Below are 117873 nucleotides of genomic sequence, written 5' to 3'. Positions count from 1 at the left end.
GCCAGGGATCAAACCCAAGCCGCAGCTATATCCACAGCCACAGCAGTGACGATGCTGGATCCTTAAGCTGCTGAGCCACCAGGGAACTCCCACACACGTTTTAGGTGAACAGTTTTATGCGTTATGACAAAGGTATACACAACAAAAGCCAAAATGCACATTTCCATCACTCTCACAATTCCCCTTGTGCCTCTTTACCAGTCAATGCTCTTCTCTACATTCCCCCAGGCAACGAATACAGATTAGATTTGCTTTTCTAGAACTTCATTTGAATGAAGTCAAGCGGTTATGTAGTCTTTGAGTCCACCTTCTTTTACTTAGCATGATAATTTTGAGATTCATCCACGGTGTTGGGTGTATCAGTAGTTCATTCCTCTTTGCTGCTGAGTGGGAGTCCATTGCATGGATGTACCATTGTTTGCTTAGCCATTCACTTTTCGATAGACATTTGAGTTGCTTCCACATTGGGGTTACTATTAATAAAATTTCTATGAAAACTCCTGTATAACTGTTTATGTGGACATGCATTTTTATCCTCTTGGGTAATTAGCAGTGTGAGATTGCTGGGTTATAAGATAATTGATTACACAGTTAATTTTATAAGAAACTGGAGAACCGTTTCTCAATATCGTTGTACCAATTTACATTCCCATCAGCACTGCATGAGCTTTCTGTTTTATCTTTATCTTTTTTTAGTTATCCTTATATCTTTCAATTTTATTCCTCTTTTCCAAGTTTGATTTTGCCTATTCTGGGTTCTTTATATTTCCACACATATTTCAGAATTGGTTTGGCGGTTTCTGCAATATCAGGATTTTTATTGTGTTTGCTTTGAATTGACGGAATGGCGTGGTGACACTGGACGTCTTAAGAATACTGGGTCTTCCGATTCATGACTACGGTACGTTTCTCCATTAGTGTAGGTTTTCTTTAAGTTCGCTTATTAATAGTTTTTAGGGGAGTTCCCACTGTGGCTCATCCAGTTAAGAACCCGACTATTATCCATGAGGATGTGGGTTTGATCCCTGGCCTCATTCAGTGGTTTAAAGATCCAGCATTTCCGTGAGCTTCGGTGTAGGTCGCAGACGCGGCTCAGATCTGACGTGGCTGTGGCTGTGGCTGTGGCACAGACTGGCAGCTGCAGCTCTGATTGGACCCCTAGCCTGGGAACCTCCATATGCCACAGGTGCGGCCCTAAAAAGACAAAAAAAAAAAAAAAACCAAAACAACCCCCCCAAAAAAATGGCAGTCCTTTTGCATGTGAATTACTAAATACCAGTGAATTCTCTACTTTAAAATGGTTTGTTTTACAGTGTCAATTTTGCCTCAATGAAAAAGAAAGCAAATTACAGACTTTTTCAGACATATAAAAGCTAAATTGTTATCAGCAGAGAACCTCCAGTACCAGATGTGTTACAGACCATTCTCCTCAAGCAAGGACGATGCTACATGGAAGCTGGGATCCACGTGAAGGAACGAAGGATCTCGGAAACGGAAAACATGCAGGTAAATACAATTTTTATCTCATGTTTGTATTTCTTTCAATCTTAGCAAAGTACTTAAAGCAAAAGTATTAACAACATAATGTGAAGTTTATAACCACCGTAGAAAATAAAATATATGACAACAACAGTACAAAGGAATGAGTGGGGAAGTGGAAGAATATTGTTGGAATGTTCTCACATGTCAAACTACTCGAAGGGAAAACGCATATTAGAAAACCTAAATCCCAAAAAGGATGTCGTGAGGATAAAATGGACTTCTAACAATGATTCAAACTCAAAGATGTCGGGAAAAGATAGAAAAAGGAACACAGAACACATGGGACAAATAGAAAAGAAACAGCAGGATGGCAGACTTAAACAACAGTATCGCCAATAACATTAACTGTAAATGGTCTAAGTGCTTCCGTTAAAAAGCAGAGACTGTCAAGTACACAAAAAGGCCAAACCAAACACATGCTGAGCCTAAGAAATCTCCTTTAAAGACATAAGTCTGATCAAAGCGAAGAGATGGATAAAGATAGACGAGGGAAGTTTGAGTGGCTATATTAACAGCAGGCAGCATGGACTTTAGGACAAGGAAAATGATGCAGGAAGCAAAGCTCACGTAAAAGAAAAGAGAAATAGATTCAGCCAGCATCAAGAGGAAAATCATTTTCATTAATAGAACAATGCTGCACAAAGATCAGACATAGAAGAATAAACTAAAATCTGAATAAGTGGTAGGAAGGAGATAATGAAGATAAGAGCAGATATGAATAAAATGTAAAACGGACAAGTGATCGATAAAAATCCATGAAACTGAAAGCTTTTTAAAATACCAATAAAACTGATAAGAAGTGTCAGCAAGGACTATTAGGAACAGTATTTGTGAATAAAGTTGCCAATTTAGATGAAATGGAGACATTCCTTAAGGGACGCAAATGACCAAGACTAACTCAAGAAGAAGTGGAAAACCCAAATATCCCTAAATCTGTGAAAGCAACGGAACAGAAAATTTCAGGCCTAGATGACTTTACTAGTTAACACTATGAAACACTTAAAGGAGAAAGATTACCAAACCTATACAAATTCCTTCAGGAAGTAGAGTAGGGGAAACACCTCTCTAATCATTTTATGAGGCCAGCATTACAAAATACCAAAACCAGATGAAGACATTGCAGGAAAACCAAATCATAGACCCATATCCTTCAAGTTACACACAAAAAACACCTTAATTAAATATCAGCAAATTTAATCCAGCCATGTATAAAAAGGATGACACAGTATGACCAAGTGAGATTTATCTGAAGAACAAAAGATTGGTTTTGAATTTTTTAAAATCATTGTTAGTCATCCTATTAAGAAAAGAAAAAAGACAAAACATACGGTCGTTTTAATAGATGCAGAAAAAGCATTTGAAACTATTCAGCAACGACTCTGATAAAAACTCCCAGAAGACCAGGATGAGGAAGAAGCTTTCTTAATCTAATAAAGATAATCTACACAAATCCAACAGCTGGAGTTCCCTGGTGGCTCAGTGGGTTACAGATTCAGTTGTCACTGCTGTGGCTCCAGCTGCTGCTGTGGCTTGGGTTTGATCCCTGGCTCAGGCACTTACACATGCTGCAGGTACAGGTAAAAACAAACCCTACGGCCAGCATGATAACGGCGGGAAATATAATCATACCCCCTAAATCTGAGAATAAGGCAGGGATGTTGACCACTTTTATTCAATCTTGTCCTAGAAATCCTAGGCAGTGTGCTAGGCAAGAAAGAGAAATAGAAGTTATACAGATTGGAAAAAAATAGAAGTATCTTTATTCGGAGATGACATGTTTCTGTATGTAGAACATCCTAAGTAATCTACAAAAAAGAAATGTGAAATTTAAAAAATCATTATTACTTATAATAGTATTTTAAAACATGAAACACTTAGTGATACATTTAATAAAATATGTGCCAAACATTTAGGGTGCAAACTAAAAACTATTTAAAATTTTTTCCTTTTCTTTTTTTTTTTTTCTTGGCTGCTCTGTGGCATATGGAGTTCCCGGGCCAGGGATCAGATCCAAGTGACCTATGCTGCAGGCAATGCCAGATCCTTAACCCACTGTACTGGGCCAGGGATCAAACCTGTGTCCTAGTGCCCCAGAGAGGCCGCTAATCCTGTTTCACCACAGTGGGAACTAAAAAAAAAAAAATCATAGCTGCACTCATGGCATATGGAAGTTCCGGGGCCAGGGACTGAATTCAAGCTGCAGCTGTGACCTATGCAACAGCTGCAGCAATGCCAGATCCTTTAACCCACTGCACTGGCCTGGGATTGAGCCCACACCTCTGTAGCGACCTGAACTGCTACAGTTGCATTCTTAACCCACCACCCCACAGTAGGAACTCCCTAGAGACTCTTGGATTTGTTTCCAATGCACCACAATGGGAACTCCAGGACTGCCAAATATTGAGAGGAAGAGTAACTGGAGAGGGAGTTCCTGCTGTGGTTCAGCAGGTTAAGAACCCAACTGGTATCCGTGAGGATGCAGGTTTCATCCCTGGCCCTGCTCAGAGGGTTAAGGATCTGGCATTGCTGTGAGCTGTGCTATAGGTCACAGATGCGGCTCGGATCCCGCATTGCCATGGCTGTGGCATAGGTTGGCGGCGGCAGCTCCGATCGGACCCCTAGCCTGGGAACCTTCAGATGCCACCAGTGTGGCCCTAAAAAGACAAACACAAAAAGAGTAGCTGGAGAAATCGGCCTTGGATAGAAGAGCAGAGCCCTCTTCCACCAAGGAAGGAAACAGACAAGGATGTTTGCTGCCGTGGATAAGTCTGTGTGGAACCCAGCACAGAGGATCAGAGAGGAAGGGAGAGGGCATATCCCAGCGGGCCTGGGAGCCCATGAGGAGCTCTTCGGCTTTGATCTCGTCACGGCTCCGAAGTCGGGCTTCTGCTGGTTTGCCGATGCCGAAGTAGCGGGGCAACTTCAGCTAATTACAAGGTCTAGGACCACTTAGTCAGCTAGAACTTTCTGAGGGATGACTTTGATGTTCTTATAGGATGTGCTGTGACTTCCAGCCCCTCTCGGTGTGGGGGCTGATGGGGTTCTCCTGGCCCCTCCCTTAACACGGGCCTCCTGAACCCAACCTCATTCTTGCAATTCTCCGGCTTCTGCCTTTACGTCTAAAACCCGCCTTCTTTGCCCTGGGATATTTCCTCACCGCCAGCCCCTTGTGCGAATTGAAACTCCAAATGGAGACCCTCATGTGACTCTAACTTAGACTCTACAGGTGCAAGTTTCTGTGTTTGGTTTCATGCAGCTGGAGAATGGGACCCTCGCATCCCAGTTTCTTCTGGAAGGCCTAACTGACACACAGGAGTCGGGGCATTTGCTCTTCGCCATCTTTCTGCTGCTCTACAGAGTGGCCGTGGCTGGGAACCTGGGCATCGCCAGCCTAACCGTAATGGACTTCCGACTCCACACTCCCATGTATTTCTTCCTGGCCAACCTCCCCCTGCTGGATACCACCCAGACCGCCAACACGGTGCCTGGGATTCTAGTGCATCTGCTGGCACCAGTCCGGACCATGCCCTATCGTGCTTGTCTTACCCAGATATTCTTTCTCCACTTCCTGGCACCCTGGGAGTGCTTCCTGCTCACAGCCATGGCCTATGACCACTACGCAGCCATCTGCCAGCCGCTGCCTACTGAGGCCTCATGGGCCGACGGGCACGGACCGGCCTGGCTTCGGTCTCATGCCTGCTTGCTTTGGTCGATGCGCTCACCCACACCGTCCTTGCAGCTCTGCTCAAGTTCTGCGGGCCTCGCCTGATCACCCACTTCTTCTGCGACCCCCACCCCCACCCCCGCTACTCACACGCTCTTGCTCCAGCACCCGGGCTAATGAACTCACCCTGTTCTTCTTCAGTTTTCTGGTGGCTCTTGCACCCTATGCCCTGGCCGTAATCTCTCATATACACGTGGTGGCTGCAGTTCTCAGGATTCACCCTGCTGAGGGCCGAAGAAGAGCCTTTTTCACCTGCGGTGCTCCCGTAACTTTGGTCTGTATTTCTGCATCACGTCGGTCGTCTGGCTTGAGGGACCGGGTGCTCTCGGCGCTGTACATGGGCCTCACTCCCGCGTTCAGGCCCATCATCTACAGCGTGCGAAACAAGGAGGTGGAGAGGGCTTTGTTCAAGGTCCTTGGGAAAGAAAGTGCCTCCTAGGCACGAGTCCCATCAAATCAAGGCCACGCTCCTTCTCCAAGTGAGGTTGGCACATGCTCGATGCTTTGGGAGCGAATCCAATCACACAGGACTGAAATCTAGTGCAGACGAGCCCTTCGGTGGGTCCTATTTTATGTGCCAGACGTTCCTCCATTCCAGCAAAGATCAAATATTTCTGTAACATTTTTTTATTCTAAATTTTTTTTCTGTATTTATGGAAGTAAAACGTGGTCATTGGGTAAGTGGTGCAGTTTCAGAAACGTATAAAATGACAAAAAACTCCCCTTCACAATCTCACCACATAGAACCACTGTGAACATTTTCATGGTTTTCTTCAGGTTTCTTTTTGATGTACAAATGTATGTGCATGTATGTTTAAAGCAGGGAAACAAAACTGGAGTCACTGTGTATTTGCCGTTCTGGATGCTTAGAGATTTTTTTCAACTATTATGTATGCTTATTATAAAATCATTCATGTAGACATTTATCCAAAGAATACATGGAGTTCCCATCATGGCTCAGTGGAAATGAATTTGACGAGCATCTGTGAGGACACAGGTTCCATCCCTGGCCTCCCTCAGTGGGTTAAGGATCCGGCCTTGCCGTGAGCTGTGGTGTAGGTTGCAGACGCAGCTTGGATCCCGATTTGCTGTGGCTGTGGTGTAGGCCAGCAGCTACAGCTCGGATTCAGCCCCTGGCCTGGGAACCTCCATATGCCGTGGGTGTGGCCCTAAAAAGACAGAAACACACACACACACACACACACACACACACACACACACACACAAAGAAGACATAGAGATGGCCAACAGGCACATGAAAAGATGCCCAACATCAGTAATTATTAGAGAAATGCACATCAAAGCTATAATGAAGTATCACCTCTCACCAGTCAAATGGCCATCATCAAAAAGTCTACAAACAATAAATGCTGGAGAGGGTGTGGAGAAAAGGGAACCCTCCTACACTGTTGGTGGGAATGTAAATTGGTGCAACCAGCTAAAGGAAACAGTATGGAGGCTCCTCAGGAAACTGAAAATTGAACTACCATAGGATCCAGCAGTCCCACCCCTGGGCATCTATCCGCATAAACCGTAATTCGAAGATACATGCACCTGTATGTTCATAGCTGCACTATTGACAATAACCAAAACAAGGAAGCAACTTAAATGTCCATCAACAGAGGATTAGATAAAGAAGTCGTGGTACGTATATGTAATGGAAACTTAGCCATAAAAAGAATGAGATAGGAGTTCCTGTCGTGGCGCAGTGGTTAACGAACCCGACTAGGAACCATGAGGTTGCGGGTTCGGTCCCTGCCCTTGCTCAGTGGGTTGACGATCCGGTGTTGCCGTGAGCTGTGGTGTAGGTTGCAGACGCGGCTCGGATCTCGCGTGGCTGTGGCTCTGGCGTAGGCCGGTGGCTACGGCTCCGATTGGACCCCTAGCCTGGGAACCTCCATATGCCGCGGGAGCGGCCCAAGAAATGGCAAAAAGACAAAAAAAAAAGAATGAAATAATGGCATTTGCAGCAACATGGATGCAACCAGAGATTATCATACTAAGTGAAGTAAGCCACACAGAAAAAGACAAATACCATATGATATCACTTCTATGTGGAATCTAAAATATGGCACAACTGAACCTATCTACAAAACAGAAACAGACCCGCAGACACACAGAACAGACTTGTGGTTGCCAAGAGGAGGGGGAGGGAGTGGGATGGACGGGGAGTTTGGGGTTAGTAGATGCAAACTCTGACACTGGGGATGAATAGACAATGAGGTCCTACTCCATAGCCCAGGGAACTACATCCAGTCTCTTGGGATAGACCGTAATGGAAGTTAATATAAGGAAGGGGATGTATGTATATGAATGGGTCACTTGGCTGTACAGGAGAAATTGCCACGACATTGTAAATCAACTATATTCTCATAAAAAAATTTTAAAAGAAACCTATAATGGAAAATAATCTTTAAATCTTTAAATAAATTTATTTATTTATTTATTAGAACACATATACAGGAGTCCCCCTGTGGCTCAGCAAGTTAAGTATCTGGCGTTGTCGCTGCAGTGGCTCAGGTCGCTACCGTGGTGCAAGTTTGACCCCTGGCTGGCCCGGAACTTCCGTATGCTATGGGCACAGCCAAAGAAAAAAAAGACTAAATATACATGTACATGTATATGTATAAGAGAGTGACTTTGATGTCTACCTGGAACTAACGCGACATTGTGAATTAACTACACTGCAATCTTTAAAAATGGTTTTAAAATTTTCTAAATAAAGTCATTTATACTTTATCAAGAAAGTAAAATTGTCTCATCATCTCAGTGTCTGCACTAACCACTATAAACGGTTTTATGTGTGTTCCTCTGGGCCTTTTTCCAGGTACACTAACCTGCATGTACAATTGTTTTATAGAAAGAGAATCACATGCTATACTGAATTGGCTGTGTATAATTTGATTCCATGAATTCCATGTTCTTGTCATTTGTACAATTCTCTATGGGGTTGTTTGTCTCTATGTATGATTTCTAGGCGTTTTCTGCCTTTTAAAGCTACCTAGTCACTTATGATGGAGCATGACCATGGGAGAAAAAAGAATGTAGACATGTATGTGTGACGGGGTCACCATGCTGCACAGTAGAAATTGGCAGAACACTGTAAACCAGCTATAATGAAAAATAAAAATAAAAATCATTATATAAAGAAAGAAAGAAAAAGATATTTGCCTCAGTTTACTCTTTGGATTACTAATTTTTTCCCAACCTGTTTGTCTATTCATCTTACTTACATTTTCTTCCAAAAGACAGTTTAACATTTTTTGTGTAATTAGACATTTATTTCATTCTTTGGCTTATGCACTTTTGTATCCTTTTTTTTTTAACTCTCTGATGTATAAAGAATTTTCCCAGTTGATTCCCAGTTTGATGCTGTCATGGTGTTTTCTGCCAAATATGTTTAACATTTCTTTGTATTCAGACCTAGATTCATTTCTACTCATGTGTGGCTTCTGCATTTTGTATCATGCATAAGCTTCTTCATCAGTTTTTTCTCTTTTTACTTTGGGGGTTTCATATTTTCCATTCGATCGTATGCTTTCATTTTTCCCACTTAAAATTCAATTCGTTTGGAAATTTATTTTTCTATCAGAAGTAAAACCTCGGCCAGCTTTCTTTTTCTCCTGACTGGTGTAATCCAAGTAATTTCACCAGTATTCTTCATGTACTCTTTCAATTTCTGTTTCACTCTGGCTTCTGACATAATTGTACATTTTCTCTCCAGCCACATCTCTGACCTGGTCTGTTAGATACAACTGCTGCTGTCCTGGCTGATTAGCCCTCCCTTTCCCTGAGGATATGGAATTTGTTTTTTATTTTGGACATCAATTTTGCAGCCACGTGTCTTGGCCTTTCTCCACATAGCCTTCGTTCTACTATATGGTGGAGCAATTACCCCCCATTCCCCCAGGTAATGTGCTGGAATCACAGAGACCTGGATGAATGAGCTGGGGGGATGCAGAGTTCCTGCAAAATTATGAACTCAACCTGAAAACTCTCTCATTACTGAACCTAGGACTGTGTATGTTTAGACATATGTGCGTATGCAGTCTTTTTAAACAAATAGTCATAACAGCATTTTCTTATAATAAAAAAATAGAAAACTTCAAATGCTCGAGTATTCCCAACTCAGCAGTCCTCTAATCCATCGATGCCCCGATCTCCTCGCTCTCGCTTCCTTCTTGTCTGCATTTCTCCCTGTGCTCTTGGGAAGGCAACTGTCTCTGTCTCTCTCTTCTCCCATCCCAATCCCAGCTTTTTGTTCTGTGCCCTCCAGGTCACTCAACCTGCTTTAGCTGGAAGAATACATTGCAAGGATAAACAAAGATGGGGGAAGCGGTGGTTAAAATTTGGTGAAGATGACATTTCAATTCCGTGGAGAAATACAGGTTATTCAGGAAATGGTGTGACAAACCTTTGAGGGCAAAACAAACTTAGGTCAATTTTACTTTTTGGCACCAAAATAAATTGCTAGTGGGATTAAAATTTTAGACTGCTGGAAGACACTGTGACTGTGAGTGACAAATTTTTATGGTTTTTCAGTGGGCAAGACCTTTCTACTGGACCTAAACTACAGAAATCATAATGAAAATGTCACCACTTACAGTTAAACTTTTTAAAAAAATCTTCTGCATGTAAAGGAACTATGACCAAAGTTAAAATGAAGCAGTGAGGAAGGATTTCCAAATTGTAACAAAGATTTGATATCTTTAACATATAGAGAGCACTCACCAAACAATAAGTAAAATATTATTGTTACAATTAAATAGGAAAAGGATATGAAAAGGAATTTCCACTGGCCAAGTGTCGTATGAATTGTTTTTAAACTATTTTAGAAATAAAAAGATAGTGAAACAATATTGAGATACAATTTTGGCTACTCCATGGGCAAAGATTTAGAAGACTGAAAATATTCGGTTGGGGTGTGTTAAGAGCTCAATTGTATCCCCCCATTCATAGGCTGAAACTCTGTTCTCTAATGTGACAGTATTTGGAGATATGGACTTTAGGTAGGTAATTAAGGTGGAATGAGATTATAAGTGTGGGTGCCTAATCCAATCAGATTGGTGTCCTTACAAGAAGAACTGCTGTCCAAAGGCAACGAGCTCGCTCGTTCTCTCTCTACACCCACCCCCCCCACACACACCCCCACACACACACAGAGGAAAGGTCATGCCTGGACACAGAGAGAAGGTGGCTGTCTATCTCGAGGAGGGTGCTCATGAAAAACCAACCTGTTGGTACCTTGATCTTGGACTTCACATCATCAGAACTATGGGAAAATAAACTTCTGTTGCTTAAGCCACCTCCTCTGCGGTATTTTATTAGGGTAGCCCAAGCCAACAACTACAGAGTAGGAAGGAAGAAAATGGACACTGTCAGACATAATTGGACCGACTTAAGGTTTATGCAACTGTTTTGGAGGGCAGCTTGGTAATATGCATCAGACACTCTGAAAAGAGACTACTCTTGGAGTTCCCGTCGTGGCGCAGTGGTTAACGAATCCGACTAGGAACCGTGAGGTTGCGGGTTCGATCCCTGGCCTTGCTCAGTGGGTTAAGGATCCGGCGTTGCCATGAACTGCGGTGCAGGTCGCAGACAAGGCTCAGATCCTGTGTTGCTGTGGCTGTGGTGTAGGCCGGCAGCAACAGCTCCGATTAGATCCTTAGCCTGGGAACCCCCATATGCCGCAGGAGTGGCCCCAGAAAAGACGAAAAGACAAAAAAAAAAAAAGAGAGACTACACTTTGACCCAACAATCCTCCTTCTAAAATCCTATTGTACATAATGTGTTACACAAAAACAAATGTACTAGGACATTCATTTCAGCATTGTTTATAACACTGAAAAATTATAAACAGCCTATGGAGTTCCTGCTGTGGCTAGCAGTAACAAACCCAACCTGTATCCATGAGGATGTAGGTTTGATCCCTGGCCTCATTCAGTGGGTTAAGGGTCTGGTGCTGCCACAAGCTGTGGTGTACGTCACAGATGTGGCTCGGATTTGAACCCTATCCTGGGAACTTCCATATGCTGTGAGTGTGGCTATAAAAATTAAAAAAAATTATAAATAGCCTAAAGGCTGATATGTAAGAGATAGGTTAAAATAACTATGGTATATACATACTGTGAAATATCATACAGCTTCAAAAAATAATGTGGGAGTTCCCATCATGGCTCAGCAAAAATGAATCTGACTAGTATCCATGAAGACGCAGGTTTGATCCCTGGCCTCGCTCAGTGGGTTGGGGATCCGGCGTTGCCGTGAGCTATCGTGTAGGTCGTAGACGAGGCTCAGATTCCGTGTTGCTGTGGCTGTGGTGCAGGCCGGCAGCTACAGCTCCAATTAGACCCCTATCCTGGGAACCTCCATATGCCGTGGTTGCGGCCCTAAAAAGACACACAAAAAAATCCATTTCCAGTGTTTTAAAGGACCAAGACTAGGAAAAATTATCCCTTAATCTAATAGACTATTATTTTCCCAAAATAAAAGTATTTCAAAAGTAATACATGCATGGTGAAAATATTGAAACACCACATGGGTGTGGAATCGACAAGGTGGAAGTTTCTCTCTACCGCTGCTGTCTAAAGATGATCATTCGCCCCAGTGGCGGCGGCTCACTCTGGGCGGTCACTGTGCACCTCCCCACCCATTCACTCAGTGGGAGCCTATGTACCCCACACAGAGATTCTTGGCTTTAATCTCTTCCTTAGTTCCCGGCTATCCACCTTGCTCTTTCCCCGACTGCCACATGGTTTTAAACTAGGATGGACTTACTGAATTTTCACTCAGTTGATGTCCATTTAATTTCTTCCAATTTTTTACACAATGCTGTAATTAACATCCTGATTGATTCTGCCTTGTTTGCATATGCAAGAGTTTTGCTATGATAGATTCCCAAAGGTGGGTCAAAGCGTAAAAATAGCTTAAACATGTCAAATAAGCGTAAAAATAGCTTAAACATGTCAAAAATAGCTTAAGATAACATGTCAAATAAATGTCCAGATAGATTTACTACCACTCCGACTGATAGAGTATAAACAAATATTGCAGGCTATTCACTATTGAAATCATCCCTACACTAAAATCTGCTCTGTCCTCACTGAGAAATCTTAAAAGCAAGACTTGAAAGGATCAAAATGTTTCCAAGTAACTTCACAGAATTTCAGAACAAAGCTCAAGAATGTTTGGGAACACAAATATCCGGCATCCAAGGTAAAGCTTCACAGTCTCTGCACCCAATCTAAAATGACTAGACATGAAAAAAGGCAGGCAAATCCAACCCCATTAAGAGAGAAATCAATCACAAGCTAGAAAGGAACAAGCAGAACTACTTCATCTGCAGGCTGCCTGATGTGATGTACTTCGCAGAAAAGCTACTAAAACTAAGTGCATCTGCCAAAGTTGCAGGAAACACTGTACATTAGAGGAAGCTAAGTCCTCCGCCAAAGACTTAACTAATCCTCCCCAAGCTTTTCTTCGCTGATCTGAAACAAGGTCAGCAGGCCATAAGTTTCCAGTTCTAGTGTTTCTGGGTTGCTTGATCTTCTCCTGAAAACTAAGCTTTTTATTTGGGCAGGAATCAGACCTGCTGGTAAAAGGAAATAGGCAAACTAGAATTCTGATGGAAGGGCACACTTTCTCTTTTTTTTTTTTTTTTTTTTTTTTTCTTTTTGCCATTTCTTGGTCCATTCCCGCGGCATATGGAGGTTCCCAGGCTAGGGGTCGAATTGGAGCTGGAGCCACCAGCCTACGCCAGAGCCACAGCAACGCGGGATCTGAGCCGCGTCTGCAACCTACACCACAGCTCACGGCAACGCCGGATCCTTAACCCACTGAGCAAGGGCAGGGACCGACCCACAACCTCATGGTTCCTAGTCGGATTCGTTAACCACTGCGCCGCCACAACGGGAACTCCGGAAGGGCACACTTTCTGAACAGCAACCATGTAGTGTAGACCAACAGCCTTAAAAAAATTAACTCAGTCATTCTACCTTTTGGAATCTATCTTAAGGACACAAGCAAACAGGCCAAGGCTTATATAGAGGAATTCTACTGAGTAATTACTTATAATAGGGAAAAATATGAATATACTAAATGTCCAACACTTACATTATAGCACTTCTTTTACGCATCCAAGTACGTGTTTTTGCAGAAATTTTAGAGAGAGAGAAAGCGCGTATGGTACATGAAAGTAATTCAGGAAAAACTTAATCCTGAACTTGCAAAAACTGCATTAGAAATACAACTGTAAAACTAATACTGAAAAATACAGTAGTTAATGCTGAATGACAGGACATAATTCATTTTAATTTTCTTCCATTTCCTAATTGCCCTTAATTACCTTGTACTAGTAGGATGTCTGAATCCCAGAACCTCCCCTTGGAATCAAGGACAAAGGCAAGAAACTGTGACGGTATAGTACCTGAAAATACACTCAGACACAGAATAGTCGTTCCGATTTATTTCCTGCTGTAACAAGTACGTAAGCTTCCTCCTCCTCCAGCAACAGGGAAACGAACAATAGGGCCAAGAGTGCCCAAAGGCCAGTACAAGGCAACGATGGGGCCCCGTAATAACGTGGCCCCTGGCGTGGGCATCAATGTCCTGGGGAAGGATTAGGAAGAGGGGCCCGGTTAATCTGAGGCCCCCTTTCCTGGCCCAGGCTTCGTGAAAAACTGGGGCACAAAGCGCTGCACGGTCCAAACCAGCAGGGAAAGCCGGTTGAGACAGGAGGTGCTGGAAACCCGGAGTTGGCCAGGGTCCTCAGCAGTCAGCCGGCTAAAAGCAAGGGGAAAGGAAAACCGAGTTAAATGCGCTCAGTCTGCACCGATCTCTCTCTGCCCCTGAGAGGGTAACAGGCCCAGGCCTATGTCTACCTTTAGACCTGATCTCTGCGGGTCTCCGATTCACTACTAGAGCGACCCGGCCACCTGCCGCCCTTAACCTCCCCCCTCGGCACCTTTCAGAACGAACATAGCTAGGACACTGCTGGACACTACGAGCTCCTTGCGTACTGGCCCTTGGTAGGGCTGGGTAGATGGGGCCAGGGACTGGCGGGCCATCTCTGCCTCCACGGGCGACCGGAAAGGCACTGTGAGGGAGCTGGTGGAGGTGAGGTTAAGGCCCCATCTAATACCGACTTTGGACTTTGCCTTGGTCCTTCACGTCATTGCGAGGCCTGCCTCCCCTCCGGCCCTAACCCTTGTCTCTCCCATCAGGTCCCCGCCTCCAGGCCACCTTCCCCCACCGTCTCCCCACCCCCACCAGGCCAGGCCCTGCAGCCCTCTTGGTCCCCCTACCGATCCCCCTCCACAGCCCCCTCGTCCCCATCCCACTGCCTCTCCTAGGTCTGGCCCCCTGGCCACCCGGGCATGCCTCAAATAGGATACAACTGGAACAGCTGGCTTCCTGGCCCTCTGGCTGTGGGCCTGGCATGCCCGCCCAGCCCCGAGGCAGCGTGCGCATCAGGCCACGGCCCAGCATGTCCACCTGGCCCTGGCGCGGGGTGTCCCCCGGGCCCCGCCGGCGCGGCGTGTCCTCCCGGCCTCGGTGCGGCGTGTCCCCCTGGTCCTGCTGCGGCGTGCCCACCGGGCCTGGGGACAGCGTGTCCACCCAGACCTGGTACGGCTTGTCCATCCGGCCACGGCGCGGCGTGTCCACCAGGCCCTGGCAAGACATGCCCACCCAACACAAGCAAGGCGTCTCCGCCCGGCCCGGGAGGGTGCGGCATCCGCGGGGCTTCTCCTGCGGCGGCACCCGCCTCTCCCGCGCCACCTCCACCGGGGCCCTCAGGCCCTTCAGGGCCATCTGGGCCACCAGGTTCATCGGGACCGCCTTGGCCTTCGGCACCTCTGGCCTCACCGCCCGCGCCCGGGGCTGCGGCCTGCATGGCTCCTCCGGCCTCACGTCCGCCCTGTAGGCCCAGGCAGAGCCTCCTGAGGGGGTCGGGCTCCCTCAGGAAGCTCCGCCCCTTGGCAGCTGCCGTCACGGGGGCGCCCCGAGCGCCTGCGCAAACAAGGCCCTGCCGCCACGCCCCGGAAATCCCGCTGGCGAGGCCTCTGGGCACGTGAGTCCCGCCAAGCCTGCGCCCGCTGGCGCCTTCGAGTCTGCTGCGAGCTGGCCAACCTCACGTGTGACCAGCTTGCTGACCGCTGGTCCCCTGTCATCCAGCTTTGGGAATGAGCCACTCGCCCATGGGCCACGCCTGGCGGGCCCTTCGGGCCTCCCACAAGTGTGCGTGCGTGTGCGTGTGTGTGTGCCAGGGCGGGCGAGGTGGGGGGGCGGGTGAGGCCAGGGATGTCTGCCAGCCTGGCAACAGGGCGGAGGAGTAGGGGGCGTCCTGGGCTCCAGGCTCACGAACTGCAGTGACCACCCTGCGGGCTGGGGTCTGGCCGGCCAGGTGCCCACTAGGAACCTGCTGGACCCAAGGGCTGCAGGAAGGGGAGCGCCACCCCCGGGACACTCCGAGCCTCTGCCGACACCGACCTCACGGGCTCGCCCTCCCCCAAGAACAACGTCTTGCCCGTTCTGGGGGCCTGGATATGCCAGGGGCCCTCAACTGGGAGGTGACCCTTTGTCTTGCTGGCCTGCTGGGTGCTGGTCTACTTCTGTGTCTGGAAGGGGGTCAAGTCAACAGGAAAGGTACGGCGGGGGGGGGGGTCACGGCAGGGCTGGGGGGTAAGTGTGCACCTCTGTCCCCATACTCCCCCTCTGGCACAAGTCCCCTGCCAAGCTCAGGCTCGCCCACACCCTGCCCCCTGGGCTGGGCGCCACTGCTGCAGGGATCCCAGGTGGGCACCCCCCTGGGAGGGGATCCTGGGTGTGGTTCCCGCCTGCGAGCTAAAGGCCGATGCACTTTCCGCGTCTCAAGCCCTCCAAGTAGCAGCTTCCCTTAACCCGCGTGTGTCCTGTCCCATCCCATCCCGAGACAGCCAGCGCGCCCTAGGAAAGCTTCCCCCACACCCCACGTCGGCGGAGGGGCGGGGCCCGGGGAGGGCGGGGGTCCCACGGGACGCTTACTGTGCTAAAAGCCACTGCAAACATAGCAATAAAAACGTCATTTTCCAAAGCTGGCTCTTGCTCCACCTCTGCTGGTCTGGGCTTGGGGTTTGGGGGTGGGGGCGCAGCACCTCCAGCTGCTACGGTGGGGCAAGCATTTGATTTGTTCGGAGGGTCTCTGTGCCCCACACCATGCCGGGAACTGGCAACAGCAGGAAGGAAGCCGGCAGAAAGCTCGTCCCCACAGGGCTGACGTGCGTGGGGAGAAAGGATAACAGTGGAACAGGCCACGGCAGGTGGCTGTGAAGGAATTCAAGAGAAAACACTGGAAAGAGATGTTAGGTCCAAGCCACAGATTTCAGGAGGACTGGATGTGGTCGCCATCATTTCCAGGCTGCCTGTTCCTGCACCTATGTATTTCCACAGACAGGGGTACACAGCCTGGATGGTGCTGAGTGTCTGAGCCTGGCACTGCGCATGCCCTCTGACTTCACACTGCTGTTTCCTGCCTCCATCCAGTCAGTGCAGGGGGGAGGGGGGCTGGAAGTGCAGGGAAGGTCGCCACCCTGGACACGGCTGTGTGCCAGTGTGGCCGCGATTCCCCAGATAAATGCCTCAGTCTCTTCTCCTTTGGAGGAAAGATTCTTTGGTGCACGCGACTGGTGGTTGAGCGAGATGGAGCAGGAGTGGGTACTGAGCCCTGAATATTAAGCCATTATCACACGTCTCAGTGAAACATGGGGGGGGGGATTTCGTGAAGGAATGCAGCCACACTGAGGCCACGTGTTTCTGTTCTATATGCACTGTTTGTAACAAGGAGGTGTTTATGTATCATACACACAGTGAAGTCGAAATGAAAATACCAGAAGAAAAATTAGATGAACTTTATTAGATTTCTGCATGAGAACGGACGTTTCTAAGCCTACAAGCAATGGAAGAAGAATAACCAACAGCACTGACTGGGTGGCGACCACGTTCCGGTCACTGTTCTAAACAGTAGACACTGAATGAGTCCATTTCATCCTGAAATATACCGACGTTTTCATTTTGGTAAAAGCTGATTGGCCTTTATTTTCTTTTCCAAACTCGCCTATATTTCTCTATTTTTGACAGTGAGCATGGATTACATTTGTAAGCCGAAAAAAAAATTAAGAAACTTCCTCAGAAATTGTTCAGAAAAACTTCTAATTAGTTCCCAAGTGAGCTACTTTGCTGAAGTTTTCATTTTCGTCTTTAATTCACTGGAGGCCGAACTTCCCTTGGAAAGTGCTGCTAATGGGCACCTCGTCTGGATGCCGTGATGCTGTCCCTGAGGTCCTGAGCCTCGGGACCCAGGCTGAGCCCCGCAGGGCCGGCGTGGCACAGCCCCGCCTGGCTTTGTGACTTTGAGCTGCTTCCAAAAAGCAACCCTAATTTCCACACACATGGCTTGTTCTACCTGGAGAGTTACTCCTCCAGAGGACAGCTGACGGCTGACTCCCTCTGCGTTTCATCAGAATTACACGAGGACGCATTTTGCTCTTCTGCCCCTCGTAACTGCTCACGTACACAGGCACCCGTGTGCACAAACACAAAAAAACCCATGCACACAGCTCGGTGCTCGGGAGCCGCTCCGTACACCATGGGCCCTCCTTTCAGGAGCGCCAGCTCCAAACACTTCGGGGCTGCGTATCAGCCGAGGTCTATGCATTTCTGAATCAGCGGAGACTTGTTTATAGCAACTGCATTTCAAACATGTGATCTGTCATGACTAAGGCCAAGAGGTGACAGGGCCAGGGCACATAAATTCAAGGAATCGATGGTTAAATGGACAAGTCTTTCTTGAATTCCTGCGCTCCTAGTCAGTGTAGCCACCTACAGCTGGGTGTCCTGTAGGACCTGGAGCCCAAGCAGATCCCTCTGCTGGGAAGGTCAGGGGGTTATCACCATGTCACCCTGTCCCACCGGCCCAGGAGAGGGTCTCCCTCCTGCCCGGGGCCCCTGGGGCCCCCTGGTGCCCCCAGACCCTCAGCCCATTGCCTGTCTCTGTCCCCTCCCCACCCGCCCGAGGCTGTATGTCTGGTGCTGTCCCGCCTTCCTCTCGTGGACAGCAAGGCCCTGGGGACGGGAACCCTGCCAGTGACATCCGCTCACCCCAAGTGTGACCTGGACCGAGGCACTAACTCACAGGGGACTGTGGACCAGAAGGCACTTGGGCTGAGCCTGGAAGGAAGCAGAAGATGAGACAGAGGCAGCTGGGAGCAGGCGGGCGAGGCCGGCCCGGGGGAAGGAGGCCGTGGGCGCCTGTGCTTTTGCACACAAGGAGAGAACAGCGCTTTAAAACCCCCGCTCACTGAGTTCCCGTCGTGGTGCAGTGGTTAACGAATCCGACTAGGAACCATGAGGTTGCAGGTTCGATCCCTGGCCTCGCTCAGTGGGTTAAGAATCTGGCGTTGCCGTGAGCTGTGGTGTAGGTTGTAGACGCGGCTCGGATCCAGCGTTGCTGTGGCTCTGGCGTAGGCCGGTGGCTACAGCTCCGATTCGACCCCTAGCCTGGGAACCTCCATATGCCGCGAAAGCGGCCCAAGAAAATAGCAGAAAGACAAAAAAATAAATAAAATAAAAAAATAAAACCCCCACTCAACACTCGTTAACATCGCACTCGGTTATTCCGAAGGTGGGGAGGGACTTGGGGTGTGGCACCCATCTAAACTCGTCCACATAAAGGGGGGCCTGTGTCCCCTTTGCATGAGGGTGTCACATGGGCTGGAGCGCGATGTCGTGGGTGCTGTCTTTCTCACATGCACCTCCGTTCCCTCTCCATGTAGATGTCACTTAGTGATCATGTCACCTTCCCTTTGACCAACCCGGAGTGGCCACCTGGGTCCCCAGGTCTGAGGGCGCAGGAGCAAGTGCTGCCTGAGGGGGACCCCCGCATTGCTCTGGACAGGGCCCATTCCATTTGGTCTCAATACGGGCCTCTGCCCACACAGCATCCACAGCAGCGACTGTCACCAGGACACACAGGGCCTCTGGTGGAGTCTCGTCTGGTGGCCTGTGGGCCCCTTTGGGGAGGAGGTGGGCTCGGGCCGCTGAGGGAGGCAGTGGGAGGGGCGACTTCAGGGGGGCCGCCGGGGGGGGGGGGGGGGGCAATCGCCTGCAGTTCTGTGGTCCGGGCGGGGCTTGGGGGGCTTAGGCCATGAGAAAGTGTATTTTTGACCGAACTCCACGTCTCCGGGGAGGGAGGCGGTCGTGCTGTTCGGCTGTCCAGCGACGCGTCATCAAGGCTGCTTGGTCCCTGACCGTGTAACCACGTGTGGGGGAGCCCGGCTTGGGGTAGGATGGTCCCTCCTCCCTGTCGGGTAACCACTGCGTTCAAGTCAGTTGTTTTATTCTAGTCTTATTAATACGGTGCCTGATTAGTCGTTCAGGAATTATTTGCGGCTAAGCGCTCTGCTGCAGGCAAGGCCGGATCCCGGCCCGTGTCCTCAGCCTGGGCGTGGAGGTGGAGGCAGCAAACACTGCCTTTCTCTATTTTTCGTTCGGGGGCCACCGGCATGTGGATGTTCCCGGGCTGCCGCTGGGGCGTTTGCATTGTCGCATGCATCTCAAGTGATCTCCAGGCCACTTTCTGGTGATGTGGCTGCAGCTCCTGGGCAGGCTCGGGGCCTTGGGCTTCTCTCCCTGCTGGCTCTTTGGCCAGACAAGTGGCTGCTTTGTGTTCTATCAGTGTCTGTGTCCCTGGTGGGTGGGCTTGTCCTCGAAGTGACAGTGAAACCTACACGAAGCCCCCAGAAGCCGCCTTCTTGGAGGGAGGGCGTCGGCACTTGTTGCATCCCACTGAGCACAGAGAAGGGGGCGTCAGGGCGGGGTGCCCACCGAACCAGATGGAGGGGCGCAGGACGCAGCTTCCCTTCAGCTCCTGCGCCCAGGGCTCGCCAGCAGTCTCTGGAGGGCTCCCTTGACGTCCTTGTTCCTCAGGCTGTAGATCACAGGGTAGAGCATGGGGGTCACGTTGGTGTAGATCAAGGAGACGATTTTGTCCTGCTCCGGGGCGTAGCATGCCTTGGGGCGGATGTAGATGAATATGGCGCAGCCGTAGTGCAGAAGAGAGACGAGCAGGTGGCCCGCGCAGGTGGAGAAGGCTTTGCTCCTGCCCTCGGCTGCGCGGATTCTGAGGACGGCAGCGAGGATGTGTCCGTAGGAGAGCAGGATCAGCGAGAAGGGAACCAGCAGGATGAACACGCAGACGAGGAAGACGGCGACCTCATTGGCCCGCGTGACCGAGCAGGCCAGGAGGAGCAGGGCGGGGATGTCACAGAAGAAGTGATTGACCTCATGGGACTGGCAGAAGGGCAGGAGGAATATCAGGGTGGTGAGCGTGAGGGAGAGGGCAAAGCCGCCGGTGCCCGCCAGAGCCAGCATCCGCACACACAGCACCCTGGTGACGATGAGGCTGTAGTGCAGGGGCTTGCAGACGGCCACAAAGCGGTCATAGGCCATCACCAGCAGCAGGAAACACTCCGCTCCGCCCAGGGCGATGAAGAGATGCATTTGCAGGGCACAGCCCAGGAAGGGCATCCGCTGGCTCCTGGACAGGAAATTAGCCAGCATGTTGGGGACGATGACCAAAGTATAGCAAATTTCGATGGCCGACAGGTTTCGCAGGAAGAAATACATGGGGGTCTGGAGGCAGGAGTCAAAGAGGGTGATGAGCACGATGGTGGTGTGGCCTGCGAGGGTGACAAGGTGCATGATCAGAAAGAACGCAAAAAAGAAGATTCGTAGTTCAGCCAGGTCCCCAAAGCCCAGGATAATAAAGTCAGAGCTGAAGGTGCGGTTTTCCTGCGCTGGGGCCATCCTCTCTCCTCCTCCGCAGAGCCCGGGGCCGGCAGGGCCGCCTCCTAGCGATTGTCCAAGTCGCGGCCGAGCCTGGAGCCCTTGGCGCGGGTGGGAGCACAGCCAGCCCACCGGGACCTCCGGCCCCCTCCGCCAGGCTTGGCCGCGGTCCTCATCCTCCAAGCTTTTGGAGTCCCGTCCCCTGAGAGTGAAGACGTGCTCAGGGCGATGGTGACGTCCCGTTAGTCCGCTGGGGTCACAGGCAGGGACGGAGACGAGTGAAGTCCAGTACCAAGTGCTTTTTACTAGACCCTCACGGCTGCCTTCCGCCCGCAGGGCGAAGGGCTGTCGCAGGCAGGGCCTGGGCTGAGCTTCGCGGGAATTCCTGTAGGATGAGGCGTCTGGTGAGCTGATCTTAAAGACACTTGTGACCGTGTTGCCCCCCCACCCCCACCACTCCCTGCCCCCTGCCCCCGCAAACGCCCAGGATTCCTGCAGCCGAAGTGCTGGGAGAAGGATGAGCCGGGAGGAAGGAGCGAAACCTTTTCTGTTTCAACTCTACTCAGGAGCACGGGGAGCCCGGCCCGAGGTGGGAGCTCCCTCGGGTGCCCACGGCACTCCAGCTGCCCTAACCTTATTGTTTGCCATTGAGTCCTGTAATTTTTGGATTATTTCTCTGTCTATGCCAACAGCCTGTGGGCTCCATGCAGGCCAGAATGATGTCTTACTTAGCCTCTCGGGTAGGGGCAGCGCTTGTTATACTCTTGAGAAATGTGGGTGAAGTCCCTGCTTCCTCTACAGTGAGGACGGAGGCAGCCGTTGGGGGGGCCCAGCAGAAATGCTTGACTTAATGGCTACATGAGAGTGGGGAGGCTTCGACGGGGCGCCCGTGCGGAGGTCATGACCGTCCAGGGAGGCTGGCGACTGGGAAGAGCAGAGGGCACGGCGCCGGGCCGGCTCGCTGGGTGGGAGTGAGCTTGGCACAGCCAGGAGCCAGTCGGGCTGGGAATGAGAACTCTCAGGGTGACGCTGGACTGCTGGCCAGCCGGACGGCAGGGGCCTGTAGGGCCGGGGCCTGCTGATGGCCACAAAGTGGCCACAGCGGTTTGAGCGGGTCTGTGTCCGGAGTGTGGGAATAAGAGCAGGCACCTTCCTGGACGTCGGGGCACCTGTTCGCTTCTTTCTTCCCCTAGCTGGACCCAAGTTACACGTAGGAAGCCTTGTACTTCACTTTCGCTCTCTTCCCGTGCATCCCCCGATATTCTAGAGAGCTGATGAATCTGAGGGCACCAAGACTTAAGGGCCTCGTAGCCCTGGAGTTGTCACCTAGAGGACGCGAGGTCACTGCAACCTGCAAACCATCCTGATGTTAGGGTTGCTTGGGATTCCAGCGTTCCAGCCGCGGGCACGTTACTCTGAACATGAGTTGGTTTTATTGACCTACTGGGCCCCTAGGGCCTTTGAGCTGGACGGGTCCCTGCACAGCAGAGGGTCCTGAGGTCTTCTTCCCGGGGTGACCCAGCTCTCCCCGCCCCCAGCCCGCCACCTCCCCGGCCTCGGCGTGCTTTCTGGGCCCACGGTTGTCTTCCTTAGACCCGGCCCCTGGGCCCCTGGGCCCCTGGGCTTGGCCGCACCAACTCACGTCCACTCTTTCCTCCCAGGCCTGGAGAAATGCAGGACGTGCCTTGGCTGAGTTGGGCCCTGAACCTTGAAAATACTGAAAACACAAAAGTGAAAGTAAGCGTCCCACGGGCTCCAAACGCTTAAAAAGTGAGAAATGAAAGTCAACGCGAAAGCCTCTGCTCCCCAATCCTCCCCCCACGCTCCAGAGAGAGGCCTTCCCAGCAGGGGGGCCCGCTTCCTTCCCCGCTTTGTCCTGTGTGCACCTCACTCTCACCCGGACACACACCCTCCCAACAAAAGCAAGTATGTACACACCTTACACACTCAGATATAAACCTGGTCACACGTACACACCCTGACACACATATAGGCAGACATCACACACATGCATGCACATATTAACACACACGGGCCCACTAGTGTGTGTGTGTGTGTGTGTGTGTGTGTGTAAAATGCATCACACTCACACATTAAAAAGCCTGAATGGGATCATATCACACAAAGTTACTGCCCTTAGTGTTTCCAGCTAATAGTGTGTCCGGGAGAAGGGAGAGGTTCCAGGCAGGGCACAGTGGTACGCTTCATTCTTTTGACCTCTAGTGTGTTATACAATCAATCATAATGAAATAAGAACACGAAATAAAATCTGTAAACGAAAGGAAATAAAACATGATTAAAATAAATAGTTTGACTGAGAGTTGGATCAGTCTTTTATTAGCCCTCTGCTGAGGTGCTTTCTGTCTGGTCCTTACCACATGCGGGGTGCAAAGCACAGCCCCGTGCGGGGCGGAGAGCGGCTGCTGGTGCGTCCGTCCTGCTCCTTGGTCGAGACCCGGGGATGCTGGAGGCGAGATCCGACGGGAGCGCCAAGGGGCGAACCGGAGCCAAGTCTGAGAGGGAGGAAGAGCCTGGCTTCAGGGGAGCCCAGCCTGGAGCACGGGGAGCAGCCTCAGAAGTCTGGCCTGATGGCTCTTAGCAAGGGGGTGTCCTTAGAGGAGCTGCCACTCTGTCCTGGAGGAGAGGCCAGGAAGGAGGCCGTCCCTGTGGGCCCCCTCCAAGGGGACTGCCTTCCTGGCCCCATGGCTGAACCCGAACCCAGCTGCTTACCCTTCTTACTTAGTGCCAACAATGCAGTGCAGGGGCCTCAGCTGCTGCTAGAGGCAGAAGATTACAGATTTGGCTGGCTTCCAATCAAGCGACCAAGCCCTGCTAGACGTGGGTGTCAAGTGGGCAGTGGAGCCCAAGATTGGTGACCTTTTAGGCCCCCCCAACCTGCAAAGCTGAGGTTTTTGGTTTTTTTTGTTTGTTTGTTTTGTTTTGTTTTTTGTCTTTTTGCTATTTCTTGGGCTGCTCCCGCGGCATATGGAGGTTCCCAGGCTAGGGGTCCAATCGGAGCTGTAGCCACCGGCCTACGCCAGAGCCACAGCAACGCGGGATCCGAGCCACATCTGCAACCTACACCCCAGCTCACGGCACCGCCGGATCGTTAACCCACTGAGCAAGGGCAGGGACCGAACCCGCGACCTCATGGTTTCTAGTCGGATTCGTTAACCACTGCGCCACGACGGGAACTCCTAAAGCTGAGATTTTATGATGCCTTTTTTAAGTTTCTTGGAGTAGAGTTGCCTTACAATGTTATGCTGGGTTCGGGTGTACAGCAAAGTGAATCAGACACACACTGTTCTTTTTCCCCGTGCAGCTCCTCACGGAGGATTGAGTATAGTTTCCCGTGCTCTACGCAGGCCCCAGTTCGTTTTCTCTTTTATGTGGCTGTGTAGTAGTGTGTTTGTGTTAAGCCCAGCCTCTCAGTGTATCCTCCCCCAGCCCCTTTCCCTGGGTAACCCTAAGTTGGTTCCCTATGTCTGCCAGTCTGTTTCTGTTTCATAGATATGTCGATTTGCATCGTATTTTGGATTCCACATATAAGTGATATCGTAGGGTAGGCGTCTTTGTCTGACTGGCTTCACTTGGTATAGGCTCCGGGTCCATCCGTGTTGCTGCAGAGGGCACTATTTGCTTCGTTTTTGTGGCTGACTATGGGCGTCTCTGCAGTGACTATGAGGGGCATAATCAGGGCCGCTGGGGCTTCCATGGTTAATCTGCAAAACCCGAGTCTCCTGGGTGAGGTGAGCAGGGGAACAGGACCTGGCCCAGCCCTCTGTCTGCTACGTCCACCCCCCTCCCCCGGTCCCGCTCGAGGTGGAGCCCACCGTCCAGCCTGCAGCACGGTCTGCACCTCGGCAAAGCAGGACCTAAGTCTCCCGGGGGCCCCTGATGCTGCCTTGCCCACATTCACGACGCTGCCCTCGCCCGGCAGCCCAGCAGCCCCTCTGCGCGGCAGACCGCGGGCCTTCCTCCCGTTCACCTCCACGGCCCACGGGCTGGCTCAGCCGGGTCCTGCGGGAGAGCAGCAGGCCCAGGCCAGAGGCTTGGAGGGCTGCGCAGGGCCGGGCTGCAAGTGGCGCAGGGCCAGGACGTTGCACTGTCTTTTTTTAAAACTATGTGAATTTTATTTTTTAATGTATTGAATGTAGTTGATTTACAGTGTGCTGTTTCAGGTGTGTGGCAAAGTGATTCAGAGATAAATAGATAGATAGATAGATGATAGAGGTATAGCTGTAGGTATTCTTTTTCAGATTCTTTTTCCTCATAGGAGATTACAGAATATAGAGTAGAGTTCCCTCTGCTAAACAGCAGGTCCTTGTTCTTTATTTTACGTGTATCTGTTAATTGCAAACTCCTCATGATCCTCCCTGCCCCCCCCATACATTTTCTTCTAGATCTGGTGGCTGTAGGGCCCAAAGTGGATATTTGTGTGCATCTTATTAACTATTTGGACTCGTTAATTGGGCGAGTTGGCACAGAAATAACCTAATTTCTGAGGCTCCGAATGAACCATCTAGATCCTCTGAGTCTGAGCAGGAAAGCAATTGCAATGATCCTAAAGTGAGCTTGGCACAAATGAGCTTGGCATGCCTAGGGGACAGAAAGTAGGACTGAGGGGAGGAGAAAGATGACATCAAGAAAGTGTAGCCATAAGTAGAGATGTGTATGCAGAAAAATATTTCAAACGTACGGAAAAGTTTTAGAGAACAGTAAAACAGACCCTTGAATATCCACCACCCCACTTTAACAATCTTAACCTTTTGTGCTATTTTACTTTAGAGTTTTCTGGTAGCATGACGACTTTAAAATGAATAGCCACTGTAGCAAAAAAAAAAAAAAAAAAAAAGGCGGGGGGGGGGGAGACAGCACAAAGAGCTGCAAAGTGAAACTACAAACTGGAAGAAGATAATCGGGGAGCATCAAACTGCCCAACCATTAGCAGCTATAGTCTAAAAAAAATAAAGAATTCCTACTTTCCAAAGGCTCCCTGCTGACAGCCTATTGACCAGAACGTAGTCACATGACTGCTCCTAGTGAAAGGAGAGACCAGGAAACGTTGTCCTTTTCTGGGCTGCGGCCCTCCGGATCCGGATCCGGAGCCAGGAGCCCAGAGATGGGGATGACAGCCAGAGGTCTCCGCCACGATCTTGCTAAAGTTTTCTAACGCACTCGTTTGTCAAAGATATATTTTTTTACATCCTCTCTCTTGTTTCTCTGTTTCTACTTCATTAATACCGCTTTTTTTTTTTTTTTTTTTTTTTGTCTTTTTAAGGCCACGCTCACAGCACATGGAGGTTCCTAGGCTAGGGGTTGACTAGGAGCTGCAGTGCCGTTGCCGGCCTACACCACAGCCAGAGCAACGCCAGATCCAAGCTGCATCTGCAAATTACACCACAGCTCACGGCAAACCTGGATCCTTAACCCACCGAGCAAGGCCAGGGATTGAACCTGTGTCCTCATGGATACTAGTCAGATTCATTTCCACTGAGCCACAGTGGGAATTCCCCATTAATAACTGCTCTTATCTTTATATTTCCTCTTTAATGTTTTGTTTAGTTTTATTCTGCAAATGTTTTACTAGCTTCATGACTCGGACGCAATTTATTTTCAGTCGTTCATGATTTTTTAGACCTTTTCAATTTTTTAAACTTTTTGTCTGAGATCATTTTAGATTTACAGAAGAGCTGCCAAGATATTCCAGAGAATTCTCGTATACCCTTCAACCAGCTTCCCCTAGAGTTAGCATCTTACATAATCCTGGTGCATTATTAAAATGCAGAATTAACATTGTGTCAGTACTACTAATTAAGCTATAGATTTTATTCAGATTTCCGCAGCTTTTACGCTAATGGCTCAGCCTAACCCTGGAGACCACACTGCATGTAGTTCTCGCGTCTCTTTAGTCTTCTCTGATCTGCGACCGTTTCTTTGTCTTTCCTTGTCTCTCATGACCTTGACACTTCGAAGAGCACTGTCTGGGCGTTTGTAGAATGTCCCTTGATTTGGGTTCGTCTGATAGTTTTCTCACGATAAGACCGAGTTGTGCAGTTTGGGGAACTGCCCTTCTCACCAAATCTTTTCGGGGTGATGTGATGTCAGCGAGCCTCAGCACTGGTGAGGTTAACTTCGCCCACTTGGTTTAGGTGGTGTCTGGCCGGTTTCCCCATCACAAACTTGCTCTTTTCCCTTTCGACAAATCCTTATGGAGGAGTAGCAGAGTCCAGCCTACCCTTCAGGGGAGGAAAATTGAGCTTCGTCTTCTGGAGGGAGGAGTAGCAAAGAATTCGTGGACTTACGCTAAAACCACTACGGTAATTAATAAACATTTTAGGGGAGACAGTTGAGGCTCTACACCGATCCCATTTTCCCTTAAAGTTTCATTCCCTAATTTTCACATCCCCTGGTGGATCTTGCCAGCAGCTGTTATGACACTGGCGTCCTTTGGATGATTTTCCATTTCTCCTGTTCCAGTCGTTCAGGATGTTAACTACACGTATTTAAGGCTACAGTGTTCCCTCTGAGAACCACGGCCTCCTATAAGTCCGATATGGACTTTGACTGCCATTCACTTTGAAATATTTCACCAAGTCCCCCATTATTGGCTCTTTTAGCAGCGAGTTATTCAGGGGTGCACTTTAAGGTTCTAAACATATGTGTGTTTGACCTTATCATTTTAAGATTGTTTCAAAGTTAATTGTATCATGGTCCGAGAAGGTAGTTTGTATGACATTGATTCTTTGAGATTTGTTGAAACTTCTGTTGGGACCTAGTATGTGGTTGATGTGGGGAAAAAAACCTCTATCTTCTCTCTGTAGTGAACACAGCGTCTTTAATGGCTTTCAGATTGTCAGTTAAATCATCTATGTCCTGACCGATACGTTGGTTGTGCTTTTGATCTGTTTCTGGTAGAGGTGGGCTAAATGACTATGATTTGCCTTCTTTTTTGTGAGTAGAAGTATTTATTTACTTTCTTTCTTCCTACATAAATATACAAACGTGGTCATATGAAACATCCTGGGATGATGGCGCAGACTTTTTTTAGCGCTTTTTGGGTTTGTTTTGGTTCTCCTCTGCCCCAACGCTCTGCCCACCTCCACGTCACCCCTCCCACTCCACCTTCAGGTGACCCATGTCATTTAATATAAACAAATACAGACATCCGTCTATGTACACATATGGAAATGTATAGTATTTTTGTCATTCGTGTTTCACAAAATTGGGCTCACCGTATACACATTTGGGGCGTGTTTTTCCTCACTTAGTAATTCATATACATCTCTCCAAATGGATTGCCATGGCTCCGGTTCATTCTTTTTAATGCCTGCATAATATTTGTGGGTGTCGATTAAACTGTTTCCCTCTGTTGGTTACTCGCCTTATTTCCAGGTTTTTTGCCACCACAAGAAAGGTGGCAATAAATATTATTTTCACGTATATCTTTCCCCCTTTTGCGGACCAGATGTGCAGACTCACTGCCAACATTTAAAAGAACAGCAACACTTACTGCTGTCAAGGAGGCAGAGGAAAAAGGATTCTGGTCCATTTCGGGTGGAAATGGGAGCAACATGGCCTTTCTGGAGAGCAGCTGGGCAATATCTCTTCCTTCTGGGAAACATTCCCAGAAAAGGAGGATTGCCTCTCCGCTGAGTCAGTTCGGATGCACAGCCGAAGGAGAAGAGACAAAGAGCTCCTAACCCGCAGTTAACGGCAGTGAGGAGACAGAGGGCCTGGGGGGAGAGGGCAGTGGAGGAGAGAGTCCGCTCCTGTCATGCTCAGGTCAGGGACTTGGTGGGAAAACTCTGAAATACGAGACTGTTCTCCCTGGGGGAATGCCACGGGGGCTCCTGGGCTCTCTGAAGGGCTGAGGAGCCCTCCTTTCCACAGACCCAGAGGAGAAGCCACATGAAGATGAAGAGAAGGGAGTGCCGTGGCCACAAGCCAAGGAACGCCTGGAGCCCCCAGAAGCCGGAAGAGGCAGGAAGGACCCTCCTCTGGAGCCTCCAGAGGGAGCACGGCCCTGCCAACACCCTTATTTTGGACTTCTGGCCCCCAAAATCAAGGGAGGGTAAATTCTTGTTTTTTAAGCCACTTGGTTTATGGTAGCATGTTACGGCAGCTCTGTAATATATATCGCAGATAGGTATAAAAACAGAACACAGATATGTGTGTGTGTGACATGTTATATAATATGTTATTATATTAATATTGTGTACTATATTTATATACGATTATATCTAATTTTAATATTTTATATGTATTAACATGATAGATATCGGCAGGGCCCAATGTCTTGGTCATCTGTTCAGGGGCCTGAAGATTTGGGATGAGGAAGAAGTCTGGGGTGGAGGCTTGAGGATGGCTGGCTGGTGTGAGCATGAAGTATGAAGATTCTAGACTCATAAGCAAACACCCGGCCAAAAGCATCCAACCACGGAAGAGGCACTTGCCAGTTGATGCTAACCATCTTTTGTCACGGGTGACCCCCAACTGTCACGATGGGCCTGTGCACAGGAGACTCCAGTGGCATAGATGGAGGCGCAAGAGTAAAACAAACAAACAAACAAAAAGGAGCTCCCAATGTGGCTCGGTGGGTTAACAACCTGACATAACCTCCATGAGGATGCAGGTTCGATCCCTGGCCTCCCTCAGTGGGTTAAGGATCCAGCGTTGCCACAGGCTTCAGTGTAGGTCGCAGACCCAGCTCGGATCTGGCATTGCCATGGCTGTGACTGGGCTGGCAGCTCCAGCTCCGATTTGACCCCTCGCCTGGGAACTTCCCTAAAAAGACAAACAGAAGACTCCCTCTTCCCAAGGTTGATCGATGTATTGCTACCTCTGAACATCCAACTTGCAAGCGACAGGAACCAAAACTGAGCCCCCGACGAGGAATATTCTTTGAAGACGTGCACTGGACACTCGACTACACAAGGCACTTGTGTCCTGAAACGGCGGCGAGTGTCCTCAGTGGGATAACTGCGACAAACCGCTAGGTCTACATGCGATGGCGCCGGATGATCGCTAAGGTGCGTTACATAAAAAGAAAGACGCAGTACAGTGAACATCTGCTATGCTTGTTTAAGTGTGGAATAACTTTGGAAGGATATGTAAAAATCTGGTCAACAATCTAGGGAGGATGATTGGAGATCAATTGTAAGAGGGAGACACCTTTCTTTGTACACGAGGGAGATGGCCCAGGTCGCTACTCTTGCTTTTGCCTAGAAAGTGAAGAACCGGGGCTTCTGCTGGGGGCCAGGGGTAGCGGGAGCAGCCGAGTCCCGGGGATAGAGAGAGTGCAGAAGGTGCGAAAACAGCCCTGGGGACTCTCTCCTTGGGGCAGGAGGGAGCGCACTGAAACAGTAATCATTCATGGTTTTAAGATGGGTGCTGAGTACATGAGATTTAACCACAGATTGGCATGCCCTGAAATAGGACAGTGATCATTTATGGTGTATCCAACATGCCCTGCTCTGTAACCTTCTTCTGCAGGGGAGGCTTCTAGGTGTAGGCTCAGGAAAATCAAAAATCCATGAGCAACAGATGTTGGCACAGTCCAGACTTCTAGGAAATCTTCCGGTCTAGGACGCGTCGGGGAGAGAGAGCAGTTTGATGGCAAAGAGGAAGGGAGGTAAGTAAGGGTTGGAGGCCTGTTGGAGATGGGAGCTGGTGACACTTGAAGGTCTTACAGAAGCCCAGGAAAGAGCCGCTCCTCTGATGTCAGAGCACTCAGCTCCGGGAAGCCTGGGACGAGCGGGGTCAGGGGAAAATACCACAAACAACCGGCATGTTCACCACACTCCATCCCCTGCTGCCCCTGCTAGATGTTTGCTCTGCGTCCTTGCAGATCCTTAAAACCTGTATCTACTTATATATGTGTATAGACAAACCACATACAGGATGTGGGGGGATGTTGGATGTGCAAGCGGTAGCTTACTCTGTGTCTTGTTCTGCATCTTGCTTTACAGTCATCAGAATGCTTTTGAAATCTAGTGAACGCAGTCTTACTCATTCCTCCCTTTTCACTGCTGCATTTTAATGCAAGGGGTGAATACGACCCACTGCGTTTATCCGTTTCCTTCCTTTAGATTGTTCCCAGCTTTTCCTGTCACCGACATCCTTGGGCATGTGTCCTTCTTTTTTTTTTTTTTTTTTTTTGGCTTTTTTGGCTTTTCTAGGGCCGCACGCATGGCATATGGAGGTTCCCAGGCTAGGGGTCTAATCGGAGGTCTAATCCCCAGGTACGCATCTGCAACCTACACCACAACTCACAGCAGCCAGGGATCGAAACTGCAACCTCATGGTTCCTAGTTGGATTCGTTAACCACTGAGCCACGACGGGAACTCTGGCCTGTGTCCTTATACACATCAGGTATCAGTGTTTCTCTAGATGTACCGGAAGTGGCTCTGCTGGGCAACATTTGGGCATCTCTTCTTTGAGGTGGCCCTTAGGATGCCAGCTGGGGGTCCTTTTAATAGGATCAGGGGCTTGCTGTGTGCCAGGTGCCATTTTCGGTCCCTTCCCCAGGAGGGGTGGGGAAGGAGTGGGTCTGGTGGTCAGTTAGCGACCTCGTTCTCCATATAACAGAATGGCCGTTTTTGTTATTGAATGCAAGTCCGTATGTCCAACACACACAGCGAGGCTAAACAATACCAAAACGGAGTCTGGAGAAGAGAAAGGTTTACTGTAGGGCCAAGCAAGGAGACTGGGTGGCTCGTGCCTTAAAAAGCCTGAACTCCCCAAAGGCTTTCAGCAAATCCTTTTTTAAGGCAATGTGAGGGAGCGGTGTGGTTAGTCGTTGCAAACTTCTTGGTGTCAGATCCTTTTACCTTGAACTGGTGGAGTAGGTCAGGTCACAGTCAGGTCACGGTCAGGTCACAGTCAGGTCACGGTCAGGTCACGATGTTCTTATAAACCTCCCACAAAACAAATGTTATTCTCTGTTCGGGAGGTCACACACAGGCTAGCCTGCACATGTCAAGGTATAGCCAACATTCTTTTACAAAAGATGCTGGGCCAGCATGACTAAGCACAGGCAAGAGAGCGCAAAGGTTAAGGTTAAAGCAAAAGGAATACATCCAATATGGAGTCAGATTTGCTCGTCACTACTACACTTTCAGGTGTAATACTTAAAGTTCAAGGCCAGACTCGGGAGCCAGAATGCCTCACTTCAATCTTGCTGTTTATATGACCCCACAAACTGAATGACCCTGAGAAGCTGCAAACCTTCTCAGTGCCTGTTTCATCTATAGCTGGAGATGACAGTACATAGTTCAATCATAGGATTGTCTCAGGGTTTAGTTAATATTTACCTATGGCTTTTAGAAGGGTGTCGGGAGCCTGAGCTTTGCGTGCTTTGCTATGCATAGATTCCGCCGGATAACCTTGCGGGGCGTCTGCTCCAACGTACGTGGCCCCTGCAGTGCACACCACCACCAGTTTCCTCATTACCTTGGCAAGTTAAGCAAATCTGATGAATGAAAAATGATCTGTGGTTTTAGGACACATCTCCTGATTACTGCTAGCGAGCATTAGAAATTCCTCCCGTTTGAATTAAGTTAGAGACTGGTGTACTACGGCCTGTGGCCCGAATGAAGGCGGCCAGTAGATGTGCATTGGACCAGATTCGTTTATATACTTGTTAGGGCGGCTTTCCTGCCATGACTTTGGAGGCGCGCGAGGCAAGCTGCAGTGGATCACTTGGCTCCAGAGTTGAAATCATTTCCTGTGTGATCTGTCACGGAAGACCTTTCCAACCCGGCTTTTTGCCTGTTTGTCTGCGCTGCTCTTTCACCTAGCTGGCTGTTAGCTTCATTTGGGAATGTAGGCTCGCAACTATCCTGCACCAGACTGCTTTGCATCCATCGCGGCATTTAGATCTCACCAGCGCATGAGGGAAGGCTGGCCACTTCCGCCTTTAAGAACCTGGAAGCACGAGCCGGAACTTGGCGTTCAGCTCCCCCGCCCCCCAGCGACCCGCGCCCTCGACCGTCATTGGCTGCAGTCCTCAAGCTGGGCCCGCAGCACAAGCTGATTGGTGGGCTGTGGTGCGCCTGCGCACTGCTGTTAGGTCAGCCGCTTCCACACCGAGAGGGTCGAGAAGGTCGAGAAGGTCTCGCAGTCGAGGCAGGACAGCCGCCCCCCCCCCCCCGCCCCCACCGTCTGGGAAGAGATGAGCTCCTCCGACAATGATGAGGTGTCCGATCAGAAGCGGGTCTTGGCTCAGGGCGCACGGAGGGTGGTGGAGGCCGCAGTGGCCTGGGCGGCGTGAGGCTGGCATGAGGGGACGCAAAGATGCTGAGGGGGGAGTTAGGCGCCGGTGAGGGGCCGGGAGAGTGACTCGAGGTTGACAGAATGTCGCTGTGGGTCTCTAGGGGCCGACTTCGCCCGACCAGCCGCCCTCAGATCCGGAGCCCTCCGACTTGTCGTCGGACGAGCTCTTGGAGACAGACCTCACGAGGGCGGGCATCTTCGTCAAAGAAGGAAGCCAAGTCACGTCCGGTGGCCTGGATGATTCTGGAGACAGCTCCAGACAGGGCGTCCTTGGTGGACCGGGCCCTCTCGTGTCCTCGCTTCCTCGCGCGTTAGCTGCAACCATGCAAAGGCCGTTCGTTGGAGAGTTGGACATCTCTTCTCCCAAGTCATCATCGAAGAAAGCGCCGACCGTGGTCAGCGGGAAGAGAGGGAGCCGGTCCAGCCACCTGCCACGGGCCACACCTCGAAAGAAGATGCCTCAGGAGAAGAAATCTCTGGGTAGCAGTGTCTCAAAAATTGTCCTGGGGAGAAAATCCCAGGCCTGTCTCTCTGGGGGTCCTGTGGCACCAGACACCTTCCCTCCCATCTCTGGCCTTCCTGGGCTTGGGAAAGCTGAGAAATATTCCTTGGTCCCTGTGGGGACCAAACAACCCAGGCACAGAATCGGGAAGACACCTGCCGTGAGCAGGACAAGGGACTCCGAACTGGTGGCCCAAGGAGATTGCAGCCGAAATAAAGAGCCAGCCCCAAAGGGCCAAGTGAGTAGGTGCCGGCCATCTCCCCTCCCTTCCCCATCTCTGCACCGAACACACGCAGCTCTTCACATGCCTTTTCTCTTCTTTGAGGTGGCCCTTAGGATGCCAGCTGGGGGTCCTTTTAATAGGATCAGGGGCTTGCTGTGTGCCAGGTGCCATTTTCGGTCCCTTCCCCGGGGGGGTGGGGAGGGAGTGGGTCTGGTGGTCAGTTAGCGAAGACTAAGCCCTGAAAGGTTGGGGTGCCGTTGATTCCTGTCACCTTCCTCAAAGTAGCCGAGCTTTCTCTGAATCCCACTAGGCTGCCTGTATGACCTGGGGAGAAAGTGCTCACACGTTTAGGTTTTGCTTCTCATCTGTTCCCGGCCTTGCCCCAGCCGCTGCACGCGTGCCCGCACCCGTACACCCTCACACCCTCATCAGACAAAAATGTGTGTTTAGCTTTCAGCAAGCGGGCCAGGGCCATCTCGCCTGTCCATGCCTCATGGAGGCTACAACAGTGGGGACCCCAGTACGAAGACCTGTCAAATTCCCGGAAACTCCCAGCTTTTGGCCGTGGCCCAGAGAGCCGCCAAGTCCAGAGGCACCCCACCCTTGGGTGAGTCTATAGGGTTTGGTCTATACGGAGGGGGAACTGCTCAGCCACTCCCAGGACCCCAGCCTTGCTCCCAGATCTCTCTGCCTGCCCCAGCAGTTCCTCTGTAGGAGAGAGCAGACAGGGCCAGGCGGAAGCCTGGCTCCTAGGAAGGCAGGCCGGAGAGAGGCAGAGCTGCACAGAGCAGGGCAGCTCGTCCAGGGAGGGTGGCACTGCCTCCCTGCAAACCTGCTGGGCTCGTCCCATCTCTCTCCTGGGCTCGGGAGTTGGAGTCTGTTCTCTTTCAGGTGACCGGAGGCCCCTTCTCCATCTGCCACGACAGGAAATGAAGCAGCTGCTGCCTGGAGCACAGAGCTGCCCTCAAGTAATGCCCTGTAGTCTAGGCCCCGGGGTTTGCGTCCAGGTTAAACAGACTTTTATCATCCCCCAACCCCAGTGGAGAGAGCCCCTCTCCTTTGCAGGGAAGGTCTCATTCCCGTGTAGCCACTGGACTTTGGGACATGGGGTAGGTCCCAGGGAGCAAGTGGGGACAAGGAGAGAGAGGAGGTGAGACTGTATTAATTTCTTTGTCCCCTGTCTGCTGGGCTAGTGTCCTGTGCTGCAGAGAGAAATCGACAACCTCAAAGATCAGCTTGGTATGACGCACCTCTGCCCGGGGCGCAGGGGGAGGCCAGGGCGTCTTAGTGCGGAGGCTGGGGTGGGGGTGCAGGGGACTCCCCGGGGACAAACATTCCTGTGGGAGGAGACTGTCAGGGCTGGCCCCCGGGCCTTCGGTTCGCTTACATTGCTCTCTTCCATCGCCTGTCACCTGTCAGTCATCCATCTACCTACCATCCGTCCATCATCCATCTGTCATTTCTGTCTTTCCATTAAGAAATGCATTACTTGAACCACACGTGCAGTTTGCCAACAAGTCCTAGAGATCTAATTTTAGTTCATTTGGAGACGCCGCATTTATTTTCTCCTTTAACTGCTGCTTGGCAGAGAGTGTACATGTCTTCAGAGGATCTGAATGGTCCTGATACACAGCAGACTCTGGGAACCACTCATACATTGCGTTCTCATTTAGAAAACCTCTTCACTTGGGGATGGATGGGTCCGTCCCAGGCCGCAAATCGCCAGGGAGATTTTTTGTTTGCTTCGGGGGCGGGGGGGGGGGGGGTCAGGTTGCAGGGTTAGGCCTGTGCCATGGGGACGAGGTGGGTTTCGGAGTCCCTGTGCCTGGACCGCCTGGGTACATGCCTTTCTCTGTTTCAGCGGCCATGCAGTGCCTCATGGACAAGTTCCAGACCCTTTGAAGTGAGTGGGCCACATCCCACGCCCCTCCGAGGGGTCTTGGGGGCGGGGGGCTGGAGGCCGGCAGGGCCTGGGGAAGGGAGCGCCCTGACTCTGCTCTCTCGCAGGCTGAACACTCGGAAGCAGCTGGTACCCTCTGAATCTCTAAGTTACAGCCACACTGGTTCCCCGTTCTCCTTGCCCACTTCTCATCGGAAGGCCCTGCCCTGCCAGGGCCTCCCCCTTTCCTGAGGTTTAACACAGCTTTTGTCACCCCGCAGTTGGAATTAAAGTACTTTTGTGGTTCTGTGGGCTGCCTGCTCTCTGGGGGGAAACAGGAGGGGAAGCGGGGCCATGGTGGCTGTGCCCCTGCAGGCGCCTCTCTCTTCCCATCCCCCCTGGCCGAGGCCACCTCCTGCTCAGGAGCCAGCCAGCCGCCCTCCTGCAGAGCCGCAGCCCCTCTCCCCTCCTCCCGGGATCCCCGCTTGCCCTCCCCTGCCTCCTCCGTGGGCATCTGAGCAGCTGTTACACGAACCGTTGATTCGTCTTCCCCTTCCCAGGCCTGGTCCTTTCCTGGAGTCTGTCTGCCGCTGGTACCCTGACCTGCAGGACAGCTCAGCCAGCACCACTGCGTCGTCCCCATTCCCTCTTTCTCGTCCTTACCTGTGTCGCTTCTCACTCCTTAGCCTCAGGAGCAGGGCTGAGCACGAGTCACAGCGGAGCCAGATGCAGAGCAAAAAGGGGACATCAGTCTGTTTTGTTGACTCTGGTCCAACTTAGGGGAGCTGCCCACAGAAAGGACGGTCAGGGGTTTCATATCTTTCATGTCCCAGCCACCGCTGCACTGCCACCCTGTCAGGGCCCCATGTCACCCCAGACTGCCTCAGGAATGGTAGGCACTCCACACAAGGTCTCCCTGCCTGTGGCCCTGAGCCCGCACATCTGCATGCTGACACCAGTGTATCTGCTTTGCTCATACATGTTCCACTGGCCCATCAGACCTCACTTACTTAACACGAGCTCACACATAAAACGGGTAAGAATTCCAAACAGCAGGGAGTTCCCTGGGGGCTCAGTGGGTTTAGGATCTGGCGTTGTCACTGCTGTGGCACAGGTTTGATCCCTGGCCCAGGAACTTCCATATGCCAGGAATGTGTCAAAAAAAAAAAAAAAAAAAAAAAAAGAATTCCAAATGACAACAGCGAGCTTTGCACCAAGCACGGAGGGATCCTCTGACCACAGGGCTCAGGGAAAGGTTGCACGCCCAGGAAGCCAGCTCTGGTCACATCGAATGACAAGGGAGCTGGGTCCATTTCCAGCTGAACGGTGTGCACGGGTAAAACCGGGAGGACATCTGCTTCCAAAAGGAAGAAGGTGGGGCTCGACCCTGAGGGGGAGTTTGCAGTCAACGAGCGGGGAGGATGGGGGCGCAGTCTGGTCGCAGCTCATCCTCCGTAGAGCTGCCCTGAAAGTAGCAAGAATCCGCCAGCATGCCCCTGACTTTGTGATTGTTTGTACCTTTGTGATTGTTTGTACACGTCAGTCTTGGGCAGCGTGTCGTCTGCCTTCCAACGTCTCGTGGGAGCCCTTTGCATGTGACAGACTGTGTCCATTTAAAGGGGATTCTTTGATGATTTCTGGAAGTCGCGTCTGCCCACGAAACCAGTGTCAGGGCCACGCAGCGAACATCTTCATCATCCCTAAAAAGGCCGCCGGACCCCACCCACAGCACCCGCTCACCTTCTGCCTTTCGCTCCAGGTATGTTTGCCTTGCGTATAGATGGGTCCTCCCGTGTACAGTCGTAGGTTCCTGGTGACGTTCGCTTGGCAGGGCGGTTTTAACACTCAGCCAGTCGTAGTAGTTACCAGTAGGCTGCCCTTTTTATCACGTCCACATGGTTTCCAGCTCTCGGCTAGTTCAAATAAAGGGACCGTGAGCAGCCGTGTCCAAGTGTTTGTGTGGGCATAGACAGTTTCCGCTTATCTTGGGTAAATGTCTCGGAGGGGGTGGCTGGCCCCTTTGGTAAGTGCATGTCAGCCCTTTCAAGAAACAGGCGGGCTGTACCATCTTGCACCGAAACAGCAGAGCACGGACGTGCTGGCCAACGCTTGCTTGGGTCAGTGTGCTTTACGGTCGCCATCGAAGGATGGAGCAGTTTCTCAATGTGGGTTGAGCATGCATATCCCTGAGGACACATGAAGTCAGATCTGGCAGAGCTGATGAGGAAGGCTGGCTAATGCCCCCAACTATGTCATTTTGTCTGCAGTGGTGTGGGGCAGGGGGCAGGGGTACCCAGCAGCGTTACCATCTTCCCAGGACCTGGGCTGCCAGTCAAAGCAGCAGGATAGGGCCTAGGGGTCTCCTGGGCCGAATGCCACCTCCTCTTTGGTTGGAGAAAACTCTTGTGCAGACAACAGAAAGGAGGAACTTAGTTTGGGGTGGGGTCTAATCTACTCCTTTTGACTGGGGTTGAGACATATTTCTTTCAGCTAAGCTTGAGTATCTTCCACTTTTTCCTCCTGGAACTGGAAAGCTCAGTGTTGAGCCACAGCCCGTGGTGCACCTGTTCAGGGCAAGACCCTTGCGTGGGACGTGGTCTGAATATGGAACAGAGAGATCCCGCAGAGGTGGGAAGCGGGGCTGGGAAAAACAGTCACAAGGGGTGGTGTCATGCCTCCCCAACTCCTTTCAACACGCTTCTCTCCTGACCCACTGCAGCCACCAATGGCCCAGGCCCCCGGGGCTAGCCTTCTTCCCCCAGTCAGAACTTGCCTGGACAGCTCAGCTGCCAGAAAGCCCAGTTGGAAAGTATCTGCTAAAACATATTCGCCCAGACAACAGCCTGCTGTGTTACCTACCAAGAGCTGACCATCTGAGTCCGCATCAAAGCCTTAGCTAAGAATCAAGCACAGATTCTCAAGCGAGGCTATTATTATCTACTGTATTACTCACAATTATAACAGCAAAATATTTCTTGCAGTGTGTGAGTCTGTGATTCATTATCATTCTTAAAATGTTTTATAGATGGCAAGCCAAATGATAGAAAACTGTGTATTGTTTTATCTTGAGCTGTACTTTTCTCGTACTGCTTGAATAAGTGGTCCCATGTTTTCCTTTTGCACTGAGCCCTGCAAGGGATGTCGCCAGAGCCAGCCCTGAGTGTGACTGAGTTCTGCCAAAGGGACATGAGCATAAACAATGCGTGCAATCACTGGGCCAGGGAAACTTTTTAAACTTCTACTTCCTGTCAGCTGCACCTGCCTCCCTCTACCCCTTGTGGGGAACTGGCAACATCTGGGGCTGCTGGAACTGCTGAAACAGCTGGAGCTGTCATGGAACTGGAGCTAGAAGGTTTGGCCCAGCCAAATCGCCAGCCAGTTTCCCTGAATGGGCTCAGCAGCAGAGCTTCCCCCCTGCCAGGGCCCACCTTCCTGCTCACCTCTGCTTGAGAAGTTAAAACCCACCTTTGTAACGTATTTTAGGGTCTCCTGTTAGAGCTGCGTCACCAGAGACGAGAACCTGGCAGAGGCATCTTCCATGCATCTTCTTCGCTTCTTCCTTGCTTTTTGTCTCTTTAGGGCCGCACCCGAGGCATCTGGAAGTTCCCAGGCTAGGGGTCAAATCAGAGCTGCAGCTGCTGCCCTACACCACAGCCACAGCCACGCCAGGTCCTTAACCCAATGAGCGAGGCCAGGAATGAAACCTGCATCTTCACAGAGACTAGTCAGGTTCTTAACTGCTGAGCCACGATGGCAACTCCTGCTTATTCCTTTTACTAATAGAACGTGCCTCCCGGGATTTAAAACACTGAGATATAATACACATAACATAAAATTCTTCATCTTAAAGTGCGCACTTCAGCCTCTTCTAGAATATTCACAGAGATTTGCAACCATCACCATCATCTAGCTTCAGAACACGCTCACCACCCCCAAAAGAAACCCTGGGCGCATTACTCCTCCTTCCCCCTCAGCCCCTGGAAACCACTATTATGTTTCTGTCCCTGTGGATTTGCCTATTCTGGGCATTTCAAATGAATGTAATCATGCAAATTGGGACCTTTTGTCTCTGGCTTCTGTCACTTTGCATAGTATTTTCAAGGTTCGTCCCTATGGTTGCTTGTGTCCGTAATTCATTCATTTTTATGACCAAATAATATAATATTCCATCGTATGCATAGACCAAGAGTTGGCTTATCCATTCACCACCGACAGGCATTTGAGTTGTTTCTGCTTTTTGGCTGTAATGGATAAGGCTGGTATGAACATTCTTGTATATGTCTTCTTGCAGACATATTTTTGGTATATGGACTCAAGGTTTGTGTCCCCGTAAATGCACATGTTGAAGCTCTAGTCCCAATATGATGGTATTTGAACATAGGGCCTTTGGGAAGTAATTAGGTTCAGATGAGGTCATGAGGGTGAGGTCCCCATGGTGACATTAGCGCCCTTGGAAGAAGACAATAGAGAGCTGGCTTTGTCTCTCTTCGCCATGCGAGGACACAGCGAGACGGCTGTCCTGTGTGCAAGCCAGGACCTGAATAAGCTGGCACCTTGATCTTGGACTTCCCAGCCTAGAAAACTGTGAGAAATAACTGATGTTTAAGCCACCTAGTGTGGCATTTTGTTAGAGCGGCCCAAGCTGACCTATATAATTTTCAATTCTTTATCATTACAAAATGGCCTTATTGGTCTTTAGCAACAGTTTTGACCTTAAAGTCTACTTTGTTGTTGTTGTTGTTGTTGTTGTTGTTGTTGTTGTTGTTGCTATTTCTTGGGCCGCTCCCGCGGCATATGGAGGTTCCCAGGCTAGGGGTCCAATCGGAGCTGTAGCCACCAGCCTACGCCAGAGCCACAGCAACGCGGGATCCGAGCCGCATCTGCAACCTACACCACAGCTCACGGCAACGCCGGATCATTAACCCACGGAGCAAGGGCAGGGACCGGACCCGCAACCTCATGGTTCCTAGTCGGATTCGTCAACCACTGCGCCACGACGGGAACTCCTAAAGTCTACTTTTTAAATGAATACATGCATTTATGCTCTCCATGGTTGCTCTTTGCCTGGTGTATATTTTTTCAGTTTTTTTTACTCTCAATCTACTTGTGTCTTTGAATCTAAAGTGTGTTTCCTGTACACAGTATATAGTTGAATCATATTTTCTTAAAATTAAATCTGCCAATCTATAGCTTTTACTTGGAGTGTTCAGTCCAATTGCACTCAGTGTCATTATTAACAAGGTAGGGTTTACTTTTCCATTTTTCTTTTGGTTTTCTGTATCATGTATTATTTTGTTCCTCTATTCCTCCATTATTGTCTACTTTTTTGTTCAATATTTTTTACTGACCATTTAAATTCTCTTACTTTTTTTTTTTTTTTTTTTTTTTTTTTTGTCTTTTCCTAGGGTCGCACCCACGGCACAAGGAGGTTCCCAGGCTAGGGGTCTAAGTGGAGCTGTAGCCTCCAGCCTATGCCAGACTCACAGCACTGCGGGATCTGAGCCGTGTCTGTGACCTACACCCCAGCTCACGGCAACGCTGGATCCTTAACCCACTGAGTGAGGCCAGGGATCGAACCCGCAACCTCATGGTTCCTAGTTGGATTCCTTAAACACTGAGCCACAACAGGAACTCTAAATTCTCTTACTTCTTTTACTAAAGCTTTTGAGGTGTTTTCTCAGTGATGAATTCCTGGTGATTACAAATAGCATCTTAACTTTTAACAGCTCTCAGATTTATACAAATTTCAACAGCAGGTACGAATTTGCTCCCTTCCCTGCTCTATGGCGTGATTTTTTGTCATACACGTTACACATATAAGTTCATCAGCACTGTTTTATAATTATTGCTTTAAGGAGTATTTTTAAGTAGATAGAATAAAAGAGTTACAAACATAAAATTATACTTTTATGTTTACCTCTGTAGTTATCTTTACTTATTTTTTGTTTCTTCACATTTGTTGAAAACTGGACATTTAAATGTAAGGTGTCAACTCTGGAAATCAGATTCTGTCCCCTTCACAGGCTTTGTTATTGCTACTGTTTGTTTCATGAGTTTTCTGGACTAATTCTATACAGTGTGTATTCTTTGTCGTGTGGCCTCTAGAGTCTCTTTGGTTAGCTTAGCGGTCGGATAATGATTTTTGCACTGATATTTCTTTCAATTCCTGGAACCAATATGTCTCTCAGTCTTTGCCAATGGGCTCTTTAAGCACTGTGGGGCATGCCTTCACCACCTGACCAGGCAGTTTACAACTCTGTCTTAGGCTTCACTTCCAGGTTGAGCAGAGCTTCAAGGTTAGCCAGATTTGAGGGCTCAGGGTCCTCTCGGATCTTTCCTGTGCATGTGTTCAGCCCTGGGTATGTATGCACACAGCCCTATGCGTGTTTGTGGCCCTTGGATTCAGGAGTATGTCGTGGCTTTTCAAAGTCTTCTATGGACATCTCATTCCCCAGGTTTTCCTCTTAAGCTTTTTTGTGTGTGTGTGTGTGTGTCTTTTGAGGGCCGCACCCTTGGCATATGGAGGTTCCCAGGCTAGGGGTTGAATTGGAGCTGTAGCTGTCAGCCTCCGCCACAGCCACAGCCACACAGGATCCGAGACACATCTGCGACCTACACCACAGCTCACGGCAATGCAAGATCTTTAATCCACGATCGAGGCCAGGGAGCGAATCTGTGTCCTCATAGATACCAGTCAGATTCATTTCCACTGAGCCAGGATGGGAACTCCCCTTTTAAGCTTTTCTGTTAGCAAATTATTTTCCCAACTGTTATCCACTGCCTCAGGTGGCCACAGTGTTAAGCAATTGCCTATGACACTGCCACACCCTCACCAGGGAAAGGATGCTTACACTGCATGAACTCCAACTTGGGTCAAATAAAGGCACATTTTCAGTGATGTCTTCCAGGGAATCGCCAGATAAGTCAAATAACGATGATTGTCTCAGAATGGGACTTTGAAGGATGCGTTCTAACCCTGCCCCCACAGTGTGTGCTAGGCTTCTGGTTTTCACCCAGACAGTAGGTGGCTCATTTTGAAAGCTACTGCAGAACTAGGGTGAAGGGGATAGGAGTGGAACAAGTTGAAAGGCTACAAAACTCAGTGTTCCTACTGAGGTTCAGCTGATGATGCTGAAAGTGCTGGTCGGTGGACCACTTGAGAATCACTGCATGGAAGAGAGGCAGGCGAGGGTGGAATAGAATGAGCACACGGCCCTCCAGCTCAATATAAAAGCACGATCGGCCTCCTTGTTCTTCTTTTCTAAATTGTGACCACTGAACCAACAGGTCTATGAGAAAGAGGGTTGCTTCCTTTCCTTCTTTCCTTTGTTTTTCTTTTTTTTCCTCTTTTCAGGGCTGCGCCCGTGGCATATGAAGATTCCCAGGTTAGGGGTCCCATAGGAGCTGTAGCTGCAGGCCTACTCCACAGCCACAGCAACGCCAGATCCAGGAGAGTTGTTATCTATCTCTGTTGGATGGTAAAGGACGAGCTTGCCCGAGGGATCTTTCGGTAACTTTTCAAACCAGTGCCTATAGCTGGAAGCACCTTTTCTAAATCTAGCTTATTTTAAAGCACTGCTTGCCCAGTGGGTTGGGAGGAACGCAGTGGAAACAGGAACACATGTCTCCTTCCCCAGGGCAATTACACAGTCTGTCTCTAACAAGCACTTCTGAGAATTGCCCGCCCAAGGTCCCGGGAGGCCCCGAAGCTCCTGGATGTTCATTCTTCCGACAGCGCTCCCAGCCTCTCCTCGCTGCCTTTACCCGGACCCATGCGCACAGCTCCTGCTCTCTTGCTTTGGTGGATCAAGGCTCCGGGGAGTTCCCGGTGAGAGTGGGTGAAAAGGCCTGCTGGTTTCCGGGGGCAGCAGGGAGGCCAGGTGGGGAGCTGGGCGCGCATCCGGCTGTGAGAACTCGGGTCTTGGCGGTTTGCCGTCCCTGGCATCAAGCGCCACTCTCTCCCCCTCTGCGTGCCGGGCTGATGAACCGGAGAGGGACTTGGGGGTCGGACAGCAGCCTCTTCTGGGGCACTGCAGGGAGAAGACTTACGGGTGTGGCCGGGGCTCCAAGAGCAGAAGATCCTGAGGCCCGAGATGAGGAGCAAAGGGAGGCTTCTGGGCCAGGGCTTTGGCTCGCTCCAGGAGCGCCCGCCGCTGTTGCGTCAGGATCCGGGGACCCAGCAAAGCCCCGTCCCCGTTAGAGGGCCAGGATGGGGTGGCCCACGGGACAGGAGCCCGCACGTGTGCCGCAGGCGGCCGAGCCGGCCCGGGTCCCTCCGTGGCCTGTCGGGGACTTTGAGCTCTCTCCCGGGGTGTCAGGGCTGGGAGCGGGAACCATCCTCCTGTGAGCAAGCTCTCGGACCCCCGTCACGCCAAGCGCAGGTGCCACAAGACTTGTGGCTGGGTGGCCTCTGCGTGGGGGACTCAGCAGGTGGGTGCCCGCTGAGACACGTGGGGGACGGGAGGCCCCGGGTCCGGGCGAGCTTCCCGCCCGCGTGTGGGCCATCAGCTCAGTGGACTGTCACCCTCCAGGAACCTCCCTTCCGCCACCCTCCGTGGAGGGAACAGGCTGGCAGCGACTGCTTTGCCCTCCAGTCCTGCTCCCCCGGCAGCCTTCGCTTCGCGGCCGCGGCCGGAGGAGCTTTATCCGGACGGCTTCCCACGCCCGTTTGTGCTTCTAAGGCTTCTCCACGCAGACGCACAGGAGGCAGGGGCAGGAAGCGGGCTGTGCGATGATCCACACATGTCTATGCCACAGCTCTTTCAGCCGGTCCCCTGTGTAGACACACCTTTGGGCTGCTTCTCATTTTTCAGGATCAGAGAGAGTACCGAGATGAATTCCTCGTACCTTTGTCTTGGGGCAAGAGATGTTTAGAGGGGGCGGTGTTGAGTCAGAGGGCAGGCCCTTTCCAGGAGCTTCGGACAGAGCAACAAACGGCCCCCGGGGAGGCTGCATCGGCTGACAGTCTAACCAGCTGTGTGTGAAAGGAACCCGTCTCCGCACTTCCCACCTCAAACAGGATGTGTTCGACGCTTTACACCTTTGCCCGTGTGGTCACCCGGGCACATGCCGAGGCAGGCCCACTTTCCTTTTGATGTGACTGTAACGGAACGGCACGTGTGGGACTTGGACAGTCGTCTCTCTTCTTCCAGAACTGCCGATTCATCTCGCTTGCCTGTTTTGCTTCTGCCCGTCATACTTTTCATGCGGGTGAGTGCTCTCTCTACATTCGCGTATCAGATCTTTCGCAACATTACAAGACACGTTTCCTCGCCTCCGCAAGCTTCTCTTGCCTTTGCTCCTGGTCCTTTTCTGTGTAGAAGCTCAGAGCGTTTAAACGTCTTCAAGTGACCTTTTGTGTTTTCAAGATAAATGCTGGATTTTGTTTCCTCTGAGAAGCCCTGCCCGTTAGAAACTCGTGAAGGTGTTCACCCGCATCTTCCAGGACTTTCTTCTGTTATTTTTGCTTTTTGGGGCCACGCCGGCGGCATACGGAGGTTCCCAGGCTAGGCGTGCAATCGGAGCTGACGCGGCTCGGATCCCGTGTTGCCCTGGCTGTGGGGTAGGCTGGCGGCTATAGCTCTGATTCGACCCCTAGCCTGGGAACCTCCCTCTATATGCCGCAGGAGCAGCCCTAAAAAAAACCAAAAAGACAAAAAAAAAAAAAAAAAAAGAGAGAGAGAGAGAGAGAGAGAGAGAGAGAAGATAAATGCAACAACACATTAGTTTTGACTTTTATAATTACCTATGGATTTACTTTGACTGATGCTCTTTATTTCTCTGTGGGACTTTGTGTATCGTCTCGTGTCCTTTCGACTCAGCTTGACACACTCCCTTTGGCACGGCTCGTAGGGCTGATCTCCAGGCAAGGACTTCTCTGATTTAGTTTATCAGGGCGTGTCTTATTTTTTCTTCATTTCTGGAGGAAAATTTATGTCAGACAGAGAACTCTTGCTTGACAGCTTCCCCACGTCCCCCGACCCCGGCCCCTTCAAAACGTTAAACATGTCACCCTAGTGCCTTCTGGCCTCCATGGAATTTGATGAGAACTTGTCAGTCTTGTGGAGGATCCCTTCCGAGAAGTCACTCCTGCTGTGCTGCTTTCAAGATTCTCTCTTTGGCTTTGGCTTTCGTTTGTGTGCTGGTTTGTTTCTGCCTCACCCGGGGCATGTGGAAGTTCCCGGGTCAGGGACCGAACCCGCACCGCAGCAGCGACCCGAGCCGCCACAGTGACAAGCTGGATCCTTAACCCACGGTGCCACAAGAGCAATCCTGTCTTTGGCTTTGAACAGTTGGATGACACTGTGTCTTGGTGTCGGTCTCTCTGGTTTTATCCTGTTTGGGATTCACTGAGCCTTCTGGAGGCATACATTCAGGCTTTCATCAAATGTGGGCAATTGCTGGCCATGCGTTCTTCAAACACTCTTTTTGGCCCCGTCTGCTTTCGTTTCCCGGGCCTCCCGCAAGGCATGTGCCCTCTCCTTGATAACGTCCCACGGGTCTCTTAGACTCTGTTCATTTTCCTTCATTCTTTTGACTTTCTGCTCCTCAGACGAAACAACTTCAGTTTTTCTCTCTTCCAGTTCAGTGATTCTTTCTTCTGCCTGCTCAACTCTGCTGTTGAGACCTTATCGTGAATTATTCACTTCAATTTTTTGGGTACTTTTCAGTTCCCCATTTTCTACTTGCTTTCTCTTTATAATTCCTATCCCTCTATTGATAGTCTCTGTTTGTTGAGACGGTTCTCCTGGTTTGCTTTAGCCTTCGGAACATGTGATAGAAAGCTACTTGAGTCTTTGTCTAGTAAGTCCAACGTCCGAGCCGCTTGACAAAGAGATTCTGCTCCTTTCTTTTCATCCTGTGACTGGGCCATGCTTCTTTGTTTCTGTGCATGCCTCACAATTTTCCACTGAAATCTGGAATATTATTATATTATTATGTGAGTATTATTATGTGGTGACTCTGGAATCTGCATTCTTCCCGGCCTTCAGGGTCTTTGTGGTTGTTGTTGTTGCTTTCTGCGGGTTGTGGTTGCTCTTGGTTTCGCGAGGTTTCCAAACCGTTTTCCAAAGAGGTATGTTCTATCATGTGTCGTCTCTGAAGTATCTGCTCTTTTAACTTGTGGTCAACTAGTGCTTTGACAGAGCTTTCCTTAAATACTCAGAGCTGCAAACGAGCAAACAAACAAGCAAAAACACAAAGAAGAAGGAAAATGAAGAAGGAGGAACATGAGGGACAGAATACCTGCCCGGCCTCTGCAGACTGGCTCTGTGTCGGGGCGTTCCTTCCATGCTTGGCCAGTCCGTTCGCAGCTCTGCCTTAGCCGTGGTTTCTTATGTTTTTCTGAGCCTGCACATCAACTGGAGGTGGAAGCTCAGAGTGTTGTCAGGTCTGTTCTGAGCATGCATCCAGCCCTGGGCATGCCTGAGACTTTCTCGATTCCCCATGGTGAGCAGGAGCTTTGCAAAGTTGGTATTCCCGAAGGTACCTGTCCCCAGTTTCTCCTCCAAGGTTTTTGGTGGGTCTCTCGTCTGCCCCAGCTGTACTCTTTTGCCCCAAGAGGCAGGGGCTTGCTCAGTGTTTGCAAGGAACACCCTCTCGGCCGCTCTTCTGCCCAAGGAGTTGGCTCAGGTGAAACAAAGGCCAGTGTCTGGTGTCGGTCCTTCAGAGAAGCCCCAGATAGGTGCAAGCCAACCACAGATGCGATCGCTTGGGAACAAGGTCTGCACTCCTCTCCTCCCTCCTGAGCCAGGGATCACCCTGGGGACCCAGGCTGCCACCCGCAAGGCGGCTCCTCTTCTGGGAAGGGGTGTGGGGGCGAGGCTAACGTTCCAACACCAGGAAGTCCTCCTGTGTTGAAACCGCCTCTCTCTTGCTTGGGTGCTGGAAACAGCACACTCGTTTGAGGGTTCTGGCCGCATTGATTCTGACCACGTTTGCTAAGTCCGTGACTGCCTCAGTGGAGGGACAGGCCCCCGGAAGTCCACCCTCTGCTCTTTCGGCGACGTCCCTCTTGGGCTTTCCCTTTCAAGAGGGGAGGAGATCTTGTGCTGAAAAGTCGCCCTGGGAGTGGGGAGGGGTCCCCGGCCCCGCCCCCTGGCCCTGAGGAGTACCGGCAGTGAGAAGCGAAGGGAGTCTTCCTTGGACAGGGCCGCGAGGAAGTAGTGTCCTCGGGGTTCGAGCTGAGCCTCCTTCATGGCAGAAGGTAGAGGAAGCTTCGAGAAGGGCCTGATGACGAATTCTGAGTCCCAGAGGGCGCAGCCCAGGTGGGGGTCCCGGGGGAGGTGTTGGACCAGGCAGCGGGCTTGAGGCAAAGCGTGTCCTGGCTCGGGTGCTTTGAGGTGAGGCCTGGACTCCGGTCTCACTAAGGGTTTGGAAAACCAGGCAGGAATGTCAGGTGTGGGAAGTGCCATTTTCGCACCTGCTGGATCTATAATGTAGTTTCTTTCCTCTTCCCTTCCATTTGTGGGATTGTTTGCATTAGTAAAGCGCATCCTACCGGTCACTCTTCGATTCCTCTGTGACGCTTTATCCCTTCAAGATCCTGCTGGACTGGGTGTGAGTGTGTTGAACCTTTTCGCCTCATTATTCCCTTGTCTGTACACTGTGGTTACCAAATTTGGGGTTCAGTGGTATGCTGGCTTGAGGCCATGTTGAGCCAGATAGATGTCCGTTCTCCTTGGTAAACTCTTTTGTGTGTGTGTGTGTGTGTGTGTGTGTGTGTGTGTGTGTCTGTGCCCTTGGCATGTGGAAGTGCCCGGGCCAGGATTCGAACCCACCCCACAGCAGTGACCCAAGCCGGTGCAGTGACAACGCCGGGTCCTTCACCTGCCGAGCCACAGGAGAACACCATCAACTCTTTAACAGTTGAGCAGGGGACTCGTGGGGTGGAACTCGGGTGAATTCAAACTGCTTTCTCTTAAAATCACCCGGACTGAAAGCATGTGCTTCCTTTTTAGGTGCGGGCGGCCCCTGGAATCTTGTCCGGTTTCTTCCACGAGTATTTGCTGGTTCATCCCCTGCCTCTTCTTGGGGGACGATTTTCCAATCAGCTTTTACTTCTCCTGCTCCGACGCCCGCCCGCCCGCCCGCCCGCGGCAGGGAGCCCGCCGTCTCCCGTCGTCTCCCGGGGCGGGAGCTGGCTTCTTGGCTCCCCCTTCCTCCTCTTTCCCCTCTCGTGCCTGCGCATCTTCTCAGCCGTCCGTCCGTCCGTCTTCCCAGGGCAAAGCCGCGGCCACGTGCACTGCCCCCGGGCGCTGGGGTCCTCGTCCTTCTCCGCGACCCCGATCCGGGTGCACCTGCCCCCGTCCTCCGGCTACCCAGCCGAGGGCCCGGGGGCTGCCGCGCTGGACGCGGCGGTGGCGCCCACGCTCACCCCGGCATTTCCAGCCTGGCGAGGCCGGCCGTGAGGGGCCCCGAGGCGCCTCCTCAGCCGGAGGCGGGCCCGGCCCGGGCGACGGCCGCGGCTGCTCGGTGGCAAGGCCGGGGGCGCCCCGCCTTCGCCTGCCCGGGCTGTGCGTCGGGGGCACCGTCCGTCCGGGAGGCCGAGGTGTCCGCGTCCGGCTCCGCCCCGCCTGCCTGCGGGCCTCCCGTCCATCTGCGCATCGGCCCCTCCTCCCCGAGCGCGCCTTGCGCGCCAGGCCGCGGGGACGGCCGGTCCGCGCGAGGACCTCCCTTCCCGCTCGCGCTCTGCGTCTGTCCGGGACCAGCCGGAGCCCTCCGCGCCCCGTGGGTTTGCCCCGCCGGCGGGGGCCGGGCCGGGCCCTGGTCGCGGAGAGCCCGCGCGACGATTCCGCGTCCCCGCCGGCCTGCGGTGGAGACGCCGCCGCGCGCCCCCCGTTCGCCAGGTGAGCAGCGTCGTCGCGGGAGCCGCGGCCGCCCGGGCCGCTGCTTGGGCGGGACCCCGCGGGCCCGTCGCTTCCGCGGAGAACGGCGCCGGCCGCGGGCGGCTCTCGTCGCCAGGTGGCGCTAGCGGCACGGGTCGCGCCCGAGGGCCGGGGCCGCCCCGCCGCCCAGGTCGCAGCCTCCCCCGCTGTCCCCGCGGAGGCCGTTCCCAGGGCGTTCGCCGCCCTTGCTCCACCCGTGCGCGTGACGAGGGTCCCAGCCGTGCGTGCGTGGCCGAGGGGCTCTTCCAGGGCCGGGCCCAGCGGTAGGCACCCCGCGTGCCGCCGCCGCCGCCGCCGCCGTCGCCGCCTCCGGGCAGGCGGGGGCTCTGTCCCCGACGCGCGCCTTGGCCTGGGCCCGCGTGCGCCGGGCAGAGCCGCACAAGGGATGCAGCAGGACGCCCGAGGCTGAGTGGCGGAAGGCGGGGCCGCTCCCGCATTGTCCCCTGGGCCGGGTGCTCGGGGTGCTCGGGACGCCCGAGCCGCCGGCGGCAAGAAGGCGGCCCTGGGCTTGTCCCGGGGCGCCGAGGCCCCAAGCTCCACGGAGGGGCCGCGCGGAGGTGCTCCGGCGCCCGGGGCCCAGGCCTCCTGGGGTGGCAGGCAGAGGGGGCCGCGTGAGGGCGTGAGCCCGGCGCGGGGGGCGGGGGGGGGGGATGGCGTCGCAGCCGCTCGGGTCTTCCCAGCCGCGTCCCCAGGCATCGCGGAGCAGAGCAAACAGGTCCCCACTCTCTGCCCAGGCCTGACTCCTCAGCCTCCCACTCTGTCTGCGTGCACAGCAAATTGGTTGTCTGATACACATACGCAACACAGATAGTAGGGTTGGGCATGAGGAAAGGATGAATCTAGATATTGAAATGCAAATCCATTTGACTCCAACAAAATGGGACTGCGTAGGATGATATTAATTTTTTAAATTGACTTTAAAGAGATCATTTGTTTACATAAAACCAAACGGAAAATCTGAAATGGGTGACATTCTTAGTCCAAAGAGACAGAAATCAGGTTCGGATTATTTCTTTGAACCTTTAAGAAACAAAATATTCTCATGTTAATGAAAAGGTTAAAGAACATGGGAAAATATATCAAGTATAGCAATTTATTCTTTAAAATTAGTATGGCTGTCTTCAGCCTGAAAACAAACTGTGCACATGTGCAGGCACATGCTACACACAAAAAGAAACAAAGCCGAAAATCACCTGTTAAAAGACTTTCAAACATGACTTACTACTCACTCTGCCTTTTTTCTTAAACTTGCTGCTTATACTTGCAATTACAACACATAGAGCATTTTTAGCTCTCTTTTCCGTGTCTCCATGTGGCCAGAGCTTTTGTCTGTCCTATTTAGGTGACATTAGTAGGTGTTCAGTAAAGGTACGTTGAAGGAAGGGCTGGGAACGTAATTCATCGCATTGTAATTCACTACGTGGAGGGCTTCCTCAGTAAACATGGGAGCGCGTGTATATATTTATCCTAACTGGTTTTTCATTGTTAATGTAATTGATGCTCCTAGTCAATTATCAACAACAGTGCAATGGAAAAATGGACAAGAAGGTGAACAGAACTTCACAGAAAGATAAATACAAGTGGCTTTTAAACATAAGAAGAGAAAACAATTTCATTCGTAATTTGAGACATACAAATTAAACTTGCATCAAAATTCTGGTTTTCATCTGTCAGATACCAAAATCCAAAATGATATAAAAATAAGTTCCTGCAAAAGGACTCCAGACTTGCAGTGTTTTATGGAAAAGAATTACTTTTTAATGTTCATGGGATGTACACATACCATGATATGATGTATTACAAAGAAGGAAAACAACTCCTTGTTAAGAAGGTACTAAGACCCGGATCCAGTCATCTCCTTCCAGGAGAGAAGAAACCTATGAGATGGCCAAAATCCTAACAGCCTTAGAAGATTCAACAGGGAGTTCGTGAAGACACGAGTTTCATCTCTGGCCTCGCTCAGTGGGTTAAGGATCCTGGGCTGCTGTGAGCTGTGGTGTAGGTCACAGATGCAGCTTGCATCTGGAGTTGGCTGTGGCTGTGGCGTAGGCCAGCAACTGTGCTCGGATTCGACCCCTATCCTGGGAACTTCCATATGCCACAAGTGCAGCCCTAAAAAGCCAAAAAAAAAAAAAAAAAAAAAAAAAAAAAGATTCAACATAAATCAACTGAGCTTTCAGAGTTCCCGTAGTGGCTCAGTGGAAAGAAATCTGACCAGCATCCATGAAGACGCAGGTTTGATCCCTGGCCTCATTCCGTGGGTTAAGGATCCGGCGTTGCCATGAACTGTGGTGTAGGTCGCCGATGCAGCTCGGATCTGGTGCTGCTGTGGTTGTGGTGTAGGGTAGGGGCTACAGCTCCGATTGGACCCCTAGCCTGGGAACCTCTATGTGCCACGGGTGGGACCCTAAAAAAATTAAATTGACTAAGCTTTCAAGAGTAGAAGTTATTAAAATGACAACAGAAACACAAAAACCAAACACAAAAGTGGGAAAATAAGAACGATAAAAGCAGTGGTATGATAAACCCATGTAGAATATGGCAATAAAACCAAGATCTGGTTCTTGAAAATAGCGACAGTGGAGACAAAGAAGAAAAATCCACAGACAACATTACAAATGAGAAGACAGTCTAACAACAGGTGTAAACATACTGAGGACATTTTCTATTTTTAAAAAAGGTTTTTTTAATTTTTATTTATTTATTTATTTTGTCTTTTTAGGGCCACACCCGTGGCATATGGAGGTTGCCAGGCTAGGGGTCTAATCAGAGCTACAGCTGCCGGCCTACACCACAGCCACAGCCACTCGGGATCCTTCATCCACTGAGCAAGGCCAGGGATCAAACTGGCATCCTCATGGTTACTAGTCGGGTTCGTAACCACTGAGCCACCAGAGGAACTCCCGGAGGACAGTCTTTCACTTCACCAAAATACTCCGTGTGGCTTATGATTATCAGTTTTAAACCCTAGATTGCTTTGGCAATTTTCTAGGAAAGTTTCTCTTTCTAGGAAAGAGATAGGAAGGGAGTTCCCGTCGTGGCGCAGCAGAAGCAAATCTGACTAGGGATCATGAGGTTGCGGGTTCGATTCCTGGCCTCGCCCAGTGGGTTAAGGATCCGGCATAGCCGTGAGCTGTGGTGTAGGTCGCAGACAAGACTCGGATCTGTTGTTGATAGCCACTTGCATGAGCTGTCTCCCAACAGGAGGCCCTGATAAGGGATGTGGGGCTGCCCTGAAGACTAACCAGGAGAATTTGGGAGGGACTAGTAGGGAGGAGATGACCAACCTCTCAGGATGCTCGGGGCTGGAATCTATCTTGGCCGAGAGCCATAGGTGCCACCAAGAAGGACCCCGAGTCACACCAAGTATGGGCTGAGCAAGACAATTGGCCAGAGACAACCCAGAAACTAACCCCATTCCCATAAAACCTGAGACTGCAAGCCACCTGGCGCCCCTTCCCAATAAAGCCTTTCATTTCTGCGTGTTATAGGCGTCAAGTCCCCTTCAAGGAGATTAAACCCAAAAGCTTCTGGCCAGGTCTCATCGTAATGCCTGGGCTGCTCACTCGCCTCTATATAACCTGCTCCCCATGCAAATAAAGTATCTCACCCAGAACCAAGCAGAGGATCAAAACGCACCCCCCCATAGAAAGATCAGAACAACACATGGTGCAGGGGGGTTGGGACAGGAAATTAGTGGGCCTGGGGCAAGAGAATAGAGGTCCCCAAACGGGTCCGCGATATAGGAATATAAGGAGGGACCCAGTTGCAGCCAGGGCCAGTCCCTACCCCAGGGCGGCCCCCTCTCTCTGAGGGTGTAAATAAAACTTGCAGTAGACTGCTACCTGACTTTTGGTTGCAGACTTTTGATTGCAATCAAGATTGCAATCCCCAAGGCCACGGGCAGGAGCATTTCTCGCTCGGGGTCCAGAATAGCTCATTGAAAGAGCCCAGGTCAGAGCTGTCACACTGCAATGTCGGTTCGAGGGGACACTCCCTTCGACCCAGAACTGCTCCCGTCCTGACCGAGGGAGAGAGAGTGCAGAGCAAAGGAACCCCGCCTGAGTGGCAGACAAGAGCCCCTTCTCTGGCCTTGGAAGGGGCCCCCCTTCCTGCAGTACCTCTACCACGACTGTCAATTAGCATTTGGGTCAAGATTCTAGCTTAACGATAAAGCAGAAAAGACATGTATTAGGTATTAATATCAGAAAGGAAGGGGGAAAAGTTATGATCCTATGTTGTAAATATTATTCTCTTTCTGGAAAACTCAAGACAATCAAGTGAAAGATAAATGCAAAAATCAATAATTCTCCTCCAGTCAATGGGGAATTGCTACTTAAAAGTGGCATTGGAAAATCTCCCTCCCACAATAGCACCAATAATAAAATATTGCCTTAACAAGAAATAAAAGGAGCTTGTGTATGGAGATAGCAGGACATTAAAGGGTGAAATAATTTAAACGGAGCGCCTCGGGCAGGCGAGGCAATGGACAGATCTCGTGACTGCTGGAGCAGGAGGGTAAAATGGATGTGCTCGCAAAGGAAAACTGACAGGTTTAGTTACATAAAAATGAAAAGACAAAGCACGTAGGTAGGGAAACGCGTTTTTCCGTTTACTTAACAAACCCTAACACCCCTTGCAGAACAATACAGATGCCTTCCTGGATGTGAGCATCCCGTGTCGTCCACCCCTCGGGCTGGTCACCGGAGGGCCAACTCTTCTTTCGGAGCCTGGAACCTTCATTCCCACCCCCTCCTCCCAACTACCTGCGAGAGGAGAGATGCAGGAAATTGACTTAATTGATGGGGCTCCCGGAAGAAAGCTCCACGAAGCCGGGTGCCAGGGGAGTGTGTGCCCCGAGTCAGGAATAGAAGCGCCTGTGCTCAGGACTCTTGCGCACCCTGCCCCGTGTAGCCCTTCAGCTGGCTTTTCATTTAAATCCTTTATAACACACAAGTAAGTGTAGGTGTGTTCCTCGAGTTGTGGGAGCCATTCTAGCAAAATACCCAGCCTGAGGAGGGGTTCCTGGGAACCTCCGATTTATAACCACATTGTCAGAAGCATATGGTGCCACCGTGACTTCCAAGTGGCATCTAACACGGGGCACAGGCTTGAGGGACTGAGCCTTGAACTTGTGAGGTCTGAGCTACTTCAGGCAGTTAGTGTCAGAACGGAAATGAATGGTGTCTGGAGAATCGGAGAACTGATCCTTGGTGGTGGAGAACACCGCATCCTTCTAATATTAATAGATTACATGGATAATTTAAAAATCCAATCCATTAAGACATAAAAACAAAATGAAGGACATGAAAAGACAATCATGGCAGAATAAACAAAATGAACCATAAAAATACGGAGAAAAACCAGCCTCATTAATAAAGAAATGTGAATTGAAACTGTCAAGTTACAATTTTCACTGATCAAAACAGCAATGTGGGAGTTCCTGTTGTGGCGCAGCGGAAACAAATCCAACTAGGGACCGTGAGGTGGCAGGTTTGATCCCTGGCTTCGCTCAGCGGGTTAAGGATCCGGCGTTGCCGTGAGATGTGGTGTAGGTCGCAGACGCGGCTCGGATCCCTCGTTGCTGTGGCTGTGGTGTAGACCAGCAGCAACAACTCTGATTTCACCCCTAGCCTGGGAACCTCCATATGCTGCGGGTGTGGCCCTAAAAAGACAAAAGACAAAAAAAAAAAAACAAAAAACCGCAGCAATGTGGTAAAGCAGATATTCTATACTATGGGGAGAAGTTGCCAGAAGAATGAGGAAACATAAAAATACTGAATGCCCCATAATAAAATATCTGGGATAAATTAATAGAAGTCAAATGCTGTGTGTGTGTGTTAAGTGGCATAAATTTTGATAGAGCATGTCAAGCTACTGTTTGTGTAGGTATACAAAAAGCGGCATCTACCCATTTTATTAAAGTAATCATATGGAACATATTTCAACTTATAATCAATATAAAAATACCAATGAGATATTTCACATTCTTTATTCATATTAATTCTTTGAGTTCCATTGTATATATACATATTTTTGTTTTTGGTCTTTTTGCCTTTTCTAGGGCTGCTCCTGCGGCATATGGAGGTTCCCAGACTAGCGGTCAAATTGGAGCTGCAGCTGCCAGCCTACGCCACAGCCACAGCAAGGACAGATCTGAACTGCATCTGTGACCTACACCGCAGCTCATGGCAATGCCAGACCCCCAACCTACTGAGCGAGGCCAGAGATGGAACCCACATCCCCATGGATACTAGTCGGAATCATTTCCACTGCACCACAAAGGGAACTCCCAAATTTTACTTTTTTAATGCCTTAGCAGAGTTTAAGTTGCATTGGAGTTAATTTGAAGATTTGGTTGAATTCCCCTCTGAATTTAGTTGTCCTAGAGTGGTTTTTTTTTCTTTTTAGGGCCACACCTGTGGCATTTGGAAGTTCCCAGGCTAGGGGTCGAATTGGAGCTGCAGCCATCAGCCCACACCACAGCCACAGCAACTAGGGATCTGAGCCACTCCTGTGACCTACACCACAGGTCACAGCAAGGTCTAACATGTATAGATTGTTTTGGCTATTCAGAGTCTGTTTTTTTTTTCTTTAAAAAATTTGTTTGTTTGTTTTTTTTTAGGGCCACAACCACGGCACATGGAGGTCTCCAGGCTAGGGGTCAAATTGGAGCTGCAGCTGCCAGCCTACACCACAGCTCACGCCAAAGCCAAATCCCCAACCCACTGAGCGAGGCCAGGGATCAAACCTGTGTCCCCATGGATACTAGTCAGATTCGTTTCTGCTGAGCCATGACGGGAACTCCTAAAATTTTTAAAAATAAAGTATAGTTGATTTACAATTTTGTGCCAATTTCTGCTGTACAGCAAAGTGTCGCAGTCGTATATATATACATCTCATATTATCCTCCATCTTGCTCCGCCACAGTAGATTGGATATAGTTCCCTGTGCTATGCAGTAGGACCTCATTGCTTATCCAGTACATAAATATAATGGTTTACATCTACGAACCCCAAACTCCCCGTCTATCCCACCCCCTCCCCTCCCGCTTGGCAACCACAAGTCTGTTCCCTATGTCTGTGAGTCTGTTTCTGTTTTGCAGATGGCTTCATTTGTGCCATATTTTAGATTCCACATATACATGATATCATATGGTATCTATGTTTGTCTTTCAGACTTACTTCACTTAGTATGAGAATCTCTAATTGCATCCATGTTGCTAAAAAATGGCATTATTTTGTTCTTCTTTACAGCTGAGTAACATTCCACTGTGTGCGCGTGCTATGTCTCAATCCGTTCCTCTGTCAATGGACATTTAGGGTGTTTCCATGTCTTGGCTATTGTGAATAGTGCTGCTATGAACATAGGGGCGCGTGTATCTTTTTGAATTGTAGTTTTGTCTGGATATATGCCCAGGAGTGAGATTGCTGGATCATAATGGTTGTTCTATATTTAGTTTTCTGAGGTACCTGCATACCGTTTTCCATAGAGGAAATGCTTATAGCTTTTCACTGTTGAGTATTTTAGCTGTGGCTTCGTCATATATGGCTTTTATTATGTGGAAAACATTCCCACCAAGAGTATAAAAGGGTTCCCTTTTCTCCACACCCTCTTCAGCATTTGTTATTTGTATACTTGATGATGGCCATTCTGACCAGGGTGAGGTGTTACCTCATTGTAGTTTTCATTTGCATTTCTCTAATGGTGATGTTGAGCATTTTTTTATGTGCCTGCTGGCCATCTGTATGTCTTCTTTGGAGAAATGTCTATTCAGGTCTTCTGCCCATTTTTCGTTTGGGTTGTTTTTGTGGTTGTTGAGTTGTATGAGTTGTTTGTGTATTTTGGAGATGAAGCCCCTTGTTGGCTGCATCATTTGCAACTAGTTTCTCCCATTCCGTAGGTTGTCTTTTTTTTTTTAATGGTTTCCTTTGCTATGCAAAATATTGTACATTTGATTAGGTCCCATTTGTTTATTTTTGTTTTTATTTCTACTGCCTTGGGAGACTGACCTAAGAAAACACTTGTATGGTTGATGTCAGAGAATGTTTTGCCTCTATTCTCTTCAAGGAATTTTAAGGTATCTTGTCTTATGTTTAAGTCTTTAAGCTATTTTGGGTTTATTTGTGTACATGGTGTGAGGGTGTGTTCTAGTTTCATTGATTTGCATGGAGCTGTCCAGCTTTCCCAGCATCACTTGCTGAAGAGACTGTCTTTTTCCCATTTTATATTCTTGCCTCCTTTGTCAAAGATTAATTGACCCTAGGTGTCTGGGTTTATTTCTGGGCTCTCTATTCTGTTCCATTTATCTGTATGTCTATTTTTGTACAATTACCACACTGTCTAGATTACTGTAGCTTTGTAATATTGTCTGAAGCCTGTGAAAGTTATACCTGTTGCTTTGTTTTTTCCTCTCATGATTGCTTTGGCAATTCTGGGTCGTTTGTGGTTCCATATAAATTTTTGGATTGTTTGCTCTAGTTCTGAGAAAAACGTCATGCATAATTTGATAGGGATCACATTAAATCTGTAGATTGCCTTTGGTAGTGTGTCTATTTTTACCAATATTATTTATTCCAATCCAGGAGCATGGGCTATCTTTCCATTTGTTTGAATAATCTTTAATTTCCTTGATTAATGTTTTATGGTTCTCAGCATACAACTCTTTTCCGTCCCTGGTCAGGTTTATTTCTAAAATTTATGTGAGTGCAATATTCAGAGCCTTTTGTGTTTCAATACAAATTTTAAAGGTTTTTGTTCTAGTTCTGTGAAAAATGCCATTGGTAATTTGATAGAAATTGTATTGAATCAGCAGATTGCCTTAGGTATTATGGTCACTTTACTAGTATTCTTCCAATCCATGAATATGGTATATCTTTCTGTTTGTGTCATTTTCAATTATTTTCATCACTGTCTTGTAGTTTTCTGAGTACAGGTCTTTTAACCACCTTCGGTATGTTTATTCCTAGGTATTTTATTCTTTTTCATGCAATGGTAAATGGGATTGTTTCCTTAATTTCTCTTTCTGATATTTCATTGTTTGTGTATAGAAATGCAACAGATGTCTGTATATTAATTTTGTGCCAGCAATTTTCTTTGGGATTTTCTATGTATAGCATCATGTCATCTGCAAACAGTGACAGTTTTACTTCTTCCTTTCCAATTTGGATTCCTTTTATTTCTTTTCTTCTCTGATTGGTGTGGCTAGGACTTCCACAACTCTGTTGGGTCAAAGTGGCAAGAGTGGGCATCCTTGTCCTGTTTTTGATCTTAGAGGGAATGCTATAGCTTTTCACTGTTGAGTATGTTAGCTGTGGCTTTGTCATATACAGCTTTTATTATGTTGAGCTATGTTCCCTCTATGCCCACTTTCTGGAGAGTTTTTATCATAAATGTGTGTTGAATTTTATGAAAAGTTTTTCTTCATCTATTGAGATGATCACATGGTTTTTATTCTTAAATTTGTTAATATGATATATCACACTAATTGATTTGTGGATATTGAAAAATCCTTACATCCCTGGAATAAATCCTACTTGATTATGGTGTATGATCCTTTTAATGTATTATTGTATTTGATCGGCCAGTCTTTTTTTTTTTTTTTTTTTTCTCTTTTTTAGGGCCACACCTGTGGCATATGGAAGTTCCCAGGCTAGGGGTCGAATCAGAGCTACAGCTGCCAGCCTACACCACAGCCACAGGAACATCAAAACAGGATCTGAGCTGCATCTGTGATCTACGCCACAGCTCATGGCAACACCAGATCCTTAACCCTCTGACCGGAACCCACACCCTCAGGGATACTGTTGGGTTCATTACTGCTAAGCCACAATGGGAACATCCTCCTGCCACCTCTTTAAAGCAGTTCCTCAGCACTATCTGAGACTGTCCCAAAGATACAGTCCTCTTTGAGCAAAACTCAACCCATAGCTCTTACCTTGTCCTTTTTTTTTTTTTTCAGTTTCCCTCACCTCACCTCCAAAAGTTATTAAACTAAAACAATGAAACAGGAGTTCCCTGGTAGCTCAGCACGTTAAGGATCTGGCATTGTCACTGTAGCAGTTTGGGTCACTGCTGTGGCACAGGTTCAGTCTCTGGCCAGGGAACTTTCGCATGCTGAAAGTGTGACCAAAAAGAAAACTAATAAATAAATAAAACAGTGAAACAGCCAGTTATTTTATCAGCAAAATGGGTTTATTCAAGAGCAGCAAAGAATTGCAATTTGGGACATGCAACTGTGGTGAACCACATCTAAGTCTGGTAAAACAAAAGAGGAGCGGTTATTTTGTAGGGGAGGGGATGTTGGGAGGGGCTGTTATAAACAAAAAGTCCATTGGAGAAAACTTGGAGTTTGAAATATAGTGGCTTTTCATTGGCTGAATTGTGACTCTCTCATTGGCTGAGCTGTTGCCAGGCCAGGAGAAATCTTCCCTGCTGGCAGTAGTAATGTAGTGTCACTTCCTGCCTGAGATGGAAAGTACATCTCTTCCTATTGGGATCTGCGTCTACCTGGAGTGATACGTGTGTAACAGCGCCCCCTTCTGGCCTCACGCCTCCATGTTAGCGAGGTTTCCCTTTGTTAATTTTCACAAAGGAGTAACTTCCTTCACTTCCTCTCACAAAGTCCTTCCCTGTCTCACTTTCACTCCCAAGCTTTGCTAAAGCATTTCCTCTTTTGCTTCCTGAAAGACCCGGCCTCTCTCATCCCCCCTCACAAAGGCTTTCCCTCCCTCAGTTCCCCTTAGAAAGAATGAACATTGCTCACCTCTGCAGACAAAATACTGTTAAAAACCAAAACTCCACCAAGTAAATTTGAAGATCTAATTGGCTTCCTTGGGTGGTTCGTGAATCAGGCACCATTCTGAAGAGTCTTACCAAAAAAAAAAAAAACAAAAACAAAAAAGGAGGATAGGGCAAAGGAATCACTAGCAAAAGAAAATGAAGGGTTATTTTGAGCCCAGCCGTCTTTAGGGAGGAAGGGAATAGCGTGGACTTTTTTTCTTTTTTTTTTTTTTCTTTTCTGGGGCGGCTTCCCGAGGTTCCCAGGCTAGGAGTCTCATCGGAGCTCTGCAGCCGCCGGCCCACACCACAGCCACAGCAACTCGGGATCCGAGCTGCATCTGCGCCCTACACCACAGCTCACGGTAACACTGGATCCTTAACCCAGAGTGAGGCCAGGGATCGAACCCACAACCTCATGGTTCCTAGTCGGATTCGTTTCCGCTGTGCCACGACGGGAACTCCAAAAACCAAATATTTAAATGGAATAAATAGCAAAGTGACTGCATGTGACACATAATTTAATAAACCAAAGGATCAAACCATGGGGTTTTCCCGCCATACGGTACAAAGGATGAATGGATGGAAGGGATGTGAGAAAAGCTGAAAGAGCGAAGCGCGCCCCACAGCCCAGTCCGGCTCATTGCTCAGTTCTCAGGGCCAGTGTGGCTTCCCGGGAGGTTCCCTTGGCAGGTGCAGGCACAGCAGCGCCACAGCACCCCAACCTCCCCGCCCGGGAAAACGTAACCCCTGATGGCAGAGCCTCTAGACGTCTTGTTCTTTGCTGTGAGCCCGGGGCTACCACCACGTCTGACACACACCCGGCGCTGCAGACGTGTTTATTTCCTGAAATACCGCTCTCTTTGCGAAAGTGCCGTGTTCATATGCCTATGCCAGTGAGTAAGCTTCTGTGAAGCCTGAGTTTGCCGGGCCACCCCGCAGACGTGGGATGGACCCCCTCCCAACCCCACATTTGATGCAGCTATAGGGGCCACTCGCACCTCACACGTGATGCTTTCTGGGGCAGCAGGACCAGCTCCCAGGGGGACCAAGCCTGGTTTGGGGGGGGGGGCAGCTGACTGGCTCAGGGTTTTACGGCGATTTGGGGCTGAGGCTAGAGTGAGGCTTCCCATCCCTGGGCAGGGGCTTGTGTGGTTTAACTTTCCGCCAGACTTCCTTATCAACCTGCCCAGATGTGGCCAGAAGGAGAAGGCGGAGCAGTGGGGCTTGACAACTGTCAGCAGCCACACATCAAAAAATGGAGTCATGGAGTTCCTGTCGTGGCTGAGTGGTTAACGAATCCAACTAGGAACTGTGAGGTTGTGGGTTCGATCCCTGGCCTCGCCCAGTGGGTTAAGGACCCGGCATTGCCCTGAGCTGTGGTGTAGGTTGCAGACACGGCTTGGATCCCGAATTGCTGTGGCTGTGGCGTAGGCCAGCAGCTGCAGCTCCGATGAGACCCCTCGCCTGGGAACCTCCATGTGCCGTGGGAGTGGCCTTAGAAAAAAGGCAAAAAGACAAGACAAACAAATAAACAAAGAAATGTTCATAGGATTTAAGGTCACCAATGACCAGAGGTCCAAACTAAAGCAAAAGAGGTGCCCCTATTTTGGCCAGCAAATTGTCAAACAATCCTCCCCAAAAGGGGAGGGTACAAGAAGACTCTCAGTTGCCCCCACTATTGGTTGCCTTGACCTTGGGGCAGTCTTGGTAGGAAGCAGTGTGGCCAAGGTCAAGAACCATTCCTTAAGAATTTATCGTACGGAATTTTTCATGAATATCTGCATGCACAGCTCCCGCGATAGTCGAGCCAGTGTTGTCTATACCACTAAGTTGGAAACAACCAAAACATCTTCCCCTGGGAGAATCGTGAACTTGGTTGGAGCAGCGCTGCGTATTGGAGTACTAGGGCACTATTAAAGATAATGCCGAGAAATATTTAATGATTTGGACATATCCACGCTATCGGAAAGAAGCGGCAATCCTTTCCTGTGAGATAGGAGGGAATTATGCAAGTAAAACTAAAAAGAGGTGCTTTGAAGTGGTAGGAAGAAGGATTTGGAAGACTGTCCTGTGTCCAAAGCCTGGATTTTTATCAGTAAAAAAGGAAGCCAACACATTTGCAAGTTACTGTGATGGGATGTGGTTTAGCTGCAGTACATGCTGTTTTCAGGGTGTCTATAGATTAGGCCTCTAAATGTCAACGCTGTTTGTCAGAGGCAAGTTCCCTGTCGTTAAGCCAGTTTACAGGCAACCACGAGGAGTTTGGGGCCATGACTGAAGCATTTGGAAACTTAAGACTCAGTTGCGCAGCAGGATTGCATTCCAACTCGTAACCGCCTCCACAGTTCAGAGATGAAAGTGCAGTGCCTGCTAGCTATCTGATTTGCTCACTGAGCAATGATGTTTACTCTTAAAGGGGTATTGAAAGTAACCAACCTTCATATGTCGGGATCGATAACTCCCTACTTCTTCACTGTTCTCGAATTCTGTCTCCAAAAGGACAAAGTCCCTGGAGCCGTGAGAACGCGAAGGACCATCTCTGGAAGCAACCAGCTGCGTCGGGAGCCCCGTTCAGTTATTTTCTCCATCAAGGAGTTCCTGTTTGATGGTTTTTTCCTAAGGCCCTCGTTTCGAAAACAGTGATTAACTGTTAGGCGGCATCCGGGTGTGAGACGGGCCTGAGTTTGAACCCTGCTCTGCCCTTAGCCTCGGGCAGGGCAGCCTCTCCCTGTCCTCATCTCTAAATGCAGGTGCCTTCCACGCGGAACCGTGAGGATGCGCCGAAGCAGCATCTGGAAGGCATTCCAGACGTGTTTGCTCCTGCTCATGAAATGCTTTTCCTTCGCAAACAGCAGCCCTTTCGCAATGTACCCGAATGTCACGGCTTCAAATTTACTGTCTCTGGCCCACACTGTTGTGAAATCGTTGGCTTCGGTAGCATTGAGCAAGGTACTGTGTGGCTCTGATGTCAGGGAATATGCCAGATGTTTTCCCATCTGTTTTATGGGAAGCGTTTCAAGCCACATGGTCTTTTTGTGATTCTATCTATAATGTGTTTATCAGGGAAGTGATGAGCCCTGAGAACTCTGACCCACAAGCAATCCCGTTTCATTGGGTACCGTGTGGGGCCCTCTTAAGGAGAGGCTTCCTATCAACAGACATATGTGAACTATAAAGATGAAGCTCTGGTTAAGACGCGTGCAGAATCTATTCTAACCAAGTTCGAGAGATGTATATAAAGCACACAGCTCCATCCACGGCTCCCTTTCTATGCAGACTCTACCGCGGAGTTCTTCCGAGGCCTTGCTGAAACCGCTTCACGTTTCTCTGCACCTGTTTCCTCAGGTGCAAGATGGGGACGGTAACCCCTCCGACCAGGAACAGCGAAGCAAATAACTCCTTGTGTACGTATGAGATGTGGTCCTGATCAAAGAGACCGGGCAAGAAAATGGAGAAGGGGCATTTCGTGTCGGATAAAGACAGAGCTGCTCTAAACAATAACGAACATTGACTTCATCCTTAGAGCTCATGAAAGGCAGCAGAAGCAGAGTGGCCTGTAGTCACTTACCCGTGATGCCTGCACTATGCAGTCGCGGGGGTCACCTTCAGCAGAGTCTACATTAATAAGAATGTGTGTTTCCAAAACATTCCTCCAACCTAGCCCAGGCGATTGAGGCAAAATTCATTTGGGGGGATAAAGTCTGCCACACGCTCCCACCCTCGCCCCTGCCCCAAATCCAACTGTTCCACTTTATTTTTTTTTTCCAACTGTTCCGTTTAAAAGAAAAACATCTGGCCTAGGGTGAGTTGAATCTTTGTAAACAATGATTAAATATTTCTAAATGTACACTCTGTCTTCTATGAAAAAAGTCACGATAGATTCATAAGATGGGTGATACTTTTGAGCTATGGATTCCCCTCCTTGCATGATTGAAAATAAACACCCTCTGCCACTCGAAAGCTAAAAATCAAGTCTGTAGCTTTGTCCTGAGGCGGATGGTGAAACGTTCACCTTTTACGCATGAAAGTCCTCCACCCCTCAGACAGACTGGTGGGGACGCTCGACGGGTCATCGAACCATCTCCCGGTGACACAACTGCACACTCGAACTTGGTAGAAATTGTTCTGCCCTTTTCTTCTTCAAAATCACCAGTGACTCCTAGGGATTTGAGTCCGAAAGTTCATTTTAACGTCTGGCCTCAAGGCCACCTGATGCCTGCAACGTGGCGTTGGAACGGTGCCCACAGCATGCAGGAGGCCCATGCCATCTCCGACCAAGTCCTGACTGTTGGTTGTCACCCTTTTCTGGGCGGTGTGGCACCCAGAACCGAACCCGGTACTCCAGACGCAGTCTAGCTCAGAGGAGGAGGCTGGCTCCGGGGCTGGAGGCACTGAGAACAGATTTCTTAGAACATAGAGCAACAAAGTGAGCTGAACGCCTACAGCTCTCAAGTGTCTGGGAAGTGACTATCCCAGCCAACTGCTTATGTTTGAGATGTGTAACCTTGTACAAGTTACCTGGGTTCTTCACGTCCTCATCTTTAAAATGAAGTCGAGGAGTTCCCTCGTGGCTCAGCAGAAACCGCCCGACTAGTCTCCATGAGGATGCGGGTTCGATCCCTGGCCTCGCTCAGTGGGTTAAGGATCCAGCATTGCCGTGAGCTGTGGATCCTGAGTTCCTGTGCCAGTGGTGTCGGCCGGCAGCTGTAGCTCTGATTCGACCCTTAGCCTGGGAACCTCCATGTTCCGCTGGTGTGGCCCTAGAAAGCAAAAAATAAACGAAAATAAAGCGAGGTTGAAGAGCATGGCTCGGGAGGCTGTTGCGAAGATGAGTCATGATGCCTGGCCCACGTCGGTGTGCGCCGAATGGTTAGCATTGTTATTTTTACCTCAGTTTCAGGAATTGCCAATCTTTAAAGAAAACAGTGCTCAAAACAACGCCCTGTTCTTTGTTGATGCTGAAGTGCTTTGGATGAAACCATCAGTTAGTACTTTTCTAGGTCTGTAGTTGTTGACGACAGAGAAAACTCAACTGAACGCATGCTGGCCTGTAGACATCCTGGGAGGTTTTTCTTTTTGAATCAAAATGTGATATCCGCCCTTTGGACTGTAATTTGTCTTATAAAGCAGGATGTTAAAAACAAGTGGCTGTTGGGGCTTGCAAGCCTCTTAGAAGCAGACACGTGCAGGAATCTTCACGTTCGTGTCAGAAAGCATCGCCTATTCCAAATGACAGACATAATTTAAGGTCAAAAGGAAGCAGCTTTTTTTTCAGTAAAGATGAAGGGAACATGAAACTCACCATTCCATTCCGCGTCACTGTGTCCTTCAAAATGTTGTACCACCACCACCTGAACCTAGTTCCAAAGTATTTTCATCACCCCCAAAACAAACCAAACAAACCAGCAAACAAACCCATTAGGCTGACACAACCCAGCCCCCTCCCCTCAAGCCCCGGCAGGCACCACTTACCTAGTTTGGATGTCTCGTACAGCGGAGTCACACAACATGTGATGTTTTCTGTCTGGCTTCAGTCACTTAGAATAATTTGTGGATTTCCCGTGTGCATGTCCAGTTTCCCAGTCTAGTGGAGGTAACGAAAACAAAAGCACATTAATGTGCAGGTCGAGCTTGGGCAAGTAAACTGGGATAACGCTGGATCTGACCATGGGGTGGGATTGCTGGCAGGGTAAGCTGGGTTCTTCATGGGGAAAAGAGAGCGCAGGAAAATCTGAGAGGCCAGGGAAGCAAAAGGTAAGCGGAATCACTCTCCTTGTGCTCCACATTCCGTTCACCTGCTGTTTTTAGGTGCCCGATCTTAGATGCACCCATGAACTTCAGCCAAGGACTGTGACGCTATTCTAATAGCTCAGTGAAGCCAAGTGACTTTCGTCAGTGGAATGTAAATGCTAATGATGTGGATTATTTCTGGGTCAGCACAGTGCTCCTGAGGTCTTTTACATGTTGTCACACGTATTGGTACTCCATTCTTTTTTATGGCTGCCTAATAGTCCATTGTTTGGATTAGATCACATTTGGTGTATCTGTTCTTCCATCGATTGGCACTTAGGTTGTTTCTACTCTTTGATTGCTGTGAATAGTGCTGTTATGACCCTTCACGTACACACGTTTGTTTGAGTACCTGTTGTCAATTCTTTGGGGTCTATACCAGGCAATGGAATTGCTGGATCACATAGCAATTCTCTTTTTCAATGACCAGGGAGCCACCACACTGTTTTCCACAGTGGCTGTAATATTTTATACTTCCAACAGAAATGTAAGAGGTTTCTAATTTCTCCACATGCAGATAACACTTGTTTTCCATGGTGGTTTGTGTTGATTTGTTTGTTTTTGATTGTAAACATCCTGGTCGGTGTGAAGTTGCATCTTATTGTGGTTGTGATTAGGATTTCCCAGTGACTTTTTTTTTTCTTTCCTTTTAGGGCCGCACCTGCAGCATATGGAGGTTCCCAGGCTAGGGGTCTAATCGCAGCTGTGTCCGCCAGCCTGCACCACAGCCACAGCAATGCTGGATCCAAGCCATGTCTGCGACCTACACCACGGCTCACCGCAATGTCAGATCCTTAACCTACCGAGCAAGGCCAGGGATCGCACCTGCGTCCTCATGGATGCCAGTCAGGACACAACGGGAACTCCTTTTTTTGTTGTTATTATTATTATTATTATTTTTATTTTACAGCCACACATGTGGCATACGGAGGGTCCCAGGCTAGGGGCTGAATCGGAGCTGAAGCTGCTGGGCTACACCACAGCCACAGTCACAGCAACACTGGATCTGAGCCTCATCTGCGACTATGCTGCAGCTTGTGGCAACACTGGATCCTTGACCCACCGATCGAGGCCAGGGATCGAACCTGCATTCTCATGGATACTACTCGGGTTGCTTCTGCTGCACCACAACAGGAACTCCTCCCAGTCACTGTTGATGCTGCTGGTAACTTCCATATCTTTCTTGCAGAGATGTATATTCAAGTCCTTTGCTCATTTTAAAATTGGATTGTCTCTTAGTTGTTGAATTGTAAGCGTTCTTGATATATTCTGAAAACTAGAGTCTTATTGGATCTATAATTCTCAAACACTTATCTCTCATTCTTAGGATTGTCTTTTACTTTCTTGGCAATTTCCTTTGAGGCATAAAAGTCTTTAATTTTTTTTTTTTTTTTTTTTTTTTTTTGCCATTTCTTGGGCCACTCTCACTGCATATGGAGGTTCCCAGGCTAGGGGTCTAATCAGAGCTGTAGCCACCAGCCTACGCCAGAGCCACAGCAACGCAGGATCCGAGCCGCGTCTGCAACCTACACCATAGCTCACGGCAACGCCGGATCATTAACCCACTGAGCAAGGGCAGGGATCGAACCCGCAACCTCGTGGTTCCTCGTCGGATTCGTTAACCACCACGCCACGACGGGAACTCCAAAAGTGTTTAATTTTGATGAAGTTCAGTTTATCTGTTTCGTTCTCACTCGTGCTTTTGATGTATCTAAGACTCCAGCGGCATTTCCAAGGTCACGGAAGCCTCCCCTATGCTTTCTCCTGTAGGTTTTACCTTGCCAGCTTCCATATGTAGGTCACTAATCCATTTTGAGTTAATTTTTGTATGTGATGTGACGTAGGGTTCCACTCTCATTATTTTACAGGTAGAAATCCTGTTATCCCTGCACCGTTCGTTAAAGGACTATTCTTTCCCTTGAATGGTCTTGGCATCCTTGTCGAAAATCAATTGGCCGTAGAATTTGGGGTTTATTTTTGGATTCTCAATTCTACTTCTTTGGTTTACATGCCTTTACTTATGCCAGTACCACACTGTCTTTTATCACCAGAGCTTGTAGAAAGATTTGAAGTTGAGAACGACTCCTCCAAATTTGTTTTTCTTTTTCAAGATTGGTGATCAGGCTCCCTACAATTTTATATGAATTTTAGGATCAGCTTTTGCACATCCACCAAAAAAAAAGGCAATTGACATTTTAACAGGGATTGCACCGAAGCTACAGACCACTCTAGGCAGCGCAAGACAGCGTATGAAGTCGGCCGCTTCGTGAACACAGGATGCCTTTCCATGTGTTTAGGTCACTTAAAGTTCTGTCAGGGATGTTTTTACTGTACAAGTCTCTCACCTCCATTGTATCTCTCCCCAGGTAGTTTCTTCGTGGAGATGCCATTATAAAGGAAACCGCTCGCCTTTCTCTTCTGATTTTGCGTGTTGATCTATTTTGATGTTTTTAACAGCGTTACTAGCCCTCTTGGAGAGTCTTTGGAATTTTCTGTGTAAAGGGTCCATATCATTTGTGAATAGTGATAGTTTTACTTCTGTCTTTCCTATTCGGATGTATTTTACTTCTTTTTCTTGTGTATTTGCTCTGGCTAGGGCTTCCGGTACAATGCTGAATGGAAGCACTCACACACCGACACACACAACGGTAACTCTATGAGGTCATGGAGCTGTTAACTAACTCTCTTGTGGCAATCATGTTGGGGGGGGTGGGTGTGTGTGACATCATCACTTTGTACACTTTCAACTTCTACAATGTTATCAGTCAATTAAGTTTCCATGGTTCCGTAGTTTGGGGGACGAGGAGCGGCGAAATATGGGCATCGAAAGGCCCTGCTCCTGCTCTTAGGACACCACCTGTCGGTCTGTCGCCATTGACTAGAATGCTACTTGCGGGGTCTCAGTAAATGACCTTTATCAGGGTGACAAAGTTCCCTTCTATTCCTAGTTTTCAGAATTTTTCTCATGAAATATGTTCGCGCTGTTAACCACGGTTACAGCCTAGGTCGCGTCAACATTCCCTCTGCAGCGTGTGCATCTCTTCAATGTTTGTATGGTTTTACGTGGAGAAAGACTACCTTGGAAATCAGAGAAAAAGAATCAAGGTCACACAACGGAAAACACGGGCAGGTCTGCCTCTGGAGCCCAGGCCCTGACCGAGGTCAAAGAGGCCCCGCAGCGTGTGCTTCTGATCTCTGGCTCCAGAGATGAAGGCCTGCACTTGCCTGAGAGGCTAGAGCTGCCTGCGCAGGAGAAAGTGACAATGGACAGGACTGGCAGAGAGAGTCCGAGCCCCAGGGGTTCCTGGGTGACTTTGATCAGGGAGACCGTGAGATGCTTCCTCAAGCCACGAGCCGTTCTAGGCACCGGTCACACCTCGGTCACAGATAAGCAAGGTTCGCCCGGCCCCTACTGACGCCCGCAGGCAGCCCTCCCTGTAGACTCGCAGGCAGAGACGTCTCGGAAACGCAGAGCCACACACGCTAACAGCTCGGGCTCCCTGCCTGGGTCCCTCGGGCCCGGCCTGGTCCCCCCGTCTCCGACTCAGGGACTCACCTGGCTGGGCGCCGGCCCGGGGGCCTGGCCCATGCCGCGTCCTCGCTGCTCTGGCGACCCCGCAGCGGGTGGCCCCCCCTGCTGCTGCGTCGTCGTCGGGGCCTCGTCATCCCTGCTCCCGCTCAGGGAAGCCCCCTCCTCCCCCGCCCCGGGGGGGGGTCCTCCAGGGCCCCGGGGGGGGGGGGTCCTCCAGGGCCCCGGTGACCTCAGGAGAGCACGCGGGGCGGCGGCAGGGCCGGAGGCGAGATCATAATAATAACACCGGGGAGAAATAAGCCTTCGGGGAAGGATGCTGCGAGAGAGCGCCCCGCCAGGGCAGAGGCGCGGGCCCTCGGGGACGGGGGACAGGGACGGAGCGCAGCGGGGGCGGGGGGCCCAGGTCCCCGCTGTCCCCGCCGCTGCCTTCGGTCTCCCCACAGCTGCTGGTTGAGACGCCAGCGGGGAGGGGAGCGCGCGGCTCAGGGTAAGGCCGGGGGCAGCCTCGCCTTCCGCTGGGTGGGAAGAACTCGCGGGCTGGACCTGAGGGAGGGGGCGCCGCAGCGCGACCACCTGGAGCCAGGCCTGTGGGCAGGGGGCTGCCGGCCGGTCCTCAGCTCGCCAAGGCCCATCTGGCACGTCTGCGCCGGTGCCCGGCCCCAGTCCCGCCGAGCCCCAGGGCTTACCCTGCAGGGGACCGGCCAGCGACCTGCCAGAAGGCTGGTTACCCTGGCCCCTTGCCCCACGCGGGGCGGGGGCAGCCTCAGCGCGGCTTCGGCACGTGTACCTGCCCGCCCTCCCGCGTGCCTTTGCCAGCCTGGCAAAGCACCACCCAGGGACCCACTAAGGACTTCCTCGCCACCGCAAGGTGCACACCCAGGCTCCCCAGAACTGGAGCTGGGCGTTTCCCCGGCCACTGGGGCTCCTCCTGCGACCGACCCCACGAGCCAGAGGAGGCTGATGGCGCTGGTTGGGGGCCCGGGTCCGGAGGGTCAGGGGGAGGCGGAGGTTCGGCTCCGGAGCGGGGCTGGGAAAGTCTGGCCCCGAGACCCCCCAGAACCGGGGGGAGCACCTCCTGGGACCGCTGTGGGGGACGGGAACACGGAGGGGAAGGTGGGGACGGCTGGGGCGGGCGGGTCACCAGCCCAGCAGGTAGCAGGCGGCCTGCAAGCAGCCGAGAGGAGCCCAGACAAGGCCCGTGCGGCCTCTCGGGCCTGAGCTGTGAGGGGCGCCCGGCCCAGGGGCAGGAGCCGTCAGCAGCACCGGCCAGGCCGGCAGGGGCCGCGCTGGCGCCCAGGCAGGGGGCACAGGGAGCGGGCACAAGCGGCCGGAGGACGTCGGGAGGAAGGAGGAGGACCATCGGTCCCCGCAGGCGGCCGGCCCCGAGTAGCTGGAGCAGCTGGCTCGGAAGGTGCCGTCGAGGCCTTGGGGAGGGAGGCTGTCGTCGCCGTCTTGGCGGCGCGTCCGTGGGCACGTGGGCGCCCTCGCAGCCCGTCTTCAAGGGACGACGTGCTTCCGGGGCGGCCCGAGGAGGGGGGCTGCCCGGGGCCCCGGGGCTCACTGGCCCGTCTCTCAGAAGCTCGTCGTGCTTGGGGACGGGCAGGGCCTTTTCCTGGCGCAGCTCCCCTCCCGTCACCGTGTGCCCACGGCCCGCTGCCACACGCGCGAGGGACACAGGCGCAGGGACAAGGAGTTCGTGTCCCTGGGGCACTGCACGTCCTGAGCAGGGGGGCCACCGTCCCCCGCAGGCTGTCGGCCCCGTCGGGAGCCCGCTCTGCGGCTCCCCTCCTCGGGCTGGACTCTGGGGCCCGCCCCACCCGGGGGCCTGCACGCCCAGCCCTCTGGTCCAGGACAGGAGGGCCTGTGTGCGCAGGCGCACGGGGGTGGGGGTGGGGGCGAGGGGGGGGAGGCCTCCGGGCGGGGGCGGCCACCGGAGCAGCGGGGCTTCGAGCGGGAGCAGAGTCTGGCGCCACGGGGTCTCCTGGGCGTGGCAGGGCGGGCTTGGTGGCCACCAATCAGAGGCCAGGAGGCGCCGCGAGGGGGCCTGCGCAGGCGCACTGGGTCGCCTGGGGCTGAAGGGGCGGGGCTTTGAGAGGACCTGGGCTTCTGTTCAGTTGGTCGCTGGCGGGGAGGAGGACAGGACGGCCACCATGCAGGCCCCGGACGATGGCGAGGGCGGCGCAGGGACGCCCAATGGTCCTGGAGGCTGCTCAGGCCTTGGCGGCTGGGAGGGTGAAGGAGAGGAGGGCGCTGTGGCCGGTGCAGCTCCCCAGGTCCAAGGGGCCTCGCTTGCCCCTGCGCCGGGTGCAGAGGCCTCTTCCCCTGGTGCGACCCCTGGAAGCCCGCCGCTGGAGTTGTATCCTTTGCAGGGGGCTCGCGAGGTGGGAGGGGGTCGGAGGAGGAGCGGGAGAGGTTTCAGGGGCTGGTGAGGGGCTGGGGTGGCCCCGGTGGGGGACAGAACGGGAGCCGGCGGACCAAGTGCGGCTGGAACAAGCAGCCTGTGGGCGGCGGCCAGGATGGCCCGAGGGAGCGTGGCATAGAGTTCCCTGAAGGCCTGGCCTGGGGGCTCTGAGGGAACCTGCGGGGCAACCCGGGGACGGCGGGCCTCAACCCGACGGGGGGGGGGGGGGCGTAACCGCAGACGGGCCTTAACTGAAGCCTCCAGCGCCCTAACGGTGCCCTTCCTGTCCTACACGGATGCGGAGGTGGCTCGCAGGTACCTGTGCGCAGGTGCTGACCTCTACCACGGGGCTGTGCAGAGGGAGCTCACAGTGATTGGCAGTGACCTGGTTATGTGAGTTGCACACACGGGCTGGGAGGCAGTGGCAGCAGGCCGCACGGGGCGCCTCTGCCAAGGGCGCCTTTGGAGACGTGGCGGCGCCAGGGTGGGTCTAAGGAGGGGCTGGGGTGCGGGGGCCGTTTGGGGGGCCAGGGAGGCCAGGAGGTATCAGCTCGGAGGTGAGTGTCTTTTTCCTTCACTTTCAGCCGATTAACGTCTGAAGACTCCGGCCTCCTGCAAATCTCCACTGCCTCCTTGCTCAGCAGGCTTTCCGTCGTGGTGCAGACCATGCAGCACTTCGTGCCTCCGGTGTTTGTTAAGCCTCGGCCTGGAAAGGGGGGTTGAGGCCACAAGAGTACCCTGTCCTAGGCAGCGCGTCCTTCCCTAGGACCGTGATTTTCGCACCAGTGGCCACTTTATTGGAGGGCCCGACTGTCTGCCTGCACCAGCCCTTGGCCACTCTCTACCCCCGTGGCTTGGCTTGCTGCCTAGGTACTGCTTACCGCGGATAATAAAACGGAGTTTCTTTGCGGCATCCAGATCTTCTCGCCTTTGTCCTCGGGTGGGAGGGGAGGCTCTGGGGTTCAGATGTTCCAGTAGTAAAAGGCAGTTGAAGGCAGTTTAGGAAAGGGAAGCAAATGAAAATGATCTGGGTCCTGTTGTTCCGCATTGGCCACTGTCACCACTTTGAGATACTTTTCCTGAGTAGGCATATTCTGCACAAGAACGTGATGCAAAGCACAGGCAAAATCTACCTAGAGATTCCAAAGGCAGAAAGAAACCTTTCCCCGTTGTAGAGCCAAGCAGCTCTAACTTGTAACATGCCTGTCCTCAAATAAGAGGACTCGCCGCCACCAGGTCTCACGTCCAGCTCATCTGAAGTTTACCTGGGAACTGCAGTGACTCAATATATCAGTTAACTGGTGTTTGGGGAGTTCTCACTGGTGTTTGGGGAGTCTCCGTGAGGATGCAGGTTTGATCCCCGGCCTCACTCAGTGGGTTAAGGATCTGGCGCTGCCATTTGCTGTGGTGTAGGTCACAGATGTGGCTCAGATCCCATGTTGCTGTGGCTGTGGTGTAGGCCAGTGGCTACAGCTCCAGTTAGACCCCTAGCCTGGGAACCTCCATATACTGTGGGTGCGCCCCCCCAAAAAAAATAACAAAATAAACTGACTGGTGTTTTGGACTTAGGTTTGTGCCCCTGCCCACCACTGCCCATTCCAAATCTGTATTTGAAGCCTTAAGCCCCAGTATGGCTGTACCTGGCTGGAGACAGGGCCTTCAAGGAAACGACTAAGGTTAAATGAAGTCCTCAGAATGGGGCCCTGACCTGGAGGTCATCGCATGAAGTGAAGCGGATCAGAGGAAAGACAGTATCATATGATATCACTTATATGTGGGATCTAAAATATGGCCCAAATGAATTTGCTTACAAAACAGACCCACATGCACAGAAAACATATGGTTACCAAAGGGGAAAGGAGGTGGGGGCTAAACTAGGAGTTTGGGATCAGTAGCTACAAACTACTGAACATAACGCTGCTAAGCCAACAAGACCCTACGGTAAAGCACAGGGAACCACATTCAAAATCTTAAATTGTAACGGAAAATAATATGAAAAAGAAGAGATACGTATGTAAGATACTGAATGACTTTGCTGTACCCCAGAAACTAACACAACATTGGAAACCAACCATATTTCAACTAGCAAAGCCAAGATTAGAGCCCTCGTCTCCCAAAGGTCAGTGTCCTTCGCAGGAGGACACCTGAAAGGCCCGCTCTCGCGCGCTCTCATCTCCATCTCCCCTCGTGCACTGAGGAAAGAGGCGCGGAAGGCAGCTGTGCGAGAGCCAGAGAAAGAGGCCTCATCAGAAAGCGGAATTTGCTGGCTCCTTGATCATGGACTTGTCTCTAGACTCCGGAACTGTGAGAAAATAAGTTGCCGTTCTGCAAGCCGCCCTCTGTGGATCAGGGGATCAGTATTTTGTTCTAGCAGCTTGAGTGCACTAATACAGCTGGCTTTGTCCGGGGACAACGTCTCCTGTCCTCGTGACAGGAGCTAGTTTTGCAGTCGGGAGCCAGGTACCCACTGAAGGTCGGTCTCCACCCTCCCACAGAAACTGGGAGGAAGGGCTGCTGTCTTGCTGGATGTTTACATTCCAAAGAGATGTCTCCCAGGTCCTAGAAAAAGACGTGTCTGGGCTGTAACGCTGACAAAGGCTTTTTCGCCTTTAAAACTACAGACATACCCTCAGAGAGACAGAGAACGAACCTACACGCTTTCCAACGTCAAGCCTCTAAGAAAAGGAACGGGGCGGGGGATGTCGGGCAAAGGGCACCAACTCTCAGCTGTAAGATGAATGGATTCTGGAATCCGAAGGAGAAAAAAGACCAGGACCTCCTCTTCCTTGCTTTCGACACGAAGAATTAAGCCTCTTCTCTTCATGGCCTGTGCGTCCTTCCAGTGCTCTCTCCAACACGGTGTATCCCGCAGTCCTTCTTCTGTGGACTCCATCAGCTTTTCGCTACAGGCGATCGTGTCTGCAAATAAAGGCAGTTTTTCTTCTTTCCTTCCAGTCTGGAATGAGTTTTGGGGGGTTGTGGTGCTTGTTGTTTTGTTCTGTATGCTTTTTAGGGCCGCCCCTGCGGCATGTGGAGGTTCCCAGGCTAAGGGTCGAATCGCAGCTACAGCTGCCAGCCTGCACCACAGCCACAGCCACTCGGAATCCGAGCCGCATCCGCAACCTACACCGCAGCTCACGACAGCGCCAGATCCTTAACCCGCTGAGCGAGGCCAGGGATCAAACCCGCATCCTCGTGGAGGCGAGTTGGGTTCATTACCGCTGAGCCACAACAGGAACTCCCGGAATGCCTGTTATTGCTGGATCTGTCCTCATCATGGGTTGGATTTTCCTGCTCCTCTGCATGCCTGGTAAATTTACACTGGATACGAGACATTACGATTGTACCCTGGCTGCTGGTTATGTCTTGTGCTCCTAAACACACTCATGTTTATTCATGGGATGTTTGACTTGGAAACAGTTAAACCCTCCAGATACTTGCTTTGAAGACTTGCTGCGAGGGACCGGAGCAGCTTTCAGCGTAGGACTCATTTTTCCCCACGCTAATGAGACAAGAGCTCTGAGGCTTCTTGAAATCATGACGTTTGCCATTGTGCCAGGTGGGGACAGCCACTAGTCCCTGCCTCGCTGGAATGCTGAGCACCGTTGCTTTTCATCCATTCTGGTGGTCCTTGCACGGGGTCCTCACACACGCTCGTGCTGGTCAGGGGTCTGCGCGGACTCCAGCGGGACCCTCTGTCCACACGCACGGTTCTCCCTCTGCCCTGCCGACTCTAGGGGCTCTGAATTTCAATTCCATCCGCTAAACTCAGGGCGTCTGCTGAGCCCCACCAGGAACCTGCCTCGCCAGACAGTCACCTGGGGCAACTGCAGGGCCCACCCGTTGGCCCCCAGAGATCACTGTCATTCCCCACCTAGTGGCTAGCTAGCCAGCGTCTCCCGACCTGTAGTTCATCTCTGTTGTCTGGTCTTTGGGGGTCTTTCAGGTGGCAGAGTAAGTCCTGTTCCTGTTACCTCGTGTGCCTGGACAGAGTCTGCCTGCTCTGTAGGACGTGGAGAGCCCTGGGGTTACGGGCTGGAGGGCGAGGGACGCTGTTGATGGTGACAGCGAGGGAGGGCACGATACCGGTGGCTGTGAAGACGCTGAAAACTGTCGCCTTGAAGGAGGCAGCTGCGCTGACTACAGGGAGGACCTGTTTCCTTTTCTTTTCCTCCCCTCTCCCCCCCCAACGCTCTTTTCTCTGTTTCTCTTTCTGCCCTTCCTTTCTGTCTCCTTTTCTTTCTTCCTTTTTTCCTGCCTTTCCTCCTCCTTCTCCCTGTCCTGTCCCTTCCCCGTCCCTTTCTTGCTCTTGTGTCCTTTTGTCTTTCTGCCTGGACTCTTATGTTTTAGAGATGAATTCCTAATGAATAGAATTCAGCTCCTGTATAACACTGTCCACCCTGTTTCCCCTCTCATTCTTCCACTATGGTTTTATTAGATTCTCTCCATTTCTGAAAGTTTGGATATTCAGTTAAAACACAGTGCACGGATGTTCTGGGTGACATTGCCAAGAAAGGCTCCAGTCCTCCACAAATGCTGCTAATTAGCTGGCAAACATTGTCAGAACTGACACTTACTAAACTCTGGAATCTAGTAAAAAATAAAATGTACCACTAAGGAAAACCTTGACAAAGAAGAAAGTTCCTGATTTGAGAGAGGAGACTCTGCTAGGACATTTAAACTGCCCACTTAGCATCAGTCAATGCCCAAATCGACAGCAGGCTGGGGATGGCAGGTAGCCAGCACACCTGGCGCAGGTTGCTCGCGCCATCGTATTGGCTGCTCCCCTCTGTCCTCAGGGGAGGCGTTTATACAGGGTGTGCACAACAGGCACATATACTAAAACTGGAACAATACGGAGAAGATTAGCACGGCCCCAGCACAAGGATGACACGCAAACGCGTTCCATATTTTTGTATTTAGAGTGGATGAGCACTGAGAAAAGGCAAGTACACATATGAATGACTGGGTCACTTTGCTGTACAGCAGAAATTGGAATAACATGGTAAATCAACTATACTTAAAAATAAAATTTTAAAAATTTAGAGAAGAGCAGCTGTTTTCATTTAAATTTGCTTCTAGTCTTTTTGCCAGTCTGTTCCATTGCTGCTCTGAGATGCATCGCCACTTGCTCAGAATCTCGGGTCTGAGTAGTTGCACTGGAATATCTGAAAGGTTCCCAGACTCTAAGGAAATACGATTATGTCAAACTCAGCCTCCTCTGTGCATCGGTGAGAAGAGATGCAAACATTCTTTCAGTCTGGGAGGTGGAGGTGTGTGCCGTTGCTGCGAAGAAAGCGGTCAATGAAGTCAAGCTCAAAATCATCCCCCAAACTGAGTTTATTTGGGGCTAGCAGAGGAATTGCAACTCGGGAGACACACAAACTGCAGGCAAGCTATAGGTAGTCCACCGGGGGCGGGGGGCAGCCTGTATTTACGGACCCGCATCCTCATGGTTCCTAGTCAGATTCGTTTCCGCTGCGCCACCACGGGAACTCCAGGTTGGCCTTCTCCTGGAATCACCTTCTAGGGTGTGGGCTGCTTAGCCAGACCGACAAGGTCAGAGGTGGCCGGTGTTTGCCATTCTGTTTGGGTTCTCTTGACTAACAGAGAGTGATCTGTTTAAACCACTTATAAGCAGTGAATTAAACGCCCCTCTGATGCATTCAATGTCTATAGGGAGCCCAGAATTTTCTGTAAGAACAGCCTGGAGTCTGCTGCAGCAGGCATGAACACATTCAGCGGGCTTTTGGTGCTACCAGAGTTTTGTTGGACTGGTTTAGGGGAAGCCCTGGGACTGGCAAGACGCAGCCTTGAGGCCGTGGCCCGAGCTTGGCTAGTCACAGTCAGAGCTGGTGGTTGACATACCTGAACTTCTAAAGGTTGTTGGGGGCTTTCCCCACTAGGAGTTTTCGTCCAGGTCTGGGCTTGCCCCTCAATCGGCTTGGGGACGAATTGATGAAGATCAGAATGACAATACTGAATCTTCAACACATCTATGAGCATCCTCAGTGACCTTGGCCAAATCTCTTTTTCAAAACAGGAGAAAAGCTTACAAATGTATTTAATGTAAGTTGTACGTGACATGGGAGTCTTCATAAGGAAATGAAGGTCTGAAGAAACACGTCATTGCTTTATGGTCATTGATGATGCAGCTGGCTTCATTCTTATTTTACTAAAAAAGAAATGTGTTTGGCCGCCCCCACAGCCATGTGGAAGTTCCCAGGCCAGGGAGCAAACCCAAGGCCAAAGCAGCGACCCGCAGTGTTGCAGTGACAACACCAGATCCTTAACCCACCGCGCCACGAGGGAACTCCCATTTCTAAAGTTTGAATTGACATGTAGCTGATGAGCAATATGATATTAGTCTTGGCAGACTCCATAAGGATTCGACCTTTCCATAGATGATGCACCAATCACCATGAGCCTCGTAATCATCTTCCCAGACGAAGTTACTACCAGACGACTGGCCCTCTTCCTTTCCGCTGCGTAGTGCACATGTGTCACCTCCTTAGTATATGACCCCTTACCCCTATTTCCCCCGCCCCTCCTCCCTTCTGGGAAGCTCCCCTTTGTTCCGGGAGTCTCATGGGTTTTGTTTGTTTCATGTTTTAGATCCACAGATAAGTCAGATCAGGCGATATTTGTCTTTCTCTGTCTGACTTATTTCACTTTGCATAATACCCTCTGGCTCCATCCATGTTGTCACATGTGGCAAGATTTCATTGTTTTAATGGCTGAGTATACACGTTTCTTCTTTCTCCATTCATCTATTGATGGATGCCTTTGTCGCTTCCACATCTTGGCTATTGGAAATAGTGCTGCAATGAACATTAGAGTTTATATCTTTTCAAATAAGTGCTTCTGTTTTCTTTGGGTAAATACCCAGATGCGAAATTGCTGAATCATATGGCAGTTGTATTTTTAACTTTTTGAGGAACCTCTACTATTTTACAGTGGCTGCAAAAATCTGTATTCCCACCAACAGTGCATGAGGGTTCACTTTTTTTTTTTTTTGCTTTTTAGGGCCACACCCATGGCATATGGAAGTTCTCAGGCTAGGGGTTGAATTGGAGCAACAGCTGCTGGCCTCCACCACAGCCACAGCAATGTCAAAGCCGAGTCACATCTGCGACCTACACCGCAGCTCACAGCAACGCTGGATGCTTGACCCACTGAGTGAGGCCAGGGACCAAACCCGCATCCTTGTGGATCCTAGTCGAGTTCTTTACCACTGAGCCACGACAGGAACGGCCAGGTTCCCTATGCTTCACATGCTCACCGGCACTTCTTATTTGTTGTCTTTGCGGTGCTGGCCATTCTGACAGCTGTGAGGGGATATTTCATTGCGGTTTCGGTGTGCATTTCCCTGATGATTAGATTGGACCTAAACCATGGATTCCGAGGACTGGAAATGGGAAGAATATGTCCCTGCAGGGCTGTCATGAGACGTGACTGGAGTCAACAAAAATCAAGAGGAGTGAAGACCCCGGACAAAGTCGGGGAGCCATTATTTTATGTTTGGCGATTGTAGCCATACTTTTCTCTTCCAGTTACTGTGGCTGCATAAGAAATTACCCCAAAGGGAAGGTGGCTTAAAACTGTCACAACTTGTGCACGCAGACAGAGTGGGAGGCTGAGGAGTCAGGCCAGGGCAGAGAGTGGGGACCTGTTTGCTCTGCTCCGCGATGCCTGGGGACGCGGCTGGGAAGACCCGAGCGGCTGCGACGCCATCCCCCCCCGCCCCCCGCGCCGGGCTCACGCCCTCACGCGGCCCCCTCTGCCTGCCACCCCAGGAGGCCTGGGCCCCGGGCGCCGGAGCACCTCCGCGCGGCCCCTCCGTGGAGCTTGGGGCCTCGGCGCCCCGGGACAAGCCCAGGGCCGCCTTCTTGCCGCCGGCGGCTCGGGCGTCCCGAGCACCCCGAGCACCCGGCCCAGGGGACAATGCGGGAGCGGCCCCGCCTTCCGCCACTCAGCCTCGGGCGTCCTGCTGCATCCCTTGTGCGGCTCTGCCCGGCGCACGCGGGCCCAGGCCAAGGCGCGCGTCGGGGACAGAGCCCCCGCCTGCCCGGAGGCGGCGACGGCGGCGGCGGCGGCGGCGGCACGCGGGGTGCCTACCGCTGGGCCCGGCCCTGGAAGAGCCCCTCGGCCACGCACGCACGGCTGGGACCCTCGTCACGCGCACGGGTGGAGCAAGGGCGGCGAACGCCCTGGGAACGGCCTCCGCGGGGACAGCGGGGGAGGCTGCGACCTGGGCGGCGGGGCGGCCCCGGCCCTCGGGCGCGACCCGTGCCGCTAGCGCCACCTGGCGACGAGAGCCGCCCGCGGCCGGCGCCGTTCTCCGCGGAAGCGACGGGCCCGCGGGGTCCCGCCCAAGCAGCGGCCCGGGCGGCCGCGGCTCCCGCGACGACGCTGCTCACCTGGCGAACGGGGGGCGCGCGGCGGCGTCTCCACCGCAGGCCGGCGGGGACGCGGAATCGTCGCGCGGGCTCTCCGCGACCAGGGCCCGGCCCGGCCCCCGCCGGCGGGGCAAACCCACGGGGCGCGGAGGGCTCCGGCTGGTCCCGGACAGACGCAGAGCGCGAGCGGGAAGGGAGGTCCTCGCGCGGACCGGCCGTCCCCGCGGCCTGGCGCGCAAGGCGCGCTCGGGGAGGAGGGGCCGATGCGCAGATGGACGGGAGGCCCGCAGGCAGGCGGGGCGGAGCCGGACGCGGACACCTCGGCCTCCCGGACGGACGGTGCCCCCGACGCACAGCCCGGGCAGGCGAAGGCGGGGCGCCCCCGGCCTTGCCACCGAGCAGCCGCGGCCGTCGCCCGGGCCGGGCCCGCCTCCGGCTGAGGAGGCGCCTCGGGGCCCCTCACGGCCGGCCTCGCCAGGCTGGAAATGCCGGGGTGAGCGTGGGCGCCACCGCCGCGTCCAGCGCGGCAGCCCCCGGGCCCTCGGCTGGGTAGCCGGAGGACGGGGGCAGGTGCACCCGGATCGGGGTCGCGGAGAAGGACGAGGACCCCAGCGCCCGGGGGCAGTGCACGTGGCCGCGGCTTTGCCCTGGGAAGACGGACGGACGGACGGCTGAGAAGATGCGCAGGCACGAGAGGGGAAAGAGGAGGAAGGGGGAGCCAAGAAGCCAGCTCCCGCCCCGGGAGACGACGGGAGACGGCGGGCTCCCTGCCGCGGGCGGGCGGGCGGGCGGGCGTCGGAGCAGGAGAAGTAAAAGCTGATTGGAAAATCGTCCCCCAAGAAGAGGCAGGGGATGAACCAGCAAATACTCGTGGAAGAAACCGGACAAGATTCCAGGGGCCGCCCGCACCTAAAAAGGAAGCACATGCTTTCAGTCCGGGTGATTTTAAGAGAAAGCAGTTTGAATTCACCCGAGTTCCACCCCACGAGTCCCCTGCTCAACTGTTAAAGAGTTGATGGTGTTCTCCTGTGGCTCGGCAGGTGAAGGACCCGGCGTTGTCACTGCACCGGCTTGGGTCACTGCTGTGGGGTGGGTTCGAATCCTGGCCCGGGCACTTCCACATGCCAAGGGCACAGACACACACACACACACACACACACACACACACACACACAAAAGAGTTTACCAAGGAGAACGGACATCTATCTGGCTCAACATGGCCTCAAGCCAGCATACCACTGAACCCCAAATTTGGTAACCACAGTGTACAGACAAGGGAATAATGAGGCGAAAAGGTTCAACACACTCACACCCAGTCCAGCAGGATCTTGAAGGGATAAAGCGTCACAGAGGAATCGAAGAGTGACCGGTAGGATGCGCTTTACTAATGCAAACAATCCCACAAATGGAAGGGAAGAGGAAAGAAACTACATTATAGATCCAGCAGGTGCGAAAATGGCACTTCCCACACCTGACATTCCTGCCTGGTTTTCCAAACCCTTAGTGAGACCGGAGTCCAGGCCTCACCTCAAAGCACCCGAGCCAGGACACGCTTTGCCTCAAGCCCGCTGCCTGGTCCAACACCTCCCCCGGGACCCCCACCTGGGCTGCGCCCTCTGGGACTCAGAATTCGTCATCAGGCCCTTCTCGAAGCTTCCTCTACCTTCTGCCATGAAGGAGGCTCAGCTCGAACCCCGAGGACACTACTTCCTCGCGGCCCTGTCCAAGGAAGACTCCCTTCGCTTCTCACTGCCGGTACTCCTCAGGGCCAGGGGGCGGGGCCGGGGACCCCTCCCCACTCCCAGGGCGACTTTTCAGCACAAGATCTCCTCCCCTCTTGAAAGGGAAAGCCCAAGAGGGACGTCGCCGAAAGAGCAGAGGGTGGACTTCCGGGGGCCTGTCCCTCCACTGAGGCAGTCACGGACTTAGCAAACGTGGTCAGAATCAATGCGGCCAGAACCCTCAAACGAGTGTGCTGTTTCCAGCACCCAAGCAAGAGAGAGGCGGTTTCAACACAGGAGGACTTCCTGGTGTTGGAACGTTAGCCTCGCCCCCACACCCCTTCCCAGAAGAGGAGCCGCCTTGCGGGTGGCAGCCTGGGTCCCCAGGGTGATCCCTGGCTCAGGAGGGAGGAGAGGAGTGCAGACCTTGTTCCCAAGCGATCGCATCTGTGGTTGGCTTGCACCTATCTGGGGCTTCTCTGAAGGACCGACACCAGACACTGGCCTTTGTTTCACCTGAGCCAACTCCTTGGGCAGAAGAGCGGCCGAGAGGGTGTTCCTTGCAAACACTGAGCAAGCCCCTGCCTCTTGGGGCAAAAGAGTACAGCTGGGGCAGACGAGAGACCCACCAAAAACCTTGGAGGAGAAACTGGGGACAGGTACCTTCGGGAATACCAACTTTGCAAAGCTCCTGCTCACCATGGGGAATCGAGAAAGTCTCAGGCATGCCCAGGGCTGGATGCATGCTCAGAACAGACCTGACAACACTCTGAGCTTCCACCTCCAGTTGATGTGCAGGCTCAGAAAAACATAAGAAACCACGGCTAAGGCAGAGCTGCGAACGGACTGGCCAAGCATGGAAGGAACGCCCCGACACAGAGCCAGTCTGCAGAGGCCGGGCAGGTATTCTGTCCCTCATGTTCCTCCTTCTTCATTTTCCTTCTTCTTTGTGTTTTTGCTTGTTTGTTTGCTCGTTTGCAGCTCTGAGTATTTAAGGAAAGCTCTGTCAAAGCACTAGTTGACCACAAGTTAAAAGAGCAGATACTTCAGAGACGACACATGATAGAACATACCTCTTTGGAAAACGGTTTGGAAACCTCGCGAAACCAAGAGCAACCACAACCCGCAGAAAGCAACAACAACAACCACAAAGACCCTGAAGGCCGGGAAGAATGCAGATTCCAGAGTCACCACATAATAATACTCACATAATAATATAATAATATTCCAGATTTCAGTGGAAAATTGTGAGGCATGCACAGAAACAAAGAAGCATGGCCCAGTCACAGGATGAAAAGAAAGGAGCAGAATCTCTTTGTCAAGCGGCTCGGACGTTGGACTTACTAGACAAAGACTCAAGTAGCTTTCTATCACATGTTCCGAAGGCTAAAGCAAACCAGGAGAACCGTCTCAACAAACAGAGACTATCAATAGAGGGATAGGAATTATAAAGAGAAAGCAAGTAGAAAATGGGGAACTGAAAAGTACCCAAAAAATTGAAGTGAATAATTCACGATAAGGTCTCAACAGCAGAGTTGAGCAGGCAGAAGAAAGAATCACTGAACTGGAAGAGAGAAAAACTGAAGTTGTTTCGTCTGAGGAGCAGAAAGTCAAAAGAATGAAGGAAAATGAACAGAGTCTAAGAGACCCGTGGGACGTTATCAAGGAGAGGGCACATGCCTTGCGGGAGGCCCGGGAAACGAAAGCAGACGGGGCCAAAAAGAGTGTTTGAAGAACGCATGGCCAGCAATTGCCCACATTTGATGAAAGCCTGAATGTATGCCTCCAGAAGGCTCAGTGAATCCCAAACAGGATAAAACCAGAGAGACCGACACCAAGACACAGTGTCATCCAACTGTTCAAAGCCAAAGACAGGATTGCTCTTGTGGCACCGTGGGTTAAGGATCCAGCTTGTCACTGTGGCGGCTCGGGTCGCTGCTGCGGTGCGGGTTCGGTCCCTGACCCGGGAACTTCCACATGCCCCGGGTGAGGCAGAAACAAACCAGCACACAAACGAAAGCCAAAGCCAAAGAGAGAATCTTGAAAGCAGCACAGCAGGAGTGACTTCTCGGAAGGGATCCTCCACAAGACTGACAAGTTCTCATCAAATTCCATGGAGGCCAGAAGGCACTAGGGTGACATGTTTAACGTTTTGAAGGGGCCGGGGTCGGGGGACGTGGGGAAGCTGTCAAGCAAGAGTTCTCTGTCTGACATAAATTTTCCTCCAGAAATGAAGAAAAAATAAGACACGCCCTGATAAACTAAATCAGAGAAGTCCTTGCCTGGAGATCAGCCCTACGAGCCGTGCCAAAGGGAGTGTGTCAAGCTGAGTCGAAAGGACACGAGACGATACACAAAGTCCCACAGAGAAATAAAGAGCATCAGTCAAAGTAAATCCATAGGTAATTATAAAAGTCAAAACTAATGTGTTGTTGCATTTATCTTCTCTCTCTCTCTCTCTCTCTCTCTCTCTCTTTTTTTTTTTTTTTTTTTGTCTTTTTGGTTTTTTTTAGGGCTGCTCCTGCGGCATATAGAGGGAGGTTCCCAGGCTAGGGGTCGAATCAGAGCTATAGCCGCCAGCCTACCCCACAGCCAGGGCAACACGGGATCCGAGCCGCGTCAGCTCCGATTGCACGCCTAGCCTGGGAACCTCCGTATGCCGCCGGCGTGGCCCCAAAAAGCAAAAATAACAGAAGAAAGTCCTGGAAGATGCGGGTGAACACCTTCACGAGTTTCTAACGGGCAGGGCTTCTCAGAGGAAACAAAATCCAGCATTTATCTTGAAAACACAAAAGGTCACTTGAAGACGTTTAAACGCTCTGAGCTTCTACACAGAAAAGGACCAGGAGCAAAGGCAAGAGAAGCTTGCGGAGGCGAGGAAACGTGTCTTGTAATGTTGCGAAAGATCTGATACGCGAATGTAGAGAGAGCACTCACCCGCATGAAAAGTATGACGGGCAGAAGCAAAACAGGCAAGCGAGATGAATCGGCAGTTCTGGAAGAAGAGAGACGACTGTCCAAGTCCCACACGTGCCGTTCCGTTACAGTCACATCAAAAGGAAAGTGGGCCTGCCTCGGCATGTGCCCGGGTGACCACACGGGCAAAGGTGTAAAGCGTCGAACACATCCTGTTTGAGGTGGGAAGTGCGGAGACGGGTTCCTTTCACACACAGCTGGTTAGACTGTCAGCCGATGCAGCCTCCCCGGGGGCCGTTTGTTGCTCTGTCCGAAGCTCCTGGAAAGGGCCTGCCCTCTGACTCAACACCGCCCCCTCTAAACATCTCTTGCCCCAAGACAAAGGTACGAGGAATTCATCTCGGTACTCTCTCTGATCCTGAAAAATGAGAAGCAGCCCAAAGGTGTGTCTACACAGGGGACCGGCTGAAAGAGCTGTGGCATAGACATGTGTGGATCATCGCACAGCCCGCTTCCTGCCCCTGCCTCCTGTGCGTCTGCGTGGAGAAGCCTTAGAAGCACAAACGGGCGTGGGAAGCCGTCCGGATAAAGCTCCTCCGGCCGCGGCCGCGAAGCGAAGGCTGCCGGGGGAGCAGGACTGGAGGGCAAAGCAGTCGCTGCCAGCCTGTTCCCTCCACGGAGGGTGGCGGAAGGGAGGTTCCTGGAGGGTGACAGTCCACTGAGCTGATGGCCCACACGCGGGCGGGAAGCTCGCCCGGACCCGGGGCCTCCCGTCCCCCACGTGTCTCAGCGGGCACCCACCTGCTGAGTCCCCCACGCAGAGGCCACCCAGCCACAAGTCTTGTGGCACCTGCGCTTGGCGTGACGGGGGTCCGAGAGCTTGCTCACAGGAGGATGGTTCCCGCTCCCAGCCCTGACACCCCGGGAGAGAGCTCAAAGTCCCCGACAGGCCACGGAGGGACCCGGGCCGGCTCGGCCGCCTGCGGCACACGTGCGGGCTCCTGTCCCGTGGGCCACCCCATCCTGGCCCTCTAACGGGGACGGGGCTTTGCTGGGTCCCCGGATCCTGACGCAACAGCGGCGGGCGCTCCTGGAGCGAGCCAAAGCCCTGGCCCAGAAGCCTCCCTTTGCTCCTCATCTCGGGCCTCAGGATCTTCTGCTCTTGGAGCCCCGGCCACACCCGTAAGTCTTCTCCCTGCAGTGCCCCAGAAGAGGCTGCTGTCCGACCCCCAAGTCCCTCTCCGGTTCATCAGCCCGGCACGCAGAGGGGGAGAGAGTGGCGCTTGATGCCAGGGACGGCAAACCGCCAAGACCCGAGTTCTCACAGCCGGATGCGCGCCCAGCTCCCCACCTGGCCTCCCTGCTGCCCCCGGAAACCAGCAGGCCTTTTCACCCACTCTCACCGGGAACTCCCCGGAGCCTTGATCCACCAAAGCAAGAGAGCAGGAGCTGTGCGCATGGGTCCGGGTAAAGGCAGCGAGGAGAGGCTGGGAGCGCTGTCGGAAGAATGAACATCCAGGAGCTTCGGGGCCTCCCGGGACCTTGGGCGGGCAATTCTCAGAAGTGCTTGTTAGAGACAGACTGTGTAATTGCCCTGGGGAAGGAGACATGTGTTCCTGTTTCCACTGCGTTCCTCCCAACCCACTGGGCAAGCAGTGCTTTAAAATAAGCTAGATTTAGAAAAGGTGCTTCCAGGAGGTCCCGTCGTGGCTCTGCGGTTAACGAACCCGACTAGGAACCATGAGGTTGCAGGTTCGATCCCTGGTCTCGCTCAGCACTGGGTTAAGGAGCCAGCACTGCTGTGAGCTGTGGTGTAGGTTGCAGACCCGGCTCGGATCTCGAGTGGCTGTGGCTGTGGTGTAGGCCGGCAGCTCCAGCTCCATTTTGACCCCTATGCTGCAGGTGTGGCCCTAAAAAGGAAAAGAAATCATTTCCTGGTTGGAATGATGTGATGTTAGGTTTACAGTATGAACCACACAGTCCTTGAACTTGCTTTGGCATCACAAGTGTACAGCAACCCGGCCACCTCCACAGCTCAGCTGGGATTAACAAGCAGCTGGCGGTCAGGTCAGTGCACGTGCATCTGGGGATGAGCTCCCAGAAGCCGCTGCCTGACGTCAGGGCTCGCCGAGGACCGCACAGCCCCCGCACCTCGGGACAAAGCCGTGTGTGTGTGTGTGTGTGTGTGTGTGTGTGTGTGTGTGTGTCAGAAATACAGCAGCTGGCGTACCACACTCGAGAATAAGCTCAGGATGCATTTTCTGCTTCCTCCTGGTTTGCTGAAGCACTGGCTCCTCATCCCTGAATGCAGGGGGCTCTCTGCCCACCCCCACCGTGGTTCGCGGGGCAGCTGATCCGCTCGCGAACATGGGAACCTGTGACACGGGCGCCTGTGTTTACAAAGCCTGAGGCAGCCGGACACCTGCTACTCCGTGTGAAATCACGGTCGGGCTACAGCTGTCTCTCTCTCTGTCTCTCAGCAGCCACGCATAGCTCACCTTGATGGGGCTGAAGAAGGCTTTGCAGATGAACGAGAAAACGCACTGATGCTCGTGATAGCGCTGCAGGCGATGCAAATGCAGGCGTGGCAACGAGGTGCTGCTGGTTTTCCACGCTGACTTCTTGGACCCCTCCCCACAGTGCGACGCAGTGGGATTTGGGCGGTGGGTGGAGACGTCCACTTTCGGGGTTTGTGGGTCCTACCTCCCCAGAGCTCCCGCTCCGGCCCTGGGCAAGGTTCGAGCCACCCTCCCCTGCCTGCGGCCTCACCCTCACTAAGCACAGAAACGCTCCGGCAGGTAAGCGTGGAGGTCGCAGAAATCGGGGGGCAGCTGCCCCCCATCCTGCCTGGGCCCTGCAAGCCCTGCTACTGCGGGCCTATCTGAGCGCCGCCTTTTCTCCGTCCACTGCGGACCAAGTGTGCGGCCCACCGCCTGCTCTCGGTAGCTACTCGACTGGAAGGCAGAACCTGGATGTTCCCATTTCATGGATGAGGAGCCTGAGGCCAAGCACACACAAAGACGGGTTGAAATGTGTCCCTCTCGAAAGAGACCCCTGGGAGTCCTGACCTGAGGGCACCGCTGTGCTGGGAGACGGGCCTTGGCAGAGGTGAGCCCAGGGCGGGCCCTCAGCCACGTGACCGCAGTCCTTAGGACGAGGCGGGTGTGGAGACGCAGGTGCACACGGAGCAGAGACATGTGAAGAGGCAGAGAGAAGGTGGCGCCTACGAGCCCAGGACAGAGGCTGGAACACACCTTGACCTTGGACTCCGGCTCCAGGACTGGGAGGCATAGGTCTGTGCTGCCGACCCCGCCCAGCCTGTGCAGCCCCAGCAAACACAGTGCAGAGGGGCAGGGTGGGGCCTCGCGCTGCCTGCCGCCCGCCACCTGCCGGCCATCCTCCCAGCTGCACCCACACGGGCCACCACGGTCTCCAGGGCTCCAAGTCCTGCATACGAAGCCCAGGCATCTGGAAAATACCTCAACACACAAGGAAAACAATCACTCCCACGCACATGGATGCAGCTCTTACGTCTTTATTGGGGCCAGACTTTATACAGGACTTTGTCTATTCGGCCAGAGTGTGCCCCGGGCGACAGGGTGTCCACAGCGCTGGCTGCAGAGGCCCGTGTTGTCCAGAAGTGCAGCCTCTGATCTCACCGTGGTCTTTGGTGGCGACAGATGACAGAGCCGTGAGCCTCTAAAATGCCGAAGTCTCTGTGGGTACCCACTGTCCCTAAGTGCTTGTTCCGTCCCACAGAAGGGGCGACATCCCAGGCCTGTCCCTGCCCCTTGCCAGGAAGGCACCAGAAGTCTTCACTGGTTGCTATGTTGACGTCCCATTTCGTCTGGGTTCCTTTCTTACTGGCTGGCTCGCTGTGGAGCAGCGGGGAGCGACACCGGGGCTGTGCGTCCAGCCGTCTCTCTCCCTCCCACACCCAGGACGGTGACGAGCAAGGGGCCACAGCTAATAAGGTGGGCAAGCGGCTTCCCTCATGGCAAGAATCCGGCCACTTGTTCCGGAAGCCCAACCTAAGGAAAGCCAGAGAGACAGTGGAATCACTCATTTCCGGGCCACCGGCCTGCTTTCAGACCCTGGGTCTCTAACGGACGCTCGGCCCGACACGGAGAAGGTGGCAGCGAGCAAGGGCGCCCAGCCTCCGGGAATAGAAGGTCCGAAAGAGCAGTGGCCCCCCAGGGCCCAGGCGGGGGCGATGGGAGGCTCCCGGCCGCTGCTGGGCAGCCTCTGGGGGCGCCACCGCCAGAGCCCCGGCGGGTTGGGGGGGGGGCCCGCGTCCTGCCTCCTCCTTGAGCCCCTCTCAGCAGCACAGTCCCAGCACCCAGGGTGCAGGCGGCCCAGCAGCTCCACGCCCATCACCCCGGCAGTGGCATCCAGCTGCAGAGCAGAGGTCCTGAGGATCGCTCGCCCCCCAGCGCCCCCCCCTCCTTCCACCCCGCTTGGGTCTTCCTCCCACACCTGCAGCTGACAAGCAAGTCCCCAGGCCAGGCTCTGCTTTCAGAACAGGCCGCTGGCTGGGCCGGCTTCCAGCAGGAGACCCAGACCCCGACCCTAGGGAGCAGGGGGCCCTGGACAAAAGCCGGGGCTGGGCCCGTGACCTCCACTCCCCAGCAGGCCAGCCCTCGGCAGCAGCGGGGGGGACATCCTTCCTGACAACTGCAAGGCCAACGCCCATGGCTTTGACAGCCTCGGAAAGAGCCAGAATCTTGCAGAACAACACGCAAGAGGCCTGCGCTGTTGGCAGTCTGCCAAAGATTACCAAGTGGCTGCCACTGGCAAGGCCAGGCCATGCAGGGCTGGTGCAAGAACAGCATGAGAGACTTTTGGAAGGTGATGAAACACGCCCCCCTGCGCTGGTTGTGTGGCAGTGCTCTGGGGAGGACAAGGCACACACTGCAGTGCTGGGAAAACGTCTGAGCAAACCCAAAGCCGTGACGGAACAGTGGAGAAATGTGACTACACGAAGAGAACCAGCTCGAGTCCAAACACACCAGCACCAAGTTGGTGGGAAAAGATAACTGCAATTCCTCTCACTCCATCCCACTAACGAGTCAAGAGCCTCTAGTAGAAGTCAAGGAACAAAAGACCAACAGTCCAGCAGCAAACAGGGCAAAATGATGGAAAAAAGCCATTTATACTAGAACGACTGAAAAGGACCCTTCGAGCTCTGGAAAGATGCTCAAGCTTTCTTTTTGCCTCACCCGCGTCATACGAAAGTGCCTGAGCCAGGAATCAAACCAGCGTCACGACAGTGACGACTCCATATCCTTAACTGCGAGGCCACTGGAGAACTCCTTCAAGCTTCAAACTCTCTTTTCTTTATTTTTCTTTCTAGGGCCACACCTGCGGCATATGGAGGTTCCCAGGCTAGAGGTCGAATCGGAGCCGCAGCCGCCAGCCCACACCACAGCCATGGCAACACCGGATCCTTAACCCACTGAGCGAGGCCAGGGATCGAACCCGAATTTTCACAGGGACTACATCGGGTTCTTAACCTGCTGAGCCACAAGGGGAACTCCTATGCTCACTCTTACGAGAGAAGAGCACGTCTGGCAGATGGCACAAGCCCACGGGCTGGACCCCCCTGACGTGGGGCAAGGCTACGGGGCACGAAACCACTCCTGGGGGAAGGACCCCGGCACGACTAGCCCCTCTGCAGAAGCTCAGGGGTGCTGCTTCTAAGAAGCCAACTCAGAGGTACACACGATTGATGGCCAGGGCTTTGCAGTGCAGAGTCATTTATGACCATAAAACGATGATCGGTAACAAACCCAGTGTCCATGGGCAGCGGACAGGTTCGATCCAACTCGGCGCAGCCGCCACCAGGCCACCACTCAGCCCACGCCCGCGGCGCTGCCCTGTGCCAGGCGGCTGGCAGGAGGGGTCCCGCCCGTCTGGGCCGGGGAAGCAGCTCCTTCCGAGAGCCCGGCCTTCACTCCTGACTTCGCTGGTGCAGGCAGAGGATGAGCGAGCTCCAGAGACAAGCGGTTCAAGCAGACAGAACAAACAGAAAGAGCAGAGCGTCAGGCCTGGCTGGGCTCCGTGCGCCCAGAAAGAGGTCGACCAGCAGGCGGGGCGGAGGCGTGAGGCCCGCAGCTGGCTCCGGGGCCCAGAGAAGGGGCCACCCTCAGTCTCGGAGCAGGAGAGCGCAGCGTCCTGGGCTGGCCGGCGGCGGGCGGCCTACTCGATACACTCCATGACATGGATCTGCAGGGTGTCCATGTCGGGAGCCTGGTACTGGCACTTGGGGCAACAGAAGTTGGGGGGCTCCTCGGGGGGGCTTCTCCTCTGGCTGGGCAGGGCCGGGTGAAAGGAGTGATGAGCTGCGGAGAAAGAGCGGGCACCGTGGGGGCGGGCTCCGCGGGCGTCCCCACGCGCAAACTGCAGGGGGCAGAGGACAGGGACTCCATGGGACCCTGGGATCCAATGAGCGGGATCAGCAGCCCTGAGGGGGAGGGGTGGCGGGTGCAGCTGCCCCCCGAGCCCCCCCCCGGCCCCCGGGCTCACTCACCTGGGGCGGGGGGCAAGGTGGGCTGGGAGACCTCGACGTGCCGCTTCCTCATGTCTTCGATCCTTGGAGAAGAGAAACCGTCCGATCAGCAGGGACGAGCCAGTCTCCCCCGCGGGGAAGCCGACGGGGCGGGAGGGCGGCGGGGAGGGGGAGGCCCGGCCCCAGCGCCCCCACCTGGCCGATTCCTGGCAGCTGGTCTTCAGCCGGCTGTACTCCCTCTGCAGCTGCTCCAGCTGCTCCTGCAGGAGCTCCTTCCTCTCAGCCAGCTGCTCCCGGGCCTGCCGCTCGGCCTGGAAGTCCGCCTTGTAGATGTCGGCCTGGCAGAGCCAAGACAGGGGCAGCGCCCGCCGGCCGTCGGCCTCTTGCCAGACGCGGCTGCCGGGGCACCGGCAGAACCCGCTCCTGCCCCCCCAGAGCCCGTGGCGCGAAGCCGGTCACCCCGAGGGCCCGGAGGGGTCCAGGAACACCGCGAGGGCCTCGAAGTCACAGCGCGCCCAGGCCAGGCCCCCAGGCAGGCCCCCCAGGCCAGGCTCACCTGGGCTTTGAGCACCGGAACCGTCTCCATCACAATCTTGTGCTGCTCGGCCTCCTCCTTCAGCTTGTCGATCACTTCCTGTTTGGCCACCAGGGCCTCCTCGGCCTGCTGCAGCTGCTGCTTGAGGTCTTCCAGCTGCAATCCCTAGAGACGGGCGAGGGGCTAGCAGCCCGAGCTGGCCCAGGCCGGCTGCCACGCCAGGCAAGAACCAAGAGGAACCAAGACCGGCCCGGCTGCCAGGCCGCGCCCGGGGCATCGCTGTGCGCGCAGCCCCGGAAAGCGGAGGCGAGGCCGGAGCGCTGCCTCGCCCTTCCCGGCGGACAGCCCTCCTCCGGCCCTTCGAGGGGCGAGGGGCGAGGGGCGAGGGGCACGGGCCACCGTCTGTCCTGAGCGGGTCCCATGCACTAATGCGCCACCACATGCCAGCTCAGCTGAGGCCCATGGGTCCTTCCACTCTGCCACCTGGTCAGAGGTCTGCTGTCCCTCACATGACCCATGACCCCCCCCCCACACACACACACACACACACACACACACACACACGACCCCCCCCCACGCACACACGCACACACAGACCACTCACAGACCATCCAGCCCTCCCTCCCTCTGCAGACCAAAGGGTCACGGTTTTGTAACTGACTCTTTCTCACGTGACCAGGCTCTACCCTTACAGGTCTCTTCCAGACAAGTTCACGCTGGACGGCGTCCTTCTTAAAAGGTGATCACTAGAAACCGCACCCCGTGCAGGTTAGATGAGGACAACCTAGAAAAGGGCTCCCAGCGCCCCCCAACGGTAATACGGAGACATTTTGAGAGAAAGCCAAGCCAGGTGCCAAGCTGGCGCCGACAGCCGGCGGGAGAGACCCGCCACGGACAGCAGCGTCACCAACCCCCTGGGCTGCTCCCGGGTCTGGGAAGGTGGGGCCTGGGATTTGCCCGAAGGGGGAGCTCCCCTGGTCCCAGGCTGCAGGGAGAGCAGCAGGGCTAGGTCAGCCCCAGGCAGCCTGGGGGACACCCGCCCCCAAACACTCACTCGGTTGCGCTCGCTGCTCACCACGCTGCTCTTGATGTGGTTGTCATACTCCTGGAAAAGCTGGTGGTAGGCCACCTGCAGCTGGGCCAGCTTCCGCCTGAGGCAAAGGAGCTTTGGCTGGAGAACCACCCGGTCCTGCCCCAGCCATGGCTTTCACTGCTTCCACCTGCAGCCTCTGCCTTCTCACCGTCTCCGCACTACACAATGTGCCTTCCAGGGAGGGCTCTGCGCCTCAGAGGCCGTCAGTCAGCCGCGAGGCAAGCTTTGCCAACTCGTTGACATCACTTTTCTTCAATGTAGCATTTTTTAAAGCATCAGAAGAAACACTTATAATAAGATACAGCTGTCCTCGGAGTTCCCTGGTGGCCCTACTGCGTTAAGGATGCGGCACTGGCATCAATCCCTGGCCTGGGAACTGCCCCTTGCCACGACACGGCCAAAAGAAACTTTTTTTTTTTTTTTTTTTTGGCCATACCTGTGGCATGTGGAAGTTCCTGGGCCAGGGATCAAACCTGCACCACAGCAGCAACCTGAGCCACAGCAGTGATAACACTGGATCCTTAACCCACTGAGCCACCAGAAACATTTTTTAATAAAAATTAAAAATAGGAGTTCCTGGAGTTCCTGTCGTGGCTCAGTGGTTAACGAATCCAACTAGGAACCACGAGGCTGCGGGTTCGATCCCTGGCCTTGTTCAATGGGTTAAAGGATCCGGCACTGCCGTGAGCTGTGGTGTGGGTCGAGATGCAGCTCGGATCCCGCGTTGCTGTGGCTGTGGTGCAGGCCGGCAGCTACAGCTCCGATTCGACCCCTAGCCTGGGAACCTCCATATGCTGCGGAAGCGGTCCAAGAAATGGCAAAAAGACAAAAAAAAAAAAAAAAAAAAAGTCAGCTTTAGACGTCCATGATGGCCTAGTGGGTTAAGACAATCTGGCACTGGCACTGTCACAGCTCAGGTCACTGCTGTGGCTTGGGTTCGATCCCTAGCCCGGGAACTTCCGCATGCCATAGACATGACCAAAAAAAAAAACATAAAAAATATATTTTAAAAGTCAACTCCATTAAAAATCGGGAAAAGCATAAGGACGGTCTAGACTAAAGAAGACTCAAAGGGCATGCAAGTGGCACACAGGACCCCGGCCCCGAGGCTTTGAACACGTGGGCCAGAGGGTAGATCTGAACGCGGGCAGGCAAAGGCCGCCGCAGCCGGCACTCACTTCTCCTCCGAGGCGGCCTGGCGCTCCATGCGCAGGGCGGCCTCCATGCTCTGGCTCTGCAGGCGCAGCTGGTCCACCTGCACGCTGTGCTGCTGCTGCAGGGCCTCCCGCTCGTTCTCCAGCTGCCGGACCTGCTCGCTAGTGGCGCGAACCCTGGTGGCAGGAAGGGGAGGTCACCGGAGGGCCCCAGCAGGAGCAAAAGTGCTCGAGGAACCCTGCAGCACCAAGAAAGACTGCAGCAGAAGGCACTGGGGCCAGGGGTGAAGGAGGGGGTCCCAGGGGAAAGAAGCCCCAGGGACCTGCCCGTGGGGTTCCGAGAGGTGGGTGCTGGGGGCCATGGCCAGAGCAATCTCAGTGGAGGAAAGGAAGTAGAGCCAGCCAGCAAAGACAGCCTTTCTAGAAGGTGGGGCGGGCGCAGGTGAGAAGTGAGGTGAGGCGGGGGTGGGGGGTGGAAAGTGGGGTCAGTGGCTCCACGGCTCCCCCACCCCGCCCGCCACCACCGCTCTAACAGTGGCAAGGAGGTGGCTGGCTGGCCCATCTGGAGTCCCAAACGTCTACATCTGCGAGATCCTCCCACCTGCCTGCCCGGGAGAAGATCCTGGATCCATCCACACTCAAGCTGTGACAGCTCGGCTCTCCTCACCCGGGTCCCCCAAGGGGCCTGACCCTCTGATGGGGGCCCGTCACCCCACGGCCCCGCCTCGCATCTCCACACTCATGTCTGCTCACAGCTCCCTCCATCCCCAGCTCCAGGCTGCAGCCACGTCATCCTGTGTCCCGGGGGCGACAGTGGCTGTTCTGAGTGGGGGGCGGCTCCTGGCCCTCTCCTCTGGTCTCATCTCCACACCTGGCCAGCTATATCCAACTCAGATGTCCATCTGTGACCCGACAAAACTTAGCTGCCGGCATTGTCATCGCCAGACGGAAGTGCTGTCTGCCAGGGGCCCGAGAACAAGGAGGACAGCCGTTCTGATGTGACAGGCCTGGCGCTCAAAGGGCCGCCACATGTACGAAGTCTGGATCTGTTTAAATGGCCACACCGAGCGATGGGAGACGCAAGCAGGCTCCCTGCCCTGAGCTGCCAGCCAGCATTTCCATCTCAGCCACGTGGGGGGACAAGAGAGGAAGATGCCCAGAGCCTGCAACTGCGGGGTCATTAACTGAGCAGAGTCAGCCACAAAACTGCAGACAGCGTCACGCCTCCAGCAGTCTCTTTTATGTGCACAGAAAAAAGGCAAGAAACACGTGGCAGTGTCCTAGAAATGACACACGTGCCTCTTAGAGAAGTGGGGGTAGAGACGAGCCCGGCGGGGAACCGGGAAGGCGACCAGGCCAGCGGGCTCGGCCCTGCCACACACACGCCCTCGCCGCCTGCTTTCTAGAGGGAGGCTCCCCGCTCGCTCTGAGGATGGCGGGGCGTCTAAACGCCGCGCTGGGAAACGCCTCGGGCCTCCGGGCGCAGCGCCCAGCGCACCGGGAGAGCTGCGGCCAGCCCTGCCGCCTGGACCCGTCTCCCTGGACGGCAGCCACCGGGCAGCGTGAGAACCACAGAGACGCCCGTGCCCTTTGACCCGGTGAGCACAGCTACAGGAAGCAGCCTCTGCAGAAGAGAGGGGCCAGCAGGGCTGGTGTGAGTCCCCTACGCTGCCAGGACACTCGCCCTCCAGATGAGGGAGGTCCCCATGCCTAGACCGTGGGCACAACACGGTGGCCTATGGGGAGCACCTGCTTTCCTCCAGGAGTCAGGAGGCTTGGCGTGTGCTGGGCCATGACCAGCCCTCCATCAAACTCAGGGCGCTGAGTCTCCAGTGGCGCCCCAGGCCTCCAGGGAGGCCCAAGTCGCCGCCAGAGAAGGGAGGAAAGGAGGAGGGGGCCAGAGGCAGGGGGTGCTCCGCCCCCGCCCTGGGCCTTCCGTCCTCGGGGGTCCTGGGCCGGGAGGGCACTGTGATCACGTGGACTCGTCCCCCCCACCCCGCAAACGGCCCCTCGGGAATCATCCAAAACTCTGGCAAAAAGTCAGCGGCCTCGGGCAGGGCTCTCCCTCCACGCTCACCTGCTCTCCAGAGCCTGCCGCTCCTTGGTGGCGGCCTCCAAGCGACTCTGGCTCTCCTGCAGCTCCCCCAGCAAGGACGTCACCTGGGCTTTCACTGAGGCCTTGTCCTCTGCCATCTGCTGCACGAGAAGAAGCCACGCCACGTCAGCACTGAGACCGGCCACCCCCGGGGCTCCTCTCCTGCCCCCGGCACCCCGACTCATCTCCCTCTCATCTCTCGAAGCTTCTCCCCCAGCAAGGCCACTGAGGATGGGGCCAGAGGAGCACAGAGCTGCCCATGCGGGCTGAGCCCAGCAGGAGTCTCCCCACCTTGCTGAGACTCAAACATGTGACAGAAACCTGCGCGCTCCCCGGGCCCCAGGCCACTAGCAGGTAAGAGGGAGTGACGCTGTTCCCACAAGTCCTGCACCTGCCCCAAAACTCAAGAGTTCTCCAACTCCCCACCGCCCAGACGCCCTCCCAAGGCTGTGCAAACCCTGGGCCCGAGACCTCAGGCTGCTCAGGCCCAGGGTCAAGCCTCAGGCCCCCACCCCTACACGCAGCGCCACCCACCCCGCCCGCCACTCATCCCCCTCCTTTTCACGCCCATCTGCGTGCACCTGAGGATGATCGGGTCGGTCTCAAGGTTTCCACTGCCCTGGACAGGCCAACGGCTTCCAAACCCTGAACCCCCACTGAGCCAGCCAACGGCCTGCCGATCGCCCTGACGCCCGTCCGCAGGCCCTGCTGGCTAAGGCGCCCACTGCCACCACCCCCGCCCGCCCTGGTCAGAGCCCCGAGGATAACGGCTTCTCTCGACTCTGTGCGGCCGCCCGAGGGTGCTCCTGGGGACCCCCGGGGGAGAGGGCAGGCGGCCGGCGCCCCGCTACCTGCTGGCAGGTCTTCAGGAGCTCCACCTCCTGCAGGGCCTGCTCCCTCTGCCTGCGCAGCTCCAGCTTCTCGAGGCTCAGCCTCTCGACCAGGCGCCTGGCCTCGCAGAACTTCTGCATGAGAAACTCCTTCTCCTCCCGCTGGCTGCCCTGGAAACGCTGCAGCTCCTCACAGCGCTCCCGCAGCATCTGGTTGCTCTGCCGGATGGCATCTGGCGGCAGAGGAGACGCAGAGGGAGGTGAGGGCGCCGGCCTCTCCCAGGCAGCGCACTTTCAAAAGCAGTGGTGCCCATCACGTGCCCATGCTTTTCCAATCAAACATTAAACACATCAGGTGCACTGAGAGCTCTGGGTCCGATGCCACCTTTTTTGTAAGTGACGCTGGAACTCGTCTATGTTCTGCTCGGGTGGGAGGCAGGCCTACCCTAGGGCACCCGGTCACTGCCTCCAGGATCAGGGGGCCGGCCACACAGGGCAAACGTCCCTGTGGCCCTGCTGCCGCAGACTGGGGGCCGGAAGCCTTGGAGCCAGCCGGCCGGTCACCGAAGCCCCACCATCCTCATCGACATGTCCCAACGGGGACGATGACACCCATCTCACGGGACAAGGAAGGTCACACAAACAAGCAGCCAAGAGCCGGCACACAAGACCAACTCGGGGACCAGTCGGTCGTCCTCTCCCCACACACCCAGCGGACACCCCAGGCGGCAGAAGGCCATCGTGAGCGACAAAACTCATCAGCGGCACGCAGAGGTTCTAGCAAGCACAGAGCCAGATGACACGGGGCAGGCAGTGGCTTCATGTCACCCTCTGGTCAAAACACGTGACCAGCTAACTGGTGCCTGCTACTGGAACATTCTTTCACTAGAACTTCAGCAAGTTATTTTCTCTCCCCTCCTTTTCTTGGCTGCACTTGCAGCATGTGGAAGTTCCCAGGCCAGGGGTTGAACCCGTGCCACAGCAGCGACCAGAGCCACAGCAGTGACAACACCAGATCCTTAACCCACCGAGCCACCAGGGAACTCCTACGGCAAATTCTGAGCCCCACTCCAAAGCCACCTTCTGGACTCCACGGTCCCCACATGACTCCTCCTGTGCAGCTGACCAACAAGCCTTGGACAAGGCCTCTTGCCGAAGGCAGATGGTCCCCCCCAACGGCCACCTGCCAAGCCTCCGTCCGAGGTTCACCTCAGCTCCCACAAAACCTCTGTTTTGGGGGTTTTTTTAAAGATCTTTTTTTGGGCCGCACTCACGGCATGTGAAGTCCCTGGGCCAGGAAGCAAACCTGCACCACAGCAGCGACCTGAGCCACTGCAGTGGCAACACTGGATCCTTAACCTGCTGCACCACAAGAAAACCCACAACTTTTGTTTTTAATTGAGGTAAAATTCACGTAACAGCAAATTCACCATTTTAACTATTTTAAAATACACAATCAGGAGTTTCCGTTGTGGCTCAGCGGAAAAGAATCTGACTAGCATCCATGAGGACGCAGGTTTGATCCCTGGCATTGGTCAGTGGGTTAAGGATCCGGCGTTGCCCATGAGCTGTGGTGTAGGTCACAGATGAGGCTCAGATCCCGCATTGCTGTGGCTGTGACGTAGGCTGGCAGCTGCAGCTCCAATTTGACCCCTAGCCTGGGAACCTCCATATGCCCCCAATGAGGCCCTAAAAAAAGACAAAAAAAATACACAGTCATTCAGTGGCTTTAATGTATTCATATAGTTGTGCACCCGCCCCTCCCTCTAGTTCCAGTGCATTCCCATCACCCCCAAAAGAAACCTCCCACCCACAAGAGTGTCACTGAATGAGAGGCTAGGGGTGCCCCCCCCGGATGCCCCAGGCTACTGCACCAAAGGGGCAGCTTGCCAGCAGCGGAGGCCCAGGGCACAAACCCGAGGAGGAGGGGGCGCTGTCCCACGCGAGGGGGCCAAGAACGGGTCACACCTGAGGGGCACGGAGCCATGGCCCCTGGGACCCGAGAAGGTGACCCCGATACAGGGGAGGACGCGGAGGCTGGGTGAGTGGGGCTGGGACGGAGGCGGGGGGGTGGGGGGTGCCGAAAAGCCCTCGACCCCCCGCCCCCGGCAAGTGCTGCTGGAGCACAGCCCTCCGTCAGGTCCCCGGCGCCGCCTGGCCCCTCCTTCCCAAAGCCGCCCCCCGGCCCTTCCCAGGGAGGCCACGCCCGTTCCCAGCGCAGACCACACCCCCTTCCTGGAGCAGATCCCGCCCCCTTCCCAGGAGACCCGCGCCCCTCCCAGTAAGGCTGGTTCTGACTGACTGGTCAGTACATGAGTACGGAGACACCAGGGCCTGGCGGCGTCGGCCCAACCGGGACAACGCAGAAGGGCCATATTCCAGCTCAAGCCCCTTGCAGGGTGGGCCTCTCCCTGCACCCACCCCTGCTTCTTCGCTGCCCTGCCCTCCCCTCCCCATCTGCAGGGCTGGTCCCAGAGGACTCTGAATAAACCTCCTGCGTGCCTCCCTGGATCTCGGCGTCCACTTCCCGGAAACCCCACCTGGACCAGGGCGGGGGCGGCGGCTGGGACCAAATCACTAACCCGCCCGGGTGCACGCCGCCCCAGTCCCAGGAAGGCAGAGGTGCGGCAGGTGGGAGGCGCCGGCCCGGGATCTCGGGGCACAGGCCCGCTGCCGCCCTCACCTCGGAGCTCTTGATTCTCCTCCAGGCAGCGCTGGAAGGTCTCAGGAGCACCCTGCTCCGAAGGCAGGTGGAGCATGGTTGGCTTCCCCAGAGAGGACTCTTCACCCAGCACGTCCTGGTCCCCTGCCGGGCCGCCGCTAGGCTGCACCATCTCACACGGCTGACTCTTCCAGGGGGTCCTGCTCATCCAACAAGTCAGCGTCTGAAAGAGATGCCAGCAGAGGCATCGCGTGAGGAGACCCAGGCAGAACTCTCCTACCCTGCAGGACAGGGAGTGCCAGGGCCACGCTCGGCAGAAGGACAAGCACTTTGCCAAGTGGAAAAGGCGCTAAAAAGGGCTCTTTGGTCTACGAGTGGCTCACATTCCCCTCATGTGGGGCTCGCAAAGGTCACGGTTCAGCACCGGCCGTAAACGGCGCCTCAGGCTAGCTCCCGGCTGGACGCTGAAGCTGCCGATTTCACCACAGAGGAGAATCGACGGAGATGAGGTTGGGAGGCAGGGGTCGCTGTGCTGGAATGCCCACCCTCCCCACACCTCCAAGCAGTAAGATGGGTCCACTCCCTGGGCCCCGGAACCGGGACTGATTGGGAAAGGGGATTTGTTGGAGTTCCCATTGTGGCTCAGCTGGTTAAGAACCCAACTAGTATCCATAAGGATGCAGGTTCGATCCCTGGCCTCACACAGCGGGTTAAGGATCAGTATTGCCGTGAGCTGTGGTATAGGTCACAGACGCAGCTCAGATCCCGTGTCACTGTGGCTCTCACTCATGTGGGCTGGCAGCTGCAGCTCCAATGAGACCCCTAGCCTGGGAACTTCCATATACCTCAAGTGTAGCCCTAAAAAGCAAAAAAAAAAAAAAAAAAAAAAAAAAAAAAAAGGGAAAGGGAAAAGGAAAGAAGGAAAAGGATGTAATACAAGTGAAGGATCTGAAATGAGGTCCTCCTGGATCAGGGGAGCCCTAAATCCAATGATGAGTGTCCTTCTAAGAGACACAAAAGGAGAGACAGACACAGAAGAAGCCACGTGAAGATGCAGAGACTGGAGTGATGCGGCCCCAGCCCAGAGATGCCTGGAGCCACCACAGGCTGGAAGAGGCAGGAAGGACCCTCCCCTGGCGCCCCCAGAGGGAACAGGGCCCTGCCACGCCCTGACTTCAGGCTCCTGGTTTCCAGAACGGAGAGAGGACAAATGCTGTTGTCTTAAGCCATCTGCCTTGGACTCTCTCACGGCAGCCTAGGAAATCAATGTACCTAGTGAGAAGGGCTTCACAGAGACCACTCAGAACCTGGTGGGCATTCCCTGGAGCTGAGCACCCGAAAGCGGGAGCTGGGCTTGCAGCCTAAGGTGGCAGGGCCGAGAGTCAGGCTGAGCTGTGTGCATCGTCCTGTGAACTAGAGGCGGGGGCAGGGGGGCGCTCTGCGGGACAGCACCCGCCCGGAGCCCTTTTAAATCCTGCCCAAGAAAACCGACTACATGGAGGAGGAAGCCGATCCCAAAAGAAGCTTCCAGGAGAGAGCCTGAGCTGCAGCTAGAGACGTTTAACACCAAACAAGCTGGGACGTTTCGCTGTTACACTGATACTTCTCTGAATAACCCCCTGACCCACCAGCACTATCTGACCAACCGCTGAGCCCTGAGTCCAGAACAGCCACCACTTCACTGGCTGCTCCTGCTCTGGCTCTTTCCGTGGACCATCCTCGCCACACTTTTCATGCTGTGATGCTCCGGGGCTCCTTTCTGGGATCTCATCTTTTCTCTAACTACAGCTACTCCAGCGCTAATTCCATCCAGACTCCCAGCTTTAACCCCCATGCATCAAACTCAGCATCTCAGGCTGGACATCTAATCCTCCTCTCAAAACTCACCTCTCCAGAACTGCACTGCTCACAGTCCCCAGAAGCCGGCTCCACCCACAGCCTCCCTTATTATTAGGTGACAGCACGTCCACCCTCCGGTCAGCAGGACACAACCTGGGAGTCCTTCTTGAGTCCTCTCTGGCCCTCAGGGCTCACGTCTAATCCATTGGGAAATCCCGTCAAAAGGTATCTTAGAATCTATTTGAGGACACTAAGCAATTAATGTTAACTTATTTTAGGTGTGATACTTGGTACTGTGGTTGTTTCTTTCAAAGTCCATTCTTAGAGATGCATCCTGAAACATTTACAGCGAAATTATAAGGTGCCTGGAATTTGGTTCAAGGTAATGGGGGACCTGCTCGGTATGTACCTGAGAAAAATGAAAACACAGGTCCACGTGAGACTGCTCTTAGCGGCCAAAGGGTGGAAATGACCCACATGTCCATCGACTGATGAATAAACACAATCTAGTACATTCCTACCCTACCATGTTAATAATATTGAGCAGGAGTGGCGCAGTGGTTAACGAATCCGACTAGGAACCATGAGGTTGCGGGTTCGATCCCTGCCCTTGCTCAGTGGGTTAACGATCCGGCGTTGCCCTGAGCTGTGGTGTAGGTTGCAGACACGGCTCAGATCCCACATTGCTGTGGCTCTGGTGTAGGCCGGCGGCTACAGCTCTGATTGGACCCCTAGCCTGGGAACCTCCATATGCCCGGGAGCGGTCCAAGAAATGGCAAAAAGACAAAAAAAAAAAAAAAAAAAAAACACTGAGCAACACAGAGAAACAGCTCACAAGAAACCACATATTATGAGTCCATTTATGTGAACTATCCAGAATAGGCAAACATAGAGAGATGGAAAGACTAATAGATGCTTAGAACTGAAGTAGATAAGGTGATGGGTTGATGAAAATGTTCGAGAATGAATGGTGATGGTTGTGCAGGTGTGTGAATATACTGAAAAGCAGTGAATTGTTCACTTTCAATGGGTGAATTGTGTGGTATGTGAATTATATGTCAATAAAGCTATTTTTGAAAATAAGAGATTATGAGGGGTATAAATTAAGCAAAGGTAGCAACAGGTTGATAACTGTTGACGCTGGGAGGTGGGTACCTTGGGTTTATACTATCCTTTCTACTTTTGCACATCTTTGGTATTTTTCACAATAAAACGATCCGAGCCCCATCATCTCTCACCTGGATAACTGCAATAACCTCCTAGCAGATCACCTTGCTCCAACCCTTGCCCCCTACGTACAGTCTGTTCTACCCACCGCGCCAGAACAATCAGACCAAAAGGTAATTCCTACCACGTCTCTCCTCTATCCAGATCCCTACCATAGTTCCTCATGGCCCTCCGCCAAAAAGCCACAACCCGTACAACAAGATAGTAGGCCGTGCACTATCTGGTCCCCCATTGCTTCCTCTCTAACTATTCCCCCCTCGCTCACTCTATTCCAGGTATAGTGGCCTCCTTATGGCCCATTCATCCTCAAGTCACAGAACTGATATGAGGTCCGGCAGACATTAACCGTTGTGCAAAGTGAGCAAAATGAAGCGCATGAGGAAAGATGCTTAGCTGTCAAATTACCCTTGAGGCTTTTTTAAAGAACTTAACAACTTCAAATGTAGTCAAGTTCGATGAACAGAAAATGTCTCCGAAGTAGAATAGTCATCCACGAACTAGGGGTGTGGTCAGACTCCGCCGCGGCAGAGGAAGGAGAGGCGAAAACTGCCCCGCTCGTCGCCAGAGTAACCTGGGTCCTGAATTGGCCAGCCTCGGCGGGTGATCTAGAAGCGGGCGGCAGAACCGGGCCGGGGCCCAATAGGAGGGGAAAGCCTGGTCGTCCAGGGGGGGTCTCGGAGGTGGCGGAACGCCCACCAATAGTACCCTATCTTCGGAGAAGAGGACCACACCTGTCAGCAGAGTCGGTCCGACGTGAGAAGGGCGGGAGCGGCGGGTCCCGAGCGCTCCTCGGACCCCGGCGCTCGGAGAAAGTTCGGGTTCCGCGGTCGCCCTTCCCTTCTCGGGCTGCCAAATTCCCATTTCCTGCTTCCGGTGTCGTAGCTGTGGGATCCGGAAGTAAAACACTCACACTCCGCCCCCACCCCGCCCCCAGCAGGCCCGCGAGAGGCGCGAGGGAGACTTGTCCCCAGACGGAAGCCCGAGCGTACCAGGCTCGGCTGGCCCGTAGGACACTCTTCAATAATATGCGTCGCGACCCGCATTTCCCCTTGTCTCTCCGGCGGCGGCATCCAGCGAGCGGCAGGTCGGCTGCCCCGCCCCCACTAGGGGAGGAGCCACGACGAGGCTATCATGTGATAGGGCCAGTTTGATCGGAGTCGACGACCCGTCCAGTGAGGGGGCGAGGCTAAAGAGGGCCCCGCCTACAAGTGGGGTCGAGGGGCGTGACCACGCTGCCGGCGGAAGTGGAGCCCTTCTTGAGGGCGCAGGACAACCCCGGGCTGACGAGAAAGCCAGACTGTAGGGGCGGGGCCAGGCCAGGGATGGGAACGCGGGCGAGCTGTGGGGAGCTGCACACGGACTCGCGAAGCATCGGGGACACGGCGCAGCGGCGGCGAGGACAGCAGGGGGCCCGCAGCCCGGCGGCCGGCGCAGGTGCTCAAGGGGCGGAGCGGGTCAGGCCGGCAGGCCTCGCGCGGGAGCGGGGGGGGGGGGGGGGTCCCACCGGCCCGAGATGCGCGCGCACCTGCCTCGCCCCGCCTCTCGGGGGAGGGGCACACGGAGGCCCCGCCCGCGCGCCTCGCCTGAGGCTGGTCAGCTCAGACCAGGTGCCCGCCCCCGCCAGTTAAATGGGCAGGCGGGGCGCAGCCCCAGGAAACTGCCGGGAACTCCGGGGCTGCGAGCGCGAAGGGCAGCAGCGGTGAAGCACAGGTAACTGAGTGGGCGAACGCTTTGATTTGCCACGCTTGGGAAGGGGGCAAAATCGAGAGGGTGTTAACTGATCTAACCGTCCCCTGCATACCCCCATTGGGCCCCTGAGGGGACCCCGAGAGGGGCGGGGATTGGCCGGGGTCTCCCAGCGGTGGTGGAGGAGGACTAGATCTACACTGTCAGCTGCTTGATCTAACTTGCTCCAGCTCATTGAGGAGCTTCCGCCTGAATCCTTGGTGAGATGGCCTTAGCAGGTGGTCCGATGTTCCAGCTTGGTGTTACTCCCCCAGAGCTGAGGCCCTCGTTGGAGTCCACTAATGCTTAGAGTAATGTTGTAATGTACACGCTGAAAGAAGGCTGTCTGGAGAGTATGACCAGAGCCAGCAGTTTCTCATCCCCCAACCATCCTGCTCGCAGCCATTCCCACCAAGTGGTTTCAGTAATCAGGCATCAGCTGGACGAGAGCCCAAAGGACTCCTCCAGAAAGGGGCCAGCCAGCTTCTCAGTGCTTTCCGGTTCTCCTGCCTCATCAATAAGTTTTTTTTCCTCCAGAGAGTACCATGGCAGAGCAGGTGGCTCTGAGCCGGACCCAAGTGTGCGGGATCCTGCGGGAAGAGCTGTACCAGGGCGATGCTTTCCATCAGTCGGATACACATATCTTTATCATCATGGGAGCATCGGTGAGTCTCCCCCAGGCCCCACATCTTAAATGCAGCAGACTTAGAGCAGGACATGGCTTAGGTCCCTTCCCTCTCCGTGCCTGGGCTCGCCCACCTGCTTGTTATAGGGCCTCTCCAGCTCTGCTTGGCTGGGCTCTCCCTCCTGCTCTTGCGCCACTATCACCCCAGCACCCCCTGGTGTAGGCGTATTGCAAGGCCTTGCTGAAGTCTGTGTGCAGCCATTGGCTGCAGCCTCATGCCCTGGAGCCCGGAGGTCCGCAGGGGCTGTGTGCTTGGACTTCCTCCTCCGTGGGGAAAAGTGAGAGGCAAACAGGGGAAGCTGTTCATTCTGGGAGTGTGTTTTCCAAACTCGCGTCTGACTTGGTAAACGGCGTGAAGTCAGTTTAGTTCCAGAGGTAGGATCTGAGGTCTGATCTCCACCTTGTGTCTGCCACGTCAGGTTCCGTGAGGACAAACACTCAACTTTGCTTTGAGCAGCATCTCTTTGCCCCAGCTTCTAGGGCCTGCTCAGGAGCTACGACCAGCCCCATTGTCTAGCCAGTGGACCTGCCATTTTGCTCTGATCAGAAAGGCCAAAGAGTAGACACAGAAGGGGGTGGCTCCTCAGAGAGCCATGACCCGCAGCCTAAACTCCCTCTGCGTGCCGTGCCGTGCGACCCAAGCTCTCCCATGGGGCAAGACGCAGGCGGCCTGCTGGGGTTTCCTGTGCAAGTGATCTGTGTCCTCTTTTCCCTCTTAACCTTGGATGTGACCAAGAATCTGCTACCCGTGGCATCCACTGCTTTGCGGGTAACTTACTGTATAGACCTTGAGCGAGAGTCCTACCGGAACTCCTTAGCTCTTGACAGGGCAGGCCACTGTCCCTCTGTGCCTTCCACGCTGCTGTCCTCTCAGCTCTGGGGAACTCACCGCCTGCTCCCTGCCGACTTTGTGATTCTGGGCAGGACTTGGAAAAGGAGAGCCAGAAGGCGAAGGCTACCTTAAGCACTATCCCTTGAACCTTTGTCACCCGGCGACTGGGGGGTGCGCAGGAGGAACACACAGGGGGACAGGCTTATCCTGCACCCTGGCCCCAGCCCGGTCCGCTTAGAGGAGCCTCAAACCTTAACACTTGGAACTCTGACCATTCGGCCCTTCATCCAAGAACCCGGATGGTTTTTCCTCCTTCCTCCATCCCCACCCCAGCCTGTCGCAGGCCTCCGGAAGTGGCCCGTGGCCCCAGGCGCTGCGCCTCGCCGAGAGCAGCCAGGTGTGACCTGGGCCAAGTGTCTTTTCCCTCGTTGTCTCCACTTATCGACTGAGGGCTTTTGAAACAAGTGCCCAGGGCCCTGCGGAGCCGACCCTCTGACCCCTGGTGGCCTTCTCTTGTGGCCTGGCTCTGGGTTAGGCAACTTCGTGTCTTTGCAATCGGCTGGGTTCCCCTTTGCTCTCCTCTGCTCCGGGGCGGCTCTGCAGGTGGAGTGGGGGCGCCGGGGGTCCTGGGGGAGGAGCCTCCTTGTTTGTTTCTCCCTCCTCCTGCTCGGCAGGGGCGCCCAGGCTTGGGGGCGCCCCGGCTCGGGGCTGGCTCGGGCAGCACCTGGAACAGCTCCCGCCCCCCGCCACCCTCTAAGGTGTCCCTCCCTCCCTCCTCCCCAGGGGGTGGCAGCAGCCGCACAGAGAACTTGCTGGTTGCACGGAGCAGCAGGGTCTGAGCTCGGCCTCCCATCCGGAACCTGCTGCTCCAGGAAACCAGTGAGGTCTCTGTTCGTTCAGCCGTCTGGCACGGCGCGTGCTGGAGCCCCTGCTCCCCAGCCTGGCGGGGGCCCAGGGTGAGCGCATGTGACAGAAGACACCAGCAGGCCTTGGTGTCCGCAGAGCCAGGGCCACAGGAGCCTGGCACCCGGAGGGAAGAGCAGACCTGGAGCCCCGGGCTGTCCTCTGCCGCTTCGCCCTCGCCTGCCTGCCCACCCGTTGCCCGCACGCCCCACTTCCTTCCTGGGGGCGGCCCAGTGCTGCTCAGGAGTTACCCAATGGCTTTAGGCCACTCTCTCTTCCCTTCTCGGGACTCTCACGTCAGCAGGAAGGGAGAGGAGCTAACTCACTGTCCCAGTCCAGAGAGCTCTGGAATGAAAGGATTCCGTTTCTGCGAGAACAGAGTACCGTTGGGTCTGGCAGATGCGTCTGCCCCCATCTGATAGGACCTCGGCCAGGCTGGGGCCACTCCCCCCCCCCACCGGAGATGGCGGAGGAGGGGGGGAGGGCAGGAGAAGGGCCTGGGAGCCCTCGGGCAAGATTGGCTGCCTGGCTGCCGGAGGGTCCCTCGCCCCTCACCCCTCAGCATCAGATCCCCACCCAGCCCACAAGGTCCCTGGACCCTCCCTGTCCTCAGGGTGTTTCTGAGCTCCCCCCCCCCCCCCCCGCCCCCGCCACTGGGCCGATAAGGTTCTTGCTGTGTCATGGTGACGCTGGCGCACCCCCAAAGGCCGGTGATTCATGGGCCCCGGGTGTAGGAGGGAGGGCCGTTTTGTTGCTTTTGCGGCCCAGCCTGGCTCGCCAGCCCCAGGTTCTCTCGCCTCAGGGGCTGGGTGGGTCCTTGACCCGAGTGACCACAGGGGGACAAGGATGGCCCACCCCTGCCGGGCCTCCAGAGTTCACTGCCGCACCCTCGGCCCGGAAACACTCAGGGACTGAGACTTTAGAGACCTGGAGACTGAGGTCAGATCTGGGCGGTGACAGGCAGGTGGTGCCCCAGGTCCCTATGCCCCAGCCGGGCCCTTTCCTGTTCCTGGCAGCCGGAAGTCTTAATCAGGTCTTGCTTCTCCTGCAAAGTCACTGAGTGTCCCCAGGCGGTTCCTCCCCTGCTCTGGTCCGCAGGCAGAAGGGGGGTTGGGGGAGATGAAAGGCCTCCCACCGCCTCCCCGCCAGGAGCCCTTGGCCCTCAGCCGCCCCCGCACGCGGTGTGCCCCTCCCCACACGGCTTCCTTCGCACAGAGGAGTCTGGCCCAGGTGGGCCCCCTGTCCCCGCTGTCCTGGGTCCTACCTCGCCGTTCCCATGGGTGACCTGGAGCCCAGCGGGCCGCTGGTTTGGGGGCTGAGCTGACTGAAGCAAGCAGGTTCTGTCGCTGCTTAATCCCAAAGGGCACGGCGAGACCAGACAGCGCGGGGTGTGGGGCACACCGTGACTCAGCAGGCAGGAGACCGGTCCCAGTTGGTCGCAGCCCGCTGGAATTTGATCGAAGCAAACATTCCCGGTGCCCAGAAGGCCAGGGAGGTGGGAGGTGGGTGCGGGCTGTGGCGCTGCCGCTTCCCAGGCTCAGTCAGCACTGATTGTCGCCAAGAGGAGGCCCAGAGTGGGGCCTGGAAGGGGAGCTTGAGGCCAGGCTGGGGTCAGAGCTGGGACCCTGAGGCTGCTGTCCCGGAGCCAGGGCAGCCACACGGGGAACCCTGGTTGGGGAAGCACCCACTCTGCGGTCCCAGCAGGGACCAGAGATGGCAGAGAGAGGCTTGGACTTGTCCCTCTGCAGAGAGCGGCTCTCCCCAGGACCCTGGGGACAAAACGAGGCACAGGAGGAAGGCGAAGTTTCAAGTGTCGGTTCCGGCTTCCGTGGGGCAGTCGCTCCCAGACACGGACTCATCCGAGGCTGGCAGCTCCTAAGAGGTCACTTTGCTTGGGGCGTTCAGGGCCTTCCTGATTACAGGGCGGCCTCACGAAAGAGCCAAGGGCCCCTCTGTCGGGTGACCAAGTGAAAGCCTGTCACGCTGGACGAACTGGCTCTGAGAGCAGGGACTTGGTGACATTCCAGCGAGTCTCCTGTCACCGCTGTGGGAGTGCCATGTCGCTGCTCCCAGTTGCCGTGTGGTCACACCCTTGGTTTTATTTTGGAAAATCTCGCGCAAGCACAAGTCAGCAGTGGCGCAGACGGCCGCCCCCATCCCCAGGCCCGCCCTCTGCTCCGTTAGTGTTCTTTTCGGTGGAGTTTTTAGGCGAAATTTGTACCCACTGAAAGACGCACATCCTCCGTGTCCCATCGGGTACCCATTTCCATCACCACAGAGGCTGCTCCCATCCCCCCAGAAAATTCTCGGACGGCCAGTCCACCTCCTGGGCCAGACACCCATGGATGGAAGTTCCGTCACAGTAGCTGACTTTTGCCTATTTTTTTTCTCTTGGCCATGCTGGCAGCCTGTGGAAGTTCCCAGGCCAGGGATTGAACCCCCGCTGCAGCCGCGACCTGAGCTGCTCCAGTGACAACACCGGGTCCTTAACCCACTGCGCCACAGGAGGACTCCGGCTTTGGCTATTCTAAAGTTTCACTTAAATGATGGCAGAGCATTCCGTCTTGTGTCTGGGCTTTTGGCTCAGCGTAGGAGTTTTGAGAGTCACGTGTGCTGGGTGGGCCCCAGCTCATGCCTTTGCTGTTGCTGAGTTTGTGTCCCGCGGAGTTGGTGTCCCACTGTATCCACGTCCCGCTGTGTCCACCCCGTGTTGATTGAGTGGCGCGTTTGGCTTGTTCCCGACTTGCGGCTGTTGGGAATTAAGGCTGCCGTGAACATGCGTGTACAAGCATCTGCCCCGCGTCGCCTCCAACACATGGTGGTGTCAGTCTTGCAGGTGGCAGCCACGCTAGTAGGGATGAAGCGGGACCTCATCATGATTTGATTGGGTTTTTCTTTTTCTTTTTCTTTTTTTTTTCTTTTTTTTTTTTTGCGCGTTCTTGGCCAGCCCTCGGCAGATGGGGTTCCTGGGCAAGGGATCAAAGCCGCAGCAACACCAGATCCTTAACCAAGGCTTGAACCTGCATCCCAGCGCTCCAGAGACACCGCCGATCCCGTTGCGCCACAGTGGGAACTCCATGGATCTGTGTTTTTCTAACAACTGATTGTCTTGAACACATTCTCGTGTGTTTATTAGCCATCGATTTCTCTTCCTGTGAAGTGTCTGGTCAAGTGCTTTACCCGTTTTTGGTGTTTGTTTGGTTTGTTTGGTTTGGCCATGCCCACAGCATGCGGAAGTTCCCAGGCCAGGGAACACAGCAGTGACCTGAGCCACAGCAGTAACAGTGCTGGATCTTTAACGTGCTGAGCCACCCGCGAACTCCCTTTTACCCATTTTATTATTTTGTTGTAGGAGTAATTTGTACGTTCCCATCTGTGGCTCGTCTGTTCTTCTTAATAGTGTCTTACAGCGAACAGGAGTTTCTAACTTTGAGGAAGCCTTAGTTTAGCAGTTTTTTGGGGTATTGCTTTCTGTGTCCTAAGAAACCTTTGTCTGCTCCCATCTATTGATTTTTTTAAATCCCACAACCACGCTGAAATCTCACTAATTGTAATACTTTGTCGGTAGCTTGGCTTGAAGGTGATTTTCTTTTTTCTTTTCTTTTTTTTGTCTTTTTATTTAGAGTCGCACCCACAGCATATGGAAGTTCCCAGGCTAGGGGTCGAATCGGAGCTGTAGCCGCCAGCCCACACCAGAGCCACAGCAAGGCAGGAGCCAAGCCACCTCTGCCACCTACACCACAGCTCAGGGCAACGCCGGATTCTTAACCCACTGAGTGAGGCCAGGGGTCGAACCTACAACCTCGTGGATCCTAGTCGAGTTCCTTAACCACTGAGCCATGATGGGAACGCCAAGGGTTTGTCCGTTTTCATTAGTCTATTTCCAACACCACCTTTTGGCTTCGATGATCATTTGGGGGGTTTTCCATTTTATCAATTGTTATTTTCCATTGTTTCCCACCTTGGCACTTGTTTGGTTTGTAAATTCTGCTGTCTTTCTAATAACTTCTTCACTTAAATGCTGAGCTCAGCAGCTTCAAGCCCTTCTTTTTGGGCAACCTAAGCATTTAAGGCCACATCTCAGGAGCTTGGATGTGTGCTACCTCTGTTGCCCTTTCATTCTGCTGAATCGGGGGGGGGGGGGGGCGTTGCCCGCGAGCCCGGTCGGTGGAAGCAGCCCCCTTGTTTTGGCTTCCGTTCGGCCTGCTCGCCCTGTGCCTGGAGATGGGGGGGTCTGTGGGTGCCTCCCTCCTGGCCAGCGCAGGGTCTCTGCCTCAAGGGGCCTCCGGTGCCGCGCGGCACTCTCAGCTCACGGTCAGGGTCAAGGGGTGCGCACAGGAGCAGAAGGGTGCCCAGGACTCCCGGGAGGCGCTGTAGGGCGTGTCCTCGGCTCCTAACGCCGCCTGTTTTCTCTGCCACAGGGCGACTTGGCCAAGAAGAAGATCTACCCCACCCTGTGGTAAGCCTGTCCCCCGCTGCCCCGCAGCCTCCGTACCCTCCTGCCCTCGCCACAGCCACGCTCTGCCCGCAGGTGGCTGTTCCGAGATGGCCTTTTGCCCGAAGACACATACATCGTGGGCTACGCCCGCTCGCGCCTCTCCGTGGCTGACATCCGCAGGCAGAGCGAGCCGTTCTTCAAAGTCAGTGGCCTCTAGGGTGTCCGCGGGAGCCCCCCCAGCCCCCTGCCTCCTCCCAACCCAGCACCCCTCCCCGAAGCCCCCCACGCCCTTCCCCACCTCCTCGTACGCCTGGTGCCTGGTGACAGGAGGCCTGCAGGGCCAGGGACACCGCCTGCCCGCCTGGGAGCCCTGTCCGCCCGCGGCCCGGAGCCCCACACACCCCCCACCCCGGAAAGGTCGACAGCCCGTACTGTGGCCAGCGGCTTTCTCCCGGGTCAAAGGTTCCTGGGGTCTGAGCCGTGCCTCTGGGCACCCGCAGCTGAGGTGGGAGAGCGCCTCCCAGGCTGGCTTGGGGGCGAGCCCACCCTGCCTGTACGCTCGGAGCCGGAGGGCCCGCAGCACCAGCCTCGCGTCCCTGTTTCCCAGGCCACCCCCGAGGAGAAGCCCAGGCTGGAGGAGTTCTTTGCCCGCAACTCCTACGTGGCTGGCCAGTACGACGATGCGGCCTCCTACGCACGCCTCAACAGCCACATGAACGCCCTCCACCAGGGGTCCCAGGCCAACCGCCTCTTCTACCTGGCCTTGCCCCCCACCGTCTACGAGGCCGTCACCAAGAACATCCGCGAGACCTGCATGAGCCGCGCGTAAGGCTGGGCTTCCTCCCTCCCCGCCTCCTGGCTGCTCCCTGCCCCGGGCCCCGCTGCTCCGGGGGCGTCTGAAGGGCGGAGGCCCGCCTATTCTTGCCATGACTGGGCTCTCCAAAGACGGGTCGTGGAGGTCACTTCCGACAGCCTTTGCCAAAAATACTGCCCCGCGTCCTCACCAGCCGGAGCACCTGCGTCCACCTCCTTAGAAATCCTGCTGCTCCTGGCCGCAGTCCCCGCTGGGACCACAAGGTGGCAGTGTCGCTCCACGAACCGCTTGCCGCCAGCTGCCCGCTCTCAGGCTATGCACGCGGCCCAAGGTCGCCCCGCCGCCGCCGCCGCGAGGGGGCGATGTTGCCCCATGAGAGCCCCGCTGCCTGAGGCGCAGCCGTTTCCCGTTTCCGGAGCCGCGGCTCCCCCAGCACTGTCCCGGGGCTGAGTGCAGGGTGCCGCTTAGCCACATCCACGCTCCATCAGGAATAAAGGATCCTTTCCCGTGTTAAAACCCGCACAGGGGAGTTCCCGTCGTGGCGCAGTGGTTAACGAATCTGATTAGCAACCATGAGGTGATGGGTTCGATCCCTGTCCTCGCTGAGGGGGTTAAGGACCCGGCGTGGCCGTGAGCTGGGGTGTAGGTCGCAGATGCGGCTTGGATCCCGGATTGCTGTGCTTCTGGCGCAGGCTGGTGGCTACAGCTCCGATTGGACCCCTAGCCTGGGAACCTCCATATACCGCGGGATGGGCCCTAGAAAAGACAAAAAGACCAAAAAAAAAAAAGCCCTGACGCCCCTACGCCTGATCCCCCACTAGCTCCCAGGCCGCTCCCTACGCAGTGGGGACGCAGCGTGGGCAGGAGGGGAGCCGCACGAGTCTGGGTCGCTCCTCGCGGTCGCCAGCCAAGGCTTCTGAGGGCCCGGAAAGAAAGGCCGGCGTCTGGGGAGCGGGGGTTCGGGGGCGAGGAGGCTCCGCGGCCTGCTCCCCAGAGAGGGTGCAGGGGTGACCCAGCTCTGGCGCCCACAGAGGCTGGAACCGCGTCATCGTGGAGAAGCCCTTCGGGAGGGACCTGCAGAGCTCCGACCAGCTGTCCAACCACATCTCCTCCCTGTTCCGCGAGGACCAGATCTACCGCATCGACCACTACCTGGGCAAGGAGATGGTCCAGAACCTCATGGTGCTGAGGTGCGGCCGGGCCAGGGGAGGCCGGGGCCCCGCCGCCCCCCGCCGCCCCCGCGTCCGCACCAGCCTCCTCCTGCCTCTCCGGTAGGTTTGCCAACAGGATCTTCGGGCCCATCTGGAACCGCGACAACATCGCCTGCGTCATCCTCACCTTCAAGGAGCCCTTTGGCACCGAGGGCCGTGGGGGCTACTTCGATGAATTCGGGATCATCCGGTGAGAGCCCCTCTCCCCTTCCGGGAGGGCGACACAGGCCTGGGCTCACCCCTCCCTGTTCTGGGCTCCTCCGCCCACCCTGAGGTGCACGTTGGGCGGCAGGAGGGTCTGAGCAGTCGGAGGGGGCCTGAAGGGCAGGAGTCCCTGTCATCTTCCTTCCCCCGAGGGGACCCGGCAGGCACTGGGCAGCCCTGAGCTTCTGGGACCTGGCCACCCAGGAGGGGACGAAGGCACGCTCCCCGCTCCTCCCGAGCTCGGGGGCCCTGACCCAAGTTCCCCCTGCTTGTGCCACCAGGGACGTGATGCAGAATCACCTCCTGCAGATGCTGTGTCTGGTGGCCATGGAGAAGCCCGCCTCCACCGACTCGGACGACGTCCGTGATGAGAAGGTGGGTGGGGGGAGGCGCACCTTCCAGCCCCATTGCCTCTCTCGGCCTCAGCTTCTCCCTCAGGAGAAGTCGAGGCGGGCTCGAGGGCCCTCGAGCGCCCGCCTCCAGCGGGGTTAGCAGAGCCGGCCGCTGCCGAGGCCCGACTGCACCGGCCGCTCACTCCGCCAGGAAGGCCATGCTTGCCGTCGCGTGGCTTCCTCGTGACCCGCGGGCCCCCCCTCTTGCAGGTCAAGGTGTTGAAGTGCATCTCAGAGGTGCAGGCGAGCAACGTGGTCCTGGGCCAGTACGTGGGGAACCCCAACGGAGAGGGCGAGGCCACCAGAGGGTACCTGGACGACCCCACGGTGCCCTGCGGGTCCACCACCGCCACCTTCGCGGCTGTTGTCCTCTACGTGGAGAACGAGCGATGGGACGGTAGGGCCGGCCCGCCCGGGAGGCCGGAGGGGACGGCGCTGCGGCAGCCCGCTCACGCTCCCTCCCGGCCCGGGCCGGCCTTGTCCCCCAGGGGTGCCCTTCATCCTGCGCTGCGGCAAAGCCCTGAACGAGCGCAAGGCCGAGGTGCGCCTGCAGTTCCGCGACGTGGCCGGGGACATCTTCCAGCAGCAGTGCAAGCGCAACGAGCTGGTGATCCGCGTGCAGCCCGACGAGGCCGTGTACACCAAGATGATGACCAAGAAGCCCGGCATGTTCTTCAGCCCCGAGGAGTCCGAGCTGGACCTGACCTACGGCAACAGATACAAGGTGCGCGCCGCGGGGGCCGGCGGGGGCGGCGCGGCGCCCTCAGCGCCACCGGCGACACCCCCGTGACCACCCCCACCCCCCCACCCCCGCTTGCAGAACGTGAAGCTCCCCGACGCCTACGAGCGCCTCATCCTGGACGTCTTCTGCGGGAGCCAGATGCACTTCGTGCGCAGGTGAGCCGCAGCCCGCCCCCCGCCCCCACCCCCCGCCCCGTGTCCCCGGTCCCCACAGCCCCCAAAGCCACACCGTGTCCCCTCAGCGACGAGCTCCGGGAGGCCTGGCGCATCTTCACGCCGCTGCTGCACAAGATCGAACGCGAGAAACTCCAGCCCATTCCCTATGTTTACGGCAGGTGCGGGGGGTGGGGGCGCGGGCTGGGGGTGGGCTGGGGGCGGCGGCGGGCGCAGGGGCTCCCTCTCATCTGCCCCCCCCAACTGTCCCTGTCCCAGCCGCGGGCCCCCGGAGGCGGACGAGCTGATGAAGAGAGTGGGGTTCCAGTACGAGGGCACCTACAAGTGGGTGAACCCCCACAAGCTCTGAGCCTGCGCCCCCACCCCCCCACCCCCCCCCCCCCCGGTGCTGTCCCCGCCCAGCCCCGCCCCGAGGGGACCATAGACTTCAGCCTCACATTCCCGCCCGCTCGGGCCGCCCCGCCCGCCCTGGGCCCAGTACATTCCTCAGCCAGGGAGACTCCAGACACCGCGGCCGTGGCCGTGGCCGTGGCCGTGCCCGCCTTTTCCACCCCGGCTCCTGGGGGCGGACTGGAGCTGGGGGAGCCCCCGGAACTCGGGGGATGGGGACAGGCATGTGCGAACCAGCCGCGGTGCCACTCCACATTCCCGCGGCTCCCCGCATCTGCACTCCTCGGCCCATCCGCGCCCCTCAGAAGCAGAAGTGGTGGCGGGGGGGCCCACCTCCGTCCCTGCCATTAAATCCACAAAGAGACGCAACTGTCCCCGGTGGTTTCTTTCCTGCCACCTGTGACCCTGGAGGCGGGGCCCGGGCCAAAGCCAGCCCACCTGCTGGAGGGGACCGGCCCTCGCCTCTTGCCAACACCCACTCGCCTCCGCCGGGTGGGCCGGGAATGCGGGTGGTGTTCGCCCCTAACCGCACATCCGGTTGTGACACAGTGCCCTGCGTCCCCGTCGTTCCCTCCCCCCCCCACCCCCCGCTCCACGGGGTCTTGCCACGAGGCCAACAGGGGCACTAGCGCAGGTCCCATCCATTCCCCCTGCCCCCCCGGCGGGGGGCGCTCGGGAGCACTGGCGGCTCCCAGGCTCGCCAAGGGCACAGGTGTTTAGGAAGGAGCAGGGAAGGGACCCGGGGGTGGACGGCAAGGGGCAGGCTGCGTGCAGGGCGCCCCACACTCTGGCCACCGCATGGAAGCCACAGCTGGTGTTCTCAGCTGCCCTCCCCCGCCTGGGTTTCCTGGGGTCCCTGTCACAAAGCGCCGCCTCTGGGAAGCTGAAGGCAGAAGGGGAGCTCCTCCTAGTGCCTGAGGCCAAGGTCAGGGTGTGGCGGGGCCACTCCTTCCTGGGGTTCCCGGAGGGGCCCGCCTTGTCTCTTCCCTTTATGAGGACACCAGTGGGACTGGCTGAGGGGCCCACTGCCCTCCGGGACGATGTCACCTGAAGTCACCTCGATTCCCTCTGCCTGCGGCCCCTGTGTCCCGGTCAGCAAAGGCAGGGGCCCAGGGCATTGTGCTCCACCCACTGGCACCTCGCCTCGGCCTGCCACTGACAACGGACTGTCCTTGACCCCTGCGCGGTCCCCCTGGGCTGGTTTGGCAGCAGGCGGAGGCGGGGCCTGCGGGGCCAGCTGAGGCTCCCACCCAGGACTCTGCAGGAGCAACACAGAGACGGGAGACACTCAAACCCGTCCGCCAGGTCAGAGTGGCAAGTCCTGTCCCCTCAGACGGGCTGCACCCCCGGTGCCGTCCCCACCCTCCCCGACTCCCCTACGGTGGCACTTGCGGGCTGTGAGAGAAGAGAGGTGACGAGGTCACCTGGACCCAGATGCGTAGGGACAGAAGAGCTCGCTGGGACAGATACCAGACCCTGAAGCGCTAACTTTCCTCTGCTGGGACCGACCCCACAGTCCATCCTGCCCGGGTCCGTGCAGAGCAGCTGAGGCTCTGTGTGGACAGGACTGGGGGGCCAGGCTTCAGCTGGGGGGGAGGGAGTGGCCTGGGTCTGGCCTCCTGGAGAAGGGGCAGGAGCAGAGGTTTGCTGGGAGCTGCTGAGGTCCTGCCCTTGACTCTCGGTGGCATAGCCGCGTGCCTGCGAGGGACAGATGAGGCTTTGCAAAAGGAGCAAGATGACACAAGAACGATGGACCCCCCAAGATGATGACCCAGAAAGGGACAGAGCAGGCCTTTGAAGTCGCAGCCGGCCTCCTCCCCACCTGCCACCAGAGGGCGCCGTGCTGCCTGCTTGGGGAAGACTCGGCCAGGCGCCCTGGCCCGCAGTCCGGGGACGCACAGCCTCAAAATGCCAGCCGGAGGATGACCGCCAAGCCTCAGGAGAGAAACAAGATAAACGAAGCTGCAGGGCCCCTTCCTGACCCCGCTGGGGTCTACAGACTTTGGGAACCTGGTAGAGCTGTGTTCT

At 54.1% G+C, this 117873-nt stretch overlaps 5 protein-coding genes, 1 long non-coding RNA gene and 1 pseudogene across 32 annotated transcripts; 4 read left to right on the top strand and 3 right to left on the bottom strand.

The window, feature by feature from the left end:
• Positions 1 to 13715: 13715 nt before the first annotated feature.
• LOC146394839 (uncharacterized) lies at positions 13716 to 19841 on the bottom strand. The gene is made up of 6 exons (XM_085008473.1): positions 19800 to 19841; positions 19472 to 19544; positions 19114 to 19338; positions 14659 to 15274; positions 14243 to 14371; positions 13716 to 14047 (listed from the first exon to the last, which is right to left on the bottom strand). Exons 1-6 carry the CDS (start codon positions 19839 to 19841, stop codon positions 13903 to 13905), a joined length of 1230 nt encoding a protein of 409 aa, XP_084864599.1. The 3' UTR covers positions 13716 to 13902.
• An 8920-nt stretch (positions 19842 to 28761) lies between these two features.
• Positions 28762 to 36273, top strand: LOC102158155 (uncharacterized protein CXorf49C-like). 5 transcript variants are annotated; one of them, XM_085008490.1, is made up of 9 exons: positions 28762 to 29159; positions 29364 to 30117; positions 30581 to 30719; positions 33464 to 34102; positions 34538 to 34694; positions 34979 to 35055; positions 35281 to 35326; positions 35949 to 35990; positions 36095 to 36273. In XM_085008490.1, the coding sequence occupies exons 4-8, from the start codon at positions 33686 to 33688 to the stop codon at positions 35987 to 35989; spliced, it is 738 nt and encodes a 245-aa protein (XP_084864616.1). In that variant the 5' UTR covers positions 28762 to 29159; positions 29364 to 30117; positions 30581 to 30719; positions 33464 to 33685; the 3' UTR covers position 35990; positions 36095 to 36273. The 5 variants fall into 5 exon arrangements, with proteins under 5 accessions (XP_084864616.1, XP_005674112.2, XP_084864613.1 ...); XM_005674055.4 differs by lacking the exons at positions 28762 to 29159; positions 29364 to 30117; positions 30581 to 30719 and adding an exon at positions 33158 to 33285; XM_085008487.1 differs by lacking the exons at positions 28762 to 29159; positions 29364 to 30117; positions 30581 to 30719; positions 34979 to 35055 and adding an exon at positions 33158 to 33285.
• A 29428-nt stretch (positions 36274 to 65701) lies between these two features.
• LOC110257719 (uncharacterized) lies at positions 65702 to 69502 on the bottom strand. The gene is made up of 2 exons (XR_002340631.2): positions 66107 to 69502; positions 65702 to 65854 (listed from the first exon to the last, which is right to left on the bottom strand). It is a non-coding gene; the product is annotated as an uncharacterized LOC110257719 (long non-coding RNA).
• Positions 69503 to 72057: 2555 nt separating this feature from the next.
• On the top strand, positions 72058 to 73270 carry LOC100737597 (EKC/KEOPS complex subunit LAGE3). The gene is made up of 3 exons (XM_003484168.5): positions 72058 to 72312; positions 72622 to 72750; positions 72942 to 73270. The coding sequence occupies exons 1-3, from the start codon at positions 72107 to 72109 to the stop codon at positions 73078 to 73080; spliced, it is 474 nt and encodes a 157-aa protein (XP_003484216.3). The 5' UTR covers positions 72058 to 72106; the 3' UTR covers positions 73081 to 73270.
• A 3906-nt stretch (positions 73271 to 77176) lies between these two features.
• On the top strand, positions 77177 to 77272 carry LOC146394838 (U6 spliceosomal RNA; annotated as a pseudogene).
• Positions 77273 to 88912: 11640 nt separating this feature from the next.
• IKBKG (inhibitor of nuclear factor kappa B kinase regulatory subunit gamma) lies at positions 88913 to 108846 on the bottom strand. Of its 21 annotated transcripts, none has more exons than XR_014834494.1 (11): positions 108746 to 108846; positions 100292 to 100493; positions 97630 to 97841; positions 96761 to 96879; positions 94708 to 94860; positions 93491 to 93587; positions 92458 to 92601; positions 92097 to 92239; positions 91923 to 91984; positions 90613 to 91734; positions 88913 to 89424 (listed from the first exon to the last, which is right to left on the bottom strand). XR_014834494.1 is itself a non-coding variant. In XM_005674040.4 (10 exons), the coding sequence occupies exons 2-10, from the start codon at positions 100476 to 100478 to the stop codon at positions 91592 to 91594; spliced, it is 1260 nt and encodes a 419-aa protein (XP_005674097.1). In that variant the 5' UTR covers positions 100479 to 100493; positions 108746 to 108846; the 3' UTR covers positions 88913 to 91591. The 21 variants fall into 21 exon arrangements, 14 of the variants coding, with proteins under 14 accessions (XP_005674097.1, XP_084862194.1, XP_005674092.1 ...); XR_309303.4 differs by lacking the exon at positions 108746 to 108846 and adding an exon at positions 104326 to 104510 and having other exon boundaries at positions 91183 to 91734; XR_014834495.1 differs by lacking the exon at positions 108746 to 108846 and adding an exon at positions 104068 to 104194.
• Positions 104577 to 116209, top strand: G6PD (glucose-6-phosphate dehydrogenase). 3 transcript variants are annotated; one of them, XM_021080744.2, is made up of 13 exons: positions 104577 to 104770; positions 105599 to 105726; positions 111903 to 111940; positions 112013 to 112121; positions 112527 to 112744; positions 113765 to 113923; positions 114009 to 114134; positions 114430 to 114523; positions 114751 to 114937; positions 115029 to 115264; positions 115361 to 115437; positions 115524 to 115616; positions 115714 to 116209. In XM_021080744.2, exons 1-13 carry the CDS (start codon positions 104659 to 104661, stop codon positions 115802 to 115804), a joined length of 1668 nt encoding a protein of 555 aa, XP_020936403.1. In that variant the 5' UTR covers positions 104577 to 104658; the 3' UTR covers positions 115805 to 116209. The 3 variants fall into 3 exon arrangements, with proteins under 3 accessions (XP_020936403.1, XP_003360563.5, XP_084863685.1); XM_003360515.6 differs by lacking the exon at positions 104577 to 104770 and adding an exon at positions 104989 to 105046; XM_085007559.1 differs by lacking the exons at positions 104577 to 104770; positions 105599 to 105726; positions 111903 to 111940; positions 112013 to 112121; positions 112527 to 112744 and adding an exon at positions 110386 to 111108 and having other exon boundaries at positions 113458 to 113923.
• The last annotated feature ends 1664 nt before the right edge of the window (positions 116210 to 117873 follow it).

This window comes from Sus scrofa, chromosome X, assembly GCF_054392235.1.
Source record: "Sus scrofa isolate SSC_HxYL_T2T_F1_AM1 chromosome X, Sscrofa_HxYL_maternal_Yorkshire_Landrace_v2.0, whole genome shotgun sequence".
Classification (NCBI taxonomy): Eukaryota; Metazoa; Chordata; class Mammalia; order Artiodactyla; family Suidae; genus Sus; species Sus scrofa.
Note: the sequence above shows the minus strand (reverse complement) of the source record. Positions and strands in the feature narration are given on the sequence as shown.

Bases quoted from the DNA above. Each gene is read 5' to 3' on its own strand.
- G6PD (XM_021080744.2), top strand. From the start codon at position 104,659: ATGGGAACGCGGGCGAGCTGTGGGGAGCTGCACACGGACTCGCGAAGC. The intron at 104,771-105,598 runs GTGCTCAAGGGG...TTTTTCCTCCAG, and splicing joins CAGCCCGGCGGCCGGCGCAG to AGAGTACCATGGCAGAGCAG. The intron at 112,745-113,764 runs GTAAGGCTGGGC...TGGCGCCCACAG, and splicing joins GAGACCTGCATGAGCCGCGC to AGGCTGGAACCGCGTCATCG.
- LOC102158155 (XM_085008487.1), top strand. From the start codon at position 33,262: ATGAGCTCCTCCGACAATGATGAG. The intron at 34,103-34,537 runs GTGAGTAGGTGC...ATGTGTGTTTAG, and splicing joins AGCCAGCCCCAAAGGGCCAA to CTTTCAGCAAGCGGGCCAGG. The intron at 35,327-35,948 runs GTATGACGCACC...TCTCTGTTTCAG, and splicing joins CAACCTCAAAGATCAGCTTG to CGGCCATGCAGTGCCTCATG.
- LOC146394839 (XM_085008473.1), bottom strand. From the start codon at position 19,841: ATGCAAACGCCCCAGCGGCAGCCCGGGAACATCCACATGCCG. The intron at 15,275-19,113 runs GTTGGTCAAAGG...TTGTTTGCGCAG, and splicing joins GACCCAGGTGGCCACTCCGG to GCGCTCGGGGCGCCCCCGTG. The intron at 14,372-14,658 runs GTATCCTATTTG...CACCTCCACCAG, and splicing joins GGAAGCCAGCTGTTCCAGTT to CTCCCTCACAGTGCCTTTCC.
- LOC100737597 (XM_003484168.5), top strand. From the start codon at position 72,107: ATGCAGGCCCCGGACGATGGCGAGGGCGGCGCAGGGACGCCCAATGGT. The intron at 72,313-72,621 runs GTATCCTTTGCA...TGAAGCCTCCAG, and splicing joins GGAAGCCCGCCGCTGGAGTT to CGCCCTAACGGTGCCCTTCC. The intron at 72,751-72,941 runs GTGAGTTGCACA...CTTCACTTTCAG, and splicing joins ATTGGCAGTGACCTGGTTAT to CCGATTAACGTCTGAAGACT.
- IKBKG (XM_005674035.3), bottom strand. From the start codon at position 104,406: ATGCCGCCGCCGGAGAGACAAGGGGAAATGCGGGTCGCGACGCATATT. The intron at 96,880-97,629 runs GTAGCGGGGCGC...CTTCTCGTGCAG, and splicing joins TCCTGAAGACCTGCCAGCAG to CAGATGGCAGAGGACAAGGC. The intron at 92,240-92,457 runs GTGAGCCTGGCC...TGGCTCTGCCAG, and splicing joins TTCCGGTGCTCAAAGCCCAG to GCCGACATCTACAAGGCGGA.